Source organism: Phallusia mammillata, chromosome 4 (genome assembly GCF_965637545.1).
Source record: "Phallusia mammillata chromosome 4, kaPhaMamm4.hap1.1, whole genome shotgun sequence".
Taxonomy (NCBI): domain Eukaryota; kingdom Metazoa; phylum Chordata; class Ascidiacea; order Phlebobranchia; family Ascidiidae; genus Phallusia; species Phallusia mammillata.
Window position 1 is genome coordinate 8,993,529 of NC_137255.1, and position 105,774 is coordinate 9,099,302.

Genomic DNA, 105,774 nt, shown 5'->3' on the forward strand with positions numbered 1-105,774 from the left:
GTCATGCCACATCGATTAGATTCAGAGTTAAACCATGTACACAGATGTACCTGAAAAAAAACAATCTTCAACATTTATCTAGAAAAGATGGAAGTGACAAAACATATTGTTTTCAAATGCCCTAAACCGTATGAATACAGAAATCAGTACAAATTGTTATACAGGGCCTAATGGAAAATTTTGACAATAATTGGCCTAAATCGGTGACTAAGCTAGAAAAACCTAACAAGTTTTTAGTTGTAGTAAGTTTTTCTGTTAAATTTTAAAATTTAAAATTTTTCAAAAGTGAAATATTTTTTCTGAAATAAACTTTGTCTAAATTCATAATCAAAACTCACAACTTTGTTTATCGGTAGAAGAGCTTTAAAAACGACATCTTTTCCAGCGATCCTGAACTCTGGTTTGTTAGTTCCTCTATGGAATAGGGCGAAGCTGCTAATCAATCTACGTGTAGCGTAAGTGAACAGCGTAAAGGTTCGTGAAATTGCTGAAAATAAGTCAATCCGCATGCCTTGTGTAAGGCTAGGAACACTTCCATTGTATTTAATGTAATCCGAAGTTCGTCTGTTTCGCGGAAAAAACAATTGCGATGATGGCCAACCTAAACCTGAAAAAAACGTTTGACGAGTTTTCAATTGTGTATGTAGAAGGTTACAAGACTAAAAAAGGTTGCAAGATATAACTCATCGTCTCATATAGCACTTTCACCCACTGTGTCGTTTACCAAATTAGACTATAATACTAAAACAGTCTCCCAAAACAATTGCAATAAAAAAATGATTTCCTTGCAAACCCTGTGCCAAAATGTAGTCTAACGTGCGGGGTTTATTGTTTTATCATCATTGAAAATAATGACTGTCGACATTTTTAACCGAATCATCGGAATGCACCAACAAGGAATTTTATCCAATAAGTTTAAATGCCACAATAAACCAAACGACTTGTGAGTTTGGTCGTCTTGATTTCTCGCTATAGCAGTGGTTCTTAACCAGGGTTCGATCGAACCCCAGGGGTTTGGCAAGGCCGAATCAGGGGTTCGACGAAGGTCTTTTTGAAGTACAATACAAATACTCGTTTTCATCAAACTTTAGGGTCTATGGTCGCTAAAAAATGGTATTTCTATTTGCCAAATGTCAAAACACTGGAAGGTTACTGTAAGATTTCTTGCCTCTAGCGGCGCAAACTGTTATGTACGGGTGCCAGGAAGATCGTCCTGGCATTGCTATTATCGCAACAATGACTTTGTGACGTAAAATCCATTGTGGTGCAATTACCTTGTGCGAGACCGCATGGTTATTAGTTATTAGTGTCTGTGATGTGCTGAACGCATGAAAGTGAGTTGTGATAGCTAAGTAACGACATTCTGATTCTATTTGAATAAGAAATTTTACTGCAAATGTGCAAACTTCCGAACCCTATGACGTAACCTTACGATATTGATATATAATGAACTACGTCATAACCCGGATACGTCACACACACAATGACGTCACGATGACGTCATCATAAAATTTTACAGGCCTTCCAAAAAACGCCATTTTGTGAAATACTCATCGTAGCGAGCCCAAACTTTATACATGACGTCATCACACCTTCTGATGACGTCATGCAAAAAATGACGTCAATCGCTCATCATTAACACAACTTTTTTACACTTTAAACCAAGTTAACCCTGTGACGCGACCAGCGCAAGCACAACAGTCGCGTCTCTGCCGTAAAATAGGAGTAAGGTACCATTCAACACAAATTTTACGACAAAACAGCCTCGTTTTGCCCAAAAGCGTCACAACAAAAGCAGTTTTCTCGCCTTTTCTTCTTCTTCTGACATTGACAAATATTATTAATACAAAATAAATCGTCAAAAACGCTTCATTTTGTAATTAGGTATATGATTTCCATGAATCCGCGAATTATGACGATATTGGGTTCCTTTTATCACTTATATCCCATACGAGCAAACTACGAAAGAGGTATACACTGAATCCAACACCGCAGTACATGAGCCCACTACGCAAAAAGTAGAACGCGCAGAGCGACAATCCGGGTACCGTTGGAAAGGTCTATCCCTTCTCTCGACCTTGCACCCCCTCACTTTGCCCTCCCAAGTACGTGCGCCACCCAGCGATTGTTTAAACAAAGGTGATTTTCGTCGCATTGTGACGTCACAACGGATTATGGTAAAATTATGGGACCGCGCTCGATGGAAAGAGTAATACTTCTTGATAGTTCGTGCAAAATTTCGAATTGATACCTCGAAAGGTGTGTCGTTGAGAGCTGCCCCAAGGGGGGCACCTCAAGCGCCTCCGCCAATGGATCTTCTTTCAAAGAATATATTTTTGTTTTTTGTGTTTTCATTCCTTTTTGTTTAAATTTATTGACTTATACGCAAGGTTGCCATCGACATGGACCCCAAAATAAAATATAACCGAAAGATGGCCAAAAAATAATAATAATAAAACTATGGCAGAAATAAAGGTTTTTAAACAAATCTTTGCCTTTATTCGAGCCATGACATATTCCACGCCATATTTTTGCCATAACAATGTGTTCCAGCAAATTCTTGTTCGTTGAAAATGTTTTTTTGCATCTCAAAACAGCTCAGATCTTTGTTTTCTTTTACTTGCAGGAGGGACAAAATAGAGCCACAAGTTAAAAACAAGGACATTTCTTAGAAATAATTAAGGACAATAGTTTTTTTTCCAAGACATTTCCTCTCAAGATAAGGTCAAATCTGAGATATGAGAATGGTATGGCAACCCTGCTTACACGTGATACACGGTAGCGAGCAGTATTTATTTCTGCTTGTATGTTTTTGCATTTTTTGTGTTATTTTGGCAACAATCAGGATCTTCTGATTAAATTGTTCATATCCTTGCTGCTTCTCCCAGTTGAAATTAGTAATGTGCGTTCTGCATTTTTATAATAATAATCCTTTTTTAACCTATATTAGCCGCGTTTTTTAGACGTTCTTTTTTTTGCACCAACGACCGAGAAACTCAGTTAAGCGTCAAACACTTCCAAACAAGGCAGATCCTCAATTTGCTCAGAGGGATTGGCTTGGGAAGTAAGTTTTTGGAAATTAAATAACTAAGCAAGTTTTGTAGTAGTTTTAATGAATTTACCGTACCCCCCTTTCCCCTAAGCTCTACCCACCAGCATTTTTACAGATAGACTATATCGATCGTTTTGAACAGATGTAAGGCTCGACACCATTCATGAAAACAAAATTTCGGAAGTACGGTGTTAATTCTTGTATTTTTTAAAAGGTGTAACTAAGCCGTACGTTTTACAGGTCTCTCCTGCGAGAATGTTCGAAATTTTGTTTGTCTCAGTAGTTGTTGCCGGAATCTGTTTGCAGTCAATGTGTAAAAAACGTAATTATTTTTCTTTGCAAAAGATGTAGCTTTTAAGGGAATTCCGGAGCCAATTTTTTACCTGCCAATATAACAACAAACTAAGCTTACTTTGGTCCGATGATTTTGTTATTCGAAACTGTTTCTACAATCGACAGTACGACCACAGGCATAACGTCAACGACCGACTCGCGTTTGCTACAAGCTTCGAAATTCTTAACAAATTTAAAATTAACTACTTTAAACCTCCGCCTTAGTGCAGTTTCGTGACGCATTAGGGCACTACTAAAAACCTATATTTGCAAGGTGTTCTGATTGATACTTTATTTTTTCGCTTTTTATCCGTTAAAAAATAACATATAGCCTACCTGATTTTTATTTTCACATGAGTGTCAGCATATTTCATCTTTTTCACCTGTTGAACGTCCACAACCAAATTGTAAACCTCAAAATTGTCTTGCTTTACTTGTAATTTGTTCTGGATAAACACAACATCTCAAAGCAGTGATCGCTTTTAATTTTACAATAAACTTTCTGCTAATTTTAAGCTGTTAACTTTCCTAACACAAAGAACTACACCTTCAACTAGCCTAATCACGAACATCAGCAAAAGCACAGTGTGCAACGTAACAACGGGGACCGCAAGCGTATTTGCTTGATTTTTAGACAAAAATGTTAATTACTGAGGCTCTGCATACGGCACCACGGGAGATCAAAAAACAAAAACAATGACAATTGGCGTAACAGGTCATGTTTCATCAATAAAACGTAACTAAGATTTAATTTTAAACTCTTGTTACAATGTATCGAAAACGTGTTATTAGACAAATTCAATGTGCGTCGTCGCATCTGGTCGATAATTACTTAATTGGGTGAAAGATTTCACATTGGGAAAAACTAGCTACGGCAATATTTTTTATGAAAAAAAAACAAGAAGACATAAAAACAATAACCAAGTGGTGGAAGTGCAAGACCGAGAATGCGGATGAGCCTTTTCAACGATTCCCGGATTGTCCGCTCCAGACGTTCTACTCTTTGCAAGGTCGCGAATTCTTGTCAAGAAAGTACCCCCCTTGGGGCAGCTCTCAGCCAGACCCTTCTAGGTATCAATTCGAAATCTTGCACCAACTGTCAAGAATTATTACTCGTTGATGAGGAATGGACCTGTCAAACGGTATCCTGATTGTCGCTCTGCGCGCTCTACTTTTTGCGTTGTGGGATCGCAAATTCTGGTCAAGAAAGTACACTTGGTGCAAGCATAGGCCTTTTACGTTGTTAAAGTCCGCGCTTGCGTCGCTTCAAAGTGCACCCCTTGGGGCAGCTCTCAACGATAGACCCTTTGAGGTATCAATTCGAAATTTTGTGCGAACTATCAAGAAATATTACTCTTTCCATCGAACGCGGTCCCATAATTCTACCATAATCCGTTGTGACGTCACAATGCGACAAAAACCTACTTTGTTTAAACAATCGCTGGGTGGTTCACGTACTTGGGAGGGCAAAGTGAGGGGGTGCAAGGTCGAGAAGAGGGATGGACCTTTCCATCGATATCGGGATTGTCGCTTTGTAAAGAACTGCCTTTTCCATCGAACCTGATCCTTTGTTTTGCAATATTCTTTTAGGGGATAACAATTCACATCTCGACATATTATTTTCATTTGATTTACGGCTGTTGGTGACTTGTAGTTCGGTCAGCATGATCACACACGGGTGTAACCATATGAACAGGCATTTCCATGCACGGTTTCTTGCTTGGATGCAATCATTCATCTTCGCTATTTTACATATTTTTTGGGGACTGTACCTAACTCGTGTTTTGTGGCAGAATCGCGACTGTTGTGCTTGCGGTGGTCGCGTCACAGGGTTAACTTGGTTTAAAGTGTAAAAAAGTTGTGTTAATGATGAGCGATTGACGTCATTTTTTGCATGACGTCATCAGAAGGTGTGATGACGTCATGTATAAAGTTTGGGCTCGCTACGATGAGTATTTCACAAAATGGCGTTTTTTGGAAGGCCTGTAAAATTTTATGATGACGTCATCGTGACGTCATTGTGTGTGTGACGTATCCGGGTTATGACGTAGTTCATTATATATCAATATCGTAAGGTTACGTCATAGGGTTCGGAAGTTATTGCGTTTGGTCAAGAAAGTACACCAGTTTTTGGTCAAAAAAGTACACCAAAAGTTGTACCTAAGTAAATTGGACCTGTGAACTTTGCGCTGAGCATTGGAATATTGTGACCTGATTAATTTACTGTGGGCAAGATTCGGCCTACATCGATCCGTGCGAGGAAGTGACTTGGTTGCATTGCTGTACGCCGGTATGTTTTAATGTAGTGGCCTGTATCTTGGTGTGTTTTTATGTGTTTTACTGATTACGCCTTACGATATTTACAGTGTGAAAACCGTAATCTGTGATTTCCAACTGGGAAGTCTAATGTCTGGACCGATCAAAGTTTGGTACGTTATTTGTTTCTCTCCTGTAAATGCGTTTGTCGTTGCTCCTCGTTCTGACTTTTACTAGTGTTGTTATATTTGCAGAAAACCGCGTTTATTGCGCGGGTCATTCATCTTGGTCGAAATAAAATTCTGTTGCTCGCACTGGTAGCTTGTCCAGGCGCTGCACTGAAGGTGCGACGCTACAGTTACACTATACTAATGCAGGGGTAGACTTACAGTAAGGCAGAGGTACGGCAGCATGCCGCCGCAGAGTCGAGTTTGCGGCCGTGACCTAAATAAAACTCTTTTGCTAATTATTTTGATTTTAAACTGCTCTAAACAGTTTATGTGGCACTAAAAAGAGTATTACCAGCCTAATAACCATATGCATCAGACTTTGTGTACGCCTATTGTGTGCCAACAATGCGAACAAAACAGGTACCACAAGTATCACAATGTAGATTATGACATCATAAACACTTAAGACTGATCTCCATGCTGTGCAGCGCAATCTGTGCACCAAGCTAGAAATTATTCTGGGTTTTTGGGCGCTATTAGATGGTATATATATGATGTAAACCAAGCATTTTAAAACAAAAAAGCAGGTAAATGGCGGCCGTTGGCGAAATAAGAATCTGCGATGCGACCGTCCTAGCAAAAAAGGTTGTGCATCCCTGCACCAAGGTTTTATTTTATTTTTGACGTAACAAAGAGCACTATGCGCGTTGTTCGTAGCAGAAAAACAACGAAATTTTTGTTTTTTGGGCCCTAAAAGCTGCGCATTTTACTAACAGCTATTAATCCTGCTGGACAATATTAACTAGTGTTTACCGGTTTCGCAATGAATTCCTGTGTACGCAGATGCACAAATGCAACTGAATGCACCAAGTAGATCCATACATGTGCCGTTATTTTGACATGGGTTGGTGTAAGAACATGAGTTTACGTCTGAAAAAAAAGAATGTACGTTACAAAAGTTATGAATTCTCTTGTGATACTAAACTACCTGAAAAAACAAACCACGATTTGACCCCGCAGGTATTGTTCTGATTTTCAAAAGTTGAAATAATCACATTGGTTCCATTCGTGTATTTGAAACTCTTAACATGTCCACCAGATGCTGAAAAATATCTAGTAGATAGAATAGACAAAAACCAGTGGAAAATCTTTATGCAAAAACAGATTTGACGTTCTGCTATCAAGCTGTCATGCATCTACGTTTTACATTGTGAGTTACCTGAAATTTTTCACGCTCTAATAGCAGCAGCACATAACAAACTATTCAGATGAAATGCATTTTTTCCGCAATAATAAACTTCCCCATCACATCCAGGCGGACAAAATACTTCAGTAATAACAAACTGGGTGTTACTGGTCGTGGAACACGTCACTGCAATAATGCGAATTTAAAGTTTAGCCAATCAATTTAGTTTATTTGTTTCAGAGCCCAAGTATAACAATAAAGACAGGCAACACGCGGGTAAACGTGTGTAACAAGCGTTCAAACAAAAGGGGTACAGCTGGAAACACAACCGGCTATTTTCAGCTGACACCTATCTATAAGTTTTTGACGTATTTTTGTATCGACGTTTCGAAGAAAAGAAAAAAAGAAAGCACAGCGTAATGACATTTTTTCCGTAAATGCAGTTGAGCAAAATTACCAAATCAATAACATAACATAAACTATGCAAAAATACGAGTAAACCGACGTTGGGGCAATGATAACAGTTTACATTTCTGCGGGCAATAATTGTACGCATGTCAGCTTCCTAATGTAGTTACGTAATAAAGCGTTGGAACGTCAATTGGATAGCCTCACTTTCAAATTTGTAGTTGGTTCCAAGCGAGGAACAAGATTGACTTCGTATACCATTCTTGAAAGTTGCTGTCAAAGATCCTTTATCTACAGAAGTCTGGAACACTTCTATTGGGCCACCAGAGGCTGCTTAATTAATACAATAGTCGTTGTACTTTTGTTCTTTTTTGTTTAGATTTCTTTCCATAAGTTTTGTTTTCAGAAAAAAAAACAGTTATGTTATGCTACATCACACAAATCTACCTCCATTGGATATTAAGTTAAAGTGAGAAACTTAAACTACAAAAATTCGCTGCAAGATTAAAACAACCAAAGTTTGTACCCGAAGATACAAATTTTACATAACATAGTTTTTGCTTACAATCAATTAATCCTTCCTGCATAGCTGCAAGGCATACGGAGCCTTGAGTATAAATTCCACTTCCACATAAAGTCGCTTGTTGGCTTCCACATTTTTCAGGACATATTATCTTGGTGACAGAGTGGTCAAGATCCGAAAATTGCGTGACACAAGCTACTATATACATAAAAAGAATGTTAAGTTTAAAGATGTAAATCTGACAAAAACCTAATATTAAAATTTTGTATTTAGGTGCTGGCAAAATGTTGCTTTGTGCAAAAAATGTAAAACCACTTTCCGATTATCCTGTAACAATCATAAAAGTTGGTTTAAGCAAAGTAAAACTGTTTAATAATGTGTATCAATTAAAATTAATCACGTTTGGTTCTTACTAACCTGTGTTGGATAAGCTGAAGCGCATTCCACAACACAACACCACACAAAAAAGAAAATTCTTCATGGTGCTCTTGCGTGATTTACCAGAAATTGGAGCAACGTACCTTCATCTGAGCTTTTTATGACACATTTTTACTCATTCATGTAGTATCAATACTGTGAATAGTATATTAATTGACCGGACGTATAGTTTGATTACGTAAAACTCGTCGGTGTTTGTTAACAACCAACCAGGACAGTTTGATTAATTGACGTACGCGAAATAATAAATGACATTTAATTCAGTGATGACGTCCACCCCAATTGGAGAATAATTATGGTATAAACAAGTAGAAACAAATGACCTACATCGTATTCCTATGTAATACGTTACTGTACATTAGAGCGATTCACCCGATGTCACTGTTATGATACGTAGCTGCATACGTTATACAGTAATATGACAAAAACTTCAGTGCCGAGGGAACGGGGGAGTGGCTGAGCTTTCGTCTTTGCAAAATACTTCTCGAAGCCTTGTGTCAGCATCCTAATGTATAGGATTTCTCGATACTTGGCCCATAACTGACGCGCACCCGAGTTGGGATACACACCCAGATGATACTTCAATGGCACAATATATTGGGCTTTAATGTCATATGTTTGTCAAGTATGTTTGTTTTTTCATTACCGTTGGGAAATTTTCAAAATTGTCGTGAACAGTCATACTTTAAAGAATTGATGAAGAATTCTTAATCATTTCTTTCCTTACTGTGAGTTTTATTCCTTGCTGCTTAAGTTGTTTCTTGATCTAATTGCTTGGTGCCCTTCATGCATTTGGCCCGTTATATATCCAGCTTAGGTTTTTGTGAATATAATTCGGGTTTCTGTCGTGTCTTTTTAGATTCAAGCCATATTTTAGACAGCTTTGCTACAGTTCTAATAAAAAACGACCAAAAGGTAGCCAACAATACAGTGACAAAGAAACTATGTTTTGATTCACAAGAATATTACAGACAAAACTTAATAAATCTATGTCATTGCCCATTCAGTTTTGAAATGTAAACTTTTGTTCACGTAGAGGAAGTATGCTTCAGACTGAAGCCTTCGGTGTTGATGCTTTGTCGCAGACGTTTAATATGTTGTGATAAGATTTCGTTGTTAAAAATAGGGTTGATGCGAAATGATAAGGCAGATTTAGTGGTTAAAAAGATTGGAAATGATCTCGCAAGTTGCGATGAGGGCACAATTTGTTTTGTTTTTTAATTGTCTGATACTAAAAAGACTGATGACTAAAATAGAAATACCAATCGATTTATTATGGCTTTTATAATTTTGATAACACATATAAATGCACAAATGGATGTTAAAACTGTCATGTGGTTTCATGTGCTCAATTAATTAAGCTAAATTGCGAACACGTTTTCAAAATACAGGTTGCTTATGAAGGTGTTTTTTTTGCCTAAAGGTTAAACAGAACATTATACATATATTACGGAAATTACCTAATTAATCATAAAGTACCACATTTGTTTAAACTTGTTTTTCCCCAAAATTATCTGCCAATTAGTGTGGACGTCATCACTAAATTTAATGTTGTATATTATTTTCGCATAATGGGTCGCCAACCAGCTGTCACAGTTTGTTGTTATAAATCATCCATTAGTTTATGTAGTTAAGGTGTATGCCCGGTCATTATGCTATTCACAGTATTTATATTACTTGAACGGGTAAATTATTGAACGAAGTCGGTGTTTCACTACTGTTAAATCACGCCAGAGGATCATGAAGAATTTTCTTTTTTGTATGGTGTTGTGTTGCAAAATACATTTCAGCTTATCAAACACAGGTTAGTATGAAACCATAATATACAAATATAACTTATATAGAAATATAGAAATATATATATATATATGTTTTCAAACTAACATTTATGATTGTTATTGGTAATCGGAAAGTGGTTGTACTATTTTGTTTAATCATACAAAAAAAGAAATTTGACCAGCACCCAAAAAACAAAATTTTAATATTAGGTTTGGTCAAATTTGAAATAACCAGGATGTTGCATCGTCTCAAACTTAACACGTTTTTTATGTTTTCATAACGTGTAGTAACTTGTGCCACGCAATTTTCGGATCTCAATTACACCATCAACAAGTTAATATGTCCTGAAAATTGTGGAAGTCAACAAGCAACATTATGTGGAAGTGAAATTTATTCTCAAGGCTCTGTATGCCTTGCAGCTATACAGGAAGGAATTATTGATTGTAAGTAGAAACATTTTCATGTACAACAACGCATCTTTCAATACATGGGTCCATGCAGTAACTTTATGATTTCGTTACTTTAGTGTCAATTAATAACCTTTCGGGGAGGGGTTGTGTAAATCAACACAACTTAACTGACAGTTGTTTTTTTATGGAAATGGAACTTATAGGAACAAATGTAAATAAGAAAAAAACAAAAGTATAACGTTTTTACGACTTTTGTATTATGCAGCGTCTGGAGGCCCAGTAGAAGTGTTCCATTCTTCTGCAGATAAAGAAACTTTGACAGGCACTTTTAAGAATGGCATACGAAGTCAAACTTGTACCTCGCTTGGAACCAACTACAAATTTGAAAGTGAGGCTATCCGATTGACGTTCCAACACTTTTTTACGTAAAACAGCAACCGGTTAAATTTTAAATTCATTTTTTTGCAGTGACGTGTTCCACGACTGGTGACACGCAGTTTGTTATAACTGAAGTCTTTTGTCCGCCTGGTTGTAGTGGGGAAGTTTATCCTTGCGGAAATACTACTTTTCATTTGAATAGTTCAATATGTGCTGCTGCTATTAAAGCGGGGGAAATTTCAGGTAACTCACAAAGTTAAACGTAGATGCATAACAGCTTGATAGCAGAATGCCAAATAATATTTTTACATTAAGATTTTCTCTTGGTTTATGTCTGTTCTAGCTACTAGAAAAAATACATATCTTTTTAGCGTCTGGTGGACATGTCAAGAGTTACAAATACACGAATGGAAGCAATGTGATTATTTCATCTTTTGAAAATCAGAACAATACCTGCAACGACAAATCGTGGTTTGTTTTTTCAGGTAGTTTAGTATCATAAAAGACTTAATGACTTTTGTAACATTCATTCAACATCATATTGTTTCAGACGTAAACTCATGTTCTTACACCAACCCATGTCAAAATAAAGGGACATGTGTGGATTTACTTGGTGGATTCAGTTGCATTTGTGCATCTGCGTATACAGGAATCCATTGCGAAACAGGTAAACACTAGTTGAAGTTGTCCAGGATTAATAGGTGTTTGTAAAAAAACGCGGCATCTAGGACCTAACGTTCTTTATGTTCATAAATAAGTTACAACTAAACCAAAGTTTCCCAACCTATAATATGGGTCAAGACCATTTTTCGCAAAATTTTGGAAACACTGCAAGTGGATAAAAACACAAATGATTATTTACATCATTTTTTAAATGTTTAGCTGTTTTGGGGATTTTTTAATATTTTAATCTAATTTGTTTAACGAAACAGTGGTAAAAACGAACTAGACTAGACGGATATTGTTTTAAATGTCTTGCAATTTGTCACATACACTATTGTAAACTCGTCACACCTTTTTGTTTAGGTTTAGGTTGTCCTTCATCGCAATTGGTGTTTCCACGCAACAAACAAAAGTCGGATTACATAATTTACAATGGAAGTGTTCCTATTCTCAAACAAGCCACAGTGTGCATGTGGATTGACTTCTTTCCAGCAAGTTCACGAACCTTTACGCTGTTCAGTTACGCCACAAAAACATCGGTTAACAGCTTCGCCCTATTCCACAGAGGAACCAAGAAACCAGCGTTTTGGATTGCTGGAAAAGATGTTTATTTTGATGCAACTATACCGCGAAACATAATTGTAAGATATCTATTTGAAAAACTACAGTTTTAGGCGTTTTAAAACTATATCTGATTCTTTGATATTTCTATCTTTTCTAGATAATTGTTTAGATATTTTTTTCAGGTACATCTGTGCGCGTGGTTTGACTCCCAATCTAATCGATGTGGTATGACCATAAATGGAACCCAGGTCGACAATCAGACTTGTAATGTTGGTTCAACGAATGGAGACGGAATCTTGATTGTAGCACAGGATCAAGATAATTATGGCGGAGGCTTCGAAAGTGATCAATCCTTTTAGTAAATTGTTTTCTTTTTCGGAATTCTTTTAAAACCTAACACTATTCGTTTGAAATAATCGTGTTTATATTAATTTATTATTATTATTATTATTGCGGTGATATTGCATATCACCAATATTTTGTTGTGACAGAGTTTCACTCGAGTTTAAACATTTATACAAATTTGCAATTCAAAACTGCTCTGGATACCCTTATTAACTACACAGTAAAACTGCTGGGTTGTTTTTTCATTTTCCGTCAAACAACATAGTTATGTTTTGCATTTTAGCCTAATTGGTTTAAAAATGAAACAACCGTATTAAACGTCCTCATTAGTTATCATTCATCAGCACTGATATTTTGCAGTGTTATCAATACATTTTGGGTGTAGTTTTAAATATTAAAATAACTGTACTTAAAAAATGCATTAGAACACGGAGGGTGCTGTTTTCCGAAGAAATGAATTTAAGTCACAACCAACCACCCCAACATTTGTATACGCTTGACATTCAAACTTCCTAAAATTTGTTTTATAGCGGAGCGCAACATGATTTCGCAATATGGCCTCGAGTGCTTACGTCATCGGAAATCGGCGTCATGTTTCACAGCTGCAACTGCCCAACTGATTACGTAGTAGCGATGACGTCGGACAAAGTTCAAATTTTCGGCCAAGCAACTCACACTTCAAACGATTCGTGTGTCGCTGACTAAGGTCATTTTTTCGCACTTTAAGCGTTTTCTTTCCATCAAGCAAAAACACTGCTAATATTCTCATGTAATAAGTGACATCTTAAATTTTTTTTTTTGTTGTATTTTCATTTGTGATCAAACTTGCGAGTTCTGGACATAAAGTTGTCACTATCATAAGGTGGCTATATTTTTTCTTCACCTGTGTGTCATTTAGAGAAGTCCAAATAATATAATACAACACATGACTAAAGGTTTTATTTCAAAATGAATTACTTACAATAAAGTAACCATCTTTTAACATTTATATTTTGCACTGTGTGTCCCTGCGATGACCGTTTGAGCAATTAATAAAACTTTACACATCATTTCCGCATAATTACATAAAACCAACAAAAGCAATCTCCTCGTGTGATTGGGGCTCACCATACGCGTCATAGCTGACAAAATAAATTTATCACGCTTTACCTGCAATTGCGAAACAAAGCGACATTTTACAAGTCACTCTGGATGTTATAAAAGAAACAAGACATGATGAAGTTGTTTCTGATTTTAGTGGTTCACATCCAGTACTTGTTTCTAAAAGAATAAAAAGCGCATAGTTTGAGATCAACATTATTTCACATGCTTAACTTTTATTTACAAAGTACAACGAAGAGTATTTTGATCTTAGGAAGGCGTTGGGTAAATTAGAACTTTAATGACTGATACTTGTAATTTTTTTCCTAAGTTTGTTTCACCAGTTTTAAGATTTTAACAAAAGTTTATTTCTGCAAAGTGGCGTCTCTATATTTCTGTCTTTACTCTCTGCTTATGTCATTTATAGCAGTCCAAATCATTTAATTCGACACATTAATAAAGGTTTTTGTTTCGAAATGAATTGCTTACAATAAAATCACCATCGTTTAACATTTCAGTTTTGCTCTATGTGTCCCTGCGACTCGATGACCTATATGGTCCCTTCGCCATCCACCAGTTGCTTGCCTATTATATTTTATTTGCATGCAATAACCGCGTACGCAACTGAAAATAAAATGATGATGATGATGATGATGAGTGCTTGCTTAATTATTGTTACACATCATTTCCGCATAATAAGACAACAAAAACTCAGGCTTATACCATACATATTACAGCAGGCAAAAGAGTATTTATCATATTTTATCTGGTATGCGTCCAGTTATTGCTCCCAGAAAAGCAAACTTGGTTGCCCTATGGTCGGTTTGCACATTGCCGTACTTCCACACGTTTTATGTCATTCTATTATATGTTCGATGATTATTGTTCAACTGTATTTACAGCAAAAAAATAGTTGCGCATTGGTTTCTTTTTTTGCTGCTTTACAATATTTCCAAAAGCAAATATAAAGGGTCAGCTTCTAAAATTATCCAAATGGGGCTCCAGCTACACCACTTTTGTTTTCACGCTTGTAACACATGTTTAAGTTACCTGTTTTGTTATTATTGATTGAATACCTGCAATGGCGAAATAAAGCAACAATTTATAAGAAGGTCTGGGTATTGCGTAAAATGAAAGACATCGTGTTACATCTTATTTGCCAGTAATTGTTGATTTCTATTGATTCCCGCTTTTACTCGCCATTACAACTGCAAGTTTTTGATGTAATAATCAACTGCCAGTTTTGTGTGTGGTAACGCAATGTAGTTTACTTATTTTCGTTGCTCACATCTGTGGAGAAGGCTGCTGCTTCGGTTACATAGAAAAGGCGTTTATTGTCGTGTTGACGATTATTGGTAAGTCATTTTGTATATATGTCTTCACTAAATGTGACTAGTGACTTCTAAATGTAAATTACTGTTAGTGATGCAACCTTAACTGCAATGACCTAATATGTCATTTGTAACAGTTGTACTGTACGTGCAGTTGGGTTTAGTCAAGTTTCCTAGGATGTTTTCGTTTACGCAGGGTTCTTCTACTGTCGCTTTACATTAGTGCTTGTCAACCTTTTTTGAAATGGTAAACCCTTTTAACGTTTACTCACAAATTGTACACCCCAGTGAAAAATGTATTTGCCCTTGTAAATACTTACAAATTTTTCAACAGTTGTCTGAAGCAAGCACAGAGTTTCACCATTGCAGTTAAACTTGACAAACATAGGACATAAACAGCGCAACATGTTGTGCCACTGAAGTATCATCTGGGTGTGTATCCCAACTCGGGTGCGCACCAGTTATTGGCCAAGTATCAAGAAATCCTACATTAGGAAGTTGACGAAAGGTTTTGCGAAGTATTTTGCAAAGACGAAAGCTCAGCCACTCGCTAGGCACCGGGATTTTTGTCATTTTGTAACGTATACAGCCACGTATCATCACAGTGGCTTCAGGTGAAACTTGAAGAAGGTCTTTGATCGAATCTCTGATGGAGTCCAGTCGCTTAATGTACACTACAGTATCAAATAGACTAAAATGCAAGGCCAGGTTAATGACAATGTAAAGGTGTTTACCGTTGTCTGTGGGTTTTATGTCAGATAAAGTATCCACCACGTAAGGGCGACTTGATGGTGGACCTAAACCGTGTAATGGCGACCCGTGGCCAAAGTAGTGAACAGTGAAATTTAACGACTCGCTACGTGAATGACGAGGGCGTTGCCACACTGTTTCGTCGCCATTATCATTTTCTTTAAGCCTAAGAATTTTGGTTAGACCCAAAAACCATTGGCGAAGAGTTGAGTCTCCAATTAAATACATAATCTTGTTTTTAAAGCATTTGTTTGCTCGTTCCAACTTATGAGTGTCAACATTGTTGCACTGTAGCGACCTCCAGCGACCATCAAGATGCAGTCCAACATTTTTCCCCCACCGAGGATCGTTGGCATATTCACTAACACCAGATAAACGGTTGCATGGTGGCAATTTGTCAAACATATTTGTTGCAAAATTTGACTTGGCAACTTTGAACGTTAAGCCAGAGCCATTTATTTCTGCTTTCCAGTTGACATTTGTGGTAAATAGTGGTTGATTGCCCAACAAAAAGCTTTCTTCTTGTGTATTGGAAGCAGCTATCCATTTCAAAGCAGTGCATTTGTTGTCGCGCGGTCGATCGCAGAACCACGTGATGCCTTTGTTGGGACGTGAAAAATTGCATGGTGGATTAAGAGGGTCTCTGAAAAAATAACAATGTGTCAATATTTATTATAAAAAATAACAATGTGTCAATATTTATCGACATGTAGTGTAAGTAGCCTAAATACACAAATAACCTGTAAAAGAAATGCCTAGGTATAAAACAAAGACATAATGACTTTTGAAAATAAAATGTGTTTCACACAGGATATGTTCTTCAATAGCAGGAACTTTACCGCAAATAAATACTGATTGAGGTGTATTTTAAGAAACAATAATAGTAATAAAGCTTTTCATTGTAAAATAAAGCAGCAATATCTGTGTATCAGAATCAGTCAAAAAACTGCTCCAATTTGTGTGTATGTAACTACGAGCATACATACACACTGTTAGGATTTGTCCTAAACCTTTCATGTAGACCGGCGCATTTTTCTGGAAATTCGACCTGAGCCCTGCCCGAAGCCGAAAGAGCAAGTTCGAAGCCCGGCTCGAACCTTAACCTGGCCCGACAACTTTGGACCAGCGATCACGACACTCTCTCTATAAATCATAGTACGCCAGACACGCTGAAGACGTCATGTTCAATCATGAACCAACGACAGAAGCATTTCCGGGACTCGCGCTCTACCAACAGAACTACACAGGGTCAGTGAGACTGTCGAATCACAAGCAGTATTGCCCACTTTGTAAGACGCAAATGCTTACAGGGAGTGTGATGGTTTGATTCGGTATGACGCCTTGAACAGGCATGGTGTATGGTTTACATTTTGATTGAATATACCAACCTGATTGCTAAACCGACGTTGCATAGTTGCTTATCGCCGTTTAAATAGGTTCCAGTGAACAACACACCTCGGCCAACAAAACCATTGGTTTTAGTTATCAGCATCGCAACCGCTTCGCTTGGATGCACAAGTTCGACGATCAGCCGCGTCTCTCCTTCCCACAGTAGCGGCGCGATGAAGCTGTACGTTCCATTACCGAAGTCTTGTACATCGGGCGATAAAGCATTTTTTTCATTGGGTTTTCCATCTTTATCGACGCCAATCAATCTACATAAAAGACATGTCGTTTAGTGAAATTAGTTGCACATCGGTGTTGGTATACCATTTTTTTTACGTGGTAGTTTTCACTTTCCATCAATTCTTAACTGTTGTTTGTTTACAATTAAGGTACCTGCAGCTAACAAGGCCCATTAAAAAACTATTGCGTATAACTGAAAAACCATTCAACCGTTCCAGGCCAAATTCGGCATGATTGTTGCAGAGGTTGATATTAAACATCCATTAGATTTTGAGGACGTTTGCATGTTTTGATTTTGTAGGATAACAGTTTAAAAAAAATTAAAACTTGGGCCTTAATACAAACCTATGCTGTTAATAAAGCCCAACATTTTCATGTTTTTAAAAAGAGTCTAGAAACCAATCAGACTCATTTATACTTTGCTTCGGTCAAATAAAAGTTTAAACAAGCAACGTTATTAACTCATATTACACATATACTGTTAACTAAGACATATAACTGTTAATCTGAAGGTACTTAAAAACAGAATAAACGACCCCTTGACATTTGATATCCAAAAATACTAAATGAAAGATTACTTCCACAAACATCTTATTCGGACTTTTTATCTCCCTAAGAAAGCATAAAAGCAAATTTTGTGCATATCAGTCGCCTTTAGTATAAAAGACACTTGAGAAAATGACAAATTATCGTTGGGCCTTATTGCAAGCAATGGCTGACAAACAAAACCGTAATAAAATTTATTTGAAGTAATTCTTTTTTCCAGAACGGATAATGCTCCAATTAAACTAAAATGACCCCATTACTAATATATCTTAATAAGTTTTCATTTCGACAACACAACCTTTTCATTTTTGCTACCAATTTTAACAAAAAATAATAAAAAGTTGAAAATAAACACTTCTCAATTTGGATTGGTCATGATAACAATTACATATAACTTGCAGGTCCAAAACTTTGTAAATCATTTTAAGTACATATATATTTTAAAATTACATCAAAACGGAAGCATTTTTTCTGGCACATAAAAAAATATGAGCAGTGGGCCTTATTACCTTCCGGGCCTATATACCTTCAGGTACCTTAATTTAAATTCAAATCTGGTGGTTGTTAAACTGTCTGACTACCTGGTTCAAATATAAACGAAGTGATTGCAAAGTTTGTTTTTGACAAAATATACATATAACTACACAGTAATGTTAAGACCGTGAATATTATACTTCCCCTTCTTTAAAAGGCTTTCTACATTCCCCCTAACATGGGACATTTTGCCCTAGGTCAGGGAGTGAAAACTGACGGCTAGAACGATATACAAATGTAAGGACAATATCGTCCTATATTTTTTTAAACAACTAATTTAAGTATGTTGAAAGTAAAAGTTAAAACCCATTTGGTAAACTAGAGCATATGGTACGTAAAATATGTTCGTAATGAGTTATGTGTATAAAAGACGTGTTCTATGTAAGTGGCTTGTAAAAGGAGCGGCACCGAAGTACGTTAGTAATACAAAAACTGCAACGTACGAACTTCAAACACCATCGAACTGGCAGTTAATACTGTTTACATACCTTACATGAAAATAGTCCCCTCCGTGTGTTTTGTCATGGTCGAGTCCATTTTTTGTCTGAATAACTGCTCGCAGAAGATCCCCTATTTTGGCCTCTTTAACGGAACCAGCAGGTTGAATTTGAACGTTAGAAAATTTGGCTGATGTTGTTTGTGGAACAGGTACTGGCCACTGGATGCTCCCACTTTCAATTGCTGACAGGTAAGAAGATATCTCCGGGTAGTAGGTCCTCCAATATCTTGTCCCAAATTGTTCATTTTCATACGAATTGAAAGAGTTGTTTTCACTGCTTTTGTATTTGGGAGAAGAGCTTTTGTTACTTTCATCGTATCTTGGTTCATAGTTTGTTACCAGATGACTGGAGGATGAAACTATTGGAATGGATTTTAAGGAAACAAACAGAGAATTGGTGTAATTCCAGTAAACAAATACAGCCAACGAGAAAATTATTAAAACACCAAACAGTTTTATACACCAAATCTTTATTTTAAACATCTTAGAAGGCAAATGTCCTGTATAGTTAAAACAATTTTGCAGCGATTGCGACATAATTTGTGCAAACTTTGCAATAGTTTTTTACCAAATATAGCTCGTTTTTGACTCGCTAGCTCAAAGCTTGCGAGGAAGTTAAAATGTGTAGCACCAAATCCAACTGTATTGACAATCATGTTCGGACTTTGTAATATTTCCTGTCACATTTAATTAGGATGCAGATTCGTGTTTGTGATCTGGTGTTTATGTGCTTTAACCGTATGTTTTGTCCTGTGCTGTGATTGGATGCTGCTTTGTGTGGGAATTGTGCAAGAGTCAATCGCAGGCGCACATGTGTACGGTTTAACGCCTGTATCCGGGATATATATATAAAACTGCACTCGTTCATTTCGATCTCTCTTCTCTGTTCTTTCTGTTTGCCTTCTTGTGCTTTTCAGAAGTATAATGCTAACGAACCGAAGTGCAAGACACCTGTGTGGAGTTTCCAGGACTATGTCCTGACAAGCCCAGGATCTTGGGAGGTTAAGGATGGTGGTACACCTCTTTAATTTGTAGTGACGCGGTTGCAACCTTGAGACTCATTAGCCACCATTAAACATATAAAACCCACCACAACAATTTGACCTGGCGAAAAAAAACATACCGACACAATTGAATTCACCTACCCCGAAATAGCTGCGCAGTGATAAAAGAAAGTTGCGGTATGATCTATTATATATTCTCATCTTTGAAAGTGATCAAACACCAAATAAGTTATTGACTTGGTAAAACTGGCCTAAGGCACTAACGCTTGTGGAGATCTGCTAATTACTGTAGCAATTAGACTCATTACATATTTCTTTTGTTAAAATCACTGCATAGCAATTAGTTAATCATCACTCCCTAATCCTGTTTATAGTTATTCTATAGCGATCCCTTAGAGTTTTTTCGAGCAGTCGCTGTCCAAGCTAAATGTATCTTGCTTCAACCACAAAGTTTGCTACTTGCGAGACTAACTGTCTCAACAAGACTAATCTTTTATGGTTTCGAATGATTGCAACACAAAGAATTTGTTCAACGGCTGTTTGTTACAGAGAAACTTAACAATGGGTGATGGGTGCGGCCACATGGCCGCAGATTTAGTTAATCAGTGGCATTTTGTTTTGCAACAGCATTATACAATGCTTCTTATTTTTTCCAGTTCATTAATATTGTGTCATAAGCAATTTCGAGCCTATTTAGACAGGGCTTTGCTTTTGCCAGCAAGGCCTGTGTGTCATAATTAATTGTATGCTAACCTACTGATATCCTAGATATGTAGGAGTTTCCATAAAACCTCAGGGTGATAGCGTTTCAAACTACTTTTCAACACAAGTTTGGCATTCTTGCCTTAACACAATCCAACAGGATTTTCTAAACTGTGAAGTAATACTAGCTTAGTTAAACGCAGCAACCAAAATAACAGTTGGATTCCAAGCTGTTCTGCTCCTTATATGTGATTTAATTATAAATAGAGGATAGCTGTTTTTGACGTCACTTTGTAGCACAACATACACGGTCACGTACTAAACCACGCAAAGGCTACGCAGGCCAGTAAGCAGCGCGATTTTAAAACAACCCCGGTTAATGATTGGCAAAACGGCAATAATGTTTTAAGGTCCAAGATCACCTAGCAATCCTAGCACAAATTCGTGAACAAAAGCTCGGTAGAGAACAAACATGATTACGTAAACATTTGAAATTGAACGACGTACGTTTCACACATTTAACCAATCCAATAAAATCTACTCGCACAGAGCACGTGGTGTAGAAAGTTGCACATTGAAAGGCCAGAGCCTGTTCATAGGTGTTAACGCGATAACTAAATATGATAATTGATAACTAAACCATGATAACTTTTTAGTTAAAACAACAAAAAACGGCCTTTAGCACAACTCAAAACAATGCTACGAGGGACCACTTAAAAAGGCAAAACAAAACCAGGCCAAACCCAATTATTGACATAAACTGAATGGTAGGCTAACAGTAAACACCATACACAGTCGTGTTTTTAAATCTCGGTCTTAAAAAAATTGTCAAAATCCTAATGTTTGCGGACATAACAGCTATTTTATATGACGCAGTAGATAGTTGCACGAACATGCGTGAGTTTTGATTGCTATCTTAAAAAATTAAAGCAGGTGGAATATGCACGACAGATTCCTGGAATCTTCACACAGGTGTCATAAACTTCGGTTCGTATGTTTATGACCGTTACACAAAGGGAAGCGTACAAAATAATACTGGATACACAAAACACATGTTTCATGGTTTCTATTGTTTTCTATTCTATGTATGGCAAGAACAGTAAGCCCAAAATACTCTATTTAAGTGTTTTTCAACAAACTTTCTTGTTTAAGTTGCTTAAATAGACAGAAAAAGAAAACTGTAGACTTTAGACCTGTGAATCATTAACAGTTATCTGCTAACGAACTAAATGGCTTAAAATGACACCGTTTTTATAAAACCACGGGATGATCATGTTTCGGGTTAGCATTCAAAACGAGTTTGACATTGGCTTCAACACAATGTAACATCAGCCTACTTTCTCAACTGTTTGCTGGTAATACAATGTGCAATAAACGCGAAAACCAAAGTAAAAATTGGATTCCAAGCTTTTTTCTTGATATGTCCCGAATAAAATTAACCAAATGCAGGCCAAGAAGGGAGGTGATAGTACATATTTCTACTATTTGATATGAGCAGCACTTCCGTTCAAATCTGTGGATCCCCATAGTACGAACCTTCGAAGCATAACCTATACATAAACTGAACCAAAGAACTAGCCAAAGAAAGCTGCCTGCAGGAGAAAAAAAACAATTCAATTCACGGTTAAATGTATATCAGCATGCCATATTTTTGCATGAACGCTTAAGGGCTGATCCCACTTAGGCTACGAATAAATGTTAATGTTAGCTGAATACCGGTAACAGTAGGGCAAGGTTTCAACGGAAGCTGTTTCAACTACACTTGCGGCCCAACATACACGGTCACAAACCACACAAAGGCTACGGCAGGCCAGTAAGCAGAGCGATTTTAAAACAGGGCCGATTAATGATTTACAAATATTCATTCATGGGTTAACGTCAAAGTTCGCCAAGCAATTTTAGCACAAATTCGAATAAACATGTTCTACTTATTTAAAATTGATCGACGTACGTTTCAGGCATTTAATAAATCAAAAAGACATAATTGAATATATTAAGTTGCATGTTAAAACGTGAGTGCCTGTTTATAGAAGTTTACTTTATAGAAGCATAATTTAAAACATGGAAACACTTTGGGTAAAACAAATAACAAAAGTACCTTTAGCACATAACTAAGGAATTTAAAAAAAAACAGCACCATCAAAGCCACGAGCCGCTGCGACAACGCAACCTATTGTGCGCCTTTTGATTATTATAAATCCATAGCTCGTTGTGCAGAAAGTAATCACATTGTACAGAAAATGCCACGATATCAGTTACCACCTACGTGGGACACTTTAATAAGGCAAAACTGCACCATGCCAAACCCAAGCATTGACACAAACTGAATGGTAAACACACACAGTTTTGCTTACGAGTATTTTAAGGAATATAAAAGCGTAGACTTAATAGGCTACATTAGCCAGACTCGATTTTATACACTTTAGTCCAGTGGTTCTCAAACTCGGTTTTCGGGGCCGCGTGCGGCTCCCAACTACTTATTTTGCGGCTCGCCACAGACCTCAGAAAACCACCAAACATTGTTATTTTAGCTTTCAAAGTAATAATCTTTAGTGATTTTGTCAAGGTTTCGTTTTTTGCGACTCTCCACACACTTAAAAAATACCATTTGGCCCCGACAATAAAAAGTTTGAGAACCACTCCTTTAGTCACATAAACCGTCTAAGCCAGGGTTTGTTTACCAACCGTGGTCGAGTCCGTGCTTCTCTAAAACTATGGTCTGGGAAGTGATTTAGGAAAGACCAGCAAAAACTTTCTGCAGCTTATTTGGAGTCAGGTAGTGCGATTGTGAAACTTAGTGAAATATCTTCTCCAACAAGCAAAGGTCCTTTATTCACTCACAAATGACAAAAAAGGCAATTGTTCGATCTCAATGACACTTGTTTTTTAGCCTCGTCTGTTTCGTAATATGCTGCATTTGGATTGTTCCAATGCGTTGTAATCATTGGCAAGTACAGGCTACTTTTGGCAACGAGTAATTAACTAGCCCAAGCTTAATTTTTCGAATGATCTACGTTAAGCTTTGACCTGGTTTTCTTGGAAACATTGTTACTTATTTGAAAATGCTGCCTTAAGCTCTGGTGAAAGACAAAGAACTGAGAACACAATACCTCTGCAGTCTGCATGGGGGTATCGGTTCCAATTTCTAATTAGGAAAGTATCGGTTCCAATTTCGAAAAGAGTAAACTAAACTCAAATTTTTTCGAAGATGTACTTTGATTTTTGGCCTGGATTTCTTGCGAACATCCTAAACCGACTGCTATGAAAATATAAGAAAGTGCTTCCCTAACGTAACCAGTAAATGAAAGACAAAAATTAATTACGATACCGTGATATAAACAGGAAGTACGTAATACCTCGAATTATAGCAGGTCTCCGCAAGCATTTAAGTCCCATGGTAAAAAGTATAACATCTTCAATTCTGTGTGCTCCTCAACCATCATTTTACAATTTTACGTTTTTCAAGTAAAGTCGGGTGCCGGATAAAATGACCATTTTTTACCATTGTTCCAAGCTAAACATATTATACGATCTAAAATTTGCAAATCACTGATTTACTGGCTTAATGAAAATAGTATACAACTGTTGCATATGTGATAGTTGGTGTTTTAAAAATAATAAAATCAGTTTGTATACAAGCGCTTTAGCTAAACTCAGCTGTTGACAACAGTACGAACCTTCTATAAGTACAACCTATGCATAAACTGAACCACATAACTAATCTAAGAAAGCTGCCTGCAGCAGAAACAATAATTCAATTGAGGGTATAAAAGTACGCCAAGCATGTCGAACGATTTATGCATGAGTGTGCCATATTGGCCATAATAAACGCTTCAGGGTTGATCCCGCTAATAAAGTAATATGCATCTTAGTTGAATCCCGGATATAGTCCGCCTACGTTTCAACGAGTAATGTTGCTTTTAACGTCACAGTCAGGCCCAACATACACGGTCACGAAACCACACCAGGGCTGCCACTCTAAATACTTCATAATTAGAGCCAGATACTTTTGGAAGAGCGGAGATTTAAAATTTGGGACTCAATTCAATTCAATTCAAGGTTAAATGTAGCCTATATTAGCAAGCCGTATTTTTGCATGAACGTTTAAGGGCTGATCCCACTTAAGCTACGAATAAATGTTAATATTAGCTGAATACCGGTAACAGTAGGGCAAGGTTTCAACGGAAAGCTGTTTCAACTACACTTGCGGCCCAACATACACTGTCACAAACCATACAAAGGCTACGGCAGGCCAGTAAACAGAGCGATTTTAAAACAGGGCCGATTAATGATTTACAAATATTCATTCATGGGTTAACGTCAAAGTTCGCCCAACAATTTTAGCACAAATTCGAATAAACATGTTCTACTTATTTAAAATTGATCGACGTACGTTTCACGTATTCAGTAAATCAAAAAGACATACTTAAATATATTAAGGTGCATGTTGAAACGCGAGTGCCCGTTTATAGAAGTTTACTTTATAGAAGCATAATATAAAACATGGAAACACTTTGGGTAAAACAAATAACAAAAGTACCTTTAGCACATAACTAAGGAATTAAAAAAAACAGCACCATCAAAGCCACGAGCCGCTGCGACAACGCAACCTATTGTGCGCCTTTTGATTATTATAAATCCATAGCTCAAGTTTAAAGAGCTCTTCTGGCAAATGTGATTTTTATTCCGACGTTTCGACGTCCTATACAGGTCGTCTTCATCAGGGTAAATAACACTGAATGCGACTAGTACAGTGCACGATAAAGCTCTTTAAACTTGATACTATGCCTGGCAGCAATAGCTTATATAAATCCATAGCTCGTTGTGCAGAAAGTAATCACATTGTACAGAAAATGCCACGATATCAGTTACCACCTACGTGGGACACTTTAATAAGGCAAAACTGCACCATGCCAAACCCAAGCATTGACACAAACTGAATGGTAAACACACACAGTTTTGCTTACGAGTATTTTAAGGAATATAAAAGCGTAGACTTAATAGGCTACATTAGCCAGACTCGATTTTATACACTTTAGTCCAGTGGTTCTCAAACTCGGTTTTCGGGGCCGCGTGCGGCTCGCACCAGACCTCAGAAAACCACCAAACATTATTGTTTTAGCTTTCAAAGTAATAATCTTTAGTGATTTTGTCAAGGTTTCGTTTTTTGCGACTCTCCACACACTTAAAAAATACCATTTGGCCCCGACAATAAAAATGTTTGAGAACCACTCCTTTAGTCACATAAACCGTCTAAGCCAGGGTTTGTTTACCAACCGTGGTCGAGTCCGTGCTTCTCTAAAACTATGGTCTGGGAAGCGATTTAGGAAAGACCAGCAAAAACTTTCTGCAGCTTATTTGGAGTCAGGTAGTGCGATTGTGAAACTTAGTGAAATATCTTCTCCAACAAGCAAAGGTCCTTTATTCACTCACAAATGACAAAAAAGGCAATTGTTCGATCTCAATGACACTTGTTTTTTAGCCTCGTCTGTTTCGTAATATGCTGCATTTGGATTGTTCCAATGCGTTGTAATCATTGGCAAGTACAGGCTACCTTTGGCAACGAGTAATTAACTAGCCCAAGCCTAATTTTTCGAATGATCTACGTTAAGCTTTGACCTGGTTTTCTTGGAAACATTGTTACTTATTTGAAAATGCTGCCTTAAGCTCTGGTGAAAGACAAAGAACTGAGAACACAATACCTCTGCAGTCTGCATGGGGGTATCGGTTCCAATTTCTAATTAGGAAAGTATCGGTTCCAATTTCGAAAAGAGTAAACTAAACTCAAATTTTTTCGAAGATGTACTTTGATTTTTGGCCTGGATTTCTTGCGAACATCCTAAACCGACTGCTATGAAAATATAAGAAAGTGCTTCCCTAACGTAACCGGTAAATGAAAGACAAAAATTAATTACGATACCGTGATATAAACAGGAAGTACGTAATACCTCGAATTATAGCAGGTCTCCGCAAGCATTTAAGTCTCATGGTAAAAAGTATAACATCTTCAATTCTGTGTGCTCCTCAACTATCATTTTACAATTTTACGTTTTTCAAGTAAAGTCGGGTGCCGGATAAAATGACCATTTTTTACCATTGTTCCAAGCTAAACATATTATACGATCTAAAATTTGCAAATCACTGATTTACTGGCTTAATAAAAATAGTATACAACTGTTGCATATGTGATAGTTGGTGTTTTAAAAATAATAAAATCAGTTTGTATACAAGCGCTTTAGCTAAACTCAGCTGTTGACAACAGTACGAACCTTCTATAAGTACAACCTATGCATAAACTGAACCACATAACTAATCTAAGAAAGCTGCCTGCAGCAGAAACAATAATTCAATTGAGGGTATAAAAGTACGCCAAGCATGTCGAACGATTTATGCATGAGTGTGCCATATTGGCCTTAATAAACGCTTCAGGGTTGATCCCGCTAATAAAGTAATATGCATCTTAGTTGAATCCCGGATATAGTCCGCCTACGTTTCAACGAGTAATGTTGCTTTTAACGTCACAGTCAGGCCCAACATACACGGTCACGAAACCACACCAGGGCTGCCACTCTAAATGATTCATAATTAGAGCCAGATACTTTTGGAAGAGCGGAGATTTAAAATTTGGGACCTAGATAATGGCTATAAATGATAAAATCTAGTTAGTTTCTTAGACGTTTGTACATACCATAGGAACAGTGCAAGCGTACAAAAATTCCATACAGACAACAAAACAAAAAGCCTCAACATCAACTGTCACAGAAAAACTAAAGATAGGAAGAATCAAGCTTCTTCAACATCTAACATAAGTCACTTTATGTTAAAAACCTTCAAATTGTTTGGTAATACTGAATTGGTATACTTTATGTCTAGAAATATTTTTGGTGGTTTTATTTTTTAAACTAGATTATTCTAGATATTTTTTGAGTTCAAACTAAATTATTTCATTCAAACAAAAGTGGCAGCACTGAACCACACAAAGGCAACAACAGGCTGGGGTTGAACGACATACCTTTCACGCATTTAGCAAATCAAACAGCTATTAACTTGCACAAGAAACGCGTGTTCCTGTTTATAGGTGTTAATGCGATAATCATAACATAAAACCACGGAAACACTTGAGATAAAAATAAGTAATAAAAATACCTTTTGCACAAAACTAAAGCCTAGTAAATGTATAAACAGCACCCATATCAAAGCCGGGAGTTGCAAGGACAAAACAACGTAATGTGCGCATTTTGATTCTGATTCCATAACTGGTCGCGCAGAGAAAACAGGATTGTACAGGAAATACCGCAATATGGGTTACCACCTACGCGGGAAACTTTAATGAGCCAAAACAAAACCATGCCAAGCCCAGTTAATGACACAAACCGAATGGTAGGCAGTAAACACCATGCAAAGTATTGTTTACATGTCTTTTAAGGCAGGGGTGTCAAACTCGTGGGGTTCGCGGGCCACATTGCAGTTTGGGAATTATGCTGTGGGCCGCATGTGATTTTTAATCTAGTTGTATACACTTAAACAACCTTTTCGCTACGACGACCGCATTGCAGATCCTTATTTCACCAACGGCAGCCAATTATCTGCTGTTTTTGTTTAAAAATTACAAGAAAAAGGTTTATATCATATATATACCATCTATTGACGCCCAAAAAGCCCAGATTAATTTCCAACTTATTGTACAGATTAAGCTCCACAATGTGAAGACCCGCAGTTTTAACTCTATTATTACGTCATAATCTATATTTTGACGCTTTTTGTACCTGTTTTTCGCATTGTTTGCACACAATACGCCTACAAAAAGTCTGTCGCATATGGCTACTAGGCTGGTAATACTCTTTTCAGTAACACAAAATCTGTTTAGGGCAGTTTGAAAATCAAAAGTTTTGGCAAAGAAGTTTTAATTACATCACGCCTGCCAGTACATATATTTCAATGTGGCCGTACGGCCGCGGGTTGTACACCCTTGACTAAAACTTTAAGGAACGGTTCAATTACTATCGTTTCTATTCATAACATATGAATTTGTATGTATAAATTAAGTTTCGGTAAACGTCAGTTTAAATAATAGCTTTCAACTTGAAAAGTAAGACAAATTTAGTGTAATTAGATAAAAGTCTGACAAAATACTACAATTGTTGTTGACTGTTCGTGGGCCGCATTGGAGGCCTTCGTGGGCCGCATGCGGCCCGCGGGCCGCGAGTTTGACAGGCCTGTTTTAAGGAACATAAAGTTGTGACTTAACAGGCTGCATCAGACAGACTAGACCAGGGCTACTTAAATTGCGGACCGCGGTCTATATCCGGACCTTCGAGGGGTTGGATGTGGACCCTGACAGTTTTTTGATTAATGCTGCATACACTATCAATTGTGGGTTAATGTCTTGATCATTGCTGTGTAGCAGCAGATTTGGGGCCCGCATAGCGATTTTTCTGGAGGCAAGGCTATTAAGATATTGAGCAACTGGGACGAAAAAAATCCATTATTTCACGACATAATAAACAAAACCGCGATTGTTTGCGCATAATTTTGTATGTAACGTAATGAACTCATTTTCAATCATTGCCATACAAAGTAATCCTGCAAAACTTGACAAAATGTGTTTTGTATGGCTTTGTTTCAATATACGTGTGTAAAGAGTAAATTAACGTTTAGTGCTAATACAATCTTTTGCTTTACTGACATACATTCGGCTTAATCCAATGTGTTTCTGTTGGACCGCGATTATTTATGACCAAAATTGGCTAAGACATGTTGCATTTGCATTGTTGACAGAAGAGTTCGGACCACGTTAGTAGTTTACCTTTTGCATTTGGACCTTTGACAAAACAATTTGTATAGCCCTGGACTAGATTTTTTACACTTCAGTCACATAAACCGATCCATAATAGTATTTGCCAAGCCCTCCAAGGTAAGCTATGGTTCAGAAAACTTTTTTCAAAGCGGCCTTGATAACTTTCGGAAAGGCAGTGGAATTGTTTACAAACTGTGACTCAGTAACTCAAACTAAACTCTGACTGTCATTAAAATTTAAAACTAGTGTCTGCGAAGCGATTTGACTTGATCCGGCAAAAGCTTTCTACGGTCTTTCAAGTCAATATTGTGCGATGATTTAATTAATATTCACCAAGCAAGGGTTCTTTGTTCTATCACAAAACAAAAGAAGGCAATTGTGCGCTTACAGTAAAATTCTTCTCAAAGAACTGGAAACAGTAGTAGACAACACCTTTACAAGATATCGCAATTGATAGCTCTCCACTAGCCTAACTGTCCCCTGTTAGACGGTTAACCCTTTAACTGCGGCGAGCCAATAAATTGGCTCGAAGACATGGTCATGTGTAAATCGCGATAGAAATCAAACCGGTACGAATTTTTTTCCCAACTGAGGTGCGTTTGAAAGCTTATGTACAATGGCTTCTATTTACGTCAAAAAATTGATAGGTTTGTATTTAAAAAAAATTAGTTACACCAAGGACAAAATGAAAAAAACAAAAAAAGTGATATTTTTGAATTTTGTTTTCTAACTTCATTTTTTTGTTTTTTTACGCTTGGGTGGTTACCATACAGTTACTTACTATTGAGTATGACTTTGTTTCAATATACCTGTGCAAAGAGTAAATTAACGTTTAGTGCTAATACAATCTTATGCTTTACTGACATACATTCGGCTTAATCCAATGAGCTTCTGTTGGACCGCGATTCAAGTCAATATAATGCGATGATTTAATTAATATTCACCAAGCAAGGGTTCTTTGTTCTATCACAAAACAAAAGAACGCAATTGTGCGCTTACAGTTGTAACACCCTTCTCAAAGAACTGAGAAACAGTATTAGACAATAACTTAATAACTTCAAGACATCGCAATTGATAGCTCTCCACTAGCTTAACTGTCTCCTGTTAGAGGGTTAAACGTTTGTTCCACTGCCCACACGTATCACTGGACAAAACTTTACCGTCGGGCCGGATAAAATTACATCACTGCCCGTAGTTTGGTAACTGGTATACTTTGCCCAATACAGAAATCGCCTTTCACGTCTATTTGAAACGTTGTATGCTAGGAGTGCGCCTTTTGTAAAAAACTATTGCCCTTTTAAGGCCAATTATAATGAGGCTGTTTGAAGGCAATGCGTTTTACTCATTCCGATTTAGCTACGTTAAATTTTCGATCTGATTTTGCCAAATTGGAATGACACGTAGTTTTACAACCAGGGCCCAATAATATACCACATTAAACTTAGGTCCGTTGAGTTATTATTTAAAAATAACATACAGCAAACACTTTCTACTTCAATAAAGACCAGTCTATAAAATAAAACCCGGCCTAAAATATCCAACGGCACAAAAATATACATTGTCCTTTATACCGTGTTTTCTCATGTGAATCGAGGATGTATATTATAACGCTTTTACCCCTGTGTAAAACTAGTATTTTGTGGCTTTCTTAAATGGCAAGTGATTTCAAATAGCAAATTGGGTCATTTTATTTGAATAGGGTGTCTGGGCTAACAATACTGTTTTTTGTAACACCAATAGACCAGGGGTAACCAAAGTTTTTTCACAACGGGTCGGATAATTATGATAATCATACGCCATAGGCACAAGGCTTGCAAGCCAGGACACATTTCCCGAACTGAAACTCGCGAGTTTTGACGGGACGGTCAAGGAGTTATAGTCTTTACACAATCTTATGTTTATTTAATTTTCGATAGTGCCGTTATTAAATTGTAAAATTATGAAGAATGTAGAAGTGTCTCATCTACCAACTAATGCTCTTGTATTCTATTACAAGTAACAAATTAGGGGTGTTCGCGCACAATTACTCTTCTTTGCTCTTGTCTGTGACGGAACTAACAGCTTTTGTATCATACTTACGTTGTAATCGCGCCAGACTATTTAAATTTATAAAAAACTAGAATGAATTCTGCAGGCTTGCGCAACCTTTAACGTATTACGTTACAAAATGTTCCATACGCTTTGTTTAACCAAAAATGCCTTCGCGGGCCAGATAAAGCGACGCTTTTGCCGTCTACTGGTTTTACTGCTATATGTTTGAAAAAAGGCAAACAGTGATCGTCAGTTTAAGTTCAGCTGATTAAGGTTTTGATCCATTACTGAAACTGTTGTTTTTATAGTGTTTTAGGGCATTTGTGTCGCTATGTTTCTCCAAGCGAAATTAACTGAACTCAACAGCTTTGACAAACTTTTCGAAACACAACAATGTATTCTCGTTCCGGCAACATTAAACACAGCAGACAATTTGAATGCACATTTTTTTCGTATGTTAGACGATTGAAGGTGGACAACACTAATCTGAACTTGTTTTGCAGCTTTAAGGGAACTTTTTTGAGACACAAAATAACAGTGTTGATAAATGAATCAATTTTACCAAAGCAGCGCCAAATTAACGAGCAGCCAACCAACATAGCTAGCATTTTTTTCGATTTTGGTCGTTTTCGCAGAAACGGGAACGAAAATCTGAGACGTGAAATCGGAATAGTCTAGGTTATCTACATCAAGAAATTATACAAAGCAAAAAATACCACAGGGGGGCATTGTACAAACATTAGAGGGCAGAATAGCCATGGGTTTGATCAAGAATGAGCAGCTCAACTGTAAAGATCATCCTCTTCTTCTTCATAGAGATCACCACCACCTCCGGTTGTTCCGGATCCTCCGGTAGCTCCGGTTCCGCCACCAGTGTTAGCTCCGGATCTTCCGAAACTGTAAAGGTAGAATTCAACATGTTTAAAAGTCAAGATCCTCAAATTTTAAGTAGTAGACGCAGTTAAATGATTTTACAGAGCAATTGGTAACAGATAATGCCAATATCGAAACATAAATTAGCTTGAACTTATCGATTAAGTGGTGATAGTTTGAAAGATGACTAAAAATCGAAAACATTTTCCTAGTATCGAAATGAATATTCCATCATATACAAATACATTTATAAATATTCAAATGATTTCGTTACTAGGAAAATATTTATTATTTAGTTACATATATGGTGATCGTCGATGACCATTCTGTCTGTTAAAGCATCAGATACTGTTCAGTTCAAACACTCTTAGTTTGGTTTAAAAGATTAGTAAGAAGCCCTAACCTCAGCAAAAAATACATCCATAAATACCTAACCACACATTCCACTTAAAAAAACAGGACTTTGTATTATTACCCCAAATTGCATTGATCTTTTACCTCTAAAAATCATGGTTTTACAAACTTTTTGAAACGTACGATTTGGGCAGCGACATATTTTAATAAGATTAATAACACAATAGATACCTGAAGTTTCCAAAGCCTCTTGCTTGTTGCAGAGTTTGAGCAAACATTTCGTATTTCCTGATGTCTTTGTCAGTGACAGATCTTCGAGCAAATCTCATCGCTTCCTCGAAGTGATCCCGTCGAATTTCCGGAACAAGATCATCCTCGTCTTCATCCATGTCCTGAAAAACATTTCAACTTTTTTATCTCATTCCTGAAATCTTTTAATCTCCCTTTTTACTAGTCTTATTTGCCGCTATGTTGAGTATTACATTGGAGAATTGCATAAGGATTGCAAAAAAATGTGATGTGTTTTTTACAAATTTATATGCTGTCTGTTTCTTTCTGTTAAACATTTTACTTTTCATTTCTGTAATGATTGTTTGAAAGAGTGTGGGCTATCGAATTCCATGCTAGAAAATACTTAAATGTAGGATTGTCAAGTGTGAAAAAATGATAAATTATTTTTGAATAATATTAAAAAGCCTCACAGGGTAAAATGTCATAGGGTTACCCTAAACAAAGATAAAAGCTTTTTTCCCGAATTCCCACATTTCATTCTACTAATTTTAAGTTTGAATCTTTAGGTCAAATGACCTAATGTTTTTTTGCGAACTTAAATCAAATTTGAAGTTTTTATTATAGTTCAATTACAAAACAGTATTGGCAAACATAGCCAATGCACCTAGCTTAAACTAGAAACAAATCAATTAGGATTTATCCAAAAACTATTCCGACACATTCACGTCTGTCCTATATCTTAATAATCGCACGCCTTATGCTGGTACAACCAATATAGATTTACAATGTTTTTTCAATAAAGCGCAGCAAATTTAAACTTACCATAGCGTTGTTTGCACCAGTTCTCGCCCTTTCGCGTTCCCTCTGGATGTCCTTCTCAATATTTTCTCTGATAGCGAGCTTACAGGCTCTCTGACAGATCTCAGTCAAATCTGCGCCACTGAAGCCTTTTGTTACCTTCGCCATCAAGGTTAGATCGACATCCTGTGAATAAAACATTGATAAAATATAATTTCTAAACTTTTAAACTGTAGCGGGTGTTCGTATGGCAAGGCAGAAGCATCAAAATCGAGTATGTGGTGGGATTCGAACCCATGACAAGAGCTCACCGGGGCTGGCACCAATTTTGCTAAACTGGTTTGGTGTATGTCCAATTATATACAATTCTTAATGCCAAACATTACACAAGTCACCAGAATGTACGAGGATTACTAGATACAAATGTCGGAAACTGGCAACTATAATTAATAACTTGCTTATTAACAGGATTTGCCCTATTGTGGTTTGTTATCTAACTAAAACTGCACAAGTACGGTAATTTTAAAATATGGGTTTTAAACAAATTTTTGACTTTATCGGTCTTTAAAACATTAACTTTTTGTGGTTAGGTAAAAACTGTGACCTGGATTTAGTTAAGTATAACACTGTGGTACTTACTTGAGCGACAGGCGATTTGCGCAGGTTAGCTTTAAGAATACTGATTCTAGACTTGTCGTCTGGCAACGGGATGTAAATGAGCTGGTCCAATCTTCCTGGACGCAGGATGGCAGAGTCGATGATGTCAGGACGATTTGTTGCACCAATAATAAACACTGCACATTAAAAATATGGTTGTTAATTTCAAACAATGAAAATGCATTAGTGAACATGTTTGCCAGTAGAGCTCTATAAAACTTAGTTAAGCTTTGAACGTGTTTTACCTGAATGTCCATGTTTAAAGATATTTGTGATTTAGAAAAACGGAACAACGGAAATAAAAGCAGCTTGATCACTGACAGAAGTGCCAGAATTTGGTTTAAATTTAATAAACTTAAACCTAGACCAACCCTAATATCCCTAACCGTCAGTATTTTTTACACAAATTGCATTTTACATTTTTGCGAATGCTATTGGCGCCACCTTTCGGAATTTCGTAAACGGATTTTTTTGTAATGTTAGTTCCGGTGTTGGTAGATTTTCCTTTTGGGTAAACCTCCGTCAAACAGAAGCAGAAGGCAATCAAAAACAAAAGCTATGCTTGTTTCGTGTCACTTTACATGGTTACAATAAAAAACACTGCCATTGCATATGCTAATACATTTTATTCTGTACCGTTTTTCTTGTTACTCATTCCATCCATTTCGGTCAGAATTTGGTTGATGACGCGATCACCGGCACCACCGCCGTCACCAACGTTACCACCACGTGATTTTGCAATGGAATCCAATTCGTCGAAAAACAAAACACAAGGAGCAGCTTGTCGAGCCTGAACAAAAATAGTTTTAGGTATAAAGAAACCAAAGGACAGTGATATGTCGTTTAAAACAAAAAAAAAAAACGATGTGTCTTTTTATGATAAATAAATTTTTGCACTTGGGAATTTCACAAACACAGTAATATAACTGTACTTAAAATCAGTGCTTTTCAACCGGGTGTATTGTACACCCCAGAGTGTACCACTTTAAATGGGTGTACTGGGGTGTACCGGATACAAAATACAATATACCGAAGACCAGGTATCACAACAGGCAGGTTTCAGTTTTAGAACAGGCTGACTGGAGTGTGCAATTCATGACACAACATGCATCCTAAGTGTAGGTTGATTTTAAGTTACAAACTCTATTTGTGACGTCATAATTTAATATTTCACTTGTTAATCGTTGTTAATGGTAGTTGTTTTTGAAGTAGAAAGTGAATTATAGATTATGGCTTGTTGATATTGTGCTCATCATTATTTCAGTTAGGACCACAGATTCAGTGAGTTACAGAGTTGAATAAATTTTTACTGGGTTGTACAAATTTTGAGTAAACGTAAAAGGGTGTACAGTTAAAAGGTTGACAAGCACTGCTTTAAAGGGATTGTCTGATAACTAAGAGAAAGTTGACAATAAAATAAAGCGGCTTGAGGGCTAGAAATAGGTTAAGGATACAAGTACTGTTTAGGCAATTTTTAAAAAAGTCCGGGAAAATAGTCGAGGAAAGTCGAAAAACTTAAAACAAAATCATTTTGTGTAATCTTATATTATGTATTTGATGTTCAGTGGTGGGTACGAAACTGGTAAATCTACACGTGACGTCACAAGTTGTCTGGCGGACAATGCATAGTACTTGCTTAAAAAGTTTTGTCAAGTTGGAATGTTTAGTCGAAATACTGACCAAAAGTGGCAAAGTAACTTTCATGAAACCTAAATATTTCAACACCTTCAATGTTTTACAGATAAAAATGCATACCCATGGGTCCATGAGTTCAAATTTTAGAAAAATACTTGGGTTGCAAACTTTCACAGTTGAAAAACTCGCCTTTGCCTTATCTTACCTTGTCAAAGACTTCACGAACATTGGCTTCAGATTCACCAAACCACATAGTGAGCATTTCAGGGCCCTTAATTGAAATGAAGTTGGCTTGGCATTCATTGGCGATGGCTTTGGCTAGAAGGGTTTTACCACAACCTGGAGGTCCATAAAACAGCACACCACGAGATGGGGTCATGCCAAATTTCAAAAACTTTTCTGGATGCTCAACTGGATACTGTAATAGTAAAATGTTGGGGTTGCTAAGACGATCCATTTAGCAAAAAAGATAGACATTTTAAAGTTTTCTAACACTTTTTTGAAAATAAAATCATATGCATGTCTTGTTGTTAACTGTGGAAAGGAAACAAAAAAGTATGTTTAAAACTAGAAGGGTGGCTTAGCACATATTGCCATTGCACATACACTATGACCTATTTCTTAACATATATTTATTTTCTAAGGTATTTTCTTGTTTACAAAAAGGACCCATTTTGGGGGGCTAGTGGGGTAAATGTTGGGGCGACAGGGTTAAACATAACAAACAACAACCATAAATAGCACACTCTATAAGCTGTCCAAATTTCATCAAATTCAGAAAATGTTTTAAAAATTCACCCTTTTTAGGGGGCTAGAGGGGTAAATATTGCGGTTACAGGGTTAAACACAACAATTGACACCTATAAATGACAAATTCTGCGAGCTTTTCAAATTTCACTAAATTCCGACACCGTTTAAAAAAACTCACCCATTTTAGGGGGTCGGTGGGGTTTAACACCCAAAAGTATAAAATATGAAACCACAATGACTCAATTAACAGTCATGTAAAAATTTTATCCAAATCCAACAATGTTTAAAATTCTGACCACTAGAAGTGTTATCAGCAACATTTCTCAACGCTTCTGACGTCATAAGGCTGTTAATACCCCTCTGACTGGCATGTGCAAAAACGTCCATCAAGTAATGCACAAACACAAGTACCATATGTACTGGTGCCTTTGTTATACTATTACACTACAGAAATCTTTCATTTGTGGTGCGAAGCAACATACAAAAACGTTTTACACTTTGGGGTCTAGCGGGGTAAATACTGGGGTTATCAAGTCAAACGAAACACATCTACACGACCATATCTACCATCTGTTAAAGTTTCATCCAAATCCATTAAAGATTTAATGCCAAAAGTGCATGTACAAACTTCGGGAGAAAAAAGAAAAAAAAAAACAGAATAAAAACTAAGTGAAATCAAGATGCGTCCTTCAGGGAAGGAGACCAATAATTATTATATTAACTGCGGTCTGTATTTCTCAGACTGTTTGTTATTTTTGAAAAAATGAAATATTTTGGAATGTACAAAAAAACAGTTTTACATTATACAAGCAATCACTTATACATGGTGTGACACAATACTGAAACTTATGTATATTTGGAAGACCTGTGCACCACTAATATACACATATAAATCTCACCTGTACAAGCTCCTGGAGTTCAGTTTTAACATTTTCAAGACCACCAATGTCGTTCCATGTGACAGTGGGAACTTCCACCACAGTTTCACGCAGAGCTGATGGGTTGCTCTGAGCCATTGCAAACTGAAAACAAAAATACATGTTAGAATTTGACAAAAACAAAACACTCAAAAAAGCATTAAATATGTTCCCTAAAGCAGTGGTTTTTTGAAATTATTTTATCCCATGACCCATTTTACCAATCAAATTTAACTTGTGACCCCCTTTCAAAAATTTCCACATTCATTTAATAATCTCTAGAATAAAAACTCTTACTTTTGGAAAAGATAAAGAGTATGTTAAGTTTTGTTACTTTAAAGGTTTTCAAGCTGTTATGGCTGATAAAGGTTTATCAAAAGGCCTTGCAATCCGTAGAAAAAAGGCAAACATGCCCTCATGAGGGATGTGACACACGGTTCGAAAACCACTGTACTAAAGTAAATGTTATAGTGTTTTGAGGTTAAAAACTGTCTGTAATAAGTACAAAGTTACACAGCAAAAAATACCACAGTGAGGCTATTGTTTGACATGTCAAATGAAACACATGTTGTAACTGGGTATAGAAGAAAATTATCCTAATATACCTGCATACTTGAAAAAGTCACAAGAAAAAAAAATTGAACCTAATTTTACCTTAACCCTTGCAAAACTTACATTATCATTTCAAATGTTTACTATAAATGCCTATGTTGCATTTAAAATTTTGATTTTTAAGAAAATTTTAGATCAGAATTTTTTTAGATCAAAAGCTCTCTTACTCTGAAGTCTTCCATTGTGACAGCAAGGTTATCCATCACCTCTGCATCAATTGTCTCCTCTTCCATGTCAATCAAATCCATTTTACCTCTAATTTGTTGAAGAGCTGCTTCTGAACACAAAGCAGCTAAATCAGCTCCCACATGACCATGAGATTCAGCAGCAATCTGCAATAAATTACAATAATAAAAAACCTATATTTTATCAATTTGGTTAGTTGTTTCTAGTGATGGGACAAGTACTCGGTATCAATGGTATCGAACGATTTCAGTGGTATTGATACTCGTACTTGGTATCGAAAAGGTTTGTCTCAGTTTTCACTCACTATAAAACCTGGTACCGTCCCATCACTAGTTGTTTCATTTAAGAAGCAAATAATGCAGTTTAAATGTTTTAGATGGACTAACCAGTTTTAGGTTATCAGTTTTAACAATTGTTCTAACTTTCGTTCATTAAAATACTATGGACAGGGTTGCAGAGTAGGAAGATATACATTCTGACTCATACTCCCAGTAGCTTATTTATGTACACAGTAAAATACCCATTCCAGCTCATAGGATTTTAATAGACTTAGAAATTTAGTAACTATAGAATCCAACTCAAGACTTTCAAGGTTGTCTGTTCAGTTAATGTGTGAAAAAATCGCAATAGTGCTATGTTTTCAAGTCCCATGTTTTGCTGTTATACCTTGAAAAAATCAAAATAACTTTTCAAAGCTCTCATGTTTTTTGCTGTTATGCTGTTATACCTGTTATACCAGAAATATACCTTTAGACCAGGGGTTGGCAACCTTTTAGGTGACACATGCCAGTTTACTTGTTATTTCCATGTGTTAATGACCTCGCATGCCCACATTTTTCTAAATAATAGTGGTTTGTGCCAGCAGATATCAATAATAAAGAGAAAGCAGAGTGTTTTGTGCATGTAAGGCTAGATTTAAGACAGTAAAAACTAAAAACAAACAAGAGTAACAGGTAAAATTGTTAGTTCAATATAAACACGCAAATCAGTTGGTATGTCATGAAAAACTATCTTGTGTGCCGACCTTGACACGCATGTCAGTGGTTGTCGACCCCTGCTTTAGACTCTAAAACCCCATCTACCACAATTCATACCTGTTCCAAATCAACATCATCAGCTAGTTTCATGTTCTTTGTATGGATTCGAAGAATTTCCAGTCTTCCAGTAGCATCAGGAATGCCAATGTCAACTTCTCTATCAAAACGACCAAAACGTCGAAGAGCAGCATCAATTGAATTTGGTCTGTTGGTAGCTGCCATAACCACCACATGATGGCGTTGTTTCAATCCGTCCATAAGTGTCAGAAGTTGAGAAACAATTCGACGTTCTACTTCTCCATGTGTCTAGTAAGATTAAGGAGATATATATAGTTGGAGTCTTACAACTTTATGCTAGCTGATTTTAAGTTAGTATTTGCTTCTTTATCACCAATTACTGAGAAGCTTGACTCAGTGACTAGTGACAGTAACATGCTTACTATTAGAGGGACAGATCCTGTAAAAACATTTACCTTTATACAGGGGCATAATCATTTTTCTGTTTAATTTTGAAGTGAAAAAAAAACCTAAAGTTGGTTTAACTACAAAATTTATATTCTAAAAAAACACTTCGCAGAAAAATACCGCACTAAAATGGTTACACAATTTAAAATCAAAAGTAAAAGCCTGTTGAGAAACCAAAAACTATCATTGTACCTTGTCTCGCTTTGGAGCAATGGCATCAAGCTCGTCAATAAAGATAATTGATGGAGCATTCTTTTCAGCCTCTTCAAATGCTCTTCGAAGGTTAGACTCAGACTCTCCAGCAAGTTTGCTCATAATTTCAGGACCTAAGATTGAAAAACCATAAAATAATCACACTTTCACACTTTAAATCACACCAAGATGGTGAAGCAAAAGTACATAATATGATTTTGATAAAATTGATGCCAAGAAAATGCAAAAAAAACGTGACAAACCATTGATGAGGAAGAAAAAGGCTCCTGTTTCATTTGCAACTGCTCTTGCAATAAGAGTTTTTCCAGTTCCCGGTGGGCCGTACAACAGAATACCACGAGGAGGTTTAATACCAATTGCCTGCAAAAAGTCACCAATGTTTTTCAACCAAACTACAAACTATTCCTTTAAATATGCCTAATAAGGTACACCTGATAATGTATATATTTAATTATGTTATGACATTGGCTAGATGGGTATACTATGCTTTAAGTATTTACTTTACCTTGAACAAAGCTGGATGACGAAGTGGTAATTCAACCATTTCCTTGATTTGGGCCAGTTGCTTCCGGACCCCACCAATATCATCATACCCAACTTCATTCAGTGATTCCTCTTCATCCTAAAATCATTGGAGCAATTTATTGACACATATTAACACTTATGTATGATATTTTTCTGTATCAGGACAAACCAAAGCTATTAGTTACTGCGTTCCTTTGGTACAATGTATGAAGAATTTTACCAAATCATATGCATAACTATTTAGGTAAGAATAAATGGCTTTGTCATGCATGTTATAAAAGAGAAAGTTATTTTAAACTAAGTGTTGGCCCAATAGGTCTGTGTCAAATCTTTATGCATAATTAATATATATATATATAAATACATAACTTTGGTTTCACAGTAACAAAAACGACGGCCAGGTGGGGGGCTGCAGCTTTAAACTGACTGCTCAGCATTATCCAATTATTATGCTTAAAGGAAATAAATTCTAACCTCTCTTTTAATTGGTTCTCCTTCACAGTGAATGACAGTTTCAGGTGACACCACACAGTATGGAGATGGGTCCGTTTCCACAACTTTGAATTCAACAGCACGCATTCCTCCCCGAACAAGAAAAACATCACCTTTGCTGAAAATTAGAAGACCCAAGATTAACTGAGATGTATATACAGTACACTATGAAAAGTTTTTTGTCAGTATTATAGAAAAGCAATATTATTGAAACTGATTTTCAAAATGAAATTTCAGATTTTTAAATCTAGAGTTCATAATGATGCACCAAACCCGCCTATACAGGGTTTGGGATAAAACTAAACCTAAAATCTATGGATTTCTATGGACGCTATTAACTGAAAGTTCTGTTGTTGAAGTGAGTGAACTTAATTATGTCAAACCAAAATCACTTTCACAATGCGGAAGCTTTACCAAACTTGTAATATTTTGCAGACACAGTGGCTTGTATTTTATAGACACAATTGGTTAATTTATGATGTTTCGTTTTGGCCAAAATGATAGTTTAGGCATTAATTCCATGCAATTTTGTTCAGGAACTGAAACAAACAACAGCATATTCGGCAGAAATGTTTCGGACAGCTGAAACTTGGGTGCATCACTATTTAATATTGCTAACAGTTACAGATCTGCAAAGTTATTTTTGTGTATGATAAGCCAAAGTACTTGTTTTTTTGTTTAATTTGCTACATATCAGTTATGTTCTAATTGTTTGGTACGTTCTATTAAAAAAAAAACATTTCAAAAATCAAGTCAAAGTTCGTGTTTAACAAAGTTAAAAACATAGCACTACTGTAGAAAAGAAGAATTATTGCCACTTAAATAACCCTGCTGCCCAAGGTAATTGTCTGACATGCAAGTTAACAGCACATATTTAACCATTCGTGAGGATGAACTAACAAATCAAAGCAGCTTTTAACTACAAAAGTTTTTATTGGAAACATACCATACTGGTCTGTAGGCCTCAAGGAAGTATGGTTTGAGGTACACTTCGAACAAATTACCAGTAATTCCTTCCACAGTATCATCAATTGGCAATACATGAATTTTGACACCATACTTTACATCTGGACAGGCTTGAATACTGAAAAGTAACAATAAATCATAAAAAGTAAAACAAATAGGCAAAGATACTGAAAACTTTGACAAGTCTAATGCAGTGGTTGGATTCAAATTTTTTGTCAACGGGTTCTATCACAAAACTCATATTATTTTTCAGCTGGTTCTGTCATAAAATGTTCATTGACAATAATCACAAATGCTAACCAGTTCGCTGAACTCATAACATTTTATGAGGCGGTTCTATAGAACCAGTGCCAACCGGCTGAATACCACAGTGTCTAATGTCATCCACAGTTTTTTTTTAATGTATATCAGAAATATCTTAATGTATATCATTAATATCTTACAGAGCAAGTTTTTACCTGATGACATCACCAATTCTGACACGAAGATTTTTTCGAACAACTCTGTTGATTCGAATTTTTTCATTTGGCACATCGTCTTCAGAAAGTGCAACACATACTGTTTCTTTGCGCTTTTTGCCTTTCAGCAAAACAGTGTCAGCGCGAAACAGTTGTAGTTCTTCCATTTTTGCCTACAAAAAGAAACAAACATTTAATAATACACCATTTTCAAAGCACCCTTTTAATGTTTGCAGTAAAAAACATTAAGAAAATGAAATAATTTTAAAATCACAATTACATTCTATATATATTCGCTGAATTACTTAGGTAAAAACAGTGATGGGATTTAATTTTTTTGTCAGGTGGTTCGTCCACAGAAGTCATATTTTTAAGCTGGTTCTGTTACAAAAAGTCCATTGACAGTAACAAGTAATGCTAACCGGTTCGCTGATCCTATAAAATTTCATGAGATTGCTAAAACCGGTGCGCACCGGCGTAATCCCAGCACTGGCTAAAAACAATACTTACTGGTGAAAGTACAACAACACTGTTGTCATCTGTGACAGCATCTTCAACAATCAATCGATTTGGTTTAGCTTTCTGCCGTAAGATTGCAGTTGACAAGTCATTGTCTTCAGGTGCCGCTCTGTTTAGTAAAAAAAAAGAATAAAAAAGCGAGAAAATAAATAAATGGCATAAACTTACCCCTTTTTGGACATTTTGCGTCTGTTTAAAGTGAGTCAAAACTATGCTTCAATAACGTTTTAAGTGATAAAACAAACAAAGAACCTCAATTTCACTCCAAATAAACTAACAATAAGTAAATAATTTGAAAATCTACAGAAAAATAGTGTTTAGCCACGCAATCAGACAGAAAGCTTAAGCATGAAACTATTTTTTATGAAAGTACCTATCACTAAGTAGCGCACATTTAACAGCTAAATTCGAAACAAAGGCATGTGTAATACGTAACAAGCGATTTAACAAACACAAAAACAGTGTAACGTAACAAACACACAAACAGAGCAGCTACAATTCAAAACTCATGGCGCATCCGCACTAACAACCGGTATAGTACACGTCCCGAAAAATAGGATCACGATTTTAAAGCTACGCAGTCTTTTGTTTCGTTTCACAACGATAGCGCATGACAGAGCAATTTTGACAGCGGCCATATAGAAGGGGAACCATTTCCATCCGGTGTCTGATATTTGGTGCAATATTTTTCATACTGAAGTGAAATTTTGATTGTAGTCATGTAAATGACAGTAAAAAAACAAAATTACTGTTTGGCATATTAAAAGATTCGCGAGTTGTTTCTACTTCAACAAGCCCGGGAATAAAAGATTTACATGAACAAATGTGCAACTACGGTTTTGCTCTCGGGGACTTTTACGAGACAGCTTATATCTACGGCAAAATAGTCTTGTCTGATTTATAATTTAAATCGAGTGATATGGCGTGAAGTTTCAACAAGCTTGTTATACCACGCCAAAAATTAGCCTATTACCAATCGACTTGTTTGCAGAATACCAAGAATGAAAAAAACGACTCAACTGCTTATGCAGTATGACGTCATCATTTTTTGTCTCTTTGTTTGGTCTTTATCAACACAATAAAGCAAAAGCTAAAAAAATGTTAAAACCGTCTTATTAGTGGATAGTCATTATTGGATGTGTGTAATTGATACAAAAAACCCCACCTAATATTTGTAGACCTGCATTAAATATGAACAAATAAAATCTTTTGTAACAAATTTATTTTTGCTTAGACATATCACATGACATTTTTTCCAGAAACAAATTGTTCTAACCACTCTTTGCTCGTAGAAAACACTTCTTGGGTCGATAGGTTTCTTGTAAGTTAGCAGTCATTTGACTGTTATGTTTTGGTATGGTTACACAACACAGGATGCCAGAGAAAAATGGACAAAAGTTAGTAATTGTTGAAAATAAGACAAAATAAGGACTCAAGGTGAAAGGAAGGGCATTAGAAGTAATGACAATGTTTTTTAAGACACAGCTCGTCAAAATAAGAACAAATTTTAGGAACAAGAACTGTATGGCAACCCTGCCTACATGTTTGCCATTGCCTTGCAAACCGTTGCTACCAGGTATTGAACTACTTGAACTACTGACGCTTTAGGTAGTACAAACACAAAACAGTCTGGAGTCTAACAAGGAAAGATAGGGATTGCATGACCTATGTGAGAATATAAACACATGGTGATGCGTTCGTCGTGGTTTGGCAATGCTAATAAATTAAGCTCAAGTCATCGTTTACAATTTTTTATCAGAACCGTATTATTGACAAACTTTTACCAAAAATTGAACATTTGACGATGTTGTGGTGCGAAATAATGCAATTACTATAAAGTTATAAATGGAAATTACTATAATCACCATGTGTGAGAACAAAAAACTCATAAGTTTATTATTCCAGTCAGCAAGTCTATGAGCCACGACATTGCAAAAATAGCGAAATGTTTGAGAACCTTGGGAACATAGCAGATGCTACCGAGTCTCATATGGGGCTACATAAGACGGATAGCAAATGTGACATTAGTGATACTTTTTCTGACTGTAGGATCTGTGCATATCTACCCTAGAAAAGAATCATGAAGCTGTTGGCTCTTACTTTGTTGGCGGTCGTGCTGGGATCAAGTTCCGCCGGTTTGTAACATAAATGAACTACTCGTGTTTATCTTTTTTGGGACTATATGGCTGCAAAACATAAGTTTAATCGGGCTATATTCATATTAAGCATATTTTTACGGGTTTTCCTTCTGTCCACATGATCTTGTGTTGGCTTGTGCTTTTTGGGGATTTGAGAGAAAGCTAAGAAAAGCACAAACTTAAAAATCAATGACCCCCGCATAACATTTCTGTTACAATTTGTTGCCAAAAATCGATTTCGCTACTGTTTAACAATAGCTGGGGGTACGATTTTCTTTGTTTAACTAAATAATATACTTTCTAGTTTTCTTAGGTTTAACTTGTAATTATAGAACTTGTACACAACACCCGACAGATTAACGTTTTCGAAATGATCCTCATAACAGATCTTTATGAACTGTGTTCCTGTAAAAATACGTGATGGATTGTAAACAGGTTTATTTTTTCAGAGGAAGCCTGTTATCCGCCTTTGGGCTGCTTCACTGACGATCCTCCTTACGTACCGTGGCTTCCATGGTCCCCAGAAAAAATCGGAACAGAATTTTGGCTTTACACCAGGTACATAATTCAAACTATAATTTACTGTAAGTATCTGCAAAACGAGTTTAGACCTATATAGTGGCGCCTGAAAAACCCAAATCTATTTCTCACTTGTTCCACAGATTTAGCTGCACGATCTGACAATCAGTCTTAACTGTTTATGACGTCACAGTCTATATTTTGACAAATATGGTACCTGTTTTCGCATTGTTTGCACACAAAAGTCTGACGCACATGGCCAATATAGGTTGATAATATTTTTTCAAGTACCACAAAATCTGTTTAGAGCAGTTTGAAAATCAAAATATTTAGCAAAAGAGTACCGGAGTAAAGTAAAGAGAGACCGTCACGGCCACCAGTATATAAAAGCTTTTTTTAATAAACATCTTCACGGACGCAAAAACTCCTCTCTGCGGCCGTAGGTTGTGCACCCCTGATTTCAAACTCATGTCCCAGGCACTTTGATGCCCCAATGTAAAAGCGGCTCGTGTGAAACGATCAAGATCCACCAATTCAGATTTATAATGGTGAACAATTGAAAAATAATAATTCATTTTTAATAAAACATATTTTTATTTAGGTCAACCAGGAGTTATGAATACCTTGACTACAGCAACACTAATTCCATAAGCAGTTCAAGTTTTGATAAAAACCATCCTACAAAATTTCTTATACACGGGTTTATTTCAGACGGTGACACTGATTGGGTTCAGGTAAATTCTGGGTAGTTCTAACGCTTAAAACTTCTGTGAGTTTTTCTTTCAATACAACCGTATTGTTGTTCATTACCTCAGCGAAAACCATTGGTACTCATCGCTGCGTTGTAAATATTTAATACAACGAATTTGTTTCGAATTTTCGAGGCTTATTGAAGAAACTCGGGTGTTTAAAACTTTGTAGAACTTTTCTGGCAATTGCATTTTTATGCCGACATGTCGACGCCTATGCAGATCGCCTTCATCAGGGTAAATAACACTTAATGCGCGTAGTAGGCTACAGCATGTGCGTAGCACAAAGGTAAAAAAGAATTAAACTCAAGCACGTCGTAATGCAACGAAAATACTGCGCGATAACGAATGATTGGGCCTCTTGCTCTTGAAGGCGTAAACTTGATACCATGCGTGCAACAACAGCTTGTATATGTTTTTGTATTTTAGAGCTTAAGAGAGACACTGCTGAACGCAGGCGATTTTAATGTTATCGTTGTGCATTGGGAAGAAGGAGCGAACCCTGCACTTATGGATTATGGCCAAGCTGTCGCCAACACCAGAGTAGTTGGTGCTCAGATTGCTCAGATGATCCTGGAATTAAACGTAAGAACCGAATTTTCAAACAATTTTATCCATGATTACGATTGTGCTGTAACTTGAATAAAAGAAGAATTTAAACCGGGATCGCTTTTGGCCAAGAAACGTTGTTTAGTTGCTTGAAAATTTGACCCACAATATATTGACAAATTTTTCCGTATGTTTAAAAATTCACCCCTTTCAAATAGACTAAAAACTTTAAAAATCATTAGTAGCATCATCAGTATCTAAAAACAAACTAAAGAATCGTACAAAAAGTAAACTGTAAAGCACCAACAAAAGTAGAAAAAAAAACAAGTTTGAATTGGACCTATACTTTTTGTTAACGCAGTCAAAAAACCACAGCAACAAAAGTTTTCAAACAGAAAACAGACTTATATACAATTGTATGTTTTTGTTGAACTAATAACTGGTCTAATTTGTAACCAGAGTGTTGCCAAAACAACAAACGCTAACATGCACGTGATCGGTCATAGTCTCGGAGCACATATAGCGGGATATGCAGGAGAGAGGCTTGACGGCATGGGAAGAATAAGCGGTAGGTCATAAGCCTTATTTGTTTAAAACGAAAACACGTACTGGGATCCCTCAAAAGCATTCATGTAGACCAGCGTTTACGACATACTCACTTATAAATCAGACATTTAACTCAAACAACTGATCGATAATAATCAAACTGATGATAATCCCACACTACGAAGCTGGCATGTCCAGCATACAAGGCAGGCAACGGCGATTGTGATTCAACTTGTGGGTTCGAATCCCACCGCAAGCTATACTTTCAGCATACGTCTTGCCTTATCATAATGCTTGGAAGACCGACTAGATTCATTATTACGCCATACTATAAATTGTTTACTAAATTTATTGTTTTTGTATTAAATTAAGTCATCGTCTGGATAATCAGGAACCTAAATATGTTAAATACTGCGCCAGGGGAGTCACCTAATCTGTTAAATTTAAACGTGAATAAAATAAAATGAATTTTCTCCTACTGGACGACAGATCTATGCTAACCGCGTAACGCGTTGGGTCGTTGCTTCTATGATAAAAAGAAACAGACAAACTTTAGGATATTGGATTAACTCCGTTATTTGTTCACCTACAAATTAATACCTTTAAAAAAGTGGACATAACAAGGTTTTACTTAGAAACAATAAAACAAAGCATCATACCAAACTCGTTTGTTTCCAACGGCTCTTTCACTGTGCCTATTTTTAATGTAAAAGTCTCGCAACCAAATTTTGTGTCAGGTCTTGACCCAGCTGGGCCACTTTTCGAAGATACTGACCCTAAAGTCCGCTTGGATCCGACTGATGCCATATTCGTAGATGCTATCCATACGGACGCCGAAACAATTTGGGAGTTGGGCGCTGGCATTGAGATGCCGGTCGGTCACGCTGATTTTTATCCCAATGGCGGAACGAACCAACCCGGTTGCCCTGGACACGACTACGACCCAGGCAAGTAACACTGAACTAAACAACTCAATCTTAAACATAACTGCATGAGAGCTGGTGTATATGGAATACATCATGCAGACGTTTCAACAATCTCTGTTGTCATTATCAGTGCAGGTTGTCAATCGAGCTATAGGACACGGTATGTAAAGCACTTAGAAAAAAAGGTGAGATCGTTGAAACGTCTGCATGATGTATTCTATATACACCAGCTCTTAGGCAGTTACGTTTATGATAAAATTAGTATTCAAGTTCGTGTATAGCGTTCCTAACAACTCTCCTTTTTAAATACCACACAGAAAACTAAAACAGCCATTATCGTTTTCTTGACATTTATAACCGCCAAATATATGTTTCATGATTTTTGCAATGGTTAAGTGAAGAATGCATTAAATATTATTCCGTTTAAGTTGTAACATAGAATCCTACTGTGTGAGCTGGAGAAACATATTAACAAGAGTTTTCTTCTCACACATCATTTAAAATAAAGTAGGCCACTTTGCCAATAAAAGATATTTTACAGTCGGACCTCAAAAATCGGTGTATCAGATAAGATGCAAAAAGTCCCTTGACAGTAACCCATTATGCTAACCGGTTCGCTGATCTCATAAAATTCCATGAGGCGGTTGTACAAAACCAGTGCGAACCGGCTGAATCCCACCACTGATTTCACATTATTAGGTTGTAACATAAAATCTTATTACTTACAGAAACATGTCAATTAGTGTTTTCTGTTTCACACTTTATTTAAAAAAAGGAGGCTATACTTTGCCAAATAAATGTCAAAGCGTTAATCAAGTTGAAGATAGTGGACCCCTATGTTGTATCCATGTCAGACAACGATTCTTAAGCTCTGTAAATGTTTATATTTTGGCGATGTATCAGGTGCATGGTGGAAATTCACGTGTAACCACGGGAGGGCGTGCGAGCTCTATGAAGATTCCATTGTAAACGCAGACTCACCAATGACTGGTCGTCCATGCGACAATTATGATGATTATCAGAATAGTCAATGCACGTCTTGCACCTTGGTTGGCTGTGCAGACTTGGGGTAAGTTAAAAACGAGGCGTTGTAGGCTATTTGTTTTAGAGTTATTTTACGTTTTTTATCTAATAAATGTAGGCTACAAATTTATCTTGTAAAAACAGTGCAGACCCTTTTATTGTCATCTAAGGCAGGGTTTCTCAAACTGTGGGTCGCGACCCCAATTGGGGTCGCGTAATATAATTTTGGGGTCGCGAAACATTATGGGTTATTATGTCAGTCGCAATAAATGGTATACGTGCGTACATTTATTGTTTAAACATCATTCCCGTGTATCCAAACTGCTCTAAACACATTTTGTAGAACTTAAAAAAGTATTACCAGCCTAGTAACCATATGCGCCAGACTTTTTATGCCTATTGTGTGCAAACAATGCGAAAAAGCAGATACCACAAGCGTCACAATAGAGATTATGACGTCATAAAAACTAAGACTGTGTATCAAGTTAGATATTAATTTAGACTTTTTAGGCGCCATTAAATGGTATATATTTAAAATATAAGTATTTCTTTGCACCATACCCATCAAGGGGTCGTGTAGAAATTTCTGTTCTAAAATGGGGTCGCAGAGCAAGAAAGTTTGAGTAGCCCTGATCTAAGGCAGGGATCGGCAACCTTTTTTGCACTGCGGACCGTTTTTGAAAGTGAAATTTTATCGCGGACCGGTCTTCAAAAAACTACAAGTATTCAGCAACAAAAACGCTTAAATTAATTTATCATCTCCGGTATACACGGACAAATTGTTTTAACCCGAAGAATTATACGGCCCGGTAACGAACTCCTCGCGGACCGGCGGTTGCCGACCACTGATCTAAGGGCTAAACCAGTGCTCCGCAACCTTTTTTCACGCACGTCGCACCATACAAGCTTTGAATGTTCGGCGGCACACCCGAACCAAAAATGCGATTTGGAATTTTTCGAAAGATTAAAAAAAGCTTTAAGCCAGGGGTCTTAAACTTTTTGGGGGCCAAAAACATTTTTACGTTAATAAAGGGCCGTACTATTGGAACTTTTTTGTAAAAGTAATATGAATAAAAATATTATGTGATTAAAAATGTTGTGCGTTTATGCCATTTCATGTACATGAAACAGTTGTAATGCAAGAAACAGATATACAGTGTAGTAAACTAAAAAACAAGTGCAATAAACTGCTATGTGTGAAAACAATGGCATACAATGACAAAACAACTGAAAAATATGACGCAACAATTGAAATTGCTGACCTTTAACAGGAGGGACTATTTCTATCATACGATAAAAACGTCGCATTTATTTCTAGCTATTACTAATAAAGAATGATCGTTTCTTAAAATCAGTGGTCTGACGGGTATTCCACCTGAGGTAAACACCTAAAATTTAAAAGTTAGTTCGCGGGCCACACAAAAACCCTCTTTGGGCCTCACCGGCGGCACACCCAGCATCGTCTTGCGGCACACCAGTGTGCCGCGGCACACCGGTTGCGGAGCACTGGGCTAAACAACACTACAGGGCTTTTACTTTGAGTGATCAAAACAATAACGATTATTAACGGCCTTGCAATGTGTTTACTTGTTGTGATTCAGTTCATTAGGGATTGAGGTTAGTGTACAATGGTCTTATTCGTAAACTGACCTTTTTCAATTTGTAGCTATAAAGTTGAACCAAGATCTTGCCTTTTAACTTTAAAAAATGCATATAGAAACCACACTTGGACTACTATTTTAAAGATTATGTGCAGTGGTTGGATTAACCTTTTTTTCAGTTGGTTTGCTGATCTTATAAAACCAGTGGTGGGGTTCAAATTAACATTGGTGGAGTTAAAATTTTATGTCATGCTAAGCGGTTCGCTGATTTCATAAAAAATCGCGAGACAGTTCTATGAATCGGTGCGAACCGGCTAAATCCCACCACTCATTATGTGTAAAAAACAATGTTTTTCTTTTGAATATAGCCTATAGGCTATGTGTGGTTTTTAACCAGCCACTGGCCAATACCTTAAACCAATTCCAAACTTCAATGAACAAAACAGCCTAACATATCATAATGTTGTCAATAGGTATTACTCAGATGAAGGGGGACATAAAGACCGAACAGTCACCTACTACTTGACCACAAACAGCGTTGCTCCATACGCAGATGGCGAGAAGTCCTAGTTCGCCCGGTATTAGCTACAGGCCAAATTCTTTAACAGGTGTATTGAAATGAATGCCTGCTGAAATACAACCTTTGGCCTAGATTCGGTTCTGTTTGCATAAGGCAGATAAAAGCAAAATGCTCTGAACAGGTAGAATAGCTATTTTACCAAGTACATGGTAATTTTTTAGTTGGGTTTTATTTAATATGAATGTTGTTGGAATACATGCTTGATCAGTCCCGGGTGATTTAGCGCTAAGCCGCTAAACTTCGTTAATATAGATAAAGCTGAATTTGTAACTGCAGCAAAAAACAGCTACGTTTGCCACAAGTGATTACGCATTTGAAATACAGTGCCATTCGCATGTATTTAGTAAAGACCAAAATCAGAAAAAAATAAAGGTGCTTCGATTATTGTGCCCGTTAGAACAATTTAAGACCGAAAGAAGCATTTACTAAAGATAGGCCTATATGTATCATATTTTTAAAAATGGCATGGATGCGCAACCTGTATCAGTAATGAACTAAATGGAATTCACATGATTAGAAGACGGACTGCACTTTTAATTAGGTACAAGTTGACTTTACTTTATTACATACCAAGGACGCAATTCGCAAGCAATTCTAAGTGGCACTAAAAAGAATCGGTAGCATAGATCTCTTTAGAACAGGGGTGTCCATATCGTGGCACGCAGAGGATTTGAATATGGCACTCGCATTCAAATGTGGTAAACTTTATTATTTCTCAACCAACCAACTTTTTGAGTGCTTTCTAAATTTCACAAACAAGTTTACTTGCGTTTGACATAAGATTTTTCCTTGAGTCCTTCTAAGGTTCCATACATATTGGACGATTATTCGGAATTGGCGTGAATCGTTAATAAGTTAGCAAGATTAGGCAAGCTTCTGTTTGGTCTGGGAAAACGGGCCAAGGGTAAAAATAGTAGCCTAGGCGCGAAGAGCTGGGCTACTAACTGTAGTGAAGATTTAGATGTGTATGGAAGTGGCCAAATAATTGCTGGGTAAAATATCCTGTCTTTGCAAACAAATACCAAACGTTGGCGCGCGAGTATATTTGAAAACCAAAATTGGCACGCCAGTGTTTTCCAGTTAGAAACCCCTGCTTTTCAAAAAAACAAAAAAGCATGAAGGTTTGCATACTCCCTTAATACTGCAGAAAATTAATTTTTGACCACAGTACGTCGGTTAATCCTGATGTTTGTCTGGTAGGTATTGTGGTAAGGTTTTTTCGACTATTCGACATCGGTTAATCCGGATCTTTGCCTAAATCAGACATCCAAACCGGTCCGGATTAACCGAGGTTTATAGTACATCAAACCTGTTTAACAAAGGAAAGCTAAATTTCTTAGTTACAAGTTTGCCAACAAACAAAAATAAAATTACACATTTGCTGGAAAGGATTTATTCAACGTGTGCTCGGCAAAAACAACGACAACGCAAGTAAACATCAAAACGGAACAAAAAATGCACGTAACAACCTATCTGTCACGGTGCAACAAGCATTTAGGATCAGGTTCTATCATTTTTAAACTGATGGTCAATAAATGAGTTAATCATGTCAGACCGGAGTTTAACGTTTGGAGCTAAGTTTATTGCTATTATTATTATGAAACCTTACCCTAACCGTCAGCATTTCACACAAATTACCTAAAATATTTGCGAATGCTCTAATCTTAGTTGAGCCTCATGTGAGTTCTAGTGTTAGTGGATTTTCCAGTATATCCGGCTATGTCACTCTGTCCATACGAGATTTAGTGTATATTTTTCAAAAATAAAAATCTGTGTAAAAACTGAAGTCAAAACCTATAATAAGTCTTTGAAACTGGACCATAACAGTTTTGTCAAATCGTAAAAAACGAAAAAAAAACAGGAGTAGAAAATTTTTGTACAAACTTGGAGCAGTTACATAACAACAAGAACGTTATGACACAAACCATACGATCATCAAGGCTCTAGGCAGCTTACAGACAAAAGCTGAAGATCCAAATCGAACATCCAATTAGCTTGATGGCAGTGAGAGACAAACAACGGAATTGGAGTTTTTTCTAAACTCAGTTGCCAAAATACTGCAAAAAAATAATTGGTTACTATTATTTATGATCCAATAAGCGTTTGCAAAACCGATTTAGCTACATTTAACTTCGGTTAAACCGGATTCAGTTAATAAGGATAAGTTTTTTGATCCAAACGGGTCCAGATTAGCCGAGGTTTACTTTATTTGTTAAGCAGCTGAACAAAAAAATATACAAATAGTGTGTTCTGCATTTATCTTCTTTGATATAGAAGTATTATCCTTTACAGTAGGCTGGTTAAGCAAAATATCATAAAAGTGCTACCTAAGACACTAGTGTTTCCAAAACTTTTAAAAAACAACAACAAATTGATTCCGTAAAATATAACGAAAACACAAAAAAGATGATTACACAGAAAAGCCATTTTTGGTTGTAATACTTTCCGAAAAAGGAAACCATACTTATGCTTGAGATAGCCGCTTATACAGTAAATAGTGCAACGCTTTTTTGTTCAGTTTTTTTCGGCATTTGTTCATGCCATTATCAGTGTAATAGTGATTAGTGAAAGCTTTATAGCAGTGGTTCTCAACCCTAAACTGATCACTTACCACCTGACGACTTTTCTATCGCTGCCTATCACCTAAACCCTGTTTCAATGGGTGGACCATAAGTTCTTCTTGACTGCACTAGCAAATTTATGAAACCAGTGAGGTTAGCAATCTTAAAAATCGACCAAGACACGGGTTCGGCAACAAAGTAAGGGCTGATCAGTTGGGTCAGTTGAGCAGCAATTCTTCATGTGAATGGAATTAGGTTTTGCAGAAAGCTACTCACGTACCACCTGAAAAGGCTTGACATACCACTCACTAGCGGTGGGTGTGCGATGGGTTGAGAACCACTGCTTTATAGGATCATATAGTTCAGCATGATACCTGTTGTTGTGACTGCATGCCTTGCTGCTGCTGCATTGGTGACATGACCCCTTGAAATGGGTCTCCAGCTCCTTGGTGGTACATGCCACTCGATGTGCCAGGGTGCATATACTGCGGGGGTGGGTGCTGTGGGGTACCCATCTGGGGCATGGGGCTAGCTTGGGGAGCAGACATAGGGTAACCCACATGCATCTGTTGTTGGTAGTCTTGGGTGGTTTGAATCGAGTGTGGGGTCTGGGACATTCCCATAGGATTGTTGACAATGGTTTGTGCCCTGTTCGTGTGATTAGATACGGTTAATTAGTGTCATGCGTGGTGGTGTAAGTTACAGTACTGAGTATTAATTAATTAACATTCTTAAAGAGTCTATTAAAATTTAAATTTGTAACTAAGAAGAGGCGACGTATAAGTCGTAGGCAAAGTTAAAAAAATATTTATTTTACTCAAAAATCGCGGGTAACGAAGGACCCATGGTCTTAAAACAGCATTAATCAACTCAAACTGACTGTTCGAATTTGCATCACTTTAAAAGAAAAACAGATACGCGTGTCAGCACCGTAACTGTAAAAAGGCCTATGCTATTAAAATCATTGCATCATGGACTCATATTGTAAATAACAATTATTTCCTTTCGTAGTTCCCTAACCAGGCTTCTTTAAAATGTGTTATATTTTCACAATTACTCCACTAACCAACCTTTTTCCTTTCAAAATTTCCTGCGAGCTCTCCTCATTCTGTGACGACTGCGACCGCTGACTAACATTCATAAAAAAACTTTGCATGACGTCATTAAATGCTCCAAAATCGTCATCACTTTCGTCACAATATTTTTCCTGGTCCTCGCTATCATTCACACTTTCCTTCTCAAGGATATCAACTTTGGGAAGAAACTCCTTATCTTTCTTCCTAAAACTCACTTCTTCTTTGCCCTCCAAGAGCTGAAGAGCGAGATCCTCTTCATCAACACTACTGTAAGACCCTTCTTCGTTTGCATCTCGGCTGCTAGTTGCTATGTCCTTAAATCCTTGTATATCGACTGGCTGGACATAGTTGATCTTACGCTTTGACTTAAAACCTGGACTCGTTTGATTTGGTGATGACAAAACCCCTGAGTCGCTACTTCTATTGCTGCGGCGACGTCTTTTTTCTGGAGTCTGGTAATAGCTAGAAGGCTGTGTAGTGAAATCCTCTCCACTGCTGCATGGTGAGGAGTTTGGATCTGATATATGCGCCTCCTCAAACATTTCAGCGAGCGAAGTGTCCGCTTTGTCTTTGACATTGGACACAATGCTTTCAAATGGGTTTGTGACTTTCGCTTTCAACTTTCTTGGCAATGTGCGTGCCGGCGAGGATAGTATATCAAATAATGGTTCTTCTGCTTCAGATTCAACATCAGAGGACTCGTAATTTGCATCCACTATCTCGTTATTAAAACCTTTAGCACTAGGAGTTAACTCTTCCTCGCTCGAACTACTCTCTGCAAATTCTCCTATCTGCAACTCTTCATCAATCTCTTCAGGGGGCACTTTATCTTTTCTGGTAATGCTCTGGCTCTTTTTAGTCTTAGTAGATTGACTTTTTGTCTGAGTGCTCCCCCAAGTGTCGGGTGGTAACTCACTAAAATCGTCGTCTGAATTTTCAGCGTATGAAGGCACAGTCTGAGCAGATTTACGACTTGATCGTCTGAGGGTCGAATCGGTGTCAGATATATTTCTATCTTTTCTCTCACAAACAAAACCTTCATCTTCGGAGTAATGATCTTTTGGCTTTTTGATTTTGCTATTAGTGATCTGTTTATCCTTGGTCGGTGTTTTATTTTTCTTGCTCAATTTTCTGCCACTGCTGTAGCTCCCTGTCTTTTTATTTTTCATATTGCTGCTGTTAAGCCAAGACCTAAGGGAGTCGCTGTAATAAAAACAAAAAACTGTTCTGCCTAAATTTTAAAAGTCGTTTGAAGACTTTGGAACTAGTATTTAAAAGTTTAAGTTTTCCAAAAATAGTGTAATAGTACATAGTGCATCGGTGTGTTGAAATGACACATTTTACCCCAATAGTAAACAATTAAGATGAACATAAACTCGGAACTTGGATCAGCCCTCAACTGGCGTACTTTGATACAAAGTAAACAAAGATTATTATTTTAGTGCGTTTAAAGCAATTTTAAACTGATTAGGCGAAGCGTTCAGAAAACCCGTTTAAATATGCGAGTCATAAAGATCGCACTTTTAACACAATATTGATTTTTCGTGGCACAATTTAGAAATACGTACGGTTGATATTGCATGGATTCATCTTGCATGTGCATGTGACTAGCATCAGCAGCAGCACCAGGCATACCACGAACAATGGTTGACGAAAGTTGAGGGTGACCCAGGGTGTTCTGGGGGGTCATGGGGGCCTGGGTCAAAAAATTGTAAGAGCTAAAGTGCCTAAATTTAGAAAAAATCATAGGCGTCATCTTGAAAAATTAGCGTTCATTCCTTTGGCAACTTTGCAGGTGTTAAAGTTACCTGTGGAGTCATAGGTGTCTGGGGTTGTTGCATTGGTGTTGCAGGGCTCCTTGGAGTTTGTGGTGCTTCAAAATCGCCGTCCACTTTGCGACGTCGTCCACGGCGACCCTTATACATAAAACAAAAAAATCAGAAACTCGTCGGAATAGTGACCACAGCTATATAACAATAGGGATTTGGCCGAACCTTAACAGCAACCACCGTATATTTGATCCTTGTTCAAACAACATAAACCAGCTAAGATAAAGCCTAAGGTAATAATAGCTCGGTCTTCGAATCTCGATACCAGTTCTACTTCAAGCATACACATAACTATTGATTAATATCATTGGTTTGAACTCTACTGTAGGCAGCTTACGCCGAGGTTAGGTGCATATCCAATACCCGATGTATAATTTGGACACAAAATGGCGTCCATGAGGCCCCAATGCGTAACAATGGGTTGGACAACTTGTGTTGTATGTATACTTTGGGACTTGAAAACAAAACCGCTTGGAATACGGACGACCTTTTGGGACTTGGTTGTACTTAGGGTTCTAGAGCGCTTGATAAACACAAATGAGGTAAGACGACTTTACCTTAGTCGGAACTTGCTTTTGATCATCGTCAGCACCTTGCAATAGAGAATTCCTGTATGTAACCAGCGGAATCCACGATTGATCCTGGTTGGAAAGCATTCCACGCGAAATGCGACGATCCAAGTACTGCACACTGTATTGCAAAAAATATTAGTTTTACCAACGTGAAATTACGACATAAATGTGACCGTTTATAAAATCAAGCCGTTTCATTTAAACCAGGGGTGTGCAACAGGCCTGCGGGCCGCAATCCAACACAGTGAATCAAAGAAAAAATGCAAATCTTCTAGGAATTCAGCAAATTTTACTAGTTTCTGGTAAATCTCCCAAGTTGCAATACTATCCGTAACAAGTAAAAGCTAAAGCAGCGTTTTCCAACCGGTGGACCATAGAGCAGTTTGCAAGTACTTCACCGAATGTGGCGTAACAATTCCCTTTGTCTAGTAAACAATTAATTTGTTGTGAAAGCCAGTGTTGCAGCGAAAATTTGTATGTTTTAGAAAATGAATCTATTGATGCCTAGGTTTCAAATTTGTTTACTTAAGAATTTCAAATTTATTGTGTACATGAAAAAATATGGCCCTCGCTTCACGTAAAACGAAAACTTGTTGCACAAAGCCCGCCACGACTCACAACTCTGCCTCAAGCAAGCTGGGCCGCACACAAACCCTTAAAATCGTTTTTGACACAAACGAGTTGAATGAAATAAATTCATACTTACACAGTCTTTTTATCTTGCTTCATAAGTTTTGCGGAAAACTCGACGAGAATCCCGAGAAAGCTTAGATTAGGTGGTGCTTCCATATCTTCGTTGATGCTGCCATCCTCAAGACGCAGAGCAAACAGAATACCTTCCCTGTATACAAATAAATACAAGTAATGAGTACGGGAAAGTCTAAAAGTGGGCCGATTTTGGCACAATATCAACTTTATAGAGCTATTCTGGCAATACTTTATCGAGGGTATTTTTATACCAACATTTCGACGTCCTATGCATGTCGCTTTCATCAATTCTCGAGTTATTGAACATTCACCAACGGGGCAACACAATAACCTTAAAACAGACGTAATGCTTTCAGCCTGCCATAGGCGCCCGCCCAAATCAATCGTTATCGCACAGTGTTTTCGATGCGTTGTGACGTACTTGCGTTTAAATCTTTTTCCTTTGATTATCGTGCACTGTACTAGTCGCATTCAGTGTTATTTACCCTGATGAAGGCGACCTGTGTATAGGACGTCGAAACGTTGGTATTAAAATACAATTGCCAGAAGAGATCTATAAAATTCTGGAACTATTTTCTAAATTTTATAAATAACAATAAAAAAATCTTTACTGATAGTATTATACAGCCCACTAAAACAATATGAACAATCCTTAAAGCGATCCAAAGTTTTAAGAACTGGGAACCACATAACAAAACATATACACTCTTACTTATGCAATTCAGCAACTGCGTCTCTTGTCTTGACCTGGTCGAGCCCAAAAGTAAGAGCAAACCTACGAGCCAGCTCCTTCATATGTCCATACTCTTGTGAGCTGTAATCCAAGTGGCCGCCCTGAACACGGACTGTCTCTTGATACAGCTGCATAGAAAAACGAGATATTCTTCAGATAGTGTTATTTTTCTATTTTAAAAGCACTAAGAAGCGTTTGCTAACATCAATCCTTTTTTTTGCTCTGTTGAATTGGGGAATCATTTTGGTGGATATTTGTGGTATATAGGAATGCATTTAATCGCACAACCTGTTTAAATGCATATGGGCCGTATAACCAGCCATTTGTTTAAAAATCACTGGATAAAAATGGCTAATACAAATAAACTGCTTCGAGACAATACAACTCGGAGAAATAAAATTTACACACATGTTCTATAATTTGTTGACAAGCTCGATGGTGGTTAAAATGTCAACCAACTTCCATAAATTAAAAAAAGCTTTTGCTAACTGTTTAGTCAAAATATTAGCAAAGCACTAGATTTTTTTAGACAAAAAGTATAACAGTATAACAACGCCCAGTAATATGTATAAAACTTTACCAATGGTTGCGAAAAATACAAGATATGGGAATGAAATAAACGTTTGGTAATAGAAAGTTGACATACCGTCATTAGACTGAGAGCGAGAGTCTTGGCACATGACAACTTGTCAATATGACGTGATCGACTGATTGTCTCTTTGATGATGTCACCATAGTCCGAGTAAAACCTGAAACAGAAAAAAATGCGACAAATGACGCAAGGATGATCCAAAACACAAAAATCTACAAACATCTATTCATGATGCTTAGAAATTAAATTTTGGGAAATTGTTTCTGTCAAACACCTAACTACACAAGATACGTTTCTTATCACAAAATATGTAGTTCTTTCGGCGACCTATACGAGAAACCACACGTGCGGACCGCTTTTGAAACTGAACTACAAACATTTAGCAATGAAAACGCCTAAATTAGTTTGTCATCCTTGGGATGCATGGGCAAAATGTTTCAAAGCCTTTAACCCGAAAAAGCATACGACCCGAAACGAACTGCTCGCGGACGGGCACCGGGCCGCAGACTGGCGGTCGCCGACAACTGCCTTATTTGCGTCATTGTTGCGCTAGGAAGTGTTCAGAGATAGTTTTATAGTTATCCGGTATCATTGTGATATTATTGCATTATTCAACTGTTTAATTCAGTTTCATTCATGCTTTAAGACTGGACAAGTTATTTTGTCCTTGTAAGTTCATTATTTTCCATACCTGATATACTGTTGGAAGATATAGGCGGCCAGTCTGAGTTCCATCATACAGAAAACGAAGAGTTTACAAACATTCGCCAACAAAGACCTTCTTCTGTGCAGGGCGTCAATTTTAGCAGCGTCATCGTCGTCTGGAACAAAAACATGACTCAGCTAATATATGGTGGTAACAACATCGATTAAAATACTGAACAAGCGTTTCCAGCAGGTTGCTTATGTGACAAATTTGTCATTTAACTGCCGTGATGAATGATGGTAAAAACCTAAAAACCTAAACCCTGTTTTCCGCCACTTATTACGCACAACTTTCCCACCAACTATCGGACATTAGTTAAGCACTGTTGTATTGTGGCGCATACATTTTTTCACGGCAAAAGCCTGTGTTCATATGCAATTATTTTATCATATCTCGCTACACAAAATTTCATTCATTGCTCTTAAGAATCCCTACCGTTCTGCTGGGCAAAACGTCAGCATAATTACAAAAAAAAAACTAAAAACTATTTTGTATAACATCACACCACTTGAAAGACAAATTTGTTGAACAATATCGATTTTAAAACATTTGCAAAATATGTATTTTTTACACTGTTTTTTAATAAAAATTTGTTGCATAAAAAGTGTTGGATTTCAACTTTAATAACGAGTTAAACAGAAATGTTACCATCGTCATCTTCAGTGGCTACGAAGACAAATTCTTTGACAAACTCGATGAGCGCATGTTGCAGTGAATCTGATGCTCTCTGAACCAGAGGTTTTAATGTGGGACTTGAGTTGGCCAGTTGGGGAGCAAACATCACAAGCAAATCACAAATTGACATGTAACTTTCCTCTTGCACCTAGTAAAAATAAAACTAAGGTATCACAGAGGTGTTAAGTCCAAAAAAGCAAACTTCAATTATGTGGTGGTTGGTAAGTAAGGAGTAAAACTGATTTTAAAACTAAGATAGTGTTTCCATAAGAAGCTGAGGTAGTGTGTCCCTGTATCACATTTTTCTTATTTTTTGTTAATTATAATTAAATATTGTGTACTATCGTTAATCAACATTGTTATTTTGAAGCAAAAAATTGAATATTGTGTCCTAAAATATGCAACAAAAATTATACAGCATAACTCAACAAGCCAGGGTAATAGGTACCATTTGTATAATATGTATTGACAGTTTTCCAAACCTTTTTGTGGGGCGACTGGGTCAAAAGATATTCACATGATCTCAAATACTCTGTCACCCTTTGACGAAGTTGGGAAATTGCCGCACGGGGGTCTTCTGCACCCCCAACCCCAAGGGTGCCCTCACTTAACTCTTTTGCCTTGTTAAGTGCATACACGAGATCGTAGTAGATAAATTTCACAGCCTGTCTCAACATCTGTAAATGAAAATAAGTTTCTGGCTAATTGGGAATGTTAAGTCAATTAAAGTAGACATTTTTACTTTGATCAATGAAATGTTGAAATGGTACAGTACATATTTTTTATTCTACAGTTTAGCTGAACATAAATGTACCTTACAAGAACTATAGAACATAGTTAAAAAGGAAAATTTACCGGTTCTGGTATTGAATCTGGTCTCTCTTGGTGCATTTGCAAAATGGAATTCACCTGTAAATTAAATAAAGATATTTTTTTAATACTTGTAGGGTATGCATGTATATGCCAAATAAGTATTTATACATAAAAATTTTAAATACATTTTCCAACTCTAAAAACAAAGTACCTTTGGAAATTGGTAGTTTGTCAATAGCTGAGTGTATAACAATTTCATAGTGTATCAACCATTTTTACCAAAACAAATTTTATAATTTTAACAAAAACAAAATTATGAAAAATAGGATAGTTGTTTTCCTATATATTGCCAGTTTATATATACAGTACTACATATTTAACGATGTATCACATATACCATTTACTATATTTATAATGGATATATATTTGGCACCTACATTTCATTGGGTCCCTATCTTTTTCCTGGCACTTTATAACATAATTGTTTCTGCAAGCATAATCTAATGGGTCCCCACACATGTGCATATGCGATTTGGTAACAATAAAAATAGGGCACAATCATTGTTAAACTGGTATAGTGGTTTTCCTATATATTCCATTTTACAAAAACTGTGCCATATCTTAACATCTTAATTCCAACCAGTGAGAAAATGGTCAAGTGACGACTGCGTTCATGCGTGAAGCAGAGGCATTTTTCCATGCGCCACTACCGTCAATCACTCCCATTGCGTCAGCTGTGCATTGAGCGAGCACAAATGCGACAAACAACAGCATGTAAAAACATATTTGGGGCTGTACTGTCTTTTATAACCTTGGTTGTTTCTGCAAGCAGAAACTCATGGGTCCCCCACACATGCAAAGTTGTAAATAATGCATTTCAAGAGATAACGATGAGAAAGTTTGGTATCGTTAGGTCAAACACAGTGATCGGTACTTTACATAAATCAATATGTTATAAGGAGTACAAACTATTTAAACTCATTCCATTAATACAGTTTTGAAGGTTCTTCTATTTTATGGTCTATCTGAGAAAAAGGGTTAAATAGTGAGAAAATAGGCTAAAACACAATAATCGGCTCCTATTAATGGCAAATTTCACATGATGGTAGGAGGCTAGTGGAGTAAATGATAGAGGACAGGGTTGAACACAAGAATCAACACCTATAAATGGGACACTCTACAAGCTATCTGAATTTTATTAAATTCTGACATTGTTTAAAAAATAACCTTTTTGGGGGGCTAGTGGGGTAAATGTTGGGGGAACAGGGTTGAACATAACAAACAACAACTATAAATAGCACACTCTATAAGCTGTCCAAATTTCATCCAATTCGGACAATATTTAAAAAATTCACCCATTTTAGGGGGCTAGATACCCCTCTAGCCGGGTTAAGCACAACAATTGACACCTATAAATGACAAATTCTACAAGCTGTCCAAATTTCATCTAATCCCAACACCGTTTAAAAAACTGACCCATTTTAGGGGTTAGTGGGGTAACTGATGGGGTTCAACACCCAAACGTAAGAAATATGAAATCACAATGACCCAATCAACAGTTGTGTAAGTTTTTATCCAAATCGGCCAATGTTTAAAACTCTGGCCACTAGAGGTGTTATAAGCAACATTCGTCAACGCTTCTGACGTCATAAGGCTGTTAACACCCCTCTGTTGCCATGTGCAAAAACGACCACCTAGTAATGCACAAACACAAGTAGCAAATGTTCTGTTGCCTTTATTATACCATTCTACCACAGAAATCTTTCGTTTGTGGTGCGCAGCAACATACAAAAACGTTTTACACTTTGGGGTCTAGCGGGGTAAATACTGGGGTTATCAAGTCAAACAAAGCAGATGGCACATCTGCATAACTATATCTACCATCTGTGAAAGTTTCATCCAAATTCATCAAAGATTTCATGTCAAAAGTGCATGGACAAACTTCATCGGAGAAAAAAACAAACATAGTGAAATCAAGATGCGTCCCCTTCAGGGAAGGGGACCCATAATTACTGAGCCGATTGCACTGAAAATTTTAACAGCCAACAAGGAGCACCCTATCCACAGCTGTTTAAAATTTCAGCAGGTTAAGTCTTGTATTTCTGACCTCATTAACATGTGAACAAACAAATAAATATTTTGGGGTAAAGGGGTGAAATTGGATATATACAGCTTCAAGTTACAAAATACTTTAAAATACGCTGCAATGTACCAATCAAAAAAGTATGAAACTTTGCTTTAGCAAGTATAGCCGTTTTAAATTTTTTTGGGGGCCGTGGGTGAACCGTGGGATTAAACAGTATCAAAATTCACATGGACCGTCTTTGGACCAATATCTATGTGTGTAAATTTGAAAAAGTTTAAACCATTCTTTCTTGACCAAAACGTGGGAACAAATCTGCGTTAGACGGAAAAAAGGGAAGGGGACCCATAAAAAACATATTTTGCAATGGTCTATTTATCCTTTTTTCCGAAAAAGTTTTTTGCTTGTACAAATCGCCTAATGAAAACTTACTTTAAAATCATTCTCAGTTATTTACAACAGAAATACAATGACACAAATTCAAATATACTAAAAAGCAACATACATGTGGATAGATATCCCAAGATCTCATGTCATTGTACATGTACAAGTTTGTCAATCTCTTCAAACCTTGCACCACATTGTATATCTCTTCTTCATCAGCCTCATCACCCTGTTACGAACATAAATAGTATATAAATCTAGTTCTCTAGATCAGTGTTTATCAACCTTTTTAAGACCACTGAGCACTTTATGCAATAAAATAAACAACCCTACACCCAATTGCTGCAATGGGCCCATACAGTTACATTCCTATTAACACCTGATAATCTTTCACAGAACACCAGTTGAAAATCCATGTTTTACATCACCTTAACTAGATACATATTGAATGTAATGTAGTGGTCTGCAATATTGAGCACTACAAATAGGGGGAAAACGTTTTTTTAAGTTAAAAATAAATTATGGCCATCCAAGAGAATATGTGATGCACAAAAATTAGGAATTTACATGTTTCCAATGTTTTGAAGTGCTACAATTCAAGACAAAAACTGCCTAATATCTAAAATAATTTTAGCTTTCTGACCGATTCTCTTTTTTCTGCCACAATAAATTTTATTGAGGGTACAACATATCCCTTAGATCAGTGGTTCTTAACCTTTTTTCCTTGCTGCACCCCTTTCAAATCACCAACCAGTTTTCGCACCCCCTGGGTTTTTGTATTTATACCAGGGGTTCTTAAACTTTTGCGGTCGTGCCCCACTTGACACTATTTATTTTTTCTCCCCCCCTAAATAAAGATTAGCACTGATAGTGTTTGTCTTGTTTTTCGGAAACAACATGGTAGGTCCGCTTTAAGCTATTGTCAAGTTAGTTCCAAACGTTAGAAAAATGAAGGCACTTAAACAGTTGCGCGCACAGAGCCACGTTACCAGTATTCTTGTAAACCATATGTAGCCCAGAAATTGTTGATTCACTCAAAGTCAAGGCAATCTCTAATGCGAACAAATAAAGAATGTACAGCCGACTATATAGTACAGGGGTCACCAAACTACGGCCCGCGACCCAATTTTTTAGGTTTGTCAAAACGTATTGATAACTTTGTTACAGTCAAAAATTAATCTACTCCTTACGAAAGTTTACTGTTACGACATGTAAAATTGATATTACCTAGTTTCATAGGATTGCAACGCCCAGGACTGATCCAAAGCCAGTTTATTATGTCATAGACAAGACAAAAAGTGTTAATTGCGCTCAAACAATTGCCTTATTGTGTTATTTGTCACGTAATATACAAGCATTGCTAACTATACAATTTAACAGTCGCATCAACAGATTTTAAATTGGATTGTAGAAAGACCATATCGTGGCGCACCTAGAAAAATCGCCTTGTGGACTAAGTTTGAGAAGACAGCACTAGGGCATGAAAAAAGTTTGGTTAGTACAACTGGACATCCATTTCAAAGTAATGAAGCGCTTACTTTGATTTCTAAATAAGTTAGAAGTCAGCGCCAACATAATTCCCATGCACTCATTTACAATTGTTTGCAAGTGAAAGCAGCCATAATGTGCTGCGAACCCTTCACGCCCCCCAGTTTAAGAACCCTTCATTTATACAGAATAGACCTAACCAACCTTAATGATTCAGCATTCCCACACCCCCTAGGAACAGTTCTCGCACCCCTTGGGGGTGCGTGCACCCCAGGTTAAGAACCCCTGCCTTAGATGTTCATATAATAATAGGTTAAAAAACCAAGTATTTCATGCACAATATAGTAAAACCAACCAAAAAATATGCTGCACATTTGCCTACCGCTTCTTTGAAAATCCCCAATGCCAAATTAAAGTTCTCGATCCAGGTGTCAATAACAGCTCTTCTTGCAACTGAAACTTTGCTGTATATCGCATACTCTTCATCACACAAGTGGTAGTAAGTGCTGGATGCTTGTTCCAACACCTAATTGTTAACAAACAATTGACGATGAAAACTATAAAATTAAAATTTGGGACAAAAACTTCCAAACACCGTATGTCAAGGGGTGTCAAACCAGTGGCCTGCAGGTTAAATCTGCCCCAACAATCTCATTTTGTGGTCATGTATTATGTAATATATTGTGGTTTCTTTGAGTTTAATAAGTTTACACTGACCATGTAAACCAGGGGTTCCCAACCTTTTTACGATCTCGTACCACTTGGACGCTCTGTACTGCCACGCGTACCACTTCTTGCACAACAACTAATTTGTTTGAATCATATTTTATTCAGAAGAACAATATTGGCCTACTAAAATAAACTAAAGCACCACAACTAAATTTAATGAGATTTTTGTTTTTGTTTACTGTCCACCAATTGGTCGCTAACAGTAACAGCGCATCGAAAGTCATTTCAGGGCGCACCTAGTTTTTGTGAAAAACACGGAAGCTATACTCACATACCACCTCAAAAACCTTCGCGTACCACAGGTTGGGAACCACTGATGTAAACAGTTCAACAAGCCACTCATATTACAATGACATAACATGACAATAAGAAATATTATTATACCAACATGTCAGGTTTCAAACAAAGGTTTGTAAAATGTGGCAACTTCTGTGGATTTTGTAGTTTGGAAAGTTTTGAAAACTAAAAGAAACTGGCTGTATCATTTTAAACGAGTTTTGCCCACATAAAATCTTGGTGGTTACGTAACATCACCGACTATAGATTAGACATTTTTGGGGGGATTTTCTGGTACAAATTACATTTACATTGTGGTATAACTAGAAAAGTATTTAGACATCATAAAAACCGTACATCAGAATCTGTGTGTTTGTCAACAACAACAGCCATCTGTGCAAGCAAGTCGTCCAAGTGTTTTTCCAATCTAAAATAATAAAAAATAGTGTATGGTAAATTTATAATTAGTTTTAAATGAATACTTTTGGTATGTTTTAATTAAATTGACAATAGTTGCTATTTAAACAAATGTTGACAATGCCAAATTAAGTTTATATGCAAGTAATCTGTATAAGGTGCCATGTATGTTATGTGAGGATTTAGGCCCAGCCACGTGGTAAAAGTGAAGAAAACTGTCTTCAATATTACGTAATGGGCATACTAAGTTTAAATGTGAGTATTTTAGAAAAAATGAGTGCGCAACTTTTAACACAGGTGGGCCAAATACAACAAATTAGCTTAGAGGCCACTACTTTATTGGCTTGACTTCATTGCGAACCAAGCACTCTTTATATTGAGATGACAGCCACTAGTAAAATTTGCAAAAGATTCTAGCCTCATTTCCTCAAAAAACAACAATATATTGGTATCACTAATTATGAGTGTTCATTACATAAGCCACATCTTCCTGAAACAATCCAAAACACAGAAAATATTTTTTCCCTACGTTGATTAACCCATTTTTACATCATTCACCGCTGATGTTTAAACACTCAAATAGCATACTTTATGGTGCAAAAAGCATTAACATGGCTTCGTGTGCCCGGCCAAACAAAACATTTGCAAATTGGGTAAATCTCAAATTCTGACCTGCTGGTTGTGTAGAACTCCAGGTCGAAGTATCTTGGGATTTGTAGAAGACAAGCAACTTTTTCTTTGTCCACATGGAATTTCTTCAACAGGTTGGGCAGAGCAACGATAAAATGCTCGGTTAGACGTACTTTGTCCTCGATTGCTGTTTTACGATCCCGAGAAGCAATTTTCTAAAACAAGGCAAATTTTGTTCAAAATCTATGTGACAAATGGTTGAATAAAGTGTAAGTGATATATATTGCAAAATCATTGCTTCCAAGATGTTTTTAAAAAACAATGCATTCGAACAGGGGTGTGCAACTTTTGTTACTGTGGGGCCAAATACAACTGCCAAGATTAGATTGCGAGCAGCACCTTTGTATAACACAAGGTGATTTTACTTTGCTTACCAAATATGGTTAACTACAAGCAAAATTCGCAGAAGATTTTTGCCACATATTGCCAGGACATAGAAAAATAGCACCAGACGCGTTTATCTACTCAAAAATAAATAATAATTGGACTTGTTTGCCGTGGGCCACACAACCATTAATTAATGGGCTGCATTTGACCCGTGCAGGTTGCACACCTCTGATTTAGAATATGAATATTTTTTACCCCATTGGAAATAGAATATCATATCCTATATTTTAACCGAGCAAACCTTGCTATAGCCTTGTCTTCCAGAAGGAGGAACACCATCTGAAGCTTGTTTTACAGAACAAACCATAATATCAACTAAGGCACTTTCCTGGCGCTCATCCAGAGCATCGCGGTCATTGGCTGGCTCTTCCAACAACATGTCAGACATACATTCCCAGTCTTTTAACATGGGGCCAGCCACTTCCCAGAGAGAGTCCACTAGATAAGTTGCATGCTCATGTAACTGTAAAAAGGCAGTAGTTTCTCTTTTCAAATTTCACATTTTTGCTTCAAATATCAATAATTGTTAAGTTCAGTATATTTTCTTTGCCTATTGTCCATAGCTGCTACAGTTGAGCAATATGATATTGCCTGCTATAAATGACTACTCCTAGATATTACTAAAGAGTTATTCTAAGACCATGATGGAACCATAAACACCCCAAAAAGTTCAGGCCCTTACCCCAATTTAGGAAATCACAAATGTAAGGGTTTAAACAATTGTGTATTACCCTTACTATACCATAACACACAAAATGGTGTTAAAAAACAAAGAAAGCAAGCAATAGTCAGAGGAAACAACTGTTTTAGTTGGTGTATATCCATGACATTTTTTTTTCATTATATGTACATATTTCGATTTTTCTTGACCCAAAGTTGAGATCCAAATTTTCCACCTATTTGCAGACCCTTGGTGCATAGGACTGCACACCTTACTTATAGATGTTATACGGCAAGAAAACTTGTGTAATTAAAAATTTTCGTAACATTGCTCTTGCACTTACCTCACTCTCAATGAAGAACATGACAAGATCAGATATCAGTGGAGCATTAGGGCTGCGCCTTCTTCCTCGCTTTGTGTATCCAGGATTCACATCCTAAAACGAAACAATGACCAATAATGGAAACTGGTGAAAATTAACTAAATTATGACAAATATCTGACAATGTACCCAAGTAGAATTTCTGAGACAATTTTTGTCAGAGTTGCCCATACAAGAGCTAGAGACTGTTATTTACCTTGTCTGCAAACAATTGTTTGTTAAGAAACTCAGCAGCTGCTATAGCAACAGGTCGATGGCAGGAAAACACCAGCTGATACACACTTTCACTGTCACCAGAAGTCAGCACAGGGCTGTCATAGCCACAATTTCTAAAAGAACATTCAATTTCTATTTTAGCAACTATTATATCAGTGCTCCTAAATATTTTACTGTGGCGACCCAAATATTTAACATAAATTTAAAACTATATTTTATTAACTATTTTTGAAGTGTTGGAATGGTACAGACCTAATTGCAAAGTCTTAAACATCAAATAAATATGTGCAACTTAGTATCAAACTCAAGTATCATAGGTTGTTGAACTGTTGTAATGGCAACCCATCCAATTTTTTGGCAATTAACTTTTGGGTTGCGTCATAGAGCTTTAACAGAACTGCACTAGATAGTGATAGAGTGTTTGAAACCATGTCACATTAACCTACAGGAAGTTGCCTGGTATAATGTGATTTCTGAGAAACGATTTCCAACTATTAGCCACCTATAACAGCTTAATAAAAAATCAAACAAAGAGTTCTTACACAAGAATCAAAACAAGAAGTTTGATGGCAAGCACAGCAACATCATATTCCTTGTCAAGAGTCATAGAGACAATCCGATCCTTGAAGCGACTTGTGAAAAGTTTCAGGTCTCTGGTCATTTCTGTATCAGCATACAGACCGATGAGTGTGTTCAGACATTTTAGTCTTACTTCCTTTTGCTGTGGAAAAAGGTAAAGCAGTGATTAGTAAGCAATTCATTCAAGGAGTTGGATACTTTGAGTCCTACTGATTGTTACTAATTCAAACAAATCTGTTTTTCCAGATTAGAAATGGCACCCTATGACTAATGAAAAGATGCAGGTGCTTATTGCACAGGCATGCATAACACTTCTAATATTTTTCGATTCATAAATGTATTAAAAAAATTGACAAATTTATCTTATAAAACAGAAATACAAAAACAAAATTCCATTTTTTCTGATAAAATCAAAGCAAAAAATAAGAAGTAAATAAAAACAGAGAACCAACATTCATTATCAGTACCTTGTCATGAAGTGTCCAACCTACATATTTTAGGTAACTGTCAGTTAGGAAAACTTTTGGAAACATTTTCATCCAAGTTCCAATTTCCTCCATACAGAGAGCTCGAATGTCGGCAATGTAATCACGATATCGATGCACAAAGATTCCCTGAATGTAAGATAAAACATGTTTCAAAAATTTAGGTTAGCTTTCAATGCCTGAAGCTCACCCAAACACACAAGTGATTTGGTTATTTTTTAATGTGTTGGTTTGTTTAAGAAATGATGAGTAGGAGACGTAACATGCCGATTTTCGCAGTAGGTTGTCACATACCTTAAAAATGCCATTAAGCATGTTTTCGATTTCACTTTGTTGTTCTTCAAGCTAAAAAATGAAAAAAATTTTTTTTAGCTCTGTTGAATAAAAATAACCTGAGTTCAATAACTCATTTTTACAGAAATTCAAAACAGTAATGTTGGGACGAAACCAGGTTTTAAAGCGAGTACGAGTACCACATGTATATACCTTCGATACCGAGTCCGATTACTGAATAAAGTGTAGTGTTGTACTTAGTTGTATATCATTGGCTAATTTATCGGTCATGGTCGGGGGACATACACACATGCCGAAAAATGTAAGCTCCACGTGATAGCGAAAAAGATATACATAAACTGGCGGAACTTTTTCCCAATTTTGTGCTGTCCAAAGCAAATATCGTATTCTTATGATGTAAATGGGCTTTCGGTACTCGCATGTTGGAATCAAAAACTGGGACAAAATATTTTGATACCGAGTACGAGTATCGATACCACTGACATCATTCGATACCATCGATACCAAGTACTCGTCCCACCATTACAAAACAGGTGTTTTTTGCTATTTTTAGGCATTTTCACTGCCAATAAGTACAATTACTAAAATCTTGCATATGTCAGTTCAAAATACATATTGTTTAAAGCCGTGTAGTCGGCTACTTTTGACAACCATTCCAACATGCCAAAAGAAAATATTTTTTGACTTATTTTGCACATTTTACATATCTTACCTCCTTTCGTTTTTGTAGCAAAATATCAAGCTTTTCAGATGCACGTTTGTTCAGTGCTTTGTTGCGCTCAGAGTCATATTGCCGTTGTGTGTTGTCCAAACTTACACTTAATCCCAATGCAACATTCACCAAACCAGTCATTAGCTTCATTGCTAAAAAAACAATTTGCATTTTTCAATACAACACAGGCATAACAAACATGGGCTGCGAAAGATTTCTTAAGCTACCATGACACAAATGTTTTTGTGAAAAAAATAGCAAAATTAAAAAAAGAATAAAAAAGTCCGAGTCATAGATACATATTTTTTTATCTGATTTTCTTACCCCTAAACAAACTGTTTTAAGAATCTCATTCTATATTAAGAATCAAGGTTTGTTTAGGGGTTCTAGGTTTGTTTAATTGCATTTAGGACATGTTTAGCAATTTTTTTTCTCCAAAAAACAAATTTACAAATATACACCTTTACTCCCTGCAATCTTAAAAAAATAATTGTTCTATACATACCAGCAAGAGTTGATGTGTGACGAAAAGCTCGAACTTGTGAGTTGCTTAATTCAGTGAGCAGAGTCAAGACATTATCCATCATGTACTGATCATATATAATTTGATATTGGCACTGCCTAACCAAGGCCTGCAATAAAAATGTGCCCAATTTTATGTGTTTGTTGAAATGAATCCCAATCCTTTAAAAATTATTTGTTATTAAAAAAGTCTGTTTAATTGCATGAAACAAATCTGAAACTTTGATATAAATATACCAGATTGTTTGTACCATAAAATACAACTTAACTTAACTAGCATTGCAGTTTTTAAACCAAAATTTTCTAATTTACCTGAACAAAATCACAAAAGTTTGATCTAAACTTTCTGTAATAAGTTCCAGCAGCAATCAATGGATAGTCACCACTATCCTGAGAAATAAAAACAATGATTTTAACATACTATGCAAAAAATATATACATATGAAAAAAATAAAATCATTTTTTTCGAGATCAAAACTATTAAAAATGGCAAAAGTAATAAAATGGTAACCCAACATTTTTCCAAACCACCCAAATACATTTTACTCCCTAAACCTTAATGTAAGTAAAAGCAAATTATAGTTTATAGTTTGGAAGGTCACTCAACACCCGCCGAAAAGAACATCAACGGGATGTTGCCAACAGCGACACGAAGAAGTCGGCCCTGTCCAATCATGCGGTATCACAAGGCCACCGTATTGGTTTCAATGTGGCACTGTTGTGGCCCGGGAGCCTGACTACAGGAAAAGACTATTTCTTGAGTCATGGAATATTCACCAACGGGGCAACACAATGAACATCAAAACAGACGTGATGCTTCCAGCGTGCTACAGGCACCTGCTTAAAGATTAGAGGGCCAATCATTTGTTATCGCGCGGTGTTTTCGTTGCGTTGTGACGTGCTTGCGTTCTATTCTTTTTTTCTTTGTTTATCGTGCACTGTGCTAGTCGCATTCAGTGTTATTTACCCTGATGAAGACGACCTGTGTAGGACGTCAAAACGTCGGAATAAAATCACATTTGCCAAAAAAGCTCTTTAAACTTGAAGTAAAAATCTTTCACAATAAAATATATAACTGAACAAATTTGGCAATCGACCTACACAATTTGTATGATTTCAAACAAAAATTTTACCTCATCAAATTCTTCTGTCATTCGCTTAATGACATCTTGAAATCCTTCGGTGGCTTCACGGAGCATTTGTGCAGTGACTGTTCCCTTGCACCCCGATGCATGAATAAAAAACTGTATCAGGTCGAGAAGAGATCCATTCCGATTAGCCTATGATAAATAAATATGTTGGCACTTTAATTTTCTGTTAAAGGTTTGTCAAAAAATAAAAGATATATATTCTTCGGAAGCTTTTAAATCACGCTGTACTATGAGAGCTTGCAGCCGAATGATCATGCACTTATCGTTTTATAAGAATCGTTTTATTATTGCAATTAAGGTTTTTAATATAAGAAATTTGTCTTGCAAGATATGACATTATATATCTTAATTAAGCTGTCTTGTATTGAACGTTGAAACATAGATTATATATTTATGATAAAAACTGCTCAAAGAGCAATACTCGCATTTTCATATTGAATTAAAGGGAACAATAAAATGTAAACAGAGATCACCAGTAAATAGTTTTTAACTGAAAAGGCAGAGATTATTTAGATTTTTTTCATGTAAAATAATACAGTCTGTCATAATTCAAATACTTTTTTTCACTATGTTTTTAATTTAAAGGCTTTCAAATTGTAAATTGATCACCTTATATGCTTCAATCCAATCATCCACAACTGCAACCATAGCCATTTTCCCCTGGCGAACAATCTCAAACAAAGTTGCTTCCACTGCAATGTTACTTTCCATAGTGTCATGACGAGGTCGCTTGGATGCCTGCAAAAGTTTTAAACATCAGAAATAAAAACTAAACTGCTAATCCAAAATCTTGACATACTTTTTAATAAACATCACACATGAAACAACTCCTTTAAATCACAAAGTGAGTCATTGAAAGTCCATTTTATTGGTATTTTTTGGAGGTAGGGAAGCTGCGTTTGCAATGGAGCAGAACTGGTGAAGATTGGTTGTGTTTATTCTTGTTATTCTACTTGTCGCATTATTGCAGAAGTTACATACAACTTCCTTGAATCAAGTCACTTGATTTGTACAGAAAAGTTGTAACTCCATGCAATTATTTTACCCAAAAAAGCAATCTGGCACACATCAAGTAAATTGGAATTTTAAGACTTCCCCCCTTACTTTTACTAATAATTTGCAATTGCAACAAAAACTAGTTTTTTAAATAATTGTGTCAGATTTCTGCGGACCAACAAATGTAGATTTAGTGAATGTGAAACAGATGACATTTGCATAAAGTCTTCGAATGGGCATTGCAAATTATTATAAATATGCATTTTATTGAAGACAGATATATCTACAAAATATATTTTGCACTTCAATATATAAGCTATTGCTCTTTAAACTTGATATTTTGCACTTGTATATGTTAGATCCACAGTAAGGTTTGCTTGCTTTTTATCAACTTACTGCATTTCTTCCACCCTTCCCACGTTTTCTTGGTGGTCGCATTCCTTCATCTTCATATTCACTTCCACTGCCACTGTCATCAGGATAGGCAGGCATCGTTGGAGAATAAGTACCCTGTGTTACCTAGCATAGGAACCTTGAACGATTAAAGGAATCTAAAAAAAACAATATTTTCCAAATTCTATCGTTTTTAACCAAAGTCCTGTAACAAAAGCTGACCAACATATGCTGTACAAAATACAAATTTCTTTCCGTGCAAATTACACTTTCAAATCTTAAAAAGAAAGTGTTACCACGCCTATAGCACACATAAAGTTTATTCTGCTTGTCTTACTTTTACAATCATGCATTTGATTTTGATGGTACTCCGAAGGTAAAATATTTCACAGCGCAAAAAATTTTGTAATTAAAAAACACAGCTTTCCTTCACTATACCAGTGTCCCGCTACTATTACCTTTATTGTTGCTTGTTTGCGCGGGAGGGTTTCACAAACTTTTTACGTACATGTAGAGCAGTGGTTCTTAACCTTTTTTCGTTGCTGCACCCCTTTCAAATCACTAAGGAATCTTCGCACCCCCTTTCAAATCACTAACCAATTTTCGCTCCCCCTTCTGTAATTGCTTAAATAGAATAGACCTAACCAACCTTAATGATTCAGCATCCCCGCATCCCCTAGGAACAGTTCTCGCACCCCTTGGGGGTGCCTGCACCCCAGGTTAAGAACCCCTGATGTAGAGGAAAAAGAAATAACACACGTAATGAAATGCAGGTGCAACTCGACTTACATTTTATGTGTTTATAAAGAAAAAATTAGAAATAAAATCGAAATAAATTATCTGTATTGCTAACGGTGAGAATTTGTTCGCTTTATAAAAAACTCAGTTAAAGTGCAATCGTAAATCTTCCTTACATTACAGTTCGCATTTTTATGTCTCAAATTTAATTTGAAATTCACTAGTTTTTTAATAGATTTGAACTTACTTATTAGAATTGTACCGTATTCTAAAATCTAAAAATCAGTGAAGCTTCGGTTTATTTCATGGATCACTGATCATGTGTCAGGCGTTGGAGGCGTTGCTTGTTGATGGCAAAGTAAAGTATAGAAAGAAATAGACTTTGGTAGTTTGGTTAATGGCAGGACCGGAGGGTGGGGACTGGGGAAGGCTTATCCATCTCGTGCATAGTCTAATCTGCCCTGTCAAAATGCATCCATTTTTTTCTAACCAGCGAGTCAGAGTCAGAGATCATGAAAAAACACTTCGGCGAGACGGCGGCTGCCGCGGCTCGACCATTGTCTGCTTTTAGTGTTTTTTGACACAAGAAATTACCGATTAAATCAGATATCACTACTTGCAATGAAGCAACTTGCAGCAAAAGTTGTCCTTTTTGTAATAAAAGTTAACAAATAATTGCTCAAAATATTGTTTTTCAGGAAGGAAAAACAGTTCAATGTTTAGAGAGAATGAAGAGGTTTCCATCTAAATATGCACTTAATGTAGCTCGATTGAGTGCTCGGATTTTCCACGAATTTGATCCATTGTATAAGCATTCGTCCAGGGAAGTTGCAAGGGTGCTAGCGCAAAAACCATTTTACAAGAACAAGGAATTTGTCAATTACTACCCTCCTATGCACGATATTAATGTATTAACGGGCTATCTTCGACGTTTGGGACTTTATGTGTAAGTATTTTTATACTACCTGTTCTTTAAATTTATCCTCCTGAAATACCGAATAAACACAGATTTGTTTATGCCTTTGTAATGTACAAAAATGGTCACAATATTGTCATTACAATAAAAAAATTCCAAATAATTACCTTTGACCTCCACTATTGTTCGAATTTTTAAACAAATATAGTGATCTCTATTAGATTATCATGTTTGTTTTTTAATTTTTCAGTGATGACCACCTGGACTTTAAGGAAGAAATGCAACGTCAACGGAATTTAAGAATCAAGGGTCGTAAACAGAACTAACTTCTTTTGGTCTTATTTTCAACATTACCAAAAGACTAGAAAAAACTTTTTCACTACACTTGACTTTTACTGTACATTATGGCTGCAAATGCAAATCTTGTCAGAGAACAATCAATTGAGTGTGCTATTTGTCTTCAACCTTGTATGCAGCCGGTACAGTTACCCTGTTCCCATATCTTTTGCTTTTTGTGTGCCAAAGGAACTGCACTTCAGAGCCGAAAATGTGCTCTATGTAGGGGAGCTATTCCTGATGATTTTATTTCCAAACCATTCCTGTTCAAAAAAGATGCAACAGGCAAAAGTGCAGGAAATAGTGAAGACCCCAGGTAAACTAATAGTTTCTATGCAATGGTTTGTATGCTAATGGTAGCTGTATTTTGTTTATTCATGTTGGTCTGTTTGTGTTTGGAACTTTATACAGTACAGTGCTTCCCCTAATTTACTGACTGGTTGTGACTATGTTTTGACAAATCTCAAAACAATTTTAGCTTGTCTTTAGATTTGACTAACATTTTTTGACTTCTAATTTATGAAGTCATACTAATGTAAATGTTTAAAACTGTTGTTTATATTCCAAATTGAGGCCACTGTGGAAATTGGTCTAACATGCATTTGTTTTACAGTATTGTTAAGTCACATATTTTTTCACGTAACCAGACATTATTGCTGATTAAACATGTTACAGATAATCAAGAAAGCACTGTGACTAAACAAAGTTTATAGCACAAGCCATAGTGTCATAAACTATAATACTAAGATAAGTTTGTAGATCTCTTGTGGGCTAAAAACCTACTACAGTTTGTCTGGCCTATGCTGCTTGATGTTGTTTCTTGGGAGAGCATCTATGCTAGTTTCATTGGTCTGCATATTCATGCCAGGGCTATTCCAATGAAAAAACATGTTTTTGCACTTGTAGGTATGTCTGGTATTACCAAGGGTACAATGGCTGGTGGCAGTATGATGACCGCACCTGCCTTGAAATAGAAGCTGCATATGCCAACAAAGAAAAATCTGTTGATGTTCTAATTGCTGGCTCAGTCTATGTCATTGACTTCGAAAATGAGGTACAGTATCAAAGACATCGCTCATCACGAAAAAGAAAAATTAAGCGCGATCTTGTAAGTATGCCGAAAAAGGGAGTAGCAGGGCTACAGACATCTGACAGCACGACAACCTCATCAAACACTGATGTTGCAAGTTCAGGAGATGGTGGACCTGTAGAGCCACAGCCTGATTCACAACATAGCAGTCCTGATGCAGTGGTTGATGTACCGCCTGACCTACAACGAGGGGTTCCAATCGGCCAAAGCCACAGCAGCAACTTAAATCCGGTTGTTCTGCTTCAAAGGAGCTTAACTGAACCAGCACAGAATTCAATTGATGTTGCTGGTGTAGGCCAAATGACAAGGCACCAAAGCATGTACACTCGCAGTCTGGATGATGAACCAATGGAGTGAATACTATGCTGCAAAACTGGCATGGTGAATTGATGCATGGTCTTGCTTTTTCCAAAAATAAAAATCTTAGAAATGGTACTATTGTGGAAAAGTGTCACCAATAATGGTTTCCAAGTAAAGTTTCGTTTGAAATGACCTTGTAAAAAAAACTTTTCAACTACAACATGATATTACAGAGTTGTTTTTTAGGCTTCTGCATTTAAAACTATTCAAGAATATGTATGGGTTTTTTGTGCTTAGAACTGTACCCATATACAGGTTGTTTTTTTTAACTTGTACACAATCTTTCTATTCATTACTGGTTTTCTTCAAACTTGTAAATTTGTGGCCTTGAAAGCATAGACAGATGTTAAACTAAACTGTAATTTTTTTATTCCCAAATTCATTCTTTACACAACCCTCAGAAAATTATATATTGGTGGATTTTCCAATGTCTGTCAACAAATTGCATAATTGCTGAATTTTTAATGTTCTGAGTTCAGACCACCAGTTAGTTCATGAGCAAAACTATACAAATATGTAGGTAATGGTGTTGAGGGTTGCTACACAGCTTTTAAATTCCAAACTCAGGGGATTGAAGTACAGTATTGTGTGATTTTGGTATGCCATGTAAAACATTAGGTTTCACCCTTTTGCAAAAAGCTTGTCAGACAGAAGTAAATATCTTGGTTGGTTGGACTAGGCCCCTGACTGTACTCAGAGACCCTGGTTATGTAATATCCACATTGTCTATTGTGCTTTGCTGAACAAAAATGTAAATTGTGAGTTAGCAAAATTTTTTATGTGGTGCTGTGGTCTAAAACTAAGCTAAGTCCTAAAAAATGTTGTGTGTGTGTGTGTGTGCAATGAACAGTCAACCAGAGAATGTAATTCTGACCAACTCCACGTCAAGTTAATCAAGCACAAAAGACAGTTGAAAAGGGAAGTTCAAGCTTGGACTAACCGAAACTTTTTTATGTGGCAGCATAGTTCACAGACAGAAATACCCAAGGTTTGTTATGGACAAAGAAGTGGCTTGAATTCATCTTTGGCTATGAAACATAAACATTCATGTTGCAAACATTTTACAAATCATGTCAACAAGAACAAGGTACATTTTTAAAAAAAAACATTTATTTTCACTTTAGACAAACAAAAAGTACAATTAAAAAGGGCTTTTGTGTAGCATTCCTTACAAATTCTTCTTCACATGAGCTGTAATGCTGGAAGTCTTGCTTATGAACAGGGGCTTTGGAAGTTATAATAGAATGTATCAATGTCCATAAAACCTTTGAAAACTGTAATATCTATCCAAGGGTAAGGAATGTCTAGTCATAATCGAGGAAGCCCCTAATAGTAATATTATTGCAACTCTTATTGGCTTCCAGGTGCTGGGAGAGGTGGTGCGTCGAACGAAAGGTCTTTAAAGGCCGTGGACAGAAAGACTCCTGCTCCAAACAGTGCAATGTTGATCAGCAACTTTCTAAAAAAATGATAAAGTTATGGGTGTTGAAATTTACATGTACAGCCCATGTGCTAGCCTGCAAATAATATTTTGTTGCTAAGAACATTCTTGACTCAATGTATATTTACAACACAGGACTGATGGCAAGTATTCTGAAATGAACCATTGCTGCGTTTTATGTTCGTACTAGTATAAGATTCTATACAACTTCGTGAATTAAAAATCTGCAAAGAACTTTTTTTCAGATTTCACACTCCCCATCAAGTGTGCCAAAAAAATACTTTTAAATCAAGCATATTTGAAAAGGGATATTTTCCTTTGTGATTAACAAGCAGAAGTCAAGTCGGACTTCAAAAATTTAGTCTGAGTCAAAGGTTAAATAGTTTAGACTACCAACTTCCAAATCCAAACCCTGCTTTAAACAATATGCCCAATTCTTGTTTCAAATTTTATATTCATAACACACAAAAAAATTAACACAAGCTGTTGTTAATGTCACCTTTTTGTGGCATTAGTAAACCAATCTTTAACTTTGTTTTTAAATCCTTTCGGCTCTGGTTTTGCAGATGGTGGTTTTAACCCACCAAACATGATATTCGATGAACTATTTCAAACCTGCAAATAAGAACAATGACCAGGTAGGTTTGTGAAACAAAAACAATGCTTCTTGAGTCTTCACTCACAGAATCACCCTCATTTAAGATTTTATTGGTAATGAAGTTTAACTTACCCAAAAAGCATTCAATTATGTAAAGTATCATGCAGTGTGTCAGATATCAGATTGATACAGATTTCAGGCCTACTGTTTGCAAGTTTTGACTAAATTTGCGTGATAACCTGTCCTTTACTTTAGTCCTAATGGTATGTGGTCACAACAAATGTAAGACCATGATGGTATTTATAATTACAAACCCTACCCCCAACCTGAATAGCTTGCCATCTCATGAAAATGCTTACCATCTAAAATCATGCGGTAATATAAATAACGCCCAATTATTACCAAAAGCTTACCAATACTGTTAAAATTTGTCCACTTTAACTTGGAAAAAAAAACTGAATAATTTCACGTGTTCGAAAAACATAGAAAACTTAATCCCGAGCAGAAGAAAATTTTCAAATCGAATTGTTTTCGGTTTTATTTCATCAGAAAGCCCTTAAACATAGAACCATTTACATTCGAAAACCAAATATAATAACAATACTGCATTGACAAAAAGTTAATCCAACCACGGCAAAACAGGTCCACAATTCTCCGAACACCCAGCTTTGTCAAGATGGTGTTTTAGTTTGACGTTTCTTTTTTGATGTTCAGCTAGAATTTCCAATAGCTCTTTAACAACCTGAAAAAACAAATGTGTTAACCTTCTTAAAAATACTTAATATTTTAGTTTGGCAAAATCAGAACGGAAATATATGCCATTCCAATTAAAAAAAAACAGTAATTTTATTTTGTACGTAAATGATCGGAAAAAGATAACTCGTCCCCTGTTCTGATTTAGGTGCATCCGTCGTTCTAAAACAGGGGTGGGCAACCTACGGCCCGCGGGCCGCATCCGGCCGGCGAGCAATTTTGAGCGGCCCGCGACTGGTATTTTAGTTTCAACGACCGGACGGAATGTGTGTATTAAATCCCATTTTTGTACCAAAGAGTTGTTTCATTAAACGTTGATAGTTTTTAGTTAGTTACTAAGAATAGGTCTGTTGTGTGCAAAGACAAAATCATTGTGTATTTGACTTTGCCTAGCACTGCTATGTTAATGCATGACCATCGCTGCGGCCCGCCTCCACAATATATCACTACATTTTGGCCCGCGCATGGAAAAAGGTTGCCCACCTTTGTTCTAAAACAACCAAATCGGCATTGGTTGAACCATATGTAGTATCTATGGTTAAACCCAACAAAAGTTTTCATGGGTCGACATTATTGGTTTAAAAAATAAAAGCAGCCTTAATAAAAAATGGATGTTTTTGCCGATAGCCTACTGCCGCAAACCACGTGCAACGGAAGTTCGTGCGCAAAGTAAATGTTTGATATAGACTTTGTTCGTACGCAGAGCTTTTTTGTTTTAACCCAATTATATATGGGGAAAACTAATATTATTTCTGTGAAAACTTCTCTTTTTGTTTTTTTGGCTTTTTTGTAGCCTATTGCAAAGTAATTTTAGTGTTATAGCGGCCTCCCTTACTACGATTCTCGTGCTCTTGCATACCTACAGCGAAGCGGATAGATTGCGTATTTCTTTCTTTGACTGTCGTCTTATGCGGTCTATATGTATAACGAATAAACACCTCGCTACATTGGTGACCCTTAGCGTGCAAAAGTGTGACCTTTTATGTAGATATCTACTAAAGGCCAAATCAGGGTTTCGTCCTTAAAAATCAGGTCATACCGTCCTTATTTCTAAGATTTTTCCTAAACTCAGTTGTGTTGCATGCGTGATTCGGACATTTCAGTTGTGTTCGCTTTTATTTGTATTTATTCTTTTGCGAAATTAAATGATTACAAAACACAGTTGGCTACGTTAAATTTATACCAACCAAGTTGCTAGCTTGAATAAGCAACAACCCCAAATTAAACATTACGAAAAGCAGAAGAAAAACAGAAACAAACTATAAATACCTCGGGATGTTCTTCTGATATTTCGTGTTGTTCATATGGATCGTTTGCAAGATTGTACAACTCAAGTGGTTTTGTATCTGTTGCCGGTTTCCGGCTGACTATTGTCGACTCACGTGGTGCGGTCCAAACACCTTATATTGTGTACAACAATTTTAATTGCAATGTGAATTGAAAATACAACCACAGATTATTATCCTAGCATTCAATTTTTGAATGTCTACAATTATACTATTTTTTCTGTAGATTTGCTGTAGCCTATACGTCACCATCGACCACATTTTTCATGCTGTAATAAGTGCACATACCGTGCGTGGGAACTGTCAAAAGTTTGAAGTCATGTTTGCGCACGGCTGCTGGAGTACCAATGTTAAAAATTTTCATTTCTTCTTTATACTCCTCCATTACACTTTTCTTAGGTTTGGAAGAATTTGGAAGAAGATTAATCAACATGGTGTTTCTCGGTGTTTTTATAGATTCGTCTCTGAAAAAAGTGTAACAAATGAAGTTGGGATAACGAACGACCGAACAGTATATACTTTATTGCATCCCATTGATCAACGCCGTCAATGTCGTGCAGATTTTCGTCACACTGAATCGCACTCATAATAGTAGGTAACCAATCAGTGATGTGCATCATCTTATTGCTGACGTAACTGCTTAGCGATGAGTGATGAACCAATGTGGGACCTCTGATTCCTCCTTCGTAATACCCTAATTTCGCTCCTCTCAAAGGCCAGTTGCTTGCAGCTCGTGCAGCTCCCCCATTATCTAAAAAAGGCACAGTATAAAATATGTTATCGCGAAATGACGGTTCTTTTTAGTTTACACATGTGTCTCATAAGAACCTTTAGTTTACACATGTGTCCCACTTAAACCAATGATGTTGTTATAGTTTATTGCCTTTCATTTTGGCGTCCCTATTATTTTAAATACTGTTAAAATTAAACTGAAGTTAGGCTTGTTATAAACGAAAAAGCAACAAAACAGTCAAAGAAGCCTAGGCTACAGCTGTACCTGATGTAAACACAAATAAAGTATCCTCCCACATTTCCGCATCTTTCAAACTGCCTACAATGTTTTCCAGAGCTCGGTCAAGTGCGCTTATCATTGTTAGGAGTTTGTATCTGTTCTCGTTCACTTTACTGCAAAAAAAACGGGGGGTAAGGTTTCAGCTGCACAACCTTTTTGAATGTTTTTTTCCTATCCGGATGCAATATTGCTTACCGTTGGAGCAAGACCTAAACTTTTGTTTCACATAGGTTTTTGTTCGCGATTAGGTTTCCGAGAGTTTAATTGGCCAAAACATTTTTTGTAACATGCCGTTTTACTTTTAAAATGGAACACCAAAGATTAATTAACATTCCTTTTGTTCAACCGGCAATTGTATATAACTCATCCGACGTTTGTCGTCTCATTTGAGGCGTTTTTTATCAGGGTGTCAGTGGGAAATATTTGTTCGCACTTCACTGTTGCACTACTTAATGTAAATTTGATCTTTATCACGAGACACATCTAAGGTCACTCACCCTAACATCGACTCATATGGCTTTCTGTATTCCTCAGGAGCCTCGACGAACGGAACGTGAACTGCTTGAAAAGCAACGTATGCAAACAGAGGCTACAAAACACGAAAATCATTTATCAGTAAGTCAGGTTTGGTTTTACTTTGTGCACCGATATTAACTTTTTGCTAATGAAGTAAGTTGTATAGGCCCAATCGGGTTCAGGATTACATTTTATTAAAACGGGCTTGATTTCTGTTACGAACGTATAATGCAACAATTCAGTTTAGCTAATTACTTTTGATTGATTGTGTTTCTTAATGATTTCATTCACTTTCCTTGCAACCAATTCACTTTCGAACGAATTCCCTTCCACAGTAACTGGCTCTCCGTTGTACATTAGATCAGAGGTACAGCAATCCCTGACGTGTAACGGGGTCATAAGTTGACTCGTGAGGGCAACGTACCCTAAAAAAAGTAAAAGCTGATTTTTAAATGTGTGAAAGTTAGTCAGGCCAGCAGTAACGGGTTGTGAGTGTTTTTCATTTTTGAGGACTTACAAAACTACCTCGGCAATATTGTTTTTAAAAATTCTTTGCGTAATGTTTTAACCAGGGCTGGGGAGTCGGTAGTATTGAACTTTGACCCCGACTTCTGGAAATTTTAAAGTTCCGACTTGTACTTGATTTAAATGACTTTTCGGCCTGGGTATAAATGTACAAGTATTTAGTCAATAATAAATTCCGATTCCACAGTCCTCGTTTTAATCTAAGCAAGTGACTATTTTTTTTTCCCTAACAGACTACAGCATCTTGTAAAACGGGGTTAGCTACAAGTTGTGGAGGTACGATCTACACCAGGGGGGTCAAACTCAAACAACTTTGAGGGCTAAAATAAACTTTTTTTAAAATAAAGTAAGTCGAGGTCGAAACATTTGTTACAGTGTATCATGACAACAAACAATTACAGGATTGCTACATTAAGAACAATATTGTAATTATTAACAAACCGATATACAGTGCAGCTGAGTAAAATTGCTTTGTGTGAAAACAATGGTGTACAATGACGCAACAATCGCATCTGCTGATTCTAAAGACGAGCTAGTTCGATCAACCTAATAAAACGTTGCATACGCCACTAATAGAAATTGATTGCATCATGTAAACTCATTGGTCTGACAGGGTATTCCGAGTAAAACACACAATGGGGCAGTTAAGGGTCGACATTTCCGCATGGTGTCGCCACGCAACAGTTACAGTTGTCATTACGGCACAAACGCGCGCAAATTTAGAAGCCTAAATTACACCTCCACTCCGTCATATTTTTACCATAAAACACTGTTATTTGCCAACATCAATTGGATTATTCTAATTGCACAACATACAGATTAAAATCTAAGTTAAATAAACGATGTGCCAAAACAACAGGCAAGAAAGAGGATTTCATTTTAAGATCCGTTGTATTTCTGTGTTTTTTTGCAATAGCTTCTTGTTTTTTTCTCTGCATAACTACTTGTACACAGACTTCAGGCTTATGATAGGAATGACAACTTCACTTGTGCTGTGAGTATGAGGGAGAATGTAGGTAGCAGCTGTGAGTTACAGTGGCACGAAGTAGAGTTTACTCAAATAACCAGCTTGTATCAAATGCCACACACAACTGAGGAACAAGTGAAAGTCTATTTTCATTTCAAATCTACATGTGACAAAATTCCAACAGTGCTGTGAAAGCTTTTGTGAAAGGACGCCTAGTCTGAAATGTTTATCTGAGCTTTATTTAAGTGGCATTGTACATGCTTCAGTGAAAAAAAAGTTTAATATAATGTCAAAATGAAACTTGAAAACAGTGGAGAAATTGTAAATTAAGAATGTAAGTGTGTTGCTACATGCAAACATCTAGAAGCCATAGCTCTTATGGTTTCCTAATTTCATATCACAGAAGAGCTATCTGTTAATAAAAGTTATACAGATCAGTTTCAAACATTTCACCACCATGCAATACAATTGAAAAGTAATCACTCACTTTATTTATTACATGTACTGTATAGTGGTGACTTGTAAACCTTGTTTTCTACAAATTAAAAAATTGAATGAAAAACAACTGAACAAAGTGCAAGGAATGTTAACCAATGAAAGTTTCGCATAACTGCACCAAAATTTAGAGATATTATTTTACGTTTTAGGCTCTTGATTTATGTTTAAAATCTTTTTAACCACCTTTATTGTGTTGTTGCCATTTGGTAAGATAATGTAAGAAACAAACCACAAAAAAGTATTCACAGAGACCAAGTTTGTTGGTAATCATAACTACTGTCAAAAATACACACACCTAATACATTGCCTAACATTTGTCCACATAAAACAAACAAAAATAAGTTTATTTGACAGACGCAGCATGATGTGGCATGGATTGCTTTAATATACATCTTGTATATTTTAGCTATATATATTATTTTATATTTAGAGTTCTATGACTCGCTCAACATGCGATTCTTTCTGATGCAGTATGCCTATCCTTTAGTTACTACTGAAATACTTCCAAGCTGGCTTTTTCCTTTTAGCATTGTTGGGGATGTTAACAACTATAGTTATATGTATACATCAAATGATGTAAACAAATCTTGCACTCTAATTACTCTGTCTGCCAGAGGCATTTTAGTATAGTATTCCAACCAGAATCTTTATGGTATTTTTACATGTTGAAAATGTGGAATTTTGAGCTTTAATATTTGTTTTGTTATAATTTTTGTGGCATCTAAAATAACTCTGGTAGCAGGAAACTGCAGTTTAAATTTGGCAATCATTGATTGATCAACACCTTCTCGTGCTTGCCATGTATTAATTTCTTTAATCTGATAGAATAAATAAATTATCGGTTTCCACAACTTTTCCGTTTAAGGGTCATAACGCTTGATAGCCACCTTTCTTTTCTCATACAGTTCCACCTTTACTTTTCAGGCAATTTTGTACACAACAGTATTGTGACATTGTATCAGCAATATGATGAATCTCTTAAACTTTTCTTTCAAACGTTCGACTTCATCAGACAACAGTAGCCCCGCAATACAAATCCGCCGCTAACAATAACTGTTGCGTGGCGACATCGTGTGGTCATTTAATATTTTAATTAACTGCCCCATTAACTTCTTAAAGTTACTTCGCGGGCCGCACAAAAAATCTTGGAGGGCCGCGTGTTTGACTCCCCTGATCTACACCATACTGATACTTGTATAGTGTTCTAGTGTTCGAGTCTTTAGTGAAATAAAACATATGCCTTGCATCCAGTGAGACCCATATTTGCTTACATCCACCATACCGTCGTTACTTGTAAGTCTTTTTTGGTAATGTCAGGATTTCTTGTCTTTATATTCTTTTGACTTGCGACCTTATTTGTACTCAGTTTGTGTGTTAAGTTGGTTGTGAAGGCTAATTTTGCTGTGAAGCTTTGATTTGCAAAACACCTATGTGTAAATTGATTTGTTTTCTTAAATGCAAATATTTTCTCTAAAAATTGTTTGTTTTATTTTAAGGTTTCCCACATTTAGCGAAAAAATGGGATGTATTTTACTTACCGAAAAACGAATCAAATCCACGGCGGTGGGGTAAGTAGGCTGATTTACAATGTCCGAGATGCCATTTACCAACCATGTGTGTGGCAAACCCGCACCTTTTAAGATATTCCGGCATTAGGATATGTTCAAGTGGAAGTCCAGGTGTGAACTTAAATCTAATGCTATTTTGAGCTCCTGTTCTGCTCTGTAAATGCAAAAGAAAATCAAAAAGTTAAATTGTTTTTGTACAGGTACATACTAAATCATCGTCACGAAACTTTTTAATTCCCTTGAACTGATGTATGATGGTAGCGCTAAAATCCTAATATGTTGAAGCGTGTTAAAATAAGTTAATCGCGCGGCAGCAAGGTTGCATTTTGTTGCCGGCCCAAGTCATGTTATGTCCTTGAAAAATTATTTACCGTGTATTTTCCTGTCATCAAAGCTGCTCTGGTCGGAGTGCATTTTTGCAAAGTATAGTGGTTGTCCATTTGCACCGAAACCTCTGAAAACAAACGATTATTAAATGAGGACTGTTTTTTTACATATATCGCCACTTCTAGTTTTATCTTTGATGGATGCAGTTATTGAGAGGACATATTTTTGCCATTTTTACATCATAGTTGGGAATACAGGGCCAGGAATATTACCTCAATACGCTAATTGGGCCTTTTATACTTGGCGTTAGCAAAACACAATCTGAAATGCTTTGCGGGCTGCAAAAAATAAATGGCCTCATGCGGCCCGCGTGTTCGAGACCTAGGCGTACTCTAAACTAACAAATATTTTTACCTGCCAAGCTGTCGAGAAACGGAGTTTTTACAGCGGATCCGGATCCAACTGCTTTGTAGCCGACATCTCCATAACCCAGGTCATCCGCCATTACAAAAACTACATGTTTTGGTGGCACTGAGTGTGCTAAAAAGATGTATAGTTGAGAAGTTTGTTCATAATGAAACAAGAAAAAACGATAGGAGTGTGTATTCGGAAGCGTACTGGTTGTTATTTATTGGTTATTCCGGACTATTGTGTTGCGTTTACTTTTTGCTTGAGTGAGGCAAATCTAGGAAGTCCCTAAAGATGAAATTGTTGTAAATGCAGAATGTTACTCTATTCAACGACTGTTTTAGCCTAAAGCCGCTATTGACTGTTACCGCAATTACTGAAAAAATTATATTTTAGGCCTTATAGTACTTTTATACCTAATTAATTGTGCAAGGTTTCACTAAAAACATCACATTTTTATTCTCAAATCATGTCAAATAAAATAAATAATATTTAGATCTAGAGAATAAAATAAAAACCAGTGTAAGTACCGTTTTCTGCAAAGGAAAAATACAGAAGCAAAAATAAAACAGAAAACATCATCAGTGGACTGCTTCCTTCTTTTATGCTGGTTTTTCTATTGTATTTGCAGATGACTAATTTACTTTAAATCTGTAAGTATACACTATTTATTAACGGCGTGCTTTACCAAAATTCATCCAAAATAAAGCAATAATATTAATTAATAAATGCAAAAAACAGCTAATCCAATTAATTCACAGCTGTGAATTAGTTGTATGTCGGGTTCTTGCCGAGTTTGGGCTGAATGAGTTTAGAAAATACGGGCTTGATTCGAGCCTGACTTTTTACACTTGGAATAATTCTTCGTATTTTTGCCGACTTTAGGGCCTGATTGTGGCTTGTTTTGAAATTCCCTAATTATTGATTCATAAACTGTTTATAAAGTTTTCAGCACATTATAGGCCTACACATTATTATTTTGCATTATCAAGCACAAAACCAATTTGCTACTTCGATGTGGTTTGGTAAAGTTGCTTTAGTTACAAATACAATAATATGTGTTTTTCAATGCCTAAAACAGTGATTCTCAACCTTTTTGTACTTACAGACCCCTTTTATAAATTTCATAGGCCTGCGGACCCCCAACGTATCTATCCGTAAGTCTTTCTATATTTTTCGTTTCTTTCATTATACGTTATTACACATTTTGGGTAGCATTTTAATTTTAATCAACCTTCACAGTCCTTAAATCTCAATGAAGTTCAGTAGTGTAGCAATCAATGCAAAAAAAGATAAATTTTCTGGTGTAAAAAGCTTGAAACAAAACATTATAAATTTTATTGTTAATGTGTGTGTTGCTGTGATGGCACAATGGAGGTATAACAATCACAAAAAGTAATTTTTCCTGTTCTAAATTCTAAAGTTGTGATAAACAGTTTAAACTTATGCAGGATTGTAAAACGGTTTGGAAACTTAAAAATATTTTACTATTGGTGAGTGGCACTAAAAATGTTTGCTTCCACGTGCCCCCTGAAATAATCGCGTAAACTGTTTATAAAGTTTTCAGCACATTATACACAACTATAGTTTTGCATTATCAAGCACAAAACCAATTTGCTACAAAATCAATCAGGTATTTTTCGAAATACAGTATCAGATTAATTTTCGTACGTATTCTAAACGCATATCAACGTTACGTTTTGGACCAAATTAAAGGTAAACTATATTTAAGACAGTAAGCTATAGTTAAGACAGTAACATAGGTAGCCTACCTCTGCCTTACTTGACGTACTGCTACAGTAGTTACACCACACCAGTCGGAAAAGGCTTTGTTTATCCCGATTAACTAACACACCACCAGACTACGGTCTGAATCACACTACCTCGAAGAACAATGAAATGATACACTGCAAAAGGAAACAATTGTGTGGTGCGCAACAGCATCCAGCTAAACAGCAAACGAATTAAAAATGTGTGTGCTACAAACGTTTTACTTCTTTGTTTAAAGCCAAATGCCCCATGTCTGTTAAATGTCGGTGGATGTTATGTATTTGACACAAATAGTTTAGTTTCGCGATATGGCCGATTTTAAAAATCTGTTTCAATATGTTTAATTTGAAAAAGTGCTTTTAACCCTGAATTTTCGATAATGTTATAAAGGCAGACCAAAACACCTGTAGTGTTCCGCGGTATAAAATGCAAGTCCATGCGCCTTCAGACAACACAGCAGGGCGATCATTTGAACTCCTAAACCGTGTGTTTTTTTATTTGTTTTTTCACGGGCTTCGAACCCAGGACATTCCAGGGGACGAATCCCGATCAGTTTTTTTGTCGGTGTATGGGTCAGGCGCGCTGGACCATTCGGCTTTACCTTGCTCTCAATCTCCAAGGCACCAAGTGCTTTATTACGGACTCTATTATTAGGACAACATAGACAGATGGGGTCGCTCGAGGGTACAGCAGCAAGATGAGCACAAAGCGGTGTCTAGACGAGAAAATGATTAGTGACGTTGATTCTTACCGTGTTTGTCCAATATAGAACATTGATATTTTTTATTGCAGTTTTTGCAAAAGTCCTCGGCCTACTTATTAACAAAAAGAGCAGAAACTGCACATAAAAACATTAGTATTCTATATTCGAAAAAAGTGGTTGGACAAAAAAGAGCAGAACAGGGGTTTAGCACAACATGGGATTGAAGTGCGCACCTTGACTTCCACTTGAACACATCCTAATGCCAGAATATCTTAAAAAGTGCGGGTTTGCCGCACACGTGGTTGGTAAATGGCATCTCGGCCATTGTGAATCAGCCTACTTACCCACCGCCATGGAGTTGATTTGTTTTTTGGTACGTAAGATTTGTGTTATTTCTGGAAAAACCTCACCCAAGGTAAGAAGAGCTGGCATTGATTGTCATCAAAAAATTAGGACAATTGTTCTATTTTCCCACATACAAGTAAACAACAATTTTTCTGGGAAAATAATTCTAGAATTATTGTGAAACAATTTTAACGTAAACTGGTGCTGTTGCAAGGCAAAATGCTAAAGTTTTATAGCAAACTTAGCTTTTACAACCAACTTTAAGCCGTTGAAACAGTAAGAACCAATAATGGCGCAAGTCAAACATCTAAGGGACAAAAATTCCGGACGTACTCCAACTCAACGAGAGTAACGATAGCATGATGCGTGTAAGTATATATAGGTCACCTCTCTGTTGCAAGGCATGTTTTACGGCACTTAAAAGCCCTTGAATAAACAAGATATAAGTGAAGTATACTTTGCCTATTTCGTCAATTTGTTTAAAAATTCAATACAAACATGGTATAGTTCGTAACACCACAACTTTCAGTTAACCCTGTATTTTAAAGTGTAGAGTTAGTACATAAGGAGGGATAAATTGTCGCTTACCGTTGAGAAAGTTTGGTAAATGTGGCTGTTTTATCATTGTTGTTAAAATGGCATGGAAGGCTGCCAATAGTTTTCACATCAGTAATAAACCAGTATTTGACAAATATATTTACTTACGTTTTAGGCTAATGCCACGTGGCCCATTCCCCCACTTGCATTCAATGACATCTGACAGTTAAAATCTGAAAGTTCCCATGAAAATGTTAATTGATTGACTGACTAATTCAATAGACACAAGGAGGGACTTTATCTTCAGGTATCAACTCACTCTCCCGTCACGTTGTAACGATACTCAATACGTTAGTGCGTTTTCGTCATATAACAACCTTATATCGATAAACTGTCCTTACAGTTATTTAAATTATTAATGATTGTTTATGAAAAACCGTTTCTCGAATGGCAAGATAACAATATTATTGCCCTTTCCTGTGTTTTTCCTGCGGACGCCCATGATTTCTTCTGTGTATTCTGATTAATGTGATTATATAGTTAAACTGTATGCTGCTGATAATGGATTTAGAAAATTGGATTATCCACAAATTACGTATGACCTCCAGAAAGGCTCTTTATGCTTATTCTTCGTCAACTGAAATGTTCATTCTGTTTACAACAGACTATTCAGTAACTTATACAGGGCTTCGAATGTCGTATAGAAGCGTGTATAACCCTTACTTAAGGACTAAGTTTAAACACTTCTTTTAATATTAATTTTGGGAATTGCTTCGTGGCATTACTACAAAATATCGACTGATAGTTTTGTGGTTTTTTATTGCCGTGTGTTAGTTTCTGGTAGGTTTATAACTTAAAAGGACGATGTTCAAAATATGTAATTTAAAGTTAGCTGAGTCTCACAGTTCTTGTATGTATTTATTTAAGTAATGTTGAAATTGACCCACAACTTCAAAAATTGCCACCATTGTCCCTCGATAGACGAAAGGCCCTTGGGAGGCGATCGCCCCCGTTGAAGAACACTGCTTTAAAACTAAGTTCGTAGTTTCATTTGTCTCCTAAAATCTGACCACTTCCACTGCAAAGAACTATGGGAACAGTGTACAAAGTTAGAAATAAATATGCTAGATATGAATCAGCATCAAGCTTTGAATGTGCGTGTATGGTTTGTAAATCTGTTTGTGGAGATTTACCCAAACAAATATTCCTATTTTTAGAATTTCCTTTCCTAGCAAAGATATCGTGGAATGTACACATATATTTTCGCGTAACCGGCAGAAATCGAGCTCGTTTGTTGACATCAACCTGATATGGATTTCACATACACAATGGGTTTTGTTGCATGGACAATGTGCGTTGAGCGAGCGATGGAAAATGAATTGTGCGGTCCAACAGAGCTACCTTTGTCAGTTCTTGGAAACCAAACAAACCGAGCATTCAGTGGCTGGTGTTGACAAGGTGTTTTCGGCCTTTTTTGTACTCTGTTTTTGCACCCATGGTTACATTAACAGTTTTACTGGAGTCCAATTCTTACTAAGTAAGTATATTTAAAGCCTATATGTATGGAAAGGTTTGATGCTACAATTTCAAGAAAAATATACAGCAGTTTTATTAGTAAATGTCTAATATCATGATTACATAACAGATTTAAACTACCTATCGGTAGAATAACAAATATGCTCTGTGAAACAGTTTTAGCAAATGAGCTAAAGAAACAATGTCTGTCAAATGGAGTAGAAATCAATCCCAAGGAATCGGCGAAAACTTTGCATCAGTTGGGTCTTGTGTACAAGGAAAAGAGCCCAGACAAGATAAGTCTAATTCAGAGTGTTGCTTTAATGACATCAGCTGCATTGCGTCAACCAGACAATGTCCATGAAGTTAGAACAGATCTCAACACATTGTGTCTGCACATTTTAGATCTCGCAAAGGCCTCTAAACAGGATATTACTTTATTTGATAACGCAATTTCAGAGGCAAAACGTGAAATTGCTAAGCTTCGTGTAACAACGCAACGTGAAATCGAAAAGTTAAAGCCAATAAACGATGATCTTAAGGGACCAAAATTGACAAGAATAAGAAAGCAAAGAGTTCAACATATCAGGAAAATACAGGACTATGTTAGTGAAACGTATACCAAAATTATGCAACACATTGCAAAGAATACTGTTGATATTATGGGAAAACCACCTTGCCAATTTGCTCTGATGGGAATGGGTTCTTTAGCCAGAAAAGAAATAACTCCATATTCTGATTTTGAAAGCATTATTGTTTTGGAAGAACGAAATGGAACTTCCAAACAAGTACTAACCAACAAGTACTTAGCTATTCCGTGCCTTAACAATCCTTTAGTCCCCGAAGAAGATTGGTTTTATGATGCCTACACTCCATGCGGAATATGTCCTGATGGACTTGCTCCCCAAGCCAGTAAAAATCCTTTGGGAAGACAAACAAAAACAAAGAAAAAACCGTGGACAACTGAGCTTATCAAACCAGTTAGTCAAATGGTAAAATACTTCGATACTGCGGAAGATCTTAAAAATGGTTATCATTTGGCGGATATGTTAACGACGACTTGTTTTGTTTTTGGAAATTATGTTGTATATCATGACTTCGAAAATAAGGTGCATAAAAAAATAAATAATTTGCCAATGTTTAGTCAAAAGGCAGTGGAAACCATGCAAAAGGATTTTGAACAGTATTTGTTACCAAACTGTAGAACACATTTCACTGTGGATATTAAACGTGTCGCTTATAGAAGCTGTTCACTTTTTATCATTGGACTTGGCCATTTACACGATTGCAAGTTTTCAAACTGTTTTCAGATCGTTGATAAACTGCGTGAACGAAGAATCATTGACACTGCACTTCATGGGAAATTGCAGTTTTCATTATCAGTTGGATGTGAAATCCGTTTAAGAAATTACAACCAAGCTTCCAGTCAAAGCGACATTTTACATCAAACAATAAATCTTAATATTTCATCCTGCATCAACAACATGGCGACATGTATTGGCCCAAGAGCTTTGGTAGATGGATTGGCCATTGCAAAATCATTACAAATGTATGTTATGTCATGTTTTACGGTTTGTTCTCGTTTAGACCCAAGTTTGATTGTTGAAAGATCAATTGGTGCAGCAGAGTTTGCCAGTTCAATGAAGTTGCATCGACTTACGATTAAGTTGATTCATGAATGTAAGGATATCGATGAATGTAAGAACGAAAAAATTCAAGTTCTCTTGCTATTATGGTTAGCATTTAGTTTACATGGCTGTGAGGAATACAAAAAGTGTGTCAAACTCGTTAAGGCAAACCTCAAAAATATGAAGCAAAATGGCCTAATTAACGCAGCATGCAGATTAATGATGACCTGCGCTCGAGCTTGGGTGGATTCCGGAAAATTCAAGAAAGCCCTTAAATATTACAGAAAAGTGAATTTTTATCTGTTTTTCAAACTCGCAAATTCTGTTACAAAACTGCAAATTAACATTGGAATTGGCGACTGTTATAAAAAACTAAGGCGCAATAAGAAAGCCTTGAAGTATTTGAAACTGGCTTACAATGAAGTCAAAGATGATTTTAAAAACCATGCGGTTGGTGATGAGTATTATGAGTTGATGATGCATTATAGTATATGCCTTTATCGTGGAGGAAAATTTAATGAAGGAAAAAGGGTAAATGAAGAACTTTTAAAAGCCAGACGAAGCCTTCACGTTGATGAAGAATCAGACCTAGTGATCAATTTTGCATGTCTTGGAATAGGTTCTTGTTTAACTGGCCTGAAAAATTATGAAGAAGCTCTTGTGTATCTAAATCGATCTTGGCGGTGCAAGTGCATAAGAGAAGACTTCTGTCAAGATACAAGTGTCACCTGTGTGCGGTTAACGGCACAATGCTTAACAAACTTAGGAAGATCCTTTGAAGCCATTAGCTTCATTGCAGCATATTTAAATAGCAGCAAGAGTGAAACCACTGTCTTGGGCCAATTCTTTAATATTTGCGGACTCATGAACATCTTGTGGAGGTGTGGTTTTTATGAAGCATGTATTTTGGATAACAACTACAGAATATTTGCTTTAATGCCAATGAGACAAACCAAACACACCCGGAAGCGAATAGATATTCTCCGGCGACAAAATCAAGATCTTCAGCAAATAATTGACCATTACGACCAACATCGTATTGATGATGAAACAAAGGAAATATTTAAAAAGGAACCTAAGGTTGAAATACTTCATTTGCTTAGACTGGGAAGCAGTCTTTTGAAACGTCAATGCATTGAAGAAGCAATAAATTGTTACAAAATGATCGAAATTCTTCTTTTAAAGGTTGAAATTGGACCTTTTATGTCTAAAGATGTTGAATTTCACAGTATGGTTTATCATGAAATTTCATACTCCCTCATCATGCAGCGCTACGGCCGCAGATCAATAAGGTATTCAAAAAAGGCCTTCCATCTTTCGTTTCATACACGTGGACCACGATTTGTAGACACCTGTGTTGACGCTGCGGTAATGCTTGCTGAAAGTTTGTATTGTTTAAAACTCTTCACAGAAAGTATGGATGCTGCATGGCACGCTGTCAGGTTGTGTCTGCACGTGTATCCAAACTGCAGTTTTATTTCCAAATTCATGCACGCGGTAATAATCGTTGCCGATTGCGAAGCCGCATTGGGCCTGGCAAGACCTACTCTTCCATTTCACTGTGCGCCATCAATATTTTTCAATGCACCTGGTCGATTTTTTCTGTTAAAAGCAGATGCAAGGCGCAACAAGTTGTTTGGCCTTGCACTAACGCTTTGCAACGTGCAAAAAGTTTTCATTACGAATGGATTATATCAAAACCTTTTCAATACATTTTAAACAAAGGCTAAAAAGGCAAAGTAAAGACCAACTTTTTGCAACATTCGTAGAATTCCAATCATCTTGCAATTTTTTTAAACAAAAGCGTTCTGTTGCATTATACTTAAGTTAAAAGGTTGCAATCGTAAAAAAATAGTGTAAATTACCTTACAAAGATTTTTTTTCATTTTTTAATCAAACAAAAACTTTTAGTCTTTTTTAAGTTTAGTTTTCGTTTTAAACTTTAATCGTTGCCCGTGCTGTGGTGTTGGCTGTGATCTTTTACTAAACCTAGTAAATAACTGATAACTATTAAACATCATTATAATCATTTCTGACAATGACATATTCCAATTTAAAGCTTTGTTTGCAAATGCTTCTATGTAGCTGTTTAGCATTACTACGCAGTACTGCAGTCTAGTCGCCTACGCTGCTAGAAGCTGACTTCAACTGCGTTCTTTTTTTCACGGGCTTTTTTATGGACGTTTCCTAATGCGAATCCCCGTCTGTGTTTTTTGTTTGTTCCTGGTCGTTTCGGTCAGAACAACATTCTTGTGATGCTATGGTCTGGTTGCTCTGAAGCGCCACCACTCGTTTGGGATCGTTTGAAACTATTTGTTTATGAATAATGAGATACATGCCGGACCTGAATACATAGTTTTTATCTGAACTCTGCTGAAACTCTTTAAATTTAAATAATTCCGTTTATATGCGCTGTATTTTTAGCGTTAAGTGTGTTCGCAACCGGGCAAAGTCTCACTTTGTCACATTCTCTGCAATTTCTAAAATTTTATCCAAGTGACAAGAAAAATCTGCAGATATTTCGAGTGTTTGTTGCGTTTTTAACAGAGGTTACTTTGGTGGAGTGGTTTGTTGTTGAGCAGAAAGATTGAGAGAACTATAAGAACTGAGAACTAACTATAGGTTAGGCCAGTGCTCTTCAACCGGTGTGCACGGTGCACCCTAGGGCGCCCCAAAATGCATGGGGTGCACCAGTACGAAAAGGTATACAAGGGTGCATCGCGGACATAACAAATGGGATATGAGTGAAGGGTAACGCACTGATCATATATGCATACCCACGATTGCAATATACACATGTAGGACGACTTTCCTTTCCACCGATGTAAAATAATGTCCCTTGAGTTACTTATCTGATGATCAGGTTTATGACTACTGTATTGCAGTACAGATAGCAGTGCCTTAAACTATAGGCTACATTTATTTGCATTACAAATGTTTGGAATGGAAACAAAATAATTCATACATTCAAATAAAAAGTCAACAAATCCTACACGCTATTAGTGTGGTTAATTTCCAGGTCTGTCATTTCATCGCATCCCATTGGCTCGTTGGTCACCAATTCGTGAAAACATTTTCTTGCCAAACTTTTTCGAGCGTTGTAAATTAAAAACGAAACCATTTGTAGTAAAGGTTGTACAATCACACCCAAAAGGGTAATTATACCTATAGTCAATCCGGGATTACTACGCCAATCTAATATGGGATAAATCGCTGAAATAACGCCAGCAAGATGAAGCATAAGACTAAAAAACGCGTATGCAAGGCCAAACGCAATTCCATGAATGACATGCAGTAATCTAACGGTCAAGGAGCCGACAAACAAGTCGGCTATCAAAACCAAAATATTAACCAAGTGCAAGTGTATGGACAGAGGATGAAAAGCGAAAGCAGGAGGCAGAAGTCCTGCCAGTAAAGACCAAAATATAACGTCAACTATTATTGAAAACGTAAATGAGCAGTTGAAGAGTACCCACGTCACCTTGTGAAACCACTGAAGGTTTTGATTTCCTGTAAAATCAGACGGTTTAGTAAAAAAAATAACAAGTCGACCTGAAGTGGAAAGTGTATTCAACTTGTTCCAAGGTTTAACTTTTTACAACCTTACATTTACTGTCGATAGGCTCAATTACTTAATTACTCTAGCTTTGTCTATTAAAGATATTTTAAGCAAAAGGTCAAAACCCAACCATAATGTGCATACTGTTTTTTTTTATTCAAAACACATACTTTTTTGATGTGTCCTCTTTTCCAACCTGTCTTGCAGTACCTCGTGTATTGTTATACTTAACGACATTGTAAAGTACAGAATGGTCAGAACTTCGACCCAATTAGTGAGATAATAAATAAAATGGTAGTCTTTAACATAATTGCTTGCGGTCGCGTCAACAACTTGCCAAATCAGCCATCCAAGCATGTACAGCAAAAGAAAGAGTCGAAATATAATGAAAAATCTGTTGCTGAGTCCCCACTAAAACACAAAAAGGTTAAAAAAGCATATAAAACAAGAATTGTGTTTTAACACAATACGTTTGTTTTCAGTTTTTTATATGCTATTTAAGGTGTGGGGTTAAACAAGGGTGTGTGAAAAACAAAATGGCGAAGTAGGTCAAAAACATGATGCGCAAGAGAAAGTATTGCTGAACATTTGCTAGAATGGCTGTTTAATTCTTGCAGTAGGCTTAGTTAGCACTTTTGAACATGTACATCTATATCACCGGAAATACAGTGAATAAAACATGCAGGTAGATATCAAATACATAACTGATTCAAACACCTTTATGTGCAGCGCAAAAAGTATGATAGTGGTTTTTTTTTTGAGAAAGTATGTCGTGTTAGTTAAGAGTAATAGTCTGTGTTTCCGGTTTACCAAAAAATCGTGTAAGGCGAAAGTTTTAGGTCCAATTAACTGGCACGAGGGGCAAATCCCTCTGTCATGCACTTTTTAAATAAACGCTCTGTTGCTGTTGCGCTCACAAGAATCTTTAAATTAACAAAAATATGCTAATTATGACTTTTGACCAAAGTAACTGCTGTCAATTCGAGTGAAATCATCCATACTTGCAACGTTGTCTAGTCCTAGTACAAAAGGCGAATATCGCTAGAAATCATTTTTTTGTAGGCTACGTGTTTGTCCGAAGTTCGAAATGCACCGATAGCAAAGTGCGCTAGTTTTTTATTGGTTTCTTTTTTTAGTTCTCCCAGTTCCAAACCAATTCAACGGTTTGCTTTAAGCTGTTTACTTTTTCGTTTGACGCTACTGTCGAAATGATACTTGGTTTCTTTTAGCCCAAGGCAAACCAATACCAACTGACAATGCAAACTATTCTATTCATTACTCACTTGTGACTTGTAAAAGTATTTTCGTTCGCTTCCCTTGAAGCCAAAATTTTGCAACCGAAACTCGTTATTCAATTGAAAGCACATTCCTGCAAGTTTTAATGACTGGTTTAGCAACCCAAACAAAAACCTGAGGAAACATATGCTTCGCTGCTCCAATCTGTAGATTTCGAACTCTTTCTTGTGCCGGTTACAATAGCGCCAGTCAAGCGAAACGACTTTTAACTGGCAATTTTGGTTGCCGGACTCATCAAGCAATGCTACTTTATTTCGTCACAAATAACAACACAAGGTGATCTATTACAATCTTTTTAATTTTAGTGTCCTGCTTGTGATGTAACAAACTTCATTTGAATTATCGCTACATGAGTCAATTGTTAACGTTTGTTTTTGGTGTGACGTATTTAATTCTAACGATGTATATCAGCTTGGTTAATTGAAAAATGTATTCAGCCGCAGGTATTCGAAAAAAATGCAAATGGACGGTCATAAAAATACAATCAAAAAGAATGGGAACCACTGTGACTGACAGGCTCAAAATATGCATCAAAATACTTTGTGGTTAACCATGTAATAAAGGTACGTTGAAGGAGATTTTTCAGTTTTTATAACTTCGGCTTCGTATCATTCGAAATCAGCTGAATGAGAATCGCTGAACCAGCAAATTCTTCGTTTAGAAACGGTAACAACGGTGCTTAAGTCGGTTTTGGTCGTCCCTGGTGTAATTGTTTGATTCAGTGTTTCACATTTTTCCTGGTATGGTTTGCATAAGTTTTATGAAAATACAACCTGTTTTCGACTAGAGCCCGGGGATCAACTGACTTCATGTAGGCTATCGTGTGTTTGTGTAGGGCGGAAGTAATGCAAATACTTAACTCCCTATTCCTGGATACAGTCGATTCTCAATTCTACTTTGATTTAAACTTTTAGTGGCACCAGCTGACGCCAAATAAGATTATAGAACTACTTCAACCTTTTCGCGGTGCGGCTAACGGCACAATGCTTTACAAACTTAGGAAGATCCTTTGATGCAATTAGCTTCATTGCAGCACATTTAAAGAGCAGCAAGAGTGAAACCACTGTCTTGGGCCAATTCTGTAATATTAGCGGACTCATGGACATCTTGCGACGGTGCGGTTTTTATGAAGCATGTATTTTAAATATCAACAATAGAATATGTCCTTTAATGCCAATGAAACAAACCAAACACACCCGGAAGAGACTAGATACTCTCCAGCGACAAAATCGAGATTTTCAGCAAATGATTGACCATTACGACCAACATCATATTGATGATGAAACAAAGGAAACATTTCAAAAGGTACCTAAGGTTGAAATACTTCATCTGCTTAGACTGGGAAGTAGTCTTTTGAAACGTCAATGCATTGAAGCGGCAATGAATCGTTACAAAAACATCGAAAATATTCTTTCAAAGGTTGAAATTGGACCTTTTATGTCGGACGATGTTAAGTTTCATAGTATGGTTTATCATGAAATTTCATACTCCCTCATCATGCAGCGCTACGGCCACAGAGCAATAAAGTATTCAAAAAAGGCCTTCCATCTTTCTTTTCATACACGTGGACCACGATTTGAAGACACCTGTGTTGACGCTGCGGTTATGCTTGCTGAAAATTTGTATAGTTTGGAACTCCTTACAGAAAGTCTAGTTTCTACACGGCATGCTGTCAGGTTGTGTCTACATGTGTATCCCAACTGCAGTTTTATTTCGAAATTTATGACAGCGGTAATTATCGTTGCTGATTGCGAAGCCGCATTGGGTATGGCAAGACCTACACTTCCATCACATTGTGCGCCGTCGATATTTTTCAATGCACCTGGTTGATTTTTCACGTTAAAAGCAGATGTAAAGCTCAAAAAGGCGTTTGGCCTTTCACTAACACCTTGCAAAGTGCAAAAAGTTTTCATTACAAATGGATTAGATCAATACCTTTTCAATAGATTCTAGCAACAGCTAGAAAGGCAAAGTAAAGACCAACTTTTTGCAACATTCGTAGAATTCAAATCATTTTGCAAATTTTTTTGAACGAAAGCGTTGTGCTGCATTAAACTTAAGTTGAAAGGTTTGCAATTTAAAAAAAATAGTATAAAATCCCCTTAAAGAACTTGACATTTTTTAATCAAACAAAAACTTTTGGTATTTAGTTTTTTAAGTTTATTTTTTCGTCATATACTTTAATCGTTTCCCGCGCTGTGGTATTGGCTGTGATCTTTTACTAAATCTAATCAATAACTATTAAACATTATAAAATCATTTCTGACTATGACATATTCCAATTTGAAGTTGTTGTTTTTGCAAATGCTTCTGTGTAGCTATTTAGCAATACTACGTCTAGTCTCCTATACTGCTAGATGCTGACTTCGAATGCGTCCTTTTTTCACGGGCTTTTTTATGGACTGCGAATCCCCGTCTGTGTTTTTTGTTTGTTCCTGGTAATTTCGTACAGAACAGCATTCTTGTGATGCTTTAGTCTGGTTGCTCTGAAGCGCCACCATCCGTTTGGGATTGTTTAAATTATTTGTTTATGATTAATGACATACATGCCGGACCAACTGAATGCATAGTTTTTATCTGAACTCTGCTGAAGCTCTTTTAATTTAAAAATTTATGTTCATATAAACGTGTTCGCAACCGGTTTCTGTAATTTGTCACATTATCTGTAATTTCTAAAATTTTATTCAAGTCGGTGACAACAAAGATCTACAGACATTTCAAGTGTGTGTTGCGTTTTTGACACAGGTTACTTTGGTAAAGTGGTTTGTTGTGGAGCAGATTTATTGGGGCATAGCTTTTCAGCAATAGAGTGCTACAGCCTAGCTCAGGGGTGGCCAACCTTCTAGATACCATTCGCCAACTTTTTAACATACTGTGTTGGATGCGCCATAAATGTCTCGTAACTTCACCTTCTATGACTACTTCTTGTATAGAGAGAAAGAGAAAGAAACAACTTTTGCTTTTGCTTACTTTAAGGATAGTAATAAGAAATAAGAACTATTAAGTAAAAAATAACTCTGATAAACTTGATGAAATTTATTTACCTGGTTTAATGAGATTTTTGAGCCTGTTTTGATTTCGCCAGTTTTGCAACGATAAAAACATATACCATAATGCATCATTAACTCATAATACTCATCACTAACTGCATTATGTTTAATATCATGTTTGACTTCATCGTAAGCTTGTTTTAAATACTTCAATGCTTTCTTGTGGCTCCATATTTTTTATAACAGTCGCCAATGCCAAAGTTAATCTGCAGTTTTTGCATCAGAATTTGCAAGTTTAAAAAAATGATAAAAATTCACTTTTCTGTAATATTTCAGGGCTTTCTTGAATTACCTGGAATCCACCAAACAGCGAGCGCAGGTCATCATTAGTAGGCATGCTGCGTTAACTAGGCCATTTTGTTTCATATTTTGAAGGTTTGCTTTAATGAGTTTTACACACTTTTTTTATTTCTCACAGGAATGTAACTAAATGCTAACAAATATAGCAAACTTGATTTGTTTTGTTCTTATTTTCATCGATATCCCTACATTCATGGATTAACCTAGTAAATCGATGCAACTTCATTAAACCGGCAAACTCTGCTGCAACAATTTGTCTTTCAACAATAAAACTGGGTTCGTAACGAGTACACACTGTAAAACGTGACATAACATACATATGTAATGATTTTACAATCCATCTACCAAAGCTCTTGGGCCAATACATGTCGTCATGTTGTGGATACTGTATGAAATGTTAAGATTTATTGTTTAAAGTAAAATGTCGTTTTGACTGGAAGCTTGGTTGTAAATTCTCAAACGCATTTCGCATCCAACTGATAATAAAAACTGCAATTTCCCATGAAGTGTCAATGATACCTCGTTCACGCAGTTTATCAACAATCTGAAAACAGTTTGAAAACTTGCTGTCATGCAAATGTCCAATAATGAAAAGTGAACAGCTTTTGAAAGCAAAACGTTTAATATTCAAAGCATGACCTACAGCTACTTGCCGCCGAATACTGTTTCGAATCATTTCTTTCGAAGACAGTTTCTTCTGCCTTTTCAGTAAATATTGGCAAATTATTAGTTTTATTTTCAAAGTCTTTATATACCACATAATTTCAATTAAGTCTTAATTAAGTAATTGGTCGTCAGCAGATCAGCGAAGTGATAACCGTTCTTAAGATCATGATCCGTATCTAAGTACTTTACCATCTGAGAGACTGGTTTGATAAGTTCGGTGATCTGAGGTTTTTTCTTTGTCATTGATTGTCTAATCGTAATATTGTCTTCCCTATACCCTGAATAAATAATTTGAATTTGTAGTCTCGACTGTGATGCAATAAACTTTCTTTGGACGATTTCTGTTTGTTGTAATCCTATGAAACTAAGTACAATGAATCCTACATTTTATGCAGGAACATCGACAAGTCAATTATTTTTCGAACGTTACAAAAGTTATTGAATTGTAGGATGTTGCGTGCGGGTCGTAGTTTAGTGAACCCTGCTCTATAATTAAAAAGCTTTGCTGGATAACCCCTAACTAACTATCGTCTCGCACCAATTGATTTGGACGTCGACGTGTCGCGCTTGCACATTGTAATTGGACGCTATAGTTTTAGATTGAGGCAGTTCTCGCCTAGGCCTCGTGGTGTACGGTTTTCATTTATATCTAACGTCGGTTCCATTTTATATTCTATTAAAATTGTTCTAGTTGGGACCCTGTTCGTAACTATGCGGTAAGCCACTATTGTAGGGTGACCTGTTTTTTACCAAGGTAGGGACGATGATCTTGCTTGTGTAAGCTTACTTTATTTAGTAAAAGATAACCATATTGCCTTTCCCAAAAATCCTAGGCAAAATTCGGGATAATTTCGCCTTGGAAAGGAAGCCGGGTGCACCAACTACAACGAAAAAGTTAGTTAGTGTGATAAGTCAATAACTGATTTGTTCCATTTTAGCTTACTATTAGCGGTGTTCAGAATTTTAGTTATTGTAAAAAAAAAAGAATCACCCTCGTAATGCGTTAATGCTTCGCTGAATTTTAAGCACTGAAAAAGCTAGAAACACATACTATTGTATCTGTTACTAAATCAACCATACCAAACTACATCAAAGTGGCAAATTCGTTTTAAGATTTTTTGTGTGTGTCTAAAACAGTGCAAATCGATAGTTGTGCATAAATAAATTATTCAAACAACCTAAACGGGTGGCGGCGCTTCAGAGCAACCAGAGCGTAGCACAAGGAACTTGAGCGAATGGTCTGGCTCGTCTGTCCCATATGCAGACATACAAAAACCTGATCGTGATTCGTCCCCGGGAGTGTTCTGGGTTCGAACCCTGTGAATAAAAAAGAATGTTGTTCCGGCCGAAATGTCCGAACAGCCTGAACCAGGTACAAAAAAAGTACAGATCGGGATAAAAAGCCTGTGAAAAAAGAGCGCAGTGCAAGTCAGCTTCTAGAGGCCTTGACAACTAGACTATAGTATTGTAGTATCAGTACTGTACAGTACTGTAGTAAGCAACTACACAGAAGAATTTGCAAAAAAAGCTATAGTTTAAATTTTAGAATACAGTGCTTTAATGACAATTGTGTTTTTGTTAGAAATGATTTCATAATGTTTACTAGTTTTTTAAAAATCTATTAAAAAGGTATTAATCTAATCCATATGTAATGAAAACACTGTAAGGTGCTATATCAAGATCTTTGCTAATGTCAATGACATTATTTGGTTGACGCAATGCAGCTGATGTCATTAAAGCAACACTATGAATGAGACTTATCTTGCCTCTTTTCCTTGTGCACAAGTCCAACTATGCAAAGTTTTCGCCGATTCCGTGGTATTGATATCTACTCCATTGGACAGACATTGTTTCTTTAGCACGTTTGCTAAACCCGTTTCACCGAAAATGTTGGTTAATCTACCGAAAAATAGTCTTAAATCTATTATGTAGCCAAGATATTAGCCATTTATGTATAAAACTGCTGTATATTTCAGATTATATACTGTTTGTTTTTCTCAAATTCAAAGTAAAGATGTTTAGCAATTTAAACTGGGATCGTCTCAACTGCGCTTCTGTATAGCATCGAAGACTCCGGTAAAACTGTTAATGTAACCATGGGTGCAAAATAAGGATGAAAACACCTTGTCTACAAAACCCATTGAATGCTTGGTTGGTGTGGTTTCCACGAACTGAAAAAGGTAGCTGTTGGACCACACTATTCATTGTTTATCACTGGCACATCGTACATACG

At 36.6% G+C, this 105,774-nt stretch overlaps 8 protein-coding genes across 10 annotated transcripts; 3 read left to right on the forward strand and 5 right to left on the reverse strand.

Annotated features, from left to right (window-relative positions):
- Positions 1-14,162: 14,162 nt before the first annotated feature.
- LOC145222524 (NXPE family member 3-like) lies at positions 14,163-20,103 on the reverse strand. 2 transcript variants are annotated; one of them, XM_080088662.1, is made up of 3 exons: positions 18,861-20,103; positions 17,055-17,321; positions 14,163-16,309 (listed from the first exon to the last, which is right to left on the reverse strand). In XM_080088662.1, the coding sequence occupies exons 1-3, from the start codon at positions 19,406-19,408 to the stop codon at positions 15,286-15,288; spliced, it is 1,839 nt and encodes a 612-aa protein (XP_079944788.1). In that variant the 5' UTR covers positions 19,409-20,103; the 3' UTR covers positions 14,163-15,285. The 2 variants fall into 2 exon arrangements, with proteins under 2 accessions (XP_079944788.1, XP_079944789.1); XM_080088663.1 differs by having other exon boundaries at positions 18,866-18,978.
- Positions 20,104-31,782: 11,679 nt separating this feature from the next.
- LOC145222523 (transitional endoplasmic reticulum ATPase-like) lies at positions 31,783-43,413 on the reverse strand. Its single transcript, XM_080088661.1, has 17 exons — positions 43,262-43,413; positions 43,085-43,202; positions 42,575-42,747; positions 42,097-42,234; positions 41,133-41,268; positions 40,639-40,755; positions 40,376-40,493; positions 40,113-40,246; positions 39,513-39,761; positions 38,400-38,564; positions 37,603-37,725; positions 36,159-36,371; positions 34,955-35,108; positions 34,301-34,455; positions 33,686-33,847; positions 32,864-33,024; positions 31,783-32,302 (listed from the first exon to the last, which is right to left on the reverse strand). The coding sequence occupies exons 1-17, from the start codon at positions 43,273-43,275 to the stop codon at positions 32,188-32,190; spliced, it is 2,445 nt and encodes an 814-aa protein (XP_079944787.1). The 5' UTR covers positions 43,276-43,413; the 3' UTR covers positions 31,783-32,187.
- A 1,760-nt stretch (positions 43,414-45,173) lies between these two features.
- On the forward strand, positions 45,174-51,714 carry LOC145223419 (pancreatic lipase-related protein 2-like). Its single transcript, XM_080089846.1, has 9 exons — positions 45,174-45,232; positions 45,667-45,789; positions 46,194-46,196; positions 46,352-46,484; positions 46,929-47,084; positions 47,508-47,616; positions 48,332-48,541; positions 49,424-49,589; positions 51,618-51,714. The coding sequence occupies exons 1-9, from the start codon at positions 45,174-45,176 to the stop codon at positions 51,712-51,714; spliced, it is 1,056 nt and encodes a 351-aa protein (XP_079945972.1).
- A 1,387-nt stretch (positions 51,715-53,101) lies between these two features.
- Positions 53,102-74,991, reverse strand: LOC145222521 (cohesin subunit SA-2-like). Its single transcript, XM_080088655.1, has 28 exons — positions 74,837-74,991; positions 74,054-74,182; positions 73,427-73,573; positions 72,606-72,683; positions 72,277-72,403; positions 71,772-71,923; positions 71,060-71,110; positions 70,748-70,894; positions 70,244-70,422; positions 69,682-69,814; positions 69,448-69,540; positions 68,685-68,906; positions 68,039-68,211; positions 67,307-67,376; positions 66,327-66,470; positions 64,578-64,685; positions 62,032-62,085; positions 61,659-61,853; positions 61,150-61,324; positions 60,487-60,616; positions 59,850-59,952; positions 59,183-59,331; positions 58,469-58,603; positions 57,748-57,880; positions 57,170-57,277; positions 56,930-57,057; positions 54,660-54,933; positions 53,102-53,781 (listed from the first exon to the last, which is right to left on the reverse strand). The coding sequence occupies exons 1-28, from the start codon at positions 74,930-74,932 to the stop codon at positions 53,767-53,769; spliced, it is 3,648 nt and encodes a 1,215-aa protein (XP_079944781.1). The 5' UTR covers positions 74,933-74,991; the 3' UTR covers positions 53,102-53,766.
- A 1,247-nt stretch (positions 74,992-76,238) lies between these two features.
- Positions 76,239-76,813, forward strand: LOC145222532 (small ribosomal subunit protein mS33-like). Its single transcript, XM_080088675.1, has 2 exons — positions 76,239-76,517; positions 76,738-76,813. The coding sequence occupies exons 1-2, from the start codon at positions 76,300-76,302 to the stop codon at positions 76,811-76,813; spliced, it is 294 nt and encodes a 97-aa protein (XP_079944801.1). The 5' UTR covers positions 76,239-76,299.
- Positions 76,814-76,891: 78 nt separating this feature from the next.
- LOC145222529 (E3 ubiquitin-protein ligase RNF146-A-like) lies at positions 76,892-78,731 on the forward strand. Its single transcript, XM_080088673.1, has 2 exons — positions 76,892-77,139; positions 77,730-78,731. Exons 1-2 carry the CDS (start codon positions 76,892-76,894, stop codon positions 78,268-78,270), a joined length of 789 nt encoding a protein of 262 aa, XP_079944799.1. The 3' UTR covers positions 78,271-78,731.
- Positions 78,732-79,361: 630 nt separating this feature from the next.
- On the reverse strand, positions 79,362-88,318 carry LOC145222526 (arylsulfatase B-like). Of its 2 annotated transcripts, XM_080088664.1 has the most exons (12): positions 88,179-88,318; positions 87,809-87,891; positions 87,408-87,591; positions 84,135-84,304; positions 83,861-83,952; positions 83,349-83,476; positions 82,871-83,102; positions 82,640-82,815; positions 82,335-82,465; positions 80,672-81,054; positions 80,214-80,329; positions 79,362-79,732 (listed from the first exon to the last, which is right to left on the reverse strand). In XM_080088664.1, exons 1-10 carry the CDS (start codon positions 88,267-88,269, stop codon positions 80,932-80,934), a joined length of 1,410 nt encoding a protein of 469 aa, XP_079944790.1. In that variant the 5' UTR covers positions 88,270-88,318; the 3' UTR covers positions 79,362-79,732; positions 80,214-80,329; positions 80,672-80,931. The 2 variants fall into 2 exon arrangements, with proteins under 2 accessions (XP_079944790.1, XP_079944791.1); XM_080088665.1 differs by lacking the exons at positions 87,408-87,591; positions 87,809-87,891; positions 88,179-88,318 and adding an exon at positions 86,053-86,266.
- A 9,270-nt stretch (positions 88,319-97,588) lies between these two features.
- Positions 97,589-99,654, reverse strand: LOC145222528 (protein rolling stone-like). Its single transcript, XM_080088672.1, has 3 exons — positions 99,513-99,654; positions 98,400-98,640; positions 97,589-98,180 (listed from the first exon to the last, which is right to left on the reverse strand). The coding sequence occupies exons 1-3, from the start codon at positions 99,594-99,596 to the stop codon at positions 97,660-97,662; spliced, it is 846 nt and encodes a 281-aa protein (XP_079944798.1). The 5' UTR covers positions 99,597-99,654; the 3' UTR covers positions 97,589-97,659.
- Between the last annotated feature and the right edge of the window lie 6,120 nt (positions 99,655-105,774).

What these genes read in the sequence shown, in the direction of transcription:
- LOC145222524 (XM_080088662.1), bottom strand. Translation starts at nt 19,408, where the DNA reads ATGTCGCAATCGCTGCAAAATTGTTTTAACTATACAGGACATTTGCCT. An exon ending in GGGGACTATTTTCATGTAAG is followed by an intron (nt 17,322 to 18,860) that starts GTATGTAAACAG and finishes TCTTTTATGTAG; the next exon opens with ATTGATTGGCGTCGATAAAG. An exon ending in AACGTCGGTTTAGCAATCAG is followed by an intron (nt 16,310 to 17,054) that starts GTTGGTATATTC and finishes TTATTTTTTCAG; the next exon opens with AGACCCTCTTAATCCACCAT.
- LOC145222523 (XM_080088661.1), bottom strand. An exon ending in TCACAATGGAAGACTTCAGA is followed by an intron (nt 37,726 to 38,399) that starts GTAAGAGAGCTT and finishes TTTTGTTTTCAG; the next exon opens with TTTGCAATGGCTCAGAGCAA. An exon ending in AATGAGTAACAAGAAAAACG is followed by an intron (nt 34,456 to 34,954) that starts GTACAGAATAAA and finishes TTTAATGTGCAG; the next exon opens with TGTTTATTATTGGTGCAACA.
- LOC145223419 (XM_080089846.1), top strand. Translation starts at nt 45,174, where the DNA reads ATGAAGCTGTTGGCTCTTACTTTGTTGGCGGTCGTGCTGGGATCAAGT. An exon ending in GTGACACTGATTGGGTTCAG is followed by an intron (nt 46,485 to 46,928) that starts GTAAATTCTGGG and finishes TTTGTATTTTAG; the next exon opens with AGCTTAAGAGAGACACTGCT. An exon ending in CGGCATGGGAAGAATAAGCG is followed by an intron (nt 47,617 to 48,331) that starts GTAGGTCATAAG and finishes ATTTTGTGTCAG; the next exon opens with GTCTTGACCCAGCTGGGCCA.
- LOC145222521 (XM_080088655.1), bottom strand. Translation starts at nt 74,932, where the DNA reads ATGCCTGCCTATCCTGATGACAGTGGCAGTGGAAGTGAATATGAAGAT. An exon ending in TCACACATCAACTCTTGCTG is followed by an intron (nt 71,924 to 72,276) that starts GTATGTATAGAA and finishes TTGTTTTTTTAG; the next exon opens with CAATGAAGCTAATGACTGGT. An exon ending in AGCCACTGAAGATGACGATG is followed by an intron (nt 60,617 to 61,149) that starts GTAACATTTCTG and finishes TTTTTGTTCCAG; the next exon opens with ACGACGATGACGCTGCTAAA.
- LOC145222532 (XM_080088675.1), top strand. Translation starts at nt 76,300, where the DNA reads ATGAAGAGGTTTCCATCTAAATATGCACTTAATGTAGCTCGATTGAGT. An exon ending in CGACGTTTGGGACTTTATGT is followed by an intron (nt 76,518 to 76,737) that starts GTAAGTATTTTT and finishes TTAATTTTTCAG; the next exon opens with TGATGACCACCTGGACTTTA.
- LOC145222529 (XM_080088673.1), top strand. Translation starts at nt 76,892, where the DNA reads ATGGCTGCAAATGCAAATCTTGTCAGAGAACAATCAATTGAGTGTGCT. An exon ending in GGAAATAGTGAAGACCCCAG is followed by an intron (nt 77,140 to 77,729) that starts GTAAACTAATAG and finishes TTGCACTTGTAG; the next exon opens with GTATGTCTGGTATTACCAAG.
- LOC145222526 (XM_080088664.1), bottom strand. Translation starts at nt 88,269, where the DNA reads ATGGCGGATGACCTGGGTTATGGAGATGTCGGCTACAAAGCAGTTGGA. An exon ending in TGATGACAGGAAAATACACG is followed by an intron (nt 87,592 to 87,808) that starts GTAAATAATTTT and finishes TTGCATTTACAG; the next exon opens with AGCAGAACAGGAGCTCAAAA. An exon ending in TTTATTTGTGTTTACATCAG is followed by an intron (nt 83,103 to 83,348) that starts GTACAGCTGTAG and finishes TGCCTTTTTTAG; the next exon opens with ATAATGGGGGAGCTGCACGA.
- LOC145222528 (XM_080088672.1), bottom strand. Translation starts at nt 99,596, where the DNA reads ATGTGCTTTCAATTGAATAACGAGTTTCGGTTGCAAAATTTTGGCTTC. An exon ending in AATACTTTTACAAGTCACAA is followed by an intron (nt 98,641 to 99,512) that starts GTGAGTAATGAA and finishes TTTGTGTTTTAG; the next exon opens with TGGGGACTCAGCAACAGATT. An exon ending in AAAGAGGACACATCAAAAAA is followed by an intron (nt 98,181 to 98,399) that starts GTATGTGTTTTG and finishes CTGATTTTACAG; the next exon opens with GAAATCAAAACCTTCAGTGG.